General features: G+C 36.5%; 1 protein-coding gene across 1 annotated transcript; it reads left to right on the forward strand.

Moving 5' to 3' along the window:
- Positions 1–15547: 15547 nt before the first annotated feature.
- On the forward strand, positions 15548–89627 carry Fgf10 (fibroblast growth factor 10). Its single transcript, XM_036207326.1, has 3 exons — positions 15548–16381; positions 82066–82169; positions 88704–89627. The coding sequence occupies exons 1-3, from the start codon at positions 16033–16035 to the stop codon at positions 88899–88901; spliced, it is 651 nt and encodes a 216-aa protein (XP_036063219.1). The 5' UTR covers positions 15548–16032; the 3' UTR covers positions 88902–89627.
- The last annotated feature ends 34253 nt before the right edge of the window (positions 89628–123880 follow it).

The following is a 123880-nucleotide window of genomic DNA, read 5'->3' on the forward strand; positions in this document are numbered from 1 at the left end:
TTTCTCCAAGACAAAACCCAGTGCTGTTCCATCTCTAATTCTGGTGCACACACAGCTCATCAGCACACCATGCTCTTGATACTTCTACATCTACCAAGGATAAGGCTCTTATTCCATCTTTTTTCTTGAATGTGGCTCAAGTTGTCAAAAATGATCTCTCTGAAAAAGTCTAGCATTCATACAATAGCCACAATGATTCCATTGACCTTAAAATGGATGCAGTCACTCTTCTGCCCCAAAATCCCATTAGTTTTGCTGACAGGAGATATCGGGTGAAATTCACATTTTTCTTATGTCTAATAATACCGAACACCTTTTCATGCATTTACTACCCTTTAATACTTTTAATCTTTTTCACAACAATTCAATAATTTTGACCAGTTTGTCTTGTGCTTATTAAGACATGGGGCTCCTTCACATACCTAGGTCACAATTTTTTTTCCAGATGCATAGCTTATGTATCTTTACTCCATATCTGTGGCTAGCCTTTTCTTTTCTTTAATTAGTGTCTTGATAAGCTTAAAGTTTTAGTTAAGAAAAAAAAAAAACTAGAAATGATCGCTTTTATAGTTATTATTTATAAACCTAAGAAACAGCTTTTTTTTTTTTTTGAGCATCATGAGAAAACCCTTCCATGGTTTTTACAAAACATTTCATGATTTGAGCTTTTACATTTAAATCTATGATTCATCATGAGTTACTTAGTATGAATAATAACAGGCAAGGGTTAAGCTTTTATATAGTCAATTAAAATGTGGTTCTTTGTACACTACTTTCTGACAGAATTTGTCAAGGATTATCAGAATACTTCTGTCTGATAACGCTTGAGATACTCGAAACAACTCGCCATTGAGGACACTGGGCTTGCAATCTGCTTTAAAGGTAAAGTTTATTAATTAAAATACAAACTTTTTAGTATAATGACTTCCAGATTTTCTACTGAAGGGGTAGCATTTTCTTTATAAGTTCACTCATTTTACCTAAGTTGTAAAACTTATTTTATGTGATTATACATGTTGTACTGTTACTAGTTTTTAATGTCCAAAATTCCCTTTGTTCATTCATAAATTTCGGTTTTAGAAAAATTTTTGATTCATAATGAACTGAAGAGAAAGCTCAGAGTTCCCATACATCTCCCATCTCCAACACATACACCTCTGCCCACTATCATCATATCCTGTACCAGATAACCACATCTGTAATCATCAGTCAACCTGTATTAATGTATCATCACCCAATCCCAGTATCTATATATTGGCTACTTTCAGTGTTTTCTCTTCTGTGAGTGGTTACAAATAAATAATGACATGTAATGACTGTTCTACTCTTACATACACTAGCTCACTGCCCTAAAAATTGCCTGTGCTCTTAATATTTAGTGCCTACATCTCTTCCTAAGCCCTGGCATTCACTGATTGTTAATGTCTCCATGGTTGTGTCTTTTCTGGAATGCCACATACTTGGAATCATTCATTGCCTCCTCCTTTCAGGATGGTTTCATTCGATTACTCATATTCATTATGTCTTTCCCATGCTCACCACAGCTTACTAGCTCACTTCGTTTCGGCACTGATTAGTATTCCAGTGTCTGAATGCAACAGTTTATTTAACCACTCACCTACTGAAGGGCATCTAAGTCCTTCCAAGTCTGGGCAATTATGAATAAAGTTGCTGTAAACATTTATGTGGAAGCTTTTGAGGGAGCATGGCTTTCCTGTTGATTTGGAAAACTTCCAAGGAATGATTGCTGGATTATTTGCTGAGAGTAGTGTTTACTTTTGTAAGAAACTGTCAAACTCTTCCAAAGTGACTTATTTTCTATTCATACCAGTGAGCAAAAGATTCTCTTTTCTTGCCACAATGTGTTGTTCCTCATGAAAGTACAGTTGTAAAAAATAGTGAGTCTATTTCTGGATTCTCTATTCTATTATATTGAGGCTTTTGTCAGCTCTTTCCCCAATACCATACTGTTTTAATTATCATAACATTATAGGAACTTTTGGGTTTTTCTTTGCATGTTTATTTTGCTTCTCTATAAAACACTAGAGATTCACATTGAGAATATTGAAGGAAGTATTTTGGGGGTGGATTTTGAAAACATACGTTCGGTTGACAAGAACTGTCATGTTGATAATTCAGAGTCTCCACACCCTTAACTTTTGAATAGCCTGCAATTCAAGTTCTTCTTTCCATTGTTTGCATATAGAGATTTGATTGATTTTGTAGGCTAACATTTGTTGCATTCACCTATTAGTGTATTTGTCAATTTCTTAGTATCTACATAGATGATTAAATCATCTGCAAGGCCAGTTTATCTACTTCAGTGTGTGTGTGTGTGTGTGTGTGTGTGTGTGTGTGTGTGTTTGCAATTGTATTTTATTTTTGTCTGAGTTTGGACTTCCAGTACAGTGTTTAAAAGCAGTGGTGAAAGAATACACACATATCTTGTTTCTAATCCTACTGGGAAAACTTCAAATTTTTCAGAGTGCATTATGTCACCTGTAGTTGTTTTATGTAAAACTGGTTTTATCACGGTCACAGTTCATCTCTATTCCTAATTTCATTAGAGTTTTTATTTACTATGAATGGGTTTGGTACTCAAACCAGTGCTATGTCAGTATCTATTGATTTGATCATGTGAATACTAACTAGCCTTGAAAGCCTAGGAAAGCTCCTATTTGGTCATTTTGTATAAATTTACTTGTGTATTGTTAGATTCAATTTGCAAAGTTTATTGAGGATATTTATGTGTATGTTAATGGGTATACTAGTTTATAGTTTTCATTGCTTTTAATATCATTATCTGGTTTTGATATGTGATTAGTGATGACGGTGTAGAATGACTTATGAAGCATCCCTAATGTTTCTATCTTTTAAAGGAGAGTGTTTGAAATGTTATTAGTTATTTATAAGTTTCTGTAATAGATGTAGGTCAATTCATATTATTCTATTTGTTTTTGAATGAGTTTCAACAGGTAGTGTCACTCAAAAAAATGACATTTCATATAGGTTATCAAATTTATGAGTGAAGAATTCTCTCAATGTTCCTGTGTTATTGCTGTGATAGTCATAGGATCTTTAATAATTCTTTCTTTTAATTTCTGCTGTTAATAAAATGGTTTTTCTTTCTTCCTTAGCCTTTTAGAGGTTTATTGCTTTCATCAACTTTTTCAAAGAACTGTCTCTAGATTTTATTGTTTCTTTATTGATTTTTCTGACTTTGATTTTATCAATTTTCAGCTGACAATTCTTTTTCTGTGCTCACTCTGAATCCAACTTTCTTGAGATAGATGATTCTGGGCCTTTTTTTAAAAAAATATGTGCATCTAATACTTAAAAATATTAATATGTTTTCATGTTTCATTATGCACAAGATATAAAAATTTTATCTCCCTGTGTTATCAGAATTAAAAATAGCATTGGCATGAGAATGAGGAGGACAGAGCTGAAGTCTCTTACATACATACATGTTTCAGTAGTTAGCCACATAATGATCTAGAACTTACAAAGGGAAATTGGAACTCCTGTTCTCTGATTCTCTCTTTTCTAAGATGACCTTCCATTTCCCAGAACCACAGAAGTTGCTGGGTTGTTTTGTGCATGAGACCAAAAAGTTACGATTTTTGCATTATAAGTATTATGTTGCCTGGCCACTAACTAACTGCGCCCTTCCCTCAGGCAGTGGTAGAAGAGATGCTTCACCTACAGGAGATCCTGAGTTTTGATTCTCAGACAAAAAAAAGGTGGAGGGGAGAAAAGTGAGGTGGTGGGGAAGAGAAGAAAAGAGGAATAAAGCGGGGGGAAAAATGCAAAGATATTTCTGGGGTACAATATGCTTAGTCAGATTGAATAGATTTAATGTGATTTTTTTATTAAAGATTTATTTATTTATTATATATACAGAAGAGGGTGTCAGATCTCATTACAGATGGTTGTGAGCCACCATGTGGTTGCTGGGAATTGAACTCAGGACCTCTGGAAGAGCAGTGAGTGCTCTTAACCTCTGAGCCATCTCTCCAGCCCTTAATGTGATTTATTTAATATATCATTTTGGCTTCAAAAGGCTATACTTGAGTTATTTTGTTCTCAGAAAAGATATTGGTCTTTAATGCAATAATATTGTATTTAATATTTTTTAATGTCTTTTCACATTTTCTCTTCATTCCATAACATAAATTGGAAAATTTTAAATTCTTCATATTAAAATATACAACACTGGGGTCTTTTCTTCATTAACATTAGAATTCACCAGTGACACCAACAGGAACTACAATTTTCTTCTGGTGAAATTTCCTATAGCAACTTGGATTTCTTTCAGCGATGTAGGACTGTTATTTACATGAGTTTCGGAGTCATTACACTTATACATGTCTATAAATTTAGTCTATCACCCTGTTGGGTAAATTTTGGCCAGTTCTTCTTGCTATTGCCACAGGCTGGCATTTTTTCCTTTTGAACATTATGAGGTATACTACTATTCCACAGGTCTTAATGTTTATTTTTTATTATCAAAACCTTATTCTCTCTATTTTTAAGATGTATAATTACCATTGAGTTAAGTTCAGTTTATAGACTCTTTCCTTTGAGCTCTTCATTCTGTTAAGTAAAAACTTTTAGAACACTGTATTTTATTTTTTTAGTGTTATTTTGTCTTCCTTTTGATTAGTTACGTCCCTGCTATGAAAACACTATGAACACATTTTCCTTTACCTTAGTATAACTCAATGAGCCCAGCTTCTTTAAGTCTTCTATGCTCACTATGATAATGGGGTCATGTTGATGCTGATGTATGTCGACTGCTACACTTTTCTTTTCTTATTCTTTATATGTTCGGAGAATCTCAACCACATTCTGGACATTGTAAGTGACACGTTGTATGTTCTATTGTAGTCCTGTATCTGGTTAATTTGACTGAACTCCCACCATCAGCTTTACATTAGCTCAGATCTCCTCTCAGTCCTTTTCTGCTGCTGAGGTTGTCTCCACATATGTCTCTCAGTGCTCAGCCAGCAAACAGTCTAGAGTGCGTGGGGAGACACCGGAGAACTCATGCTCTGGCTGTCTTCTAGCTGGAGAGTCCCTAACTCTAAGTGTTCTGAGTTGTCATTCTGTCATTGTGTGTTGTAGACCAGAAAGCTGTGGTATTTCATCACAGATTTGCCGTGCCACTTGGCCACTAACTGTGGCTTGCCCTCAGGCTTCTCCCTTTATAGGCACAAACTCTCCCCAGCTTCATGGATCACATCTCTGCACATGACAATGGCTGGCATAAGAAAGCAGACATGTCTCTTTATTTGTCAGCGAGGTTGCCAGAGACCTTCCCTTATGCCAGACCTTTGTCATACGTCCACCCTAAAAACCAATCACCAGCAAAGACAAACAACTGTGTGTTATGTTTGGCTTAGTGAGTTCTATTCATGAGGAAGAGAGTGGGCTTTCCAAATAAGTTAGTGGCCCTACCACAAAGGAAAAAGCTAGTAATGGTTCTGAGGTAGATAGCCAATTGTTTCTGCTACAGAAATTTCTGAATTGCAAAATTCCAGGAGATGCTTTTCATACAGACTAGCCCAGGAATTGTGGGCCCGACAGTTGTGAAACATGGTGCTGCTAAAATTAATTACTAGATAATTTTATAAAGTTGAGAAATTTATGAAGTCATAAATCAGTTTTAATCCCATCTAATGGTGGAATCCACTTAAAGAGGGGTAGGAACAGTGCTGCTGAAGAATTCAGAATGTGTAAGGCTAAGGATATAACTCAGTTGATGGAGAGCTTGCCAATACCACATTAACCAGGCCTGATGGCATAGGCCTGTAACCACAGCACTCTGAAGGTAAATGGAGGGGGATAGGTCGTTCGTGGCTATAGATTACATGAATACATGATACCCTGTCTTAAAAAAAAAAAAAACCACAGGAATTCACACTATAAATTCTCTAAGAATATGGATATCTGTGATGGTCTGAATGACAATGCCTCCTGTAGGCTGATTATTTGAATATTTAGGCCCCAGTTGGTGGAAATGATTGGAAAGATACACAGCTTTGTCACTGGAAGTGTGTTTCTAGGTTTGGACTTTGTCATTCTCAGTTTGCTATATGTGGCATATATTTATATTGACTAGTATAAAAGTAAGTTGTCTAAGTCGTGTGTGTGTGTGTGTGTGTGTGTGTGTGTGTGTGTGTGTGTGTGTGTTGCTGAAGGTTTGTGGTCATATATTGTATACCCTAATAAAATTTGCCTGAAGATCAGAGAACAGAGTAAGCCACAAGATTAAACATAGCTGCCAGGAAGTGATAGACACACCTTTAATCCTAGCACTTGGGAGGCAGAGATCTGTCTGGTTATCTATGAGTTCAAAGCTGCCCTCGAATGCATGAGATTGATTCAGTCTAGGCAAGAAACAGAGCCAAGCAGTGGTGGCACACACCTTGAATCCCAGTACTGGGAAGCACACATGCCTTTAATTCCAGGAAGTGATGGCTGGGCAGAGAAAGATAGATAAGCTGTGAGGAAACAGAAACTAAAGGCTTTTCAACAGAAACGTCTCTTTCAGCTAGAGGCTTTTTTGACTGAAGCCTTTTTGGCTGAGGAAGCTCATTCAGCTGGAGGTCTATGGGCTGAGGCTTTTCAGGCTAAGGAGTCCTAGAGGTGAGATGCTGCAGTGGATTGTTCCTTTGTCTCTCTGATCTTTCAGTATTTACCCTGATATCTGGCTCTTTTTTGTTTGTTTGTTTGTTTGTTTGTTTGTTTTGTTTTGTGTTTTGTTTTGTGTTTTGTTTTTGTTTTTGTTTTATTAAGACCATTTAGGAATTCATGTTATAAAGGTTAAATCAGGGCCTTGCGCATGCTAGGTAAATGTTCTATCCTTGACCTATACCTTCATCCTGCTTTCTATTTGTGGGTTTGTTTGCTTTGTGCAATGCCAGAGGTTGAACCTAGGGTCTTGTCCATGCTAGGCATACACTCTGTCACTGGATATATTTATCCATTTATCATATATATAATTGAGACAGGATCTTGTTAACTTTCACAGGCTGACTTTAAACTTCTTATGAAGGCTACATAAGCCTTAGTCTATTCCTATCAACTGGAATTACAGAGCAATGCCATCAGATCCAGATTTAAAAGCCCACATATTTACAGGACTCAGAGCAAGACTTGTTGTCTAACTAGATATCATTAAAAGATTGTATGTGTTTTTTGGTGGCTGTGTGTGCACATTAGTGTATTGATAACTGGAATAAGAGGAATTCCGACAATAACTTTTTAATATGAAAAATACGAATAAAATAGTTCTCACGCATTTTTTTAAACCTATAACAAGTATAGTTGAAGTAGGAAGGGGAAAAAGCAGCTAGGCAAATTCTTCACTAATCCATTTACAAATGGACATGATTTCATTGGTTAAAGTCAAGAGTGCTTCTTTCTCACAAATTAGCCAAAGGAACTAAGGTTACTTTCCCTCTACCAACAGAAATCTAGTCTAGCATCCTAATCCTCACTAATTGCAATGGGAACATACAAGCCAGGATTTATAAAAAAAATTTACTCTCAGGCTATCCACACCTCTGCGAACTTCAGCAGGAATGTAAAACAATAATTTTTTTCCTGGTGGTGAGGGCAACAAGGAACCACTTTGAAGATTCTTCAGAAATGGTTTGTAAAATGCACAATTTTGAATTGCTGGACTTGGTTGGGATTCAAGGGACTCATGAAGATACTCTCCAATTTAGAGATGATTTTAGTACATTCTCAGTCACAAAGGATGATCTTCCAAAGGATGATCTTCCGAACTGGTGGCAGCAAACCACGGGAAGTGTCCAATCCTCACATGCTCAAGACCTTCCTTCCTGACTGCTTCAGAGCCCAGAAAGACCTTCTGCTATCCTGGAAGTGAATTCTGTCTTTGCTTATCTGGAAGACACAAAGAATATTGTCACCAAGTTGATTGCCTAAAACAATGCATGCACCTTTCCCAGACCCACCTTTGTTTAACCTGTTAAGTAGGGGCTGAAGGACAACAGGAAGTCCTGTCTTTTCAAGCCTACAGCTTGCAGTTGAATCTTTGCCTAGGAACATAAAGTGAAAGCTCAAATGAGAAGACTTGTCTGCTCTGAGTTGTAGCAATTTCTACAGAAGCCAATGGCTTGTGGAATTCTTAAAAGGACAATGACCAACAGCAATTATCTACACCTTGAAATTTCTCCATGTGGAACAGCTTTATGCCTATCCTTGAAATTTAGATGTGACTATTTCTCCATCTTGAAATAGTTGTCCGTCCTATGTATTTGAGTAGGGCAAATGTTAAGTATCATTATCTTTCTCTACAAAGAATTCAGCACATCCCCAAGCAAACACTAGATGTTTTACAATGGGCTTTGTGTTAAATTGAGTTTCCTTATAATCTCGTATAAACACAAAAACCCATTATCACAGACTGATTACCGTCTGTGGAAGATGTGTATTCCACTCTACAGTCTGCTCTGTCCTAACAAAGACAAAAGTTATCTCAGACAATTCACAGGAAGAGACCTTCAAACGGAGTTTAGTTTACTCACAGAGATGTAGCACAATGGAAGGAACCTCAAAGGATGATCCTGACAAGCCAGAAATGAAGAGTAACCGTACAACTCCTGGAGCTTGGGATAGCAAGAGAAGGGAATAGCATCCTAGGGACTCCAGGAATTGCTGGAGGTCTTGAGGAGGAGTCCTCTGAAGAGAAGGTGTGTAAATCTGGAAGGATGCACCTCCTGTCCTGTCGGAATCACAACACTGAAACAAAAGAAAACAAATATAGGAAGAAATACTGTGAGCTTTCCTGTGTGTGTGCTTGTCTACCCACTGACAAAGCTGAATGCAAGTCACCTGTCTGAGGAACACTAAAGAGGTACAGATGTTAGCCCAGAGCTGGGCAGACAAGGGAAGAGAAGAGAAGAAAATGGATTCCCAGGGATAATCCAAGAAAACTGAACATAACAGGATTGCATTTGCTGCAACACAAGAACTGTTTGATTATCACTAATTCACAGAGTGCACATTTTTTTTCTGTTACAGATTCTATTGAATAGGGGAAAACTTGGCCAATTTAGAATGGGTACTAGGTCAAATTGAATTTGATAATATGTATGTTTTAATAGTAGGCACATGGGACTGGAGAGGTGGCTCAGTGGTTCAGAACACCTATTACTCTTACAGAAGGTTCAGTTCCATTTTCAGCCCTCTTACAGGCCACTCATAACTGCCTGTAACTCCATTTCCAGAGCATACTATCCTGACCTTCATTGGTTCCTGCACACATGTATATTCAAGGAAGATGCATTCTCATGCAACACAAATAAATAAAGAATGATGAATAAATCTCACCAAAATTAGAAAGTACAGCAGATGGGCTAGGGAATTTTTATCAGAAAAATAGTTAACATAATCATTTACAACATATATACTATCCATCCACGATTCTGGAAGAAGAAACAAAAGAGAGAACATCAGGGTTGGCTGGCAGAGATTTTTTTTTTTTTTTTTTACATCCTAAGCCTATAGGAGAAGTCTAGAGCAAAGGGTTGTGCCATAACCTAACCACAGAAGAGATGACCAAACCTTTATCCTTCATGAAGCCAGTGAGCAGAAGCCACAGTTTCCCTTAGCTCTTTTGAAGAGAAAAACAATATAAATCATTGTCAGGATTGAAATCTCTTTAAATGCTTTCTAGGTCTGAGACAACCCTAACTTTCCTATCCCTAATGACAAAGACAGAAGTCATAGGTTCACCCATGTATACATGCATGCATACTCTTTAAGAGTTAAACTGCCCTATCTTCATTAGACCCAAAATATTGACAATGGACAACTAGCAAGAGTAGATCCTCAAATAAACATCACTTGAATAAAAAAAAAAAGAAGAAGAAAACATGAAAAAAAAATGACCACTCTGTAAAGATGCCAAAGAACCAAAATTAGAAGGAAAATATTGTAATTTCCAAACAAAACATCGACAAATGTCACACAACTAAGAAACTGGAGGGCTTGGCTTGGCAGGAGACACAGAACTGCACAGAGGCAGCTAGAGGCACCAAACACAGCTCTTCGGAGACTTCACAACTTTGTCAGGGAAAGGCTCTGTCTGCCAGAAGCAGGCAGGGGACGAACAGCAGCTTTATGAAAATAAGTTCACTGTGTTTGGTTTCAGCTTTCTGGAACTGTGCTGATTTAGTGTGAGTACATTTCAAACATTCCAATATAGATATTTTTCTTACAAAAGATTCTTTATGTTTCTATCTTAGCCTTATTTCACTTTCAATAGGAGATCATTGGATCTTTGAAAATAAGAGGACAGAGCATTCACCTTAGTTTCAAACTTAAAAAAAAATGGTTATATAAATGTCTATGCTTTAAAGTACCATATTGTTTCAGGAAAATTTAACATGATGGCACAGAGAATTGACTCAAATTAATAGATTGCTTTTCTAAATGATATCAATTGCTTGGGGAAGCAACTTAAAAATGCTTATTAAATTCCAAATAGTTTGTGAATATCCTGATAATGTGTAGTATAAGTTACTTTTAAATGTGTTCATTTCATTCAAGAGTCTGCTCTACCCAAACCACGAAAACACTAATTTTGTCTAATCAACTGATAGTTAATAATTCAACACTAAGCCATTTTGTTGCTTTTCTCTGGCTAATCAATTGCAACAAAGATATGCTGGTTTTCCATAACTAAAGCCTTCTAAGCTTTCTTATCTCTTCCATTCGGGCAACTCAGACATATTAGAGTGAGTAGGGGACGATAAGGGGAAAAACAGAGAGGAGGAAGAAAAACAGGTAGGTGGGTGTGGCGAAACCTAGGGTCACCTGGAAGGCCTGTTGCTTTCACTGCTAACTAATCTATCACGGAGTGACTTCAATCAGTCTACAAAATACAAGAGTTGTAATTTAGTTTCAGGCTGACCATCTTTACTTCAGAAACCAAAAGTCCACACAGATATTTCAATCATCCGGACTTTGTGAGAGTCATCATGACATCACCAAAGGAAAATTCCACGTCTGGCCTCAAAGTCTATGTTGCAATCAAAGCAGGCCCACAACTAAAATAAATAAATAAATATATCTGGTATGCCTGTGCTTGTGTCTGACTATGTGAGTGGGCTGTGGATATGTAAGTGTAGAGGGAGCTGTAGGTAGGCCGGGGAAGGACTTTGTGCTGTTGTCTCATACTCTCTCTACCTGATTCCCTTGGCCAGCAAGCCTCAGTGAGGCTCCTTTTTCTACAGCCACAGCATCAGGATTGCAGGTGTCCAGAGCAATGTTTGTCTTTTCCTGTGGGTGTAGGTTCCAGGGAGTCAAACTCGGGTCCTCGTGCTTACATGACAAGTGCTGTTAGACGCTGAGCCACTTCCCCAGTTCCCTAAAATATGAAATGAATGTACCTTTAGACTCCATGTACGAAATACAATTGAAATGTGAATTTCACTCCTTGACTTATATTCAGCCTGGAAGCCACCTCTCAGTGTATATGCCAATGTTTAAAAACTTCAACAGATCTGAATTCTAAAGCCCTTCTGTTCTTGTTCATTTCAATGAGGGATGATCAACCCCTCTGGCCATGCTTCCTACCAGCTTTTAAGCACTGCACTCCTATTTGTATAAGGTAAAAATGTTTGTTTGTTTTTTTTTTTTAATTCCACTTGAAGCTCTTACTTTGAAATCAATAATTGTAAACTATTAAGTCTGTACTTGCTCAAACATCATTGGATGTGGCCATCATTTCTAGCTGTAAAGTTGGAGGAAACAAGCAGCACGGGTGGGGAGGGGAGCCTTCCTACTAGCATTTCCTATATGCAAATAGGAAAACAGTCTCATGCTCCTAAGGGCTGCATGACAGGCCTGCACATGTCGTAACTGTCAAATAGCCCGGCTGACTTTTGACCTGATTTAGCATTATTTGAAGCAGCTTACTGACACTGCCAATAACATCTCACATAACAGAAGACACATCTTGTCACTGAACCACAGACAGTGCTGAGCGACATAAAGAATCTAGGAAATACATGTTTCAGATGTAAACTGCTCAAGGAGAATAGTGACCGAAGAGTCTGGGAAAGGGTCCTCGTGGTGCCTCCTTAACATGGAAGTGCCACAGTTTCCAACTCTCTAATGCTTTCTTCTCACGATCTTGCCTTTAAAGGTCTGTAATTTTTCAAGTCATCACATTTAACAAAAGTTTACCTCCCTTTCTTTCAATAAAGATTGAGTCTAATATCACTGGATATGCTTAGCCCATAGAAACAGAGCATGCCTGCCAAAGATCGGATGAAAGAGACAGGCAGCCCTTTAGAAAAGCAGGTACCACTCTAATCTGAGGCTTGTACCGTCCTTTCAATCTGAGCAGAGAAACAATTAATAAAGGAACCCATTAAGACCTGATTATTGCAGCTAAAAAAAAAGGAAGGTAGAATTTCAGTCCTTTGAAGTAACTGAGAATGATTCAGGCCTCATTACAGAGATATAATCTACATTCATACATTTATGTTAGTGATTCAAATCTATTGGGAGAGATTGGATTCCGTTAAATAGTGCATCTCTCCTGTGGAACTTTTCTCAGGCTTTCTGGGGCTAAGTTGAGAGGTGACTTTACAATACAAAGTGGTGGGGGACTTAGGGGTTCTACTGTGCTGTAAAAGAAAGGCAGTACAAAGAAGAATGAGATACAATCTAAAAAGCCATGTCAGCTTCTCCTTTGGGCAGTTTAGTAAATGCTCCCCTGTCATCAATGCTCAGCAGAGGAGAGGTGAAGGAACTCCAGAATTCTCAAACACTACACCTTCTGCAGGCAGGTTTTCACAGGACAGTTTTGAGAATGACTTTCTCCTCATTTTAGATAGAATTCAAGTAAAACTTTTAGCTAGAAGGTCTGAATAGCTTCTACTGGAACAGAAAGATAATGTGTGTGTGTGTGTGTGTGTGTGTGTGTGTAGGAGAGAGAGAAGGAGAGGTATATTGGGTTGAATGAGTGTCTGGTGTGAATTAAAAATAAAAAAAAAAAAAAACAACCACCACTCAAGTTGGCATCAATAGTATTGGTGCCCAGTGTAAAGAAACCCCAAACTAATTACTTCCTGTGTTTCATAATTTTTCACAAAAGAATCTTTATTGTATGGTTCCATCAAATATTTTTTAAATGTAGTTTCAATTAGTTGTCAATTCAAACATTTGAATTCTTTTTTCTATGAGGATGAAACTTAAATCCCTTAGAAATTATCTAGTCTTTCACACATTTGTCTGTTCAGGTATAAAGCTGTGAAATCAGAAATTGAAATTAGCACTGTGGGCTCATTTTTCAATATCCATACTTTAATTAAAGAAGCAAGACTTCTTTGACGCATGCTCTTTATTTGCTTAACTTTTCAATTAATAGCTACAGAAATCAGTTAATTATATTAAAGTTAGAAATCTGCTGTGATGTTCGTCACATTGTTGAAATCTTTTGAATAAACATTGCAGTGAGTTATAAATAATGCAATTAAAACCCTGATTCTGGTATTAAATAGTTCCATTTTGAAGGCACTAAACACACAGGAAAATATAAGAGCATACATTCAAGACACTCATCAAGTCACTAAAATGTATTTGGCCAATCATTAACAACGCCCATCTCTAGAACTTTTAAATTTTAATTTTCCTTCTCCAGGTCCCAAATGATGACTGAAGCCGAATGCTCATGACCGTGTGCTCACGCCTGTGTTTCTGGCTTGTGTGTGCAAGCTCCTTTTGTAAATTCTTTCTGAATCATTGTTGTCTAACTCTCAGGTTCCCCTTGAAATGTCTGCATCTTATGCAGCCTATTAGTTTGAACCATGTGATACGGCCACTTTCCTAAGTGGAAAGCTGTAAGGTATTGACAATTTGTTTTGCTTAGACAGAACACAGATGTCCAACTGCCTCTTGGAACAGAGTAATATATGTTCATGCATTCCTTCCAGGCAGTCCTTCCCTAGTTTAGATATTTTCTTAAAGAAGTGATCCTCTGGGGCTTGGAACTGTATCACACTCAGGTAGGAATGGCTTATCATAGTGTTTCCTTCTGTGTGTGAACCTTCTGATTCTGGGCAACAGTTTCCTGGTCTTGGACTGACTTCTGTCTGCATCTGGGTTGAGAGCTGGGTTGTGTGAGCCTCGGTAGAGTTGGGGGTTGGTGTGTACTAGAGTGTGAGTGGAAGATTTGTAGGTAGTGAAGCTGCATTGTAAAATAGAGCCCTTTAAACATTAAATGTGAAGTTGGGAGGTGCTCCTCTTTATGGTAAAATGCAAAGGAAATGAGTAGAGAAGAAAACAGGCAGCAGGGGATTTGGTCAAACTTTGTGATAAAATCTGCGATCGCAGGAAAGTGCATAGGCTTTGAAGTCCGTGCCTGATTCTGTAAAGGACTCGTGTTAGCAATTAGAAATCAGTAACTTGGGTCCCTGATTTCATTTACGCCAAGAGAGAGGCAATGTTTAAGGGTGACGATAAATCTCCCTGAGCTTAAAAAGACAGAGAGGGCCAAAGTGTGAACTTTTTACTTCAGCAACGGAAGCGAGAAATCAATGATTCATTAAAACCCGAGACCTCCTTGGAAGCTGGCAGGAGAGGAGGAAACGAAGCAGCTTATTATGTCTCCCTTTTCTCTAGCTCCTATCAGTTTATAATCTACTGTTGGGGAGAGTTTGCCCTGAGCATCCCCTACTGCTCTCTCCCTAGTCCTTTTCCCTGCTTCTGGGACCTGGAGGGGAGAATCGCATACACACACACAAAAGCCAGGCTCCAAACTCTATTTTCACGGCCCGGGGTGGGGTGCGCGGTGGGGTGGGAGGGGAGAAAGAAAGAAAAAGAAAACTACACTGGAAAACAAATGAGCAAGGGGTTCCCGCGAGGGGAGTGGTTCCCGCCGGAGGGCAGCAAAATTCGGAATGCGTGCGGACAGCTCGCGCTGGTGGCCAGCGCTGCTAGCACAGGACGCTGGAGCAGCAATTAGCTGGAGCTGCAGGCTGCGGGGCGGCTGCGCCCACAGAGGCAGCGAGGAAGGGACCCACAGCCCCCAGCTCAGAGCAAAGGCATCGCACACTCCTCGCGCCCAGGCGCCCCCCCACTCCCCGCGCGCCTCCCTCGGCCCCTTCCCCCCTCCCTTTTCCCTGGCGTTCCCAGCAGCTTAGGGTTTCAGATGTCCCACCGCCGTTTGACCCCCTCCCCCGCCTTCTCCACCCCTGCAAATGAGGTTTGACCAGCAGAGTTAGAGCCCACCTCTGGCTGAAAAGCACTGACATTTAGACTCCAGGCTTCAACCTGTTTACAAGCGGCTTTCCAAGGGACTTGGAGGTGGAGGGTAGAGCCAAACAAAACACCAGCCGCCAGCCGCCAGCCGCCCCCCAAACAAGAAGTGGCTTTCGGGAGACTTTTCATCAACAGGCACCACCAAAAAGAGAAAGGAAGAAGGAGAAGGAAACAACAGCGCCTGGGCAACTGCCTCCAGTTCTGACAACTCCAAAGAGACACACTTTTTAAGTGGCCAGCAGGCTGGGACTCTGCAGAGAAGGACCAGAAGGTGCCAACCGCAGAGGGGCGCAGATGTCTTCCCGCACCCCCACCCCACCCACTTTGGGTTTTGTTCACCGGGCTGTCATCTGTTTTTCAGACCTCTTTTGCATCTAACATGGTGAAGAAAGGAGTGAAGAAGAGAACAAAGTAACTCCCGGGGTGGGGAGCGGAGAGCGCTGGTGACCGACACCACCAGTTCCTACTGCTGCGGCCACCCACGTCCAGTGTTCACCCGCAGACCGGAGAGACACAGCGGATCTGAGAACGGAGCGAGGACAGGCAGCCGGCCCTTTCGAGGAGTTATGGATGTTGGTGTATTCGCTTCTGGCCAGATCCGTACCCGGAGGGAGCTAACCAGTAGCCACCACCTCCAGCTGTCTCTTTGCCTCGCACCAGGTCTTACCCTTCCAGTATGTTCCTTCTGATGAGACAATTTCCAGTGCCGAGAGTTTCAGTACAATGTGGAAATGGATACTGACACATTGTGCCTCAGCCTTTCCCCACCTGCCGAGCCGTTGTTGTTGCTTCATGTTGCTCTTCTTGGTGTCTTCCGTCCCTGTCACCTGCCAAGCTCCTGGTCAGGACATGGTGTCACCGGAGGCCACCAACTCGTCTTCCTCCTCCTCTTCTTCCTCCTCCTCCTCCTCCTCCTTGTCCTCTCCTTCCAGTGCGGGGAGGCATGTGCGGAGCTACAATCACCTCCAAGGAGATGTCCGCTGGAGAAAGCTGTTCTCCTTCACCAAGTACTTTCTCAAGATTGAGAAGAATGGAAAGGTCAGCGGTACCAAGAAGGAAAACTGTCCGTACAGTAAGTAACAAATGCGTGCTCCTCTCTTTCCAATTATCCACCCCCACCCCACGCGGGGACGGGGGGGGGGTGCAGAATCTGTTCCAGATGTGGCCAGCTAAATATTTATGTCCCCAACCCCTGTAAAATGATGAAGTGGAATACTTTCACACTAAATCAGCCCCCTCCCGAGCATACATTGTGCGGCACGCGTCCTTCCACCATACAAGCTTCCTCCACATCCCTTGCCACCCTATTCTCCGTTTCTCTAGCTTGTCACTCACAGGACCACTCCCGATGCCCCAGAGTTGTTGCTTCTAGGAGATGCTCCACTCTGTCTCCAATACCCCCTCCCCCCGCAACACGCCATCTCATCCAAAGGTCTCCTTTCCCTCCCTTCTGGAAATGGATCAAGTAAACACATTTTGTTTCTTTTCACTGGCAATCTTAAGAGTTTTGGGACCGGCTCCTAAAGCTGAAAATAATTATCCACTGTCAATTATAGGGGCTTTATGGGAAGTTTAAGGAAGAAGAGTCACTTCCACTGTCTTCCAGCCCCCATTTTTTTGCCCCACCACTTCTAGATAGAAGCCGAAAGAGTTTTGGGTTTTGTTTTGTTTTGTTTTTTGTTTTTTCCAAGTTTTGACTTATTTTCCTCCTTTTGGGTCCCTCCGTTTGGTTTGAGTGATGGCAGTCCATGAAGTTAGTCAGGCAGTACCGATGCTGTTTGTCTCCTGCCTGCCTGCTCTCTTGGTAACATGACGCTCATGTCTACATTGTCAATAGCATATGCGCTCTGCTTTGTGGTGTCTTGTGGACTGTTTCTTCTGAAACCTCTCATATTGCAGAGGCATAGTACTACAGCATTGTAAACATCTGGGACTGGAGTCACACAGACCTCACACAAATTTCATTGTCATTCTTTTATTTTCAAAGTAAAAGCCTAAGCCTGTTTCCAAGGCTCCATCCCATAGGGCGCGGTTTGTCTCCCCAGCACACATTCTGCAGGGGATCCTTGTATCTTTTTCTCTCCTTCTTCCTTTCTCTCTGGTCTTTCTTTCCATCGTCCTGTCTTGTGTGTGTGGGGGTGGGGTATGGGGGGTGAATAAGGGGAGGAAGAATGAGGAGGGAAGAGGTGGATACCATGTCTATTCTTGAACCAACCCAGGCAAGCCAGATTATTCTGTTGGCTCCCTTTCCTGGTTACTTTCATGTGCTGAGACTTATTCGTCCTCTATTGGTTGTTATTTGAAGGGATTCCCAAAGCTATGTAATGGCACACTGAAGACAGTAGACAATGACATTTAAACATCTTTAATGACCGCTTGCTTGGCTTTTTCTCTTTGGTAAATTCCAAGTCACCTTTCAAGGGGAACGTTTTGCATTAGTTCTTTGGGAATTCCAAACATACACTGGCTAGCACACTGAAATGTGTGACTCACACATTTCAGAATTTTTTTTTTTTAACTCAGAGTATATCAGGTACTGATGAAAATGGTAACTGACTGGAATTGAACATTTTATTTTTCAATAAAGATTACATGAAGGAAGACTTAAGTTTTCTTCTTGGGGGATTCACAAACATCCAACATTAACTTTTGTGTGTCTTCAGCTGCTTTCATCTTAGTTCTTCATTAAAATTAGCAATATGTTTATAAGCAATACCTCCGCAGAAGCATGTGAAGTAATCTATTTTAGGTTTAGTATTGGAAATATTAAATACCTTATTACATATATGAATATATTTCATTCTGGTGCTGAGAAAGTAGCTGAAATAGTGTCTTATTAATGAGTATTTCTTTTCCTTAAAAGTCTCTTACCACTTGAGTGCTATAGACATTGTCCTAGAGAGCACCTTTATGGTTTGCTGATCCTCATTTAATATTTTTGCCTACCTCTAAAATAAAACCCAATGGTGGTGCCCAGTTAAAGGAAGAACCTACCTCCCTCCACACTGGGCTGCAGCGTTTTCTCTTCTTGAATTCCCATGGGCTGAATTTCTTTAGTTCTTATGGAAAACATGAAGAAATTGAACAAAATGTCTGAGTTTGAACCTTGGGCTTATTTTCTTCTTTTTAACATTTTGATAATAACTCGATTTTGCTGTTACTCCATTTTAAGTAGGTTTTTTTTTTTAATGTGATGTAATGATCAACCTGCAGATATTTTAGTTTATGATACTCAGATGACTATTTTGTAAAATAATGATCCCTGTGCCATGAACTACTTAGTAATGATTCCCAGGGAACACATTGAGTTTTATTTTTACAATATGAACTATCCCAAATGAGAAAATTATGCAACTTTTATTGCATAAACAAGTACAGCAAATTTCTATCCTAACATTAAAAAATAGACATTATCTCTTTTGTGGGATAAAATATGGTAATTACTAATAGGCTCTTTTGAAATTAAAAGCTAAATATATGAGAAGACTGTCTTAATTAATGGTTTAAAAGGGAAGGGGTGGTTATATTGCTAAATATTGTCAAACCATAACTAATTTAAGCTTTCCAAGAACATGTGTATCAAAACATAGTGAGTGAAAAATACAGATTGAAAAGGCCTTAATTTCACATGTGGCCCAGTAATCAGAATACAGCTATCATTTCCAGCTGGACTGATTCAGCTGAAATACATGGTATCATTTAGATACTGTTTAAATGTTGCCTAATGGCATAAGAAACATTTGCCACACCCACAGGGTAACCATCCAGTCAGCCCACCAAATAGTAGCCTGTTAAATATTAGGATCTCTAGCCTCTGAAGAGTGCCAGTTCCTTATCCAAAAGCCACATTTTGGGACCATTTTCCTAAACAAGGTATTAATTAGTCTCAATACACAAAGATGTTCTGTTGAGATTTGCTTATTTGAAGACTTATTTTCTTTGTTATGTTTGACCCTGTTGTTATTGCTGCTGGAATACCCTCACAGCTTACCTAAGGGGTTATATGTTTGTTATGCCTTGGGTAATTAAATAGCTGTTTCACTGGCTCATTCCCAACCAAATGCCAACAAAAGGGAAGAAAGGAACTCACTCATAACTATTGCAAAATGATTTTTTTAACTTCATCCTGAAAGGCTAACACCCTGTTTAGAATAGATCTGAAAGTGCGACATGTGTTGAAGAAACTCTTCTCAATTTGAGTGATTACTAAAGCTTTTTTCTTTAGAAGGGGGGGGGGGGGGGGGGTGGCGCAGGGGTGTGGGTTTTCTTTGCTCTTTGCTATTATGTGGGAGTAGAGTCAAGAGAGTAGGGGTGAATTATGTTTCTTCTGCTGGAAGACTGAGGAAGCTTGAATAATTGAGACTAGCTATGGTATATCTGTCACTGGATATGTGCAGGCTCATTTAGGTTTTGTTTTATCATTCCTTACATCTAGAGCTTTGCCCTTGAAACATTACCACTCAGCTCTGGTTCTGACCTCCTGGAAAGGCTGGATACAGCTGTTAGGTCCCCTTGCAAATGGGACTGATTGACTTATTTCTGGACATGAGTAAAACAGCTGTGAGCTTCTCCCATGGCTGTCACTTGAAGAAAAGAAGAATCTAGTGGAAGGAAAATGTATCCCCCAAACGAAAGACAGCTAAATGGATGTTCCCAATACAGGGTCCCATGCTTATGGGCCTTTTTGAGAAAAGAGTATGAGAGACAAGGAATATAGAGCACACAATCCATCTCTTTAAATATGTATCCAACTGAGTACTCATAATAGTCGCATAGCTTTGATAAAACTATATACATTTTAAAATACAAAAATTAAGGTTGGAAAAAGTAAACTTTCCAATCACTCAGCTGGAAAATGACAAAAGCATATTGCAAATCTGACCTTATCTGGTTATCTCTCCTTGTATGATGTAGCTCTCTGCTAATGTGAACAAGAACAACAGTGTATTAGACCAAGACACCATTAATGTCCTAAAAAACAAGTCATTTAAAACTCATGTTGCCTTTTGCTGTGAACACTAAGAGATTTCAGTCTTAACTGGAAAAGAAGTAAAACGACCGTGGGAAGAAAAGAAAACAATAGAGATAATCGGTGCAGATGGCCACATGGTATCAGACTATATCAGCATCTCATCCAGGTCAGGGCTCTCTCTTGATATTATGTTTGGAAATATAATTGCTCATGGACACACACAAGGTACACATACATCAATCTCACTTATGTTAACAGAGGTCATTAGGAATACATGACTATTTAAGAAAATCCATGAATGTCATTGTATATAATAATTGTTTACAGCTGAGGGCCAAATGCTTAACTGTTCCCATGTGCAATAAAATAATTTGATTGTAAATACCTACGGGAGCTTAGGCTGTTGCAGGAACTTCTAACACATGACTCTACAAAAAGTGACATTATAGAGACCTAAAGCTAGAGGTAGTAAGGCTGTAAAATAAATCTGTAAATCAAAACAATGTTTTGCCACATAAAAGTCATAGATTGTAATGCTGAACATAGCAATAAAGGATTGAATTATTAGTCTTTAATTGGGAATTCAGTTTATTATTGAAGGATTTAAAAAAAACAGTTGTTGGGGGAAGAAGAAACTACAGTATTGTCTCCTAATGAACACTCCAGAGTTTGTGTGGGAGAGTCCTATGGGCAATTTGTGGCTTCCGCTGGTGTCTTATTTACAATTGTGGTCCTTTCTAGAATTTGCTTGAAAAATTTATAACCAGAAGCATTGACTCATCAACAGAGAGGATTTATGAAGGTGGAAGGCACTGTATTTAGTTTACATGACACCGCTCTGTTACCTTCACCGCATTTACACCATGTGGACCCGCCACTTTGATGGCTTTATCATAAATCCATTAAAATGCACAATTGAAGAGTTCCCTCTTCATAAACCTGATTTATAACCACCTCCTAGAAGAACTCAACAAGCCAGTTGGCTGGAATAACATGCTGATATTGGAGGAGGAGAATCTAGACATCACACTCTAGGTCTTGGGAATGCCAGTAACCTGGTACATGAAGGTACAGACCGTTCTTTAAAAGTGTATGTCTCCAAAATGGTATTTAAGCACCTTTTTTTTTTTAAAAAAAAGAAGGGTCCTACTAAATCAAAGTCTATTGTCTGTACATTTTCTTCTACATTGTCACTAACAGCTTATAACATAAACTCTTATTCTATTAGTATGTTTCCTTAGAAATTAAATAGCTCACAAAGAACATGAATAGATTCTTTAAATTCCTATACAATTACTTTAATGTTCAGAGGGAAACCCCATTTATTATCCAAATGTCTACCTTTCCACAAACTAAAATGTTGGGAAAAGGGTTGACAGCTCATTTAAAATGGAGCCAGCGTTCCTCACATTTATGAGCTGCCTATGGATATCTATCTACATCTTTTCCAACCCTTAATGTCCATATGCTTACCAAAAATTATGGTGCAAATGATATTTATTATCCTTCCAAAGGAAGAGAATATATGCGTATTCAAAGTGATTTTAATCTATTTTAACATTAATTCTCTGAACTTTGTAACGAGTAGTTATTCAGATGGCAGTTTTACTATGACTGTTCCAACATTTGTCAACATTAATAGTTGAGGTTTGCTTTATATAAGTAAGTAAAATATTAGCATTTCCCTTGAAGAAGTTAAAAACCTCTTGTAGCTTTACAGTGGGATGGAATATAGATCCCTGTTCACGCATTTTCATATAGTTTTCTAACAGTTTAGAGATATAACAACCTTCATTTTGTTTCAAGTCCTTTATACAGATGTATCTTAACCTTACAAGGTATATAATTACTTGAGATCTTCTATATTTACGACTTGACAATTTTTTAAACTTTTTTTTTTCAGATTTAAAATATCGACTTTCTAATATTAGCACATTTTCTCCCAAAGTGCCTTTTACCTCTAACAGTCAATGGGTACAACAAAGAATAATATAAAGGTGTGTCTTCAAAGTCAGAAGAAGGAAATATAGTTGAATCTTAGGATCCATCAGTTACATCTGATACTGAATTGATGAATACAAAATTTTAATATTATATAGAATATAATATTAAATTTTAACAGATTTTTTTATTAATAGAGATGGTTATAATATCTACCAGGTCACCCACAAAATAATGGTTGTCAAGGTTCTTTGCCTTTAAATAAGGCCACTAGTGTTCTTTCTTTGAACATTGTGTTCTAATTGGAACAATAAATCAAAGAAGACACTCAGAGTAGATTCCCATGTAAGGTGGATAACTGGACAGTGACTTTTTACTGCTGCTAACACGTGCATCCAATTACCATTTGATAGATTCATAGTGTTGGCAGTAACAGCATTACCTCATTGTATAGTTCACCTAATAATTCTTCTGCAGAAATCTGTCTACCTTTACCTATACCCAACCTGTCAGTATGTGGATTACCAATAATGAGGAACTTTCAAACGTTTGGCATGCTTCCTGCAATGCATGATGTGATGAATATGTTAATTTATTACTCAACAAAGCCTAATAGAGGGAAAAGTCTTGATTAAACGGATGTACCCTAAACTCTAAATAATTAAATTAACTAGGCAAAACTAATAATTCCACAATAACTATAACTCAATTCTTCAGTTTGGGTTAACTGAAAGATAAAGGATTTGTTTAAAAGCCATCTTATACCTCAGATAATTTATGACGCTCTCCCAGGTACCTTTTGGAGTGCTCACTGTCTTGGTAAGCATAATTGTTGTTTTAGTCCTAATTTTTCTTAAGATGTCACTCTTATGTTGAGAATAACTTGCTATCTGTAGCATTACAACTCAAGTCAAGGCTCAATTACATCATTCCAGTCGTTCTGTTTTGAGGTGTGCTGTGACAACTCTGTTTCTGAAACATTGTAAACTCTAATTGGTTTATCACCTCTCCTATTATTTTCTCTTCCATTTTTGTTTGTTTGTTTTTAATTTATTTTTTTCCAGGTATTTAACCTAATGCACATCTCTGAGCCAAATAAATCATCACTTAGCACCCCAGGTGACATTCAGGGCCCAAAGCACTGACAGATAGTTTCAGGTGTAGATAGTTTGTATTCAACACACAAGAACTTCATCAATTTAAATTGGACACACTGTACCAGGAGCCTTATTCTACTGAATCACCAGCTCATCTTTCTGTCCCAGCCTCCAGGCCAGGTGTTTTAAGCTCTGCCTATACTGAAGAGGGCAAAGTCCTAGAAAGATATCATTCTATATTTAATTTCCAGCTTAAGTTCTGTACCCATACCCATTTCTGTGGTTTTGTTTTATGATTTTTAAACATTATTTGAACTTGCAGTACTCCCTAGCTACTTTACTAACTTTCCTGCCTTCATTTCTTGTCCTAAACTTGTATAAGATAAAGCAAAGATAATTTAGGAATAAATGGTTTTTTTCCTATATTGTAGGTGAGGATACATACTGGTTCAGAGCTATTTCATAATTCCAACTTTCAAAATGTCACGAAGATTATCACACTCCTTTGTATAGCTTTGACAAATATATATGCTTTTAAAAACCAAATCCATGCCTTTGTTAATTCTGGTTATTGGGAAGGGGAGCACACACATACACACACATTTGTACTTCTGCTTAACCAAATACAGACATATAGATCTCTATGAACAATATTTTGAAATGCAGACCATGGTTAGAATCTCCAACAATATGTAAGTCTATTTATATAGAAAGCACCTTTGGTGACTACCTGCTAAATTAGAAATATTTGTTTTATGAACAGAATCTGTCTATTTATTTGCATTAAATGTATCTGTTACTGTACTATTAACTAAAGGTTGAGCTTCATTTTTTTCAGTTGTTTCCCAAATTTGAAGGTACTAATTTACCAATAAATTAAAGGAACAGTTAATAATCTATAATAAGACAAATGTGGCAACCCATGACCTATTTACATCTAAAGGTAGAGATTTTTGTAACAATATTAGAAGCAATACTTATTAGATTTCCTGGGCATTTTTAGACTGTATCTCTAAAATGATATGATGGCATAAATGTGGAGGGTGTAATAAAGAGAACAAGCAGATTACAATATAAAAGCCTAATGAACAAAAATACAGGAGAGCTTTACATTTATAAAGCAGGCATCCAACCAGCCAGAAAGTCAATGCAAAATGTATAATGAAAATTCTAGAAGCTGGAAGAAAAGGATAAGAGGACCCAGACTACATAGATATACACTCCGATAAGTGGGTAGGGGATTTCCTAGAGTGATGAAGATAAGCGTTTTAACTCCCAGGATAGAGTTCAGGCCAATGAGTAACACTGAACTGCAAAAGGGCTGACCTGACAAGAAACTATAACCCAACTCTTGGCTTTTAACTGGATGTTAAATTAGCTGACATGAGAACCTGTGACCTAAGAAGAATCCCACAGAGGTCATTAATAGTCTGTGTATCAGCAGAAGGAAAGCTTAGACCCAAGTCTTGCTAAAGAAACTAGACCTTAATGATGGAATGAGAAAGGCATAGCCTTTGACTCAAAGTAGTTAAATATGGATCTAGAGCCGAGAGCAGACTGAGGAGTCACAGGCTTCGGTGCATATTGTAAGACAAGAGTGTGTAAAAACAAGTATATTAATTGACCTTTTTTTTTTCCTGCCTGATAAAGATAAAAATAGAGAACCCCTCATTATTTAACTCACCTAACATAAATATGAACTGGTTATTTTGTGTCGGGTATTGTTTCCAGTACGGAGAAGATTCCATGTTTGAGAATGTCGAGAAATGATTCTGTTCAGTACCTAGCTAACACTGTACTGACGGTGTCAAGCAGATGACTAAGCGAAGACATTGAGAGTGTTGGAGTGGGAGCTAAGAGGGATGAGTAGTAGGAACCTGAATGTAAAACACCACCACCGTGGGGACTCTTCTGATCCTCCTGGCTTGGAAAGGATCTGGAGAAGTGGAAGTAAGGGAAGTGCAGAAAGCTAGGTGATGATACAGTGAGGCTGGGCTTGACCAAAAGTCACAGGGAGCTGATACAGGGACACAGCCTAATATTATGAGGTCTGTATTAAGTCTTCATCAAGCAGATACAATACTTTTAAAAAGAATATGATACTTGCATCTTTTTCAAGAAATAAAAATGGATTATTATTTGTTAAAATGGAAATTGGCCGCACTAAGATTGAAAAAAGATGATTTGAGGCACCATGAGAATCATCTGAAATTTGATTTGAATTGTGATATTCACAGTATTCTTAAACTGGAGTGAAGAGTAGGAGCCTTTCAAGAGATCGTTAGCTGGTATTTGAACATAAAAAGATGCGCCTTTAATCCCAGCACTCGGGAGGCAGAGCCAGGTGGATCTCTGTGAGTTCGAGGCCAGCCTGGTCTACCAAGTGAGTTCTAGGAAAAGGCGCAAAGCTACACAGAGAAACCCTGTCTCGAAAAACCAAAAAAAAAAAAAAAAAAAAAAAAAGATGGCTTGGGAGGAGAGCTAAGAATAATGATTAAAAGATAATAAATGTCCTCAAGGACTCAAGCTACAGCAGATTTTACAAAAGGAGAAAAACCATTGGCCCAAAACGGATAGCATGGAGAAATGAAGAAAGACTATGGGATGAAAGTCAGGAAGAGAAAAGCAACAATTTCCTCTGACATTCAGTATTTTAAGCGACATCATATGTCATTATGATCTGATTTTGTATAGGATTATCACAGATATTGTGCTCTGGCTTTCATTTGTTGCCTCTTTTACTTCAACCTCTTGGGCTCCTTCCTTACATGTTTTCATTTGGAGACAAGAGCCCCTCCCAGGGAGCTGAAAGATGATAGAACACAATTTAAACTCCGAGCTGAGAAGCCGTGAAGAATTGCAAGAATAGCAAATACTGCCTCAAAGAGAGAATGATGACATTAGATCACAGCTAAGAAGGGACTCCAGCAGGGCATGCCTCAGAAGAACAGACAAGAGTAGAATCCCCTCAAAGATGACACTGGAGCATGCGCATTCACAACCAAAAACAAGGTGTTCAGGAAACAGCATAGCAACAGAGTGGAATGGTGTACAGGCTAGTTGGTGCGGAAAACATTAGAACTTGTTGTCACATAAGAAGCAAGAATAACATGTCCCTACATTTTAGGGTCTTAGTTTTTCTATCAAAATATCACCTGAACACGGCTTTTGCTTTAAAACTGACTTTCTTCACTTTTAACAGCATCCCCAGTTAATTTTATTTTTTTAGGTTTATTTGATGTATGTGGATGTCTTGCTTGCATATACTATGTATGTGCACCATGTGCATGCCTGGTGCCCAGAGAGATCAGAAGAAGCTGTTAGATTTCTTGGAACTAAAGTTATGATGAGCCACCATGTGGGTGCTAGGAATTGAACCCAGGTCCTCTGCAAGATCAACAAATGCTGTTAACCACTAAGCCATCTCTCTAACGCCCTCATTTACTCTACAAAGTAAAGAAAAACACAAAAAGAAAGCTGAAAAACATTTGAAAAAAAATCATATGCAGAATTATAATTGGCATAATGAAAATAGAGGCAATAGCAAAAAAATTCTTGCTGGATTTAAAAAGAAAAAAAAACTTAGAAACATTTAACTGGGGACGTGAAGTAGATATGTCAGGTGGTCATTAGCTTAAAATTTAAAATATGAGCAGCTTTAAAAGTTCTTAATCTGTGGAAAGCTGAAAAGGGGTTGTATCCTTGACAGCAGATTCCCCAGTAGAACTAAAGGATGTCCCTCTGCACTGCCAGGTTGAGCATTTGTTATTCTCCCAACCTGTCTTAGACTTATTTGGTATAGGTGATCAGAGAAAGAAACAAATTAGCCTACAGTTTATTTTCCTGCAAATGAAATACTGCAGTATTTTTTAAACAAACAAGGAGACGGGTCCTTGTATTGAATGACATGCAGCAAAGAAACTGTGTGCTTTGGAGTCAGACTTTTGGGTAAAGAATCTGAATTCTGAAATTCCATGGCAGTATGTTCTTGGCCAAGTTACACCCAAGGCTTCCTTTATGCACCTATACAAAATATGTTACTAATAATCAACCTCATTACTGTTACAATAGTCTGTTCATAGATTTGCAAAGGTGGCTGAAAATATAAATTATAAACATTGGATCCTGCACAGAGCTCAGAGGTGTTGGCTTTCAGCAGTATTTGATGAGATGGCTAACTTGTATTGTTACTAATTATCCATTATCTAGGAAGATCCCTAGTCAGGTAAGAGTCTTAAATTAGGTATAACATTGATAGTACACTATCTAACTTCATTTTGTATTTTACAAAACATTTCACTGTTTTCATCAGCTGATCCTCAAAATAGTAATAATCATATAAAAGTAAGATAGTCTTTGTTACCCAGTACTATTCCTGGATGAGAAAAATTAAACTTGAAAGTAGTATCCAGCTTGAAGACACATGAGTTAGCTAGCATGAGTCACTATCAAATTTCACCTGGTCCTGGGTAGAGTAGGCTACCTGAAAAGTACTGGTTTTCCTGAAACAGCCCCAATATTTACCTTTTCTTCTGGACTACTTGTTAATAGTTCCTTGTTTTATTTTAAATTATTCTGTTACAGAGCATTCCCCATCTTTGTCGGTTTTGGGCTATGGAAGGTGCACATCCATCAAAGCCAGTTACCTAATGGATATTTTGATTTCTTTCCAGTGTCCTTGTCTCAGTATTTCATGTTCTTTTCTCCCCATTCACCCTGGTCGTATTTATTTCTATTGCTCCCATTACAGACATCTCAGGTTGATTTTGCTCTTGAAGTTCCTAATCTCTGTGTTCATACTTTAAGAAGGTATGAGATGTCCCTGGAATGGTGTCCCTTACCCTCGTTACTAACTCTCCTTCCTTCCAGATTTTAGTCAGGGTGCCGTCTCTAGATGCTTTTCTGACCACTCTGATACCTACAGAACCCTATGCTATGTGTCATAATACAATTTTACACCTGATTATTCACTGTTTACTTCCGGTTTCATTCAGATTCAGAAAATTGTTGTGGGTGCACACTGTTTCACTGACCTTTGAAATAAGGTCTGAATTCAGTACTTGACGTATATAATCAGTTTTCTCCACATTTGTTATTAAACAAATTAATCATTCTAACTTTATAACCTTAGTCAAGGCATTGAGACTTTTTGGGGTCAGTCATATGTTATGGAAAGTGTGATTGATATTCTCTGTACTTTTGTACTTTGCAAAGAAGGGATTGATGTAAAAGATCTCATACACTTCGATTCAGCTCTTATTTTCCAATTCTTAGAAATAGGAAAATACATTAGAAGGGTCATTGTTAATTATTTGACTCTGAAATACTTAATTTCACCCCAATCTCTGGTTTAAAATTATGTTAGTATGAAATCAATCATTTTTTCATAATTCCTCACTTTTATAAGATTTTTTTTATTATATTCTGTGGATATTAATAATGAATTTCCTCCCCTTTAAAATTTGTGCTGCTGATAAGAGCTGTGTCTGATTTCAAGCTATTTAGTTTTATTCTTGGATAGTATGGCAGATATTAAGAAGCGAGAAATTCTTAGTAATTCCTTGGGAGGAAAAGAATAATGAACTGCAAACCGTGGAAGCAACAGGATGTGGCGTGTCGTCTTGGTTGTGTCAAAACATTGACTGTGAGATCCTAGACAGGTCATTTACTTTATCTTGGCCTCAGAGACTTATCTATAAAATGAGTGCCACCGAATTGAGCTAAATCATCATTAAACTATTTTAGTTTGGTACACTCATCTCATGGACTAAGGAACAGATTTCAGAAGCATACCTGTACTGGAATATAGGAGAGAAACATGTTAAATGGTAGTCATTCTTAGACATCAGGTCCTAATCCTTAAGTCCTGTGGATGCAATTTTTTATTTTGTTTCAGTAAAATTTGTGCAGAAGATGGGACATTACCTCTCTCCAGCCATATGGACCCTATATGCTGTCACTAATGTTCTAATGAGGAAATGCAGAGGATCCTGTAGCTGGACTAGGGGAAGATTTCCCTTCTGGAAGCCACAAAAGAACTTGATCCTTCTGATCCCATGATGTAGATCCTCTGAAACTGATACTGATATCAGACATCTGCTCCCCAGGACAGTGAAATAATACATTGACACGAAAATACCCATTGCTATAGTTTTTTGTTACAAAAACCATAGTTTTTTTTGACATGCAAAATAGAAGGCTGCTTACAAGAAATGGCTAGAAATGTAAAACTGACTTTGGAATTGGGCACTGGGCATAAAATGGAAGATTTCTCAGACATGCATTTAAAAAATGCCTGGATTGTTTTGAAACAGATGCCTGGTAGAAACATGAGCCTGAGAGACATTCTGGTTCAAATGTGGAAGACAAGGAAACAGTAAAGCCTAAATCACCCAGGAGTGAATATCCATCTGTTAATAAACTCGTATAGATGAAAACAGGACTGTTACCAGTGTCTCTTGTGAAAGCCTGAGGGGGAAAAAACAATAAGGGATGTGTTATTGGAAACCAGGGACAGGTTATTGTTGAGTAGAGACGGTTGATTATTTGGGGACATCCCAAAGGCTGATTGATATTGAAGGACAGCCTGCTTGCTTGTTGCTATGATAAAATTCAAGAGAAACAGGATAAAGTGAAGAGAAAGTCTGCTCAGTAGAGAAAGTGTCTGATGACGTAGGAAAATCTCAATGTACTTAGTTGCAAAGTATCTTAAATTCACTTTTAGAAAGAGCAGACCCAGGGAGCTGCTGAGCAACTTTAGGGTATTCTTAGAGGTGACATTTGTGCCGTTCCAATAGTAAGCTAGGCTTAGTAATGAGACTGACCGAGGTGTGTGAATGAAGATTCTCCATGATTCGTGTAAAAGGTCCACAATGATTTTGAGAATGTTAAATCACCAGAAACTGCCACTTTGTATTAAGATGGGATAAAAATAGGCAAGACGAAGTAAGATTGTCAAGTGCCCTACATATTCTATGGACAGGAAGGGGCAATAAACTGAACAAAAGTTTTTCACATACTTAAAAATTAAAAATTAAAGAAAAGTCACTGTGGTCACAGACAGTCTTGTGTACAAAGTCAACTCCTTGAGTACACAGGCAATAATCCTCCAACTGTGGGGCTGGAAGCTGGACCTGCAAACCAAAGAGAATTGTTTTCATACTAAAAACAAAAAACACAAAACAAACAAACAAACAAACAAACAAAAAAAAAAACAATTGCCCTGCTGGGCCTGAAATTGCTTGGGACTGTGGAGGACCCCTTTCCTCCCTGAATTATCCTCTTTGGGGAACTGTCCTGTCTATAGCCACTGTCCTATGCCCTTTTTACCATTGCATTTCAGAATGAATTACTTATGTTCTGATTATATAGAAACATTGGTAGAGAATAATTTTGTCTTGGGATGAATCGTGTTATTTAAAGTATGAAACTGGAGATATTTGAACGACTAGCATTTGAGTTTGAAGATATTATGCTATAATTGATGGACACTTTGGAGGGATGATTATCTCTTGCAAGTATATGTATGGAATGCATGTAATTGGTATTTTTGGGGAGGAGGGGTGGGGACCAGAATCTTTAAAAGGTTAGGTAATGGGCACCCAGAGATAACAGGTTGTAGTCTTTGATAGGTGTGAAAGTTACCTTATATGATAAAGTTTTGTTCACATGATTAAAAACGTTATAAAGATTATTCAGGTAGTCCCCAGGTGTCACCAGAAATAACCTGAGAAGAGAAGGCTGAAGGAGATTAGATTCATACATGCAAGGCAGAATGCAGAGATTTGAAGATTCTGCACTGTTGGCTTTGAATACAGCAGATGGGCCAGGAGGGAAAAATAATGGTGGATCCAGAAGCTGCAAGAGGCATCGGATAGAAACTCCTCTGGTGGGCTTTGAGCAGGAGTGTAGCTGCCAGCACCTTCATTTCAGCCCCAGGAAACTGATACTTTGATACTGGACTTATAGTCCCCCAAACTGTGAGATAACAAATTGCAGCTGTTTTAAGCTACCAAATGTATGGCAATTTGTTACAGTCAACTATGGCAGCCTTATATGGACCAAATTAAGAACAAACAAACATAGTTGTATCTTACAGTAAACAGCACTGAGCATGGAGTCAAATACATAGGTATTACAATAGTTCATCTACTTCTTAACTGGATGTGTGAGATACCTGGATGTTTCTGCCTCCTCAGCCTTTCTGTAAAGATTCAGTTAGAATAATATATGTAAAAAAATACCTAGCAAACACAGGGCTCAGTATGGTACCTTAGATCTGTCAAATGAGTACCTGTTTCTAAGACATTGTTTAAAATACTGTGAGTTGTTGTTGTTTGTTTGTTTATGCTCTTGTAGTCTTTATGTCACTACAATTTTAAAAAGCTTTGCTTGTTCAATGCAGAATTTGAGTATCCAAGTTGGTCTGTTTTTGCAGCATTGTAAAATCAGGTTGGCTGGGTTAAAGGGATTCTCTTGAGTGATTCCAAGATCAGTTCTCTTAAGATGCTTGCTAACTCCATTGAAACCCTTCCTATTGAAAAAGTCCTCCATGTAACTGGAGGATGTAGTCTTGAGTTTTCTGTCCTGCCTGCCAGCCTACCAGCTCCCAAATAACCACATGCACATTTCTTGTTAATTATGTAAGCTTGGCCGATAGCTTAGGCTTGTTTATAGCTAGCTCATATAACTTAAATTAACCCATTTCTATTAATTTACTTTCTGCCTTAGGCTTTATTATCTTTACCCTGTACTGCCCATGCTGCTTTCCTGCTTCCTCTGTGCCTGGCTGGTCACTCTCCACATCTCTGCCCTTCTTCTTCCCAGAGTCCTCTCTGCTCTGAAAATCCCAGCACTGACATGGTGGCATACAACCATCTATAACTCCAGAAGACTGTACAATGTCTTATGGCCTCCTGTGTACCAGGTATGTACCTGGTACACAGACATACAGGCAGGCAAAATACTCATTCGCATACAATAAAGGAAAAATGTTTTAAGTTACACAGTTAATGAAATTAAAATGCCAGTAAGTAGTACTTTTTGAAGAATGTCCTCAAAATGTTAAAAAGAGCTAGCTGAAGTTACTATGCATTTGTTCTTTTTAAAATTAACTATATCATTTATTCTTCTCAATATGCCAAAATGCATAAGACCAAAAATGATAGATTACATTTAAACCTGCCCTATGTCAAGATGCTTTCATAATACTACAGTTCTTCTGAAGCTCATCATACATGTTAATATTACTTGAACTTGTAGGGTCTAAAAAAGCAGTATGATTCTACAACACTTATTCCTAAAGAAATTAGTTTCTGTCATTACAATAGAAGTTACAGAATTCACAGACAGAAAACAATCAATTTATTATCTAGTCTTCAGGCAGGAGGATCTTCCCCAAGCTGAGGCTGACTCCCCAGCGCCTACCCTTCCTCTTTACCACTCTTTATCAGGTAGGGTTCCTTATAGGAATTTGAGAAAAGAAATAATGGTAGAGAGAGCTGAATGGTAGAAGGGTGAATACATTTATGAATAACATTGTGGTACAAAAGAGCTAGGTAAGAGACACAACCCAGAATTACTTTCAATGCAGCAATTCAGTTTTATGCTCTAAAAACAATCATACAGAATAAGATAGTTCAAGTCTCTAGGGCAGTTTCTAGACTTTCTCAGTGGTAAAATGGCTACAAAAGTCAGTTGGGTATTCTCATTTAGATCTTCTCCTTACTCATTACTCTTAATAATCTACAAGATTCCTTCTAATACACATTTAACAAAAGTATTTTAAAGCAGGGAAGCCAAATCGGATCTGTGTTATAATAACAAAGGTTAATGATTGGCATTTCTCAAATTTATGTTTATAGAGTAGAGCACATGACCAAAATGAATTAGTGGAAGTTTGCAAATGCAAATTATGAATCTTAATTCATGGGTGGTGTAGGGGACAAAACAGATTCACGCACAGTAATCTGAACTTCAATAAACAGCCTCCCCTGATTTCAGTATGCCAACCAACCTCTAAGAAAGGTAGTCCCAGGAGTGGCTAAGTTGTTCGGAGTTTAGGATAACTTGAAAAATTGGCAGAGAAATCTTCATGCACACTTCCCATGTTGGCACACTTTCCATTTTTACGTATATTCTGGAAAGAGAGAAAGTACCAGTATGTTCTATAAAAGGGAAGTAATTCTTAATGTAAGTTAAAACAGATGCTGGCGTTCCGCGGCTCCTTGCTTACTGAAAGAGGTTTTCTGATAGAGCTGAGATTAGGTCGGTTTCCAGTGCACTCTAGTCTAAGTGCATGTGTGAGAGCTGGGAGGAGGGAGAAGAAAACATGGTCCTCTTCCCGAGCTGTCTGTATCCTCACCATGTCAGCGTGCTCTGCCACCGCTGTTTATGAGTAAGAACTGGAGATGCTGCCACAGATGACACTGTGTAAACAAACTCTAGAGGTTTGGGGATTTTCCCAACTTCGATTTGGAAGCCACAGGAATTTCTGCGCATGTTCCTCTGACTCTGAAACTTCTTCCAGCACCTTAACTCTCCAAGTGACCATTTGAGATTGAAGGACAACTTCTAAAACTAGAAGTAGTAAGAAGGAATACCAGGCAGATGCTACAGCTTCTCTGTGTGCTGTCTGTGAAACTTTGTCATTCCTTAGTCTTGTGGACTATTTGGAGACCACCTCTGTGCTGGGAGAAATTCTTTCTTTTCGTTGTGAGAATTGAAGTTACTTCCTGTATACAACTTTTTCCTCAAATAAATAGGGTTGGCACCATGGTCAAACAAACAAAAAAAGGTTATTCTGTTCATCTGGGGTGTTTTGTAAGTATATAAATGATAGCTTCACTTCTAATATATATGATATTTCTTTATACTGACAAAGTTGACCTCATACAAGACTTAGAACCTGTGTTCCTCCTGGGAACTTCTGTAAGGTCACAAAGAATATGAATCCAAGATTGCTAATAAAGAATTAACAACAGGTAGCACACCTCAGATACATCTCTTTATTTTCCTTTATGTATTTACATTTTTCTCTGTATTACAGGCAGTAAAGTAATTTAATAAGGATAATTAGAATACATTCAGCTGAGCAACATAGCTACTGACATTGACCATAGTTCATTAGTCTCACAAACCTAAAGGAGAAGGCTTGGATTTTTCACAGTCCCCACAGACTGCATGGAGGAGTCATTATTCATTATAACTTGTTGTGTTGTCTTACAAGACACTTGGCCAAAACTGATGAGATTACAAGCATCTATGACCAAGATGAATGTTCATAATGTTAGGAATCAAAGCCAGAGCTTCATGTATGTTAGACAAGCACTCTACCAGTTGAATCCTTACTAGCAATGGGTGATGCTTTGGCTGAAGAGATGGCTCAACATATAAAAGCTAAAGGAGAAAATCTACCTATGAACGTTGTCTTCTGTTTTCTGACCTCCACGGGTGTACACACACAGCCATGCAGGCATGCACAATAATAATAATACATTTAAATTAAGTTAAATTTTAAAAGGGGCATCCAGTAAGATGGTCCATCAAGTAAAGGCAGAAGAGTACCATCTCCACAAAGCTGTCCTCTTACCCACACACATGTTCTGTGGCACACCTGCCCTCCCATCGTTTGCACACTTGCACACACACAATTATAATAACAATCAATAAAATCTCTCTTTTTTTTTTTTGAGACAGAGTTTCACTGTGTAGCCCTGGCTGTCCTAGAACTTTCTCTGTAGACCAGGCTGTCCTCCAACTCACAGAGATCTGCCTGCCTCTACCTCCCAAGCGCTGGGAAAAATATTGACTTTTTTAATGAAGTGATGTAAGAGATAAATAGAGACCTTGGAATAAATTACTAAACTCTTATTTTGTAGTCAAACAAATGAAGACCTCAATAATACACCTGTGTTAGATTTGACAGATAATTGTGGCTTCCTGAAAGATGTCATGGAACAATGTGCAAGCACTAACCATTACTTCAGTTTTAATCAGCACATGGATTCTTTATGTGTCATTATAACTTTTTATCTTCATGGATATTTGCAGTATCAATTTTTCAAGAAAGTCAGTTTCAAGAACTTATGTGTATATGATTTTTTTTTTTCAAGACAGGGTTTCTCTGTGTAGTTTTGGTGCCTGTCCTGGATCTAGCTCTCTAGACCAGGCTGGCCTTGAACTCACAGAGATCCACCTGGCTCTGCCTCCCAAGTGCTGGGATTAAAGGCGTGTGCCACCACTGCCCAGCCATGAATATGATTTTTATTAGGTAGCACTGAATGGATGCAAACTAGCTGAAGGATTTTGAGTATTGATATCTCTTTCCCAGTTTTAAATATCCTATCAGCTGTTTATAGACTTGGATAAAATAGTAATAATAGTCATTAATATTTGATGCTCAGTTCCACTTATTTCTCATTTGTACTCATTTCATTTTTTTAAAAAAACACTAAATGGTGTAGATATCAGGAAATACCATTTTATAGATGGGAACATTCATGATCACTGATTAATGTCACTGAGGTTCTGTAGGTAAACCTTGGAGTCCATAGGATTTGAGCCTGGTTAGCATGGTTCTTGTTCCTATGTACTTAATCACTTTGCCATCCACAATAAGATACAACTAGTGTGTTTTAAAACCCTTTATGCAAACTCAGCCAAATATTCTACAGTCCATCCCTGAACTAAATACTACAACTAATGGCACATAAGCATACTAGATTTTCCTGATTAAATTTTTCCTACATAGAGACCCCAGAATATCTCCTCTCACTGTCTAGATACTTTTATTTACCCGTCGCTACAAAAATCTGGCTCCTGTTTTTACCTTTATATTCTCAAAAAAAGAAACAGAATAGAAAAAAAAAAATCTATGTATTTTTCACACAGTGCCTTTTTCAAAACATGATAAATGTGGTATTTTAAAAGATGGTTTTACAGTGTAAATTATTTTTCTTATATCAGTCCTTTCAGCTTGAATTTATTATGTCATTCCTCTGATACCAAAGTTGGTTGCCCTTAGTCACATATGAGGGAAATATTTATTTTGTCATTTTAAGTTTAAGACATTTTTGCCTTGATGACAGACTGCCTGAGGACATATTCTTTAAAAGCAAAATTTTATGTCCAGGAGCAGTGGCATACACCTTTAATCTTAGCACTTGAGAGATAGAGGCAGACAGATCTCTGTGTGTCTGAGGCTAGCCTGGTCTACAGCAAGTTCCAGCAAAACCGCCAGAGCTACATAGTAAGACCCAGTGTCAAAAAAAATTGAAGAAATCCTTTAGGTATTGCTCATAGAGTTCCTCTAATTTAACTCTTCCATAGTTTTCTAGTTCAATACCCCAACCATTCTTTTTATTAAAAAAAAATAATTCTTAGTTAATCCCCAAATCTACATGTAGTCATTCCTAAATCCCAAGGATAATTGAAAAATTATCAGAACACTGGATCAAATGAGAGATTTATTCCCCTATTTTAAGAAATGGATTTTTTAATGAATTTCACCCAAACTAACCCAAAATCAGCTTTTGATTCAGGCTAATGATAGATTTGCTTTTTGCTTTTGAAGGAGAATTGATATTCACAAATCATATGTCACAAGCCACTAAAAGTGTCAGAATCCCACAGCAGGCCCTTGGTGGCTTGTTAATCTCCCCTGTTTAAAGGAAACAGACTAATTCACTTACATATAATGAAAGCCATGCCTGTTCAGCCCAGCCCCTCAGAAAGCATCAGCCTGGGCAAGCACAGCCTTCTCCCTTCACCTCCTCCTTCCTGGCTCTGACAATTAAACAAGGAATTAAGACACAGTGATCTTCTTAATGTTGCCATGCCTGAATCCTTTCAGATGTCACATATGTTAAAAGAAAAAAAAGGGAAATTTTTTGTTTTTCTAGCATCAAAAGTGAATAGAAGGGTCCTCCTGCCCACCTTTCACCATTGTTCTCCACAAAGCATAAAAGATAAACCAAGATGTTAAATACTGCTGCCAGATGTATATATAACCTTTGCCCTCATTATTCTAATTGGTTTCCATCAGGGAGAGGGCGGGAAAAATAAAATTTCACAAAATGGGAATTAATCAATTCAAAGTTGAGGTAGTAAACTTAGCTTAGCTAAAATCCGGGACTTCCAAAAACCATAATAAGAAGTTATGAGAGATTAAATGATAATATGCGTAATCCTAAAAGGAGGAAGGGAAATAACTTATCTTTATTGTTGGAACTCAGATATTATCTAACTTTCATGTATTGTGCCCAGGCTGTATTATTTTTAATGCTGCTCATATTTACATTTTTTTTTTTTTTTTTGTACTTTGAAAGACATGCCAAATGTTCTAACCCTTGTGGCTATGTCTGTAGTTGGATCTCTACTTTTGGACTTTGTGTGTTTTTTTCCTTTTTAGTAGCATTCACTATTTGTGACTACTAAATATACTTGAGTTGGATCACATTCTACATGACAAAAGGAGAACCGTGGGACTGGGAGGAGAACAGATTTGTGCTTTCGATGTATGTCTTAATCAAAGCTTAGAGTCATAAGAGTGACTATCTGGAGTCAGGACATGTAGGAGGGAAATTTTCTTCATGGCAAGCATACTGTACATGTTAGTCATGGCTCAGAGTGGAATAGGAATTTTATGGAGGAAGAAGGGGGAGGTGCAAGAAGGTTTTAAATTTCCTTCCAAATGTATTTTTTAAATAACGTTACAAAAATCTATGAATAAGGGAACAATAAAAGAGAAAGAATTTTTTGGTAGTTGTCAAATGACTTGAGGATGAAGTTGACTATCAGGAATGGGGAACGAAGAGACCCGAAGAGAGATTGATTAAAGAAATTTTGAATGTGGCATTGTCTGAAATCCTACAAGATACCCCCCAAAAGTGAATTGACAGGTAATTTTGGAGTATAAAGTCAGAATGAAGATTTTGAGGTAGGGAAGGATCATCCAGAGGTCATTTAGGTCACTCCAGTCATTTTGAAAACCATACCCATCATTCTAGACATCTCCCATCCACTCTTAACAATAATAATTACAATTGGAGATTCCACTGTGTTCATTAATAGCCAGAGGTCTATTATTTGGTTAAATATTTAGATATACATAGATACATATTAATGAATATATTCCTTTTCCATACATATTGCATTACCTATTTTCCCTTTTCAGCATGCATGTCCATTTTGCATTCTTGGGGGTAAATAAGGCAGTTCATGTCAAATCACACATCCATACACATGCACGTGATGAGTCTTGGTAAGAATTTTTTTGTTTTGTTTTGTTTTGTTTTGTTTTTCAAGACTGGGTTTCCCCATGTAGCTTTGCGCCTTTCCTGGAACTCACTTGGCAGCACAGGCTGGCCTCGAACTCACAGAGATCCGCCTGGCTCTGCCTCCCGAGTGCTGGGATTAAAGGCGTGCACCACCACTGCCCGGCAAAGAAATTATGTTTACTTTTTAGTGTAAATTGAGGAGGCTGGGGTGATGGCTCAGTTTGGAAAGTGCATGTAGACTGGACCTGAGTTCAGATTTCCAGCACCCATATTAAAAAAGGGTAGGTGTGGAGTGGGCAGGACAGAGGCAGGCAGGTCTTCTGAGCTCACTGGCTACCCATTCCAGCAGAATTTCTGAGCTCCAGGTTCAGTGACAGACATTATCTCAAAAATTAAAGTGGAGAGTAACCAATAAGGACAAATGATGTTGACCACTGGTCTTTGTAGCACACACACACCTTTGCACAACCATAGACCCATACATACATGAACACATGTACATGAATCACACGTATGCACACAATTTAAATTGCAAAAGAAAATACATAATTTAGATGGTTTTGAGATTCCCTGAGCTACTAAGCCTCAGTCTGTAGCTAGGATCTGAATCCAGAAATTTTAGTATATTTCCTGGAGTTAGAATCTTCTGAAATACATTTTTAATTACATGATATACATTAATTATAAAACCTCATTGCTGCCTTACTACATGGGTAATGTTATTTGTATAGTTGATGTTATATAAGAGACATTAAGAAAAAAATGTGTCTTGGGTAAATAATAGCTAGAGAAAAGAAATAATGAAGATTTCCATAGGCCAAAAGTATATATAAAACTATAAATGATTTCAAGTACAGGATAGGATCAGTGGCAGCCCACTAACTTAAACATAATTTTCCTAATGCCACAATACATATATGAGATTGCTAAGAATATTTTGTTCACACAGTAAAGAAAACCTTTCAATGGGAAAAGATGCTGTCAAAGACCTAACTGAAAAGTCTAATTAATTGTGGTTGAATATTTTAGTGTCGGAGTCTACTTTTCAACATGCATTTGACAATATTCAACATCTATTTTATTTCCTTGGGGTTCATAAGGTAATTCATGTGAAATCACAAACTGTGACACTTGCTTGCTTCAAAGAACACACAGAAATCTTAGAACAAATATCATATGAATGTTGCAATTATATATATATATATATATATATATATATATATTATAATTTATAAATATATATATTATTTCTATACATTGGTGTTTTGCCTGCAAGTATGCCTGTATGTGGGAATCAGATTCCCTGGGACTGGAGCTGCAGACAGATGTGAGGTGCCACGTGGGTGCTGGGAACTGAACCTGGGTCCACTGGAAGAGCAGCCAGTGCTCTTAACTGTGGAGCAATCTCTCCAAACCCCCACCCCCTCAATTTATATTTTTTAAATTGCTATTGCCTTCAGGAATGTCAAACAGCTGAGTCTTGCTGATTCCTTGCCGGTATGATCTTATTATTATGAAGCTTTAAAATCTCCATTGCATTACTTCTTTTGATCAAAATGCCCAGGTGACATTCACAGATAGTCATTAAGAGTGCATCACTTGAGATTTACCAATTCCTTAAATGTGAATTTTCTCCTAAAGAGCTTTTAATTAGACTCTATTGTTTAGCCCAAATTAAACTACAAATGAAAATAATGTTATGAAATATTGGGAAAGTCTTAGTGCCTCTCATTCAGATTTGTGTTTGTCATTCAGCAAATACACATGAAGTGCTTACCATACTTCATCCTTTGTGAAGTAGTTTAGGATAATAAGATGAGTAGTTGTTATCCCTTACATGCTGCTCACGGCGTGGAAGCAGAGAAAAGCATATGCAGTCACACAGGAGAGTAATTGTCTGAATAACAGATAAGTCAATAACAAAAAAGAGTAAAATGTAACCCTAGCAAGGTCTAAATACTTGGGTTAAAACCCCTCTGAGATGAATGATACCAGCTCAAATTTCTCGAAGGAGGACTCCTCTTTATCAGGGAATAAAGGATATATAGGCTATCTTCAAGACATGTGGGAAATTGTGAATACAGAGTAGTGGCACATATTATAGCAGAAATAATTAAAACAATTTGTCATGGTAGGGCAACATAATAAGTGTAAGTGTTTGTTATTTAACAGATAACAGCTTATACTACATGAGATCTCTGTATATGGTAGACTGCCAAAGTACACCTATGACTCATAGCGTGATACACTCTGAAGAATATTAGTTCTGTCAAATGTGGGGAAATGTAAAGAAATACTGTGTGCTACGTGCTAGATTATAAAAGCTGCCTATACACCCTAATCAGTTCAATCAAAAATATTGTGTAGCGAGGAATGGTATTTCCAATTCTCAGGAAAGCTAAAGGTAACTTAAACTAGTTGGCGAATATAATGATTAGCAGAACAGTGGTCCCAGGCTAGGTCTACTTGAATCCAATCATTGCAGAATAGCATCTCATTTGTATGTGTTTGTTGAATTTGGTATGGCTTTTTGGAATTCATTGTCTCTTCAAAAGACTTTCAGAGTTGAAGCAGAAAGAAGAAATGTGGTGCATGTAGTTTGGCAAAATTATTAAGACTGCTTTTCCAAGGAAAGTAGGTATCAATGGGGAGAGATGTGAGAGAGGGGTTTATGTAGGTGTATGTTTAAGAGGCTTCACAAATGCAGACAAATGGAAAAAGTAATGGTATCTAGGTGCTATGAAAATTTTGACTGCAAAAGTGCTGAGCAGACAAAATAAAATTGGATAAAAAAGATCTCAAGGCAACCTATGTACAACATCAAATACAGATTTATTAAGTGCAATGGAATAATGAGTTAGGCACAAGGAGTCTGTGGAAGTCCAATGTGTCTAAACCTTGCCAGACTATGCAAGGCAGATTTCTCTTGCCTTCCTGGCTCAGCTCCTAAACATAGCTTTTATCTGTAGAGATAATTCCAGATGTTCTGACCCCTTCCAAATTCTTCTTTGATGATCAGTCATCTGGAGTGGGGCTGTTACTCCCCATTGAGTTTCCAGGGTGACACACTGAGGCTTGCTCTCCTCATTAACACAGTGGGTCATCCCATGTCCTAGTAGTTCTCACAGATTGAAACGTCATATTCTCAAATCTGTGACATTGCCCCTGAGGAAAAGACAAGAGTACCCCTGAAGTGGCCTTCACATGCCTCTGCAGAAAAGGCTCCCATGATTATGTGAAAAATCTCAGCTGTTATTTCTCCAACTTAATTTTTTTTTAGCCCAGAAAGTAATAAACTACCAGCTAAGAGGACTCAGGAAGCTTCTGTGGAGCAGCAGAAGCTGCTCTCAGTGGAACTAACAACCCTTCGAATGTCACCATTCAGGTCAAGATCTCAATGCAGAAGAATGATCTTGACATAGACTTGCTGCTGAAAGCCACTCTTTTTATTTAAAATTGATTATTGCTTCTGAGGATCCAGTGTAGCTCTTACTGTAGATATTTCTGGATACTTCTGTTTGTATTTAATTATCAAGGAGATAATTAAAATAGCATTCATTCACAAATATTAAAAGTTTAAGTTAGGAAACATGAGGAAGTCACCCATGATTTTTGCCACCATAGGCCTTCTTAAAAGATTTAGGTCTTGAAATACCACTGAGACAGAATATAATATTTACAACAAAATGACATTACTATTGTTGACAATAATTCAATTATAATTGTATTGATAAAAAACATTTTGCTCCTTTTAACAGAGTAATAATAATGGCTTTCATTATGCTATAAAATATTCATTGAGTGTTTGTTGTCATAAAATAAAGATATAGGTGCCTGTGTAGTAATTCCTGTAATCCCAATATTTAACTAATGATGTTGAGGTAAGAGAATAATAATTTTCAGACTAATTTAACCTACATAAAAAGACATTGTCTCAAAATAAGATTATTTATAATAACAAGGAAACAGAAGACTTCAGTCCTATACTTTAAACTCCTACAATCATCTAATTAAAATCTAAAAAAGTTACTATAATGTGATCTATAAATACTTAAAATTTTTGAGTGCAAATGGAATGGTCAGTAGAGCGGTTGGTACGCTAAAGTCTTGGAGGCGGAAACATGAGAGATGCTCTTTGACGGAAACACACATTCTAGAGAAAAAACAGAAGGAAATTCAAAGTAATAGCTTTGTCCTAATTGGAAACGTAGTTTGTACATGGATTCAGCACTCAGAGCATGTGACTGAAGGAATAATGGAACAAGGGAAGATAGTGTTTGCAATCGTTGGTGAACTCACATTTTGATAGACATATAGAAATCTATCATAAGATCTTAAACACAAGACAAATAGAGTTCAGTTGGTACATCGTCTTGCTCTTTAAAAATTACTTTTGATGGAATAGATTTTAAACAATTAAATACTATCTGTTCTATTTAAAGATGGCTGCTGTAGGATTATATCTCATTTGGCTTTCAAAATTATCCAAACAAATAATTGGATAACTATGGATAAGTGTCATCATTACTACTTTGCAATCAGAAAATCTAGGGCTTTAAAATGCTCCATCAGTTTGCTGAAGTCTCTGAACTAATCAATTTCAGCCGTTATCTTAGTCTCTTTGAGAAATCCAACACGTAATGCTCTCTCTCTGATTCAATCTATAGGATCAACCTGAAAAGGATGTATGTATCCCAGGCATCTCTCAGGCAATATGGATGGTTTTATGATACACTAATTTCCCCTTTGAAAACATCACAACAACAAATGACTGTTAGGGAAATTAACAACTGTATTCTCTATGAGTGATATATTATCTCATCATCTGCCTAAGCATTAATTTTTGCATGCTGTATCCAGTAGGTGTTTATCAACATTGTTTTTTCTTACTAACCTCCTGTATACAAAAGGGCAAGGGTTCAGAGCATAGCTAAGAGCAGGAATAAAATTCTCAACCCTTCATTATCACATCCAGTGCTCTACAAAGGTGCTATGAATGGTTCAAAAACAAATGGTGCCCTGCCCTATGGGACTTATCGTCTTGTTAGAAGACTCTCAGAGAGATATAAGACTCTAAAGAATCTACTACTAGAAGACTGAGTCTTTGTATTTATGAGGATTTGAGCATATGTATGTGTTGCATCATATAGAGAACAAACAACGCAGAAACAGAACTGGTCTTAGAGACTGTTATCCTGTGATTTTTACTTAGGGAGGCTAATCCTATTAATTATATAATTTCCATTTTTCTTGGCTTTAAAAAATAGATATCTCAATTTAAGATACAGTATACTGACTTTTAGTGTTGTCATTGGTAGAGCATGTACCATTAAAACTGATGTGTGGAGATAATACACACCACATGGTTCCTTACTGTCTATATGTCTGGATTTAATCACAGATTCTTCATGAAATGTCGCAATCCTTGGGTGAGTTAGCTGTTAGATTCTTCTGGGTTTGAGCTGGGCTGTGTATTATAGGTGAAACAGCATTACAAGGCTACTGAGGTTAATTATGTCTGAAAGTTTCCAGTACAATCTACATCAGTTGACACTCTGTGCATACTACATAAACAGTCTGGAGCAAGATCTTTATTAGCAGAGCAAGAGAGCAGCTAGCTGTCTGTGCTCTATAATGTCCTTTTGTTTTTCAGAATCTCTGACTCAAATAGTCATTCTAATTCTTTTAATGCATAGTTAATCAAATGTATGCTTATAATACCAAATAATTTATTGCAAATAAGATCAAATATTGAATTTAAACAAGATAAATGTAGGAAGAGTTCTTAGTTGGAGATGATATATGCCAGTATAGCCCCCCCCCATTGCACCTCAAGAAAAGCATGGCATTCTTCACTCCAAATTTAAAGTACATGGTATATCTTTGGAAAACAGGCTAATCTGCAAAAAGTGCATAAAGAAATTACCCAATAAGCTTAAATTAAAGACTGGGTCTCTTGACTTTCCAACTGTAAAATCTTCCTTATTCTCCACAAACCATAATCTTCTTGTCTGTAGTGCTTTTTCTGTTCTTAAACAATAAAAGACGAAGATGGAAGCTAAATAATCTAGGATGGTCTAAGAAGACCTTTCCTTCCATGAAGCCTCCCTATCTGATGTCACTAATTCCAAGGTTATACAAGGTCTATCTTTCCTCATGGAAGTTCTGTTTCACTGTCTTCTGTATGGTCCATGTTAGAGAGTTAAAAAGATATAATTAGTGCAGGTATCCTATGACTTCCAGAACAAAAATACTCAGGAAGATCTTGGGGACCTAACAAACTTGCAATAAGGTACTTACTAACTATACAGGAAAATCTGTATTTGCTGAAATGTTGAAGAAAAAAACAAACAAAACACAGGAGAATTTTGGCATACATTGGCATATTGGTTAGAAACACAAAGACTCTAGAGCTGATGATTAATCACCCCAGCTGTACCACTTATGAAGTAAGTTACTGAATATCACATGTCTGCCACCTTGTAATAAAATGGAAATGCCTGTAGAATCCTGCTCAGGGTTAATACAGTGACTGGATAAGTGGCACCTGGCATGTTTTAAACAGCATCCCAACTGAGAATTCTCAGTTTCATCCAGTTCTCTAATAACAATTTCACTGTTAGTCTGTGTATGTAAAACAGGTTTTGAAGCTGCAAAGTAATATGAAAATAAAAATGCAAACTGACAAGAGATAATTTTCCATGATCCAAGAACTAGCAAGGTGTGGCTTTGCACAACTCCCTGAACTTTTGGGGTTCAAGGCTCCTCAGTTGTAAAGTGAGATTGGAGATTACTTGCATGGTGTCTTTTGGGTATAACATCCAATTTCTTCAGCTTTAGAGTTTTGTTGTAGCTGTGCCAAAATAAGTTGTCATGATTCCAGATTGTTTTTTTTTTTCAATCCTGGGAAACTTCAGGTGGTGTCAGTGACCTAAGCAGCATCTGCTACCTGCACAGATATATATTTTCTATATAACTATCTTTTTTTTTTTTACTAACAGTTTTTGGCAGTCAAAACAGGAAGAAGTGAAACATTAGATTTTTTTTAGAGCAAAATATATTGGGATACAAGGTCAACTGTTTAGACTAAAGTATATAATTCTTTTCTCTCTCACCTCATTCCTGCTCCTCCAGAATGGCAGTTGGGTAATACTACATCAGTTTGATAAGGCTGCCTTGCCCCTCCCAACAACTAAAACCATCCTAGACACCTTTTCATGGACACTCCCGCCATTAAAGTTCAGAGAACTTTAGAATTGCTTTTAAAAATAGCAGATAAATTGATGACTTTCTTGGGTAACACTCTTCATAGAAAATGTCTCACTGTGGAAAACAGTTGATAGTGCAGTAAAAGATCCTTGCCTTGACTATAGACATGGAGTCTTTCCTACCTCCAGAAATAATACTCATGAAAGAGCCTGGGATGTAGATATTGGAAAGAACAGACACAAAGTCCATTGCATTTGGCTGCCAGTACAGATTTCATTTTGTTTACGTTATTCCTCTCCAAAGCAGACAAGATGAGACTGTCATTATCCAAATGTTGACTAGGGTTTTCCAAGTCAGTTTGTGAGCTAAAGTAACAGATTGCCAAAAAGCATGTTTACGACATCAAATTCATTGTGTAATAAAGTGTTAGGTAGATCAGCTAATAAAATTACTTATTTTGGACTTCAATCTAAGTTGAATTTAGGTTTAATTCACCATCAGGGACAAAGAGAGTTGATTTTGTGATAAACTGAAACATACCCAACATTTTGTTGTAAATATGGAGTGTGCTCTTTTAGCTAAACTTTGCCCATGGGAAACCACTCCCTTTCAGTTAAGAAGTTAGCCCTTATTAATTGTATTGCTAATGGTCATCTAATTGATCTTGATTCCCAAATTTGTTAAAGCATAGTTGGCAAAGAATACCTTGTACTGTCTTTTTGGCTGACTACGGACTTGTGAGCTGGGATAGAGTTGGTTAAAGTTTAGGAATGGAACTGATATTAAATCCTTCTATCCCATCATTGATTTCCTAGGGGAAATTTTAGCAATCTTACCTCTTTCCCTTTCCTGCCTTGGGGAGTTTTATGATCAGCATTCTATTGTTTAAGCATTAATGAGTCAAGTCTCGTGGGAAAGGCAATGATGTGCTTCAAATATTTGGACCATAGTACCACTTAAGATAATTTATCTCACTTTATGCTACGTATCAAATACAGAATAGGAAAAGTGAATCACGATGCTTGAAGTATAAATAATTCATCTTATCCTCAAAACAGCCAGCAGTCAGATAGCTGAACTTTTTATTCTGTGGTATGCTTTCATTGTTATGATTTATTTTTGCAAAAGTATTGTGAAAAACATCGTCATTGATTCTATTCTCCTTGTTTCTATATCTCATGTTCACTAACACCTGATCAGTCTGCCTTTGCTTTACATTAAGAAATATGAAGTGATTGATTTTTTATTCTCTGTCTTCTTAGTTAACACTATCACACCAAAAATAAATTGCATAGTCATATATCTAATGAATATGTGCATTTATATTTTATTTCCTGTCTTTTAGTCTTTTCATATCAGAACTTCATAAGTAATTTTCCTTTTTGGTTCTAGCTGTCATTCATCATGTCTACAAGAAGCACATTATGTCATAAAAGAAAGATAGTGTGCTTGGATTTCACACAGCCTCTGTAAATGTTAGATGGAGCCACTTTCCTCAGAGGGCTTTGGGAAGATGGAGCTTTTACATGTCCTGTATAGGCCAGGAGATAATGGCCTTGCTCAGTGAATTATTTCTTATTCTATACAGTTTTCCTAACTATAGATGTAAATAAAATAAATATTCTTTTATGTTCTTTTCCTCACTGATGCCATTTAGATCACAGTTCTAATTGTATGGACACATCATTTAGAGACGGGTTTCATGCAAAGAGAATGAAAATGACTGATTTGCAAAGGCCTGAACTTACATCAACACTGCTCTGTTGGGTAGAAATCCTAATGAGTTGAAAAGAGATGGTGTTAGAGTGGTAGTGAATCATTCAAGCTAATAAAACCAAGATCTCACCAAAGCAGCATCCGGGAGTGAGGTTTTAAGGAGCAGGCAGGAATGTGCACTAATTATCGGATTGTTAATATGTTACATATGTTTTGGAGAGAAGATAGAGTGACTCAGGGCAGGCAGTAGCTGAACTGGTAGCTCTGGGTTTTATCCATCACAGATTTCGTATTAAAACTCCAGCTGCATTACAGCTTTCTAATGGACCAAATTCCTGCATGTGACCTGCCACAACAGCCTGACATTACACCACATTCAGACTCTTGTAACATGTATGTGAGGACTGATGTCTAGGTGATATTTTCTCTAATAGAATGGAAATTTAAACATATCTGTAAGGATAATTTGTAACTGTACTGTAGCAATAAACAAAGTTTGAGAGTCCCAAGTCTTCATATGCAACTAACATATTATTATTTTTCTATTTCTTCAAGTTATACAATAATACCATCTCCCCTTCCCTTTCCATTTCATAACCTTTCCTGTGTATATCCCCTCCTTGCTTTCTTTCAAATTCATGTCCTCTGTTTTATTAAATAGTTGTTTCATGCATAGATGTATATGCATATATATTTCTAAATACAACCTGTCCAGTCAGTATGATGTTACTTGTATGTGCTTTTTCAGGGCCGACCATTTGGTATTGGATAATCAATTGTTGTGCTCTTTCTTGAGGAAGTCTGTTTCTCCAAATCTCAGGATTCTTTGGTTGCCTGTGGTTTTTTTCTGTAGGGTTGAGGCCTCATGAGCCCCTTTTCACATTAGTGTCCTTGTTCAGGCCTTGTTTAGGCAGCCATGTGACTTCATGGATGTAGCTTCTCTGACATTTCTAGGAGACACAAAAAACTCCCTATTCCTTTGCCTCTTGCAGTCTTTGAATCTCCCATTCCCAAATGATGCCTAAGCCTTAGGTGGAGGGATTGTGTCGTTCATATTTCAGTTGGGACTGGGCTCTACATCAATTTTGCAAGTATTTAAATTTAAGGGCTAATTATTTGTCTTAAAAATACATCATAATTTTCCTTTATTACTTAGTTGCTGGAGTCAGGGAGGATGCAAGGTAGTATAATTCTGCCGGGTGGTGGCGCTCACCTTTAATCCCAGCACTCAGGAGACAGAGACAGGCGGATCTCTGTGAATTTGAGGCCAGCCTGGTCTACAAAGCTAGTTCCAGGAAAGGCGCAAAACTACCCAAAGAAACCCTGTCTCAAAAAACCAAATATATATAATTCTATGTGGATTATTTCATATTTTATGATTTTAAAAAGCACTTATAGATATAAGTATACTTTCTCACACAATGTGTGAGAAACAGTATTATTTATAACGCCCAAAGTGTCCCTGTTTTAGGATCTACGTTCCTAATTAACCATTGGCTCACTTTGGTCTGAGATGGAATCATCAGTAGTAAAATAACTGATTTACTTAGAAACTTTTAGTAATACATTCAACTTAAACATTTCTCAGTTGTGTAATAAAATGTAGACTTTAAAGTAGAAATTCCAACTATAAATTATAAATATTTAATTCTGATTTTGAATGTATGTATGTATGTGCATGTATATTTAACTCAAAGAAAGGGACACCTATGATGCACATCTTTTAACCCAAATTGTTACCCCAACTCATATGATTGGCTACATTTCTCCAACTGCATTCTGTAAAAATGGAAATTTCTATGACTTGCTATAGTGCTTCCAAATGTCAAACTAGTAACAATAATAAACAGAAAAAGAAACTAGTGATAGGTAGTTTCAAAATTAGTGATAGGTAACCTGGAAGTCTTCCTCTTTGGCAGAGTTCAAATCCTAATGTGGAAGCTGTCTTGGGAAACCTGCTCCTCTTGGCTACAGAGGGAAAGTTCCTACTGTAGATGCTTCTTTATTTTAATTAAACAAATGGTGTTTGTGAGCAGTCATTTATTTAATGTTTTAATTTATCTTTATTTTATGTTTACTGGTGTTTTACCTGCATGTATGAATGTTTATGGGTGTCAGAAGCCCTGGAACTGGAGTTACAGACAGGTGTGAGTTGCCATGTGGGTGCTGGGAATTGAACCCAGGTCATTGGGAAGAGCATCCAGAGCTCTTAAACCATGGAGTCACCTCTCTAGCCCCAGTGAACAGTCATTTGAATGAAGCTTCATGTATAGTTCTGAACTCCTCAGGAATCCTTTTGGATAAAAATGAAGTTAGATCCTTTCCAAAAGAACATATTAGAAAACGTGGTCTAGCCTATATCAATGACAGAGCATCTTAGGACAACCTTTGGAAAGACTCTTAAGAATGACTCCCTTAAACATTTTAAAAGTATTGTCTATTATGGGATGACAAAACCCCTCCTTTTTGGAGTAAATGTACAGACCCCTCATAACTGTGTTAAATGTGTTAAATTATACATCACTTTGAGTGAGAGTAATAGAAATTTTTACCTTGTATTATCATCTTCTCCCTTGAGAAGTAGAAAAGAAGGAACTTAGAGCCATGGGGATCTAAATTTCAGAGTGTGCTAAACAGAGTAAGCTAATTTTATTTACTTAACACTCACAGAAAAAGCAAACTGACTTAAGAGGGTTAATTTTAGGTACTCTTTCAACTTCTTAGTCATAATTATAATAACAGTAAAATGGTTTTGGTTGGGACATATTTACTAAGATAGCAAATAAAAATGTGGTTCTTTTCCAACTTTGAAACTCAACCAAAAGTTATTAAAAAAACATATTCTAAAGCATAAAATAAATCCAAACTATGGTGCTATGAAATACATGAGACAGAAACCAATAATGAACCACAGTAATTTGAGGTTATTGCTAACATCAAATAATGATTTTTTTAATAAATTAAATTGCAGATAAAGTAAAAGTCTCATTTCTAAAAGTTTCTATGGAACTTTAAAGCTGTATATATTTCTTAAATTTTACACATGAACTATATATATTCTATATAACTGAAGAGCATATATTGTAAATATATCCATAGGTGAAGTGTATGCTATTTATATGCTTATGTGTATACCTATAAGCATTATGTTCCTATTAACAATTTCAATTCATGTTATTACAAGTGTTTAAGGTAAAAGTGGTGCTACAATATTAATTACTCATAATTCTATTACACAGAGATCTGCTTTTGTATTTTGCTGAAATTTTCTTTACTTTTTTCTTTGTATTTATGGTTATGTAATTAATAGTTTTTAATTTTCATATATTCATTGCACAAAATGAAGAGCTTCATAATGATATTTTATTCAAATATATAATGTACTTTGACCATATTAAACTCTTATACCCAGTCTAGCACTCCATTCCCTGCACCTCCCAGTCTCCTTGCTCTCTCCAAATAGTCTCTTACTTGACTTCATGCCGTATGTACAAGTGTATGTATTTTGTAAATATGATGTGTGTGCGAGAGAGAGAGAGGGGGAGAGAGAATATATTCAATATTTGTCTATTTGTATTTCTGAGTTTGACTTATTTTACTCAGTACAATAATCTTCTATTTCATCTATTTTCTACAATTGACATAATTTTGTCCTTTTATGGCTCAATAAACCTTCCTTATGTGTATTTATCACCCATTCATCTCTTGACAGACACCTAAGCTGATTATGTAACTTGGCTATCATTACAGCTACAGCAAACATGGATGAGCCCTGATATCTGTAGCATGTTGACTTTGATTTCTTTGGGCACATTTTCAGGAAGAGTTTACTTTGACTACATGGTAGTTTCATTCTTAGTTTGTGAGTAATTTTCTTACTGATTTCCACAGTGGCAAAACTAATTTATATTACTATCACCAGTGATATGTAAGTATTCTCTTTTCCATGCATCCTCAACAGCTTTTGTTGTTGTTTGTTTTCTTGATGATGATAGCCCTTCTTATGAAAGATGGATTCTCAATGTGGCTTTCACTTACATGTGATCGTGTAGTTGCATAATAAATGGATCCTCAGAGTAATATTATACTGTACATAGTATATTCTATAGTAGTTATATTGTGTTTACTCATAGCTACTTTTCCTTATCATTAAAATGTACATGTATTAGTTTGACACTTAAAAATTCTGACCAGTATGTAGTTTACCTAACCATTAATGTATACTATAGATTTATACATAAGGGATACATTTATCAGTGGTCTAAATATTCACAGTAAAAGACTATAGAGGCAAGTAGACAATGAAAAGTTTACTGAATATAGGAAAAAGAGGAGCAATGAGTAGGCCCCACATATTGTGGGGAAAAAAAGCACACCATTGATTAATTGATTAATTAATTACTTTATTGTTTACATTGGCATAATGTATGTGCTCATCCCTACTCACAGATGTTTGTCTAAGTCAGCTTCGTACACAACTACACAACTATCTTGAATGTGTTTGTGGGAAACTCTACAGAAAACAAGCCCTGCTTCTCAAAGCAACTTACACATTGCCTAAAAAATGAAATCAACATGAAAACTGGGAATGAGATTTTACTGGAAAGGATAAGATGATGAGCAGCCTGCCAGTGCCTTCCCCACACAAAATTACCAGATTTTCATTTGTTAACACCTTTCCTTTAAGAAATGCTCTATGCCAAGATTCCTGTTAAACCACAAATGACTTTCACTGTAAACAGACATGTGCAAAACATCGCATGGAATACCCATACACTGAGTAAAGATTCCTATGATGTTTATGTAAAGTTCAGCTTTAACTGGGTAGTCCACATTGTGTTCGGTAAGCCAAGCAACTTGCTCCAGTGAAGAGATAATGAGAAGGGTCACAGGTTTCATCTTATCTGAAGTGGGAGTGGTGGAAAATTGCGCTGAACTCCTGCTGCAGCTCCAAGGGTTGAGTGAGCACAAATATGCACAATTAGTGTCAGAATGATTATGAAATCCAGATCCCAAGTCAAGTGCCCTTTCTTCTGTCCCTGGATCTGCTTCCATTTATGGTAAAACGATTCCATTAGTAAGTTTTATTAGCGTTAACTTTGTTTAATACTTATAGATTATTTTATTCTATTATTGTCAGTGGTTTCAAAAATGTATTTTTAATAATTCACTGTTGGCCCTCCATGAAATGTGTAACTCTTTTTTAAAGAAATGTTGCACCATTATCCACTTCATCTATACTATAGCTAGAAGGCAGACAGAGTCTTTGTGGGGCTTCCTTGGACCAGTCTCATATTTGTCAAAATTTTTCATTCAAACATTTTCTATTTATATGTATGCCAAATTATGACATCCTTAAGAAAAATATTACACTGCAGAATGATTTTTCTGGAATGATCCTATATTTGCCTTCTAAATTAAATAAAAACACATCATTATCCAGACATAAAATTATATTACCAAAACAAAAATATTTTTCCTTTATTACAAAAATGAGAGAACTAGCCATGTTGGTTCAAGCCTGACATCATAGCTCTTGAAAGGCTGAGGCAAGAGGATTTTTAAGAATTCAAGGCCAGTCTGGACTAAGGAATGAAATGGGTCCTAGGCAAGCCTGTGCTACAATGTGAGAGTCTATCTAAAAAAACAATAATAATAAAAGAATTATTTTTCTATAGTAATAATATAAACTTTAACACAAAGTTACTAGGTGACAACCACCTAGTAGACTCCTGCTATGTGAATGTGAGTTGTATTTAATGAGCAGCGACCCTTTCAGCATCTACCATGTGCTATATCCAGATCCTTTGCTCTGGGTTAAGGTCCTGAAAGAAGCTACTATCTCTGTATCAGATGTAATTTGTTCACATAACAATCAGTGCATAGCCAAAGTATGACAAGTCTCTCCACAGAGACATGCCAAATGATTCTTTGTAAGATACTGAAGGCTAGGCAGAAAAGAATACCACATAAAGCAGACCTCTAGGTTTCTTTATGAAGGATGAATATAGCTCACCCAAACATAAAAGGAAATATTGCTGGCACTAGCCTAAGCAAGAGTTGAGACTTGACCCAACAAAACCACCCAACCCACTGAGCTTTTTAATTTTAAACATTTTCTTTATTTATTTTGTATGCATGTGATCACCAAGATGGAACTCCTGCCATCAGGATTGGTGGCTGGAGTCTTTATGTACAAAGCCTTCTCATGTATACCACACAGAAGCAAAAGAATTCTTTCAAAAGTAGGTAAATAAATGTAAAGTGAAAATGAATGATTTTCAATTTATTAAAAAATTAGACACTAAAGAACTAGAACTATCCTATGCAAAAATGACAGCCACTAGTCATATGTAGTTATTAAAACTTTTAATGAAGAACTTGAATAAAATATTCAATTTTCCCAATGTAACTAGATAGAATTTAAATCTTTAAAAGTCACTTATGAGATAGCATAGGTCATCAAAAATTAGTATTATTGTAAAAAGTTCTAGATAGAGCTACTGGAAGGTATTATTGATACCAGTTTCTATATATGAGGGAATAGTGTGTTTATTGAGATATGGATGATGGGAGAAAGCAAGCCTGTGCTGGTTCCTTTTGTCAACTTGACACAAACTAGAGTCGCCTGGGACAAAAGAGCTTCAGTTGAACTATTGCCTTTGGTCTTTGAGGTATTTTTTGGATTAATACTGATGTGTCAGGTAACCCTGGGTTGTACAAGAAAGCAGGTTGAGCAAGCTATAAGGAGCAAGCCAGTCAGCAGTATTCCACCATGATTTTGGCTTCAGTTCTTGCCTCCAGGTTTCTGCTTCAGTTCCTGCCTTGGCTCCCATAAGTGTTGGACTATTATGGTATGAAAGTATAAAATGAAATAAACCCTTTTCTCTCCAAGTTGTTTTTGGTCTTTATCATAGCAACAGAGAAGCAGATATGGTACCATATCAATATCAGGGAAATAATTCTCAGATTTGATAAAATCATTGAGCTTAAGAAAGTCAAGAATAGAAATTGAGAATGATAACTTTTGAAAGCAAAAACAAAGAAGTTAAGGAGTAGATTGTGACTGCATAGTCCGTTAAAGTGTTTAACATCTATCCTAATAGGAGGAAGCTAGTGAAGGAATTAATAGAGGTGAATGATGCTCCTTTGGAAATGAGAAAGAAAAATGAAAGTCTTAAGTAGATGAGAAAATGGCTTTAGATACTAATAAGTTTTAAGAAAGTGATGACATCTAGAAACACATTGGAGGTAGAGCACATCAGTCTTTGGTTTTACTGCAAACGAGAGTGGAGGTACAGGCACGTGAAGAGCGACTTCGTGTTCCTTTGTACTGAGAAGGACCTTGGATCAAGGAACAACTTCAGGAGGAGCACTTAGTTAATTTCAGAGATATTAAGATCACCATTAAAATTTCAAGGGCTGTTAAGTAGAGGTTTATGAACTTACAAAAGATGTCACAGTTAAAGATGTCTGTTAGGGCATATTGACATGTGTTTGGGATTTAAACTCAGGAAGCAGATCCCTGTGGAAACAACATAGAGCATCTGGGCCTGAGTCCAAAGTCAACATAGCATTTCCATGATGAGTAGGGAATTGGAAAAGATAGAGGAAGAAAGAAGCGGTGTCAACGAATACTTCAACAGTCAAGAGTGTTATCACAGATGACAGGTTAGAAAACTGTTTCCATGGAAGGTTTGAGATAAGACCTCTGGAATGATGTGGGTACCACGGATGGTGATGAGAGCAAGTAGAGACTCAACTGAGCTGACGAGGAGAGGGGGAGGGCAAAACAATGAAGTGTTAACCTACAGAAAATCCCATGTCATATTTTCCTGAGAAAGGGGACAGAAAACAAAAATGGAGAGAAATGCAGAAAACCCTTGGTCAGTCAAAGAAAGGATGTTTTTAACATGATAGAGATTCAGACAGGCTGCTGCCACAGCCCCACATACAGACACATATTAATGATGGAAATAATTATTTCCTCAGGAAAAATAGTTAGAAGTTGGGCAATAAAGGAAACTTTTATTACATTAATATTCTTGTGAACAGACTAATACAAATTTGACTGAATCTGATACATTTTAGAAATACCATTTTAGTTTTTTAAGCTTATATTTCTCTTCAGTGTTTGCTCAGATCAGATCATCCTATTTTTCATTCTATCATGCATTATTTTACAATATAAAAATTGATCATTAATACTCAGCTTTTAGCATTTGAAGACTTTTTTTAGACAGAGTCAGGCATGGAAATCGGTATGAAGTGAAGCACAACCTAGAACTCCCCATTTCCATGTCTCCACCTCCCAAGTACCAAGATTAAAGTCATGTACCACCATGCATAGTAACATTATCATTTAACATAGAGGTATTTTTGATCCCCTCCTTAGAATTATTAAACTTGTATCATGATGAAAAATTAGTTTATGTGCTTTAAAATAAATGTATTATTTCATGGCTAGGAACAACAAATTGGATGAAAAATGGTGCATACACATACAACATGCTTGTTTTGAAGCTAGACAATGTATAGTCTAACTATGAATTAAATTAGCTGAAACTTTTGGCACTCAAAGCCAAAGATCAATAGTCCACACACACAAAAAAAGAAAATAAAACCCAAAGAAATGCCTATCATATGTAGTCTAAATTGGAGATGTTACTAGGAATAGACAAATGAGTTTTATCCAAATTCAGAGTTATTTTTTCAAGTGAAATCCTTTGAAAGTCCAAACACTTCCTTTCCTTTACTGACCCATAGAAATCACTGACCCAGTGCATACCATAAAATCAGAACAATGTTCAAACACTGTTATTATTAGCATTAGGCCACAGAAAATCCTCTTGAAGGGAAGAGCACGCTCTCCATCTCGAGTACTGGAAACACAAAGTATTTGTCCCTCAAAACAGACATGGGCCAGGAAGCTGCAGGGGGAAAAGACAGAAAAACCCAATTTAAACCTTTTCCTACACTACAACTTAGCTTAAAGCTGACTATTCTACTGATTGAAATTTAGGGAGAAAATTCAAGCATTCATGTAACATTTAAAACACTTAAACATTATATTTTGTATGGTTTACAGAAATCTGTGAACAAGTACAAGAACTCCAGTGCCGCTGTCAACCTATTTGCTTGTCTCTAAGAAAACTTGGTTCCACCATACGCCTGAATTTACCCCTATAGTACGATGGGATTCAGTATTCTCTAAAACTGAATAATGGCGATGGGATTCCTTTAACTTTGGGTAGGGAATGCAGTGAGCCTTAGTCTTGAAGCTGATGTCTGTCCTTTCAGGTAGGTCTCACCTGGCTCATTGTCACTGTGGACACATTTTGCTTACCCTTATAAGCAGACTTCTGGTTATTCAGCATGGCTTGTCATCTCCATCTCTGTGTGTGGCGTCATCTCCATTTACCAGTCTGGTTTGTTAGTGGGTGTCAGTATATAGCCCCCAGTTTTCCATTGCTGGGTTGTTACGCCATTATTAGTATTGCTTCTTCAACAGCTATTTCAAATAGCACTGCTAGAAACTTGGCTATGTCTGTTAGACCTCTGTCTTATTACTTGCTATATATTTTCTTTAAATTGATTTGTTGTGTGTACTAATATAATGAGTCTTCAAAAAGAAATCATCTTTCATATTACTTACATAAGGGAAAGCTAATATCTATTGCCATAAACAAAAAAACAATACATAATATGAAGAAAATTATATATTATTAAGTCATCCTTACATGATGTGTTTTGCAGAATAATCTAAGTTTGGAATTAAAGATTTCATCTGTTAAAATGAGAGCTATAAAAAAGCATTCCAGAGGTACTAAAGACATTGTTTCTAAACTGAGATTCTGCTTGACATATCACAATGAGTGGAAGGCTGTGTGTCATTTTATGATTCTGTACTATTTCCTATCATGTCTATGCCACCTCGGAAATATCTCATGTTTCCTTGACTTGTTATTTGACAACTAGAAAGTTATGTATGTCACATCTTAGTAGATTGTGACTAAGTATGAAACTACCAGATAACGTGTGCTAAACAATAATATAACTGGCTATACCTTTGGCTAATTCATGATCTTTAACCACATTTTCTACTTTTGAGCTATAACATTAGTACAAGACTTGAAAGACATTTAGACTTTGAGAATCCAGTGTAAGTTATGACTGTAATGATTCCTCCTGCCCTTGTAACTGACAAAACTGTTTCCATACAGAATTAATATTTACTCTGAATTTGGATATCAAGGGAAGCTTAAAAGGAGAAGTCCATTGCAAATAAAGCCATTAAATGAAAAACAAAATCTTGTAGTAGTGAATAATTATACGATTACATATAATGATATAATGATCAGATTAATTGTATTTGCTTATGCACCCCTCACCATTTACACACATGTGGGTGAGAGCACAAGCACATGTGTGCATGCACATGCATACACACACACACACACACACACACACACACACACACACACACACACACACCACACATGAATCTGCACTAATCTTTTAGTTATTTCTTCCCTGCAATTCAGAAACTGAAAGAATGATGACTAGATTGTTGTAACAATGCTGATAGAGAATCAGTCTTCTCCAGGGATGTGTCCCCTAGTAAATGTTCCTCTCCCAAATGGTCAACCCTAAACACATGTATGTAAGCACAACATTAAATGGGGTCAGTGTTTATGTCTGTCTGTGTTTGTGGAGCAGGCATGTATGTATAATAATTATAGAGGAAGAGGTCGTGAATTATAAAGGAGGTGGAGACACATGGGAGGGGGAGTTTGAGGTGGTGGAAAGAGGTGTTGAAATGATTTAAATATAATACTCTTGTATGAAATTCTTCAACAAGGTAGATAATAAAACCCGACGAGATCTTTCCTAATGTTGTGATGGAATTTGAAAAGAAGAATCTTTCTGTGGGGCTAATAATGTGGTAAAGTCTTTCACTATCATTGCTTTAATGTTATAGATTCCATCTAGTCTTAAAAGAGAAATTGAAATTCTCAAAAGGTGTTATTGTTCTATCCCTTTGCTTAAGCTACCGAAAAATCCCAAAGGGTAACTGTGTTGTTTTTTTTTTAATTTTTAAAATTTCTCAATTTCATACCTGTATACAATGTATTCTAGTTACTCCTCTCACCAAATTTTTTTTTTTTTGTCTCCCAACTTACCAAACTCCTCTCCTCCCCTACCAGTCCCTTTTCGATTCATAACTCTTTGTTTTAGTAGTAGGCTTTAATGTTGTGAATAACCTGAAGCCAGGTGTGATGGTGCACTTCTATGAGACAATCAAAGCAGTATGAGAAAAAAAATCTCCAAAAATACCATGGAGTTTGTTTTGTGTTGTAGTCGAAATTCTTTTTATTTTTTTTGCCTCTTTTTCCTTTTTTTTGTTATCATTCTTTTCATTTTAAATTTTTCCATTTTACATACCAACCACAATTTTCCCTGCTCTCGTCCTCCCGCTCTCCCCACCCCCATTCACTCCTCAGAGAGAGTAAGGCCTCCTATGGGGAGTCAGCAAAGTCTGGCACACCAAATGAGGCTGGACCGAGCCCCTCTCCCTGTGTCAATTCTTAAGAAGCATTTTCTTCTAGAAGTTCGTGCCTAGTGTATGCTGTATAGTTCAAAGTGAAAGATATGAGCTATAAATTAATTATGTCAATACTAACAAAATAATGAAAAGTAATATTTCACATTATGACAAGAAAGCCTGGAACTATGCTTTAATCTTGGTGAGCCCCTTTTCAATGTCAAAATACATATGCTTATATCCTATTCTTAAACTTCCATACTTTATTATACTGCATATGATTTTCTCTTGTCAGTGTTGAGTGTTTTAAAAAGAACAGCATCAAATACCCAGGACTTGTCACCTTAGGGATACAGGGAAGATACAAAGGTTTTCGAGTTTACCACTCTCCCATTCTTTGACTTGTTTTGTTTTTCCTGGGGACAGAGCCTTACTTTGTAGTCCTGATTAGCTTCTTAACAACTAGTTAACCCAGATTGACTTCTAAGTGACTATATAGCCCAGAATGGCCTTGAATTCATGGCTATTCTCCTGCCTCATACTGAGGGGTACTGTGATTACAGCCATGTGCCATCATACCTGGGTAACTCTTGTGTTCTTGGAGACTGGAAAAGAAGCAAGCCCAAAGAACATTATTACTCTTGTTCATTTCACCTTCCAAATTCTGATAATTCAAATATTTGCATTTCTGTCTGCCCTCACTATTTTTTTCTTACCTGTTCGTGCCCTTCCAACATACTCCTCTCTTCTTTAATACCACCCTTCACTAACTGTCCAAAATTGTGGATATACAGATATAGAAAACAGAATAGGAGTGATAGTTAGTGAGAGCAAAAGACACAGCTGCACCCCCAAATTCCTCCATCTTCATTTCCCATAAATACTAATGTCTTACCATTTTCCCTAGCACTAACCAAATGGTAGAGAAAGTAACCGGAAGGCAAGGGAAATGTGCAAGACAGTACTTTATTTGAGAGCAGTGTGTAAGAATAGAGACCTAAGTCTTCGGATGTGAGAGACTGGTGTTGATAGGACATAAAAGGAATGAAGGCAGATGGCCTAAAGTGATGACCCTTTGTTTGAGATAACAAGGAGCCTGAAAGGGAGGGCGAATATAACCCGAGGTGGCAAGGTGAGGAGCTGAACCGCAAAGAGCAGGAAGCCTGACAGTACAGATAGGGGTCAGATGTCCAGAGGAAACCTGTGAGATAAGGAGACAACATTCAAAGGCTCTCCAAGTGGAGAAAGAAGTAAGTGGACTGTTCTCAGCATGGGCCTAATAGGTTACTGTTCTCACATACAGAGTGCTGGTGGGAGGTTGTCATTGTGGGTCAGATAATTTGCGAACACACAGCAAAATTGTCTTGGCAGAACAGAACGAAGCTGACTCACACAAACAAAGAAAATTTCCCTGATAGACTGACAGCCTTACTATCAAGATTTTAAATTGTGTGTGTGTGTGTGTGTGTGTGTGTGTGTGTGTGTGTGTGTTTTAAATCTTCCTAGTCCTGAACACTATTTAATGTAGTATTTTTAAAAAGAGGCCACCAGTATCTACTTAACAGTTAAAATAAGTTAAATTATATATAATATGAGTAATATCTTTGGGTGGTAGATTAATCTTGTATCAATAGATTATACATTAATATTATTTAAAAGCAATGTTATACATTCTAAAATAATTCATTCTGGTCATTTTATAACACTGGGAAGCTAAGATATACAAAAAAATCATTAAACTCATTTAAAAATGTTCTGTGGAAAGATTAGCTACTTTGAATATTTTCACAGCTTACTTTCTTTAAATCGTATTCATTGTGTGCTTAGATCATTTTTAGAAAGAAAAATAATAAGAGGAAAGGGTTTCTTTTTTTAAATTAAACAGAGTTCATTCTAAATAAACAGGAAATTAGATTCATTGTTTTGACTTTGCAGGAGCATCTATCCACATTCTGACTGACATTTTTAACATGCTTCAAATTCATTAGGAAGTACCTGGTTGAATAATCTTTATGTGGATATTACTTGATTTCCTACACTAATCCTTTCACCAAATAACAATGTCTCTGTTCTCCTGTCTCCCATACTAGAAGCAGGAGCCATTAATCACAACAGCCAATGAAAATTGACAGAACACATCAATAATTGGTGAATTTCCAATAGAGTTATGAAGAAACTTTACATTGTAAAATAAAAGCAAAGAAAAGGCTTTTATTACAGTCGCACCCCTTCATAATAAAAGCCTCTTTGAATTTGTGTGCAGAGAGGAAAGAGCAAGGGAAAGCTCTGATGATCTTTAAAACAATTCAAAACCCAAGCGAGAGTGATGCTTCCATCAGCCTGAGTGGGAGCTAGGAGGCATCTTTCAGTGCAGAAAACCATTTATCTCTTATGAATAGTAGAAAGGAGCTTTGCTCGCTACAGGGACTGTTTTGGTATTTGTTAACTTTGATAATCAAGTCATCTTTCCTCAGAGTCAATTTTGTATTATGGGAAAGAAAAGTTTTGAGTACTAGCCCTAGAAAACACTGAAGAGCACACAAAAAAGTTAAAACAGAAATAATGTCATCCCTCACAGGAGTCACTATTATTTGGGATCATCTTCCTCCTCTATAGTATGTCAAAACTACATGTATCACATAAATTAGATTATATCTTTTATAGAATTATTGATACCTAGCAGTATATTTGAAGTTTACGTTATGAGCAATCATTAATGCCGTATATCACCCTTTTCACCATTATTGTGACCATGAGTCAAAATGCTCTGACCATACATACATTGGGATAACAATTAACCCCACATATGTCCTTAGCTGGACACTTCTCAGTTTGTCATCACCATTTACAATGATTTCAACATCACGTAATAAATAATTCTATTGTTTTTAATCGCCTACCATTTTATTTCCCAGTAGTGTTGGGCACCCAGAATAAAACTCCTGGTTTAAAATAGTGTGTAGTGACAAAACTCAAGAACTCTTAATGATTTAAGTAGGTAGGTTACTCGGGTTTTAGTTGGGTTGTCCTATCACTTCATGCTAATGATAGTGTTGTTCCTCTCCTTAGCCCGGACACTCCCCAATTTTCTTTGCTGTTTCATTGCTCAAGCCTGAACTTTTGCTTAATGTGAAAAACTGTAGGTGTCAGTTGACATGGCTTAGCTAATTGTAAACTATGTTGTAATTTTTTTAGCCTAAATCTTATTTCTTATTGTGATTATCCTCCACAATTCCGTTCCATTCAATTGATTATCCTTTTATTTAGGACTCAACAATATTGTTCCTTGAGTATTATCGTTATTATATTTCAGTATAACAGCTGTGTGATATTTTAAAATTAGTTGAGATCACAAGTTTTAGAAACTTCAATAACATTTATGAACATAATCACCAGATAATTCTAGCATTGGTAGAGATTCAAAAAAACTTGTTTTCAGTGGTGTGGTCTTAAGGATATATCTACAGTTTATCTGTGACAGTCATTTTTCTTGTGTGAGTTAAGTGCTGAGGAACATAGTAGGGGAGAAAATCTGAGGGTCACCGTGATTATTCCCCAGATCTTCCGACCTGCTTTGCCCTCTTCCTAACAAACAGGTTGTTAAGCACTTGTTTTTGTTGTTTTGTGCTTTTTGTGTGTGTTTCCTTGTTTTTCCTTTGTAATACTTTTTCTCTCTGGACTTCAGGTTAGATGAAACATAACTCAAAAGAAAACTTTGTCTCCTGGAATAAGTAAAATAGATTAATTAACAACATTTTGCCACATTAATATTATCATCGTTCCAAATGCTTTGAAGATATCATGGCATTTAATTTTCATAATTAGCAGTCACAAATTACATTCTGATTTTCCCATATTCAAAAGTTTGAATAATTATAAGGTTAATAAGATGACTGTACTTATATTAAATACCATAGTCTACCACGTTAGTTACAGAATAGTTTCTTTCACAAATATATAATATATGGTTGATGGGGGAAACCCAGTAAATTAAATCAAGACCAGCAAACATATATACTATAAATTACTGTAGTGTAGGATGACTAGCTTTCCGTGATCAATTTATTGCAGTAAAAAAATAAAATTAAATTAAAATAATATCAAAATGATAACCTAAATAGTTGGAAATTTTCATCTTCATGAACAATATTCCAGTCATAAATCAATGGCTATTTTAGAATGACATAATTATATTTGACATGGAGTTTGGTGATCATACAATTCCCAAGAAGACTCAAAGTTTAATTTTCTTTTCTCTTTATAAACTATTCTTATTAAAATGAGGGGGTTTTTTAAGGATGTAATTCTTAGATTAATGCTAAGTAGGACACTGGCTATGAACAAGACTGGAAACACAATTAAAATTGCATCTTAACCTGATAGAAAAATCTAAAGGGCTTTTCCAGTCTATTTGGACTTTTAGGGAAATGGGAGTAGCTTTTGCTTTGTATCACTAAGATAAGATGTCTGGATACCTAAATGATTCGTGGAGAATGATTTTTAAAACATCTGGGACTGTGAATTGCAGAAATTGAGGCTTTATTTTAGAGAATCTGAAAAATTTGAGAATTACCCAACCAAGCTCATGGATAAGCAATACATGGTTTCACCCACTAGAGGGCCATGGGACCAGGTACCACCCAGTACTGCCTTTATTTCCAAAGTAGGGTTAAAAGTACTTGTAAAAATCACCTATTGTTGCCAGAGGGTTTAAGCATAGTTTCTTGAAATTAAAAGCAATGAAGTCAAGCTAGGCTAACATGGGGAAATATAACATGTGAGGTTAATGAAATAAGCAGTACCATGGCACTAGCAGTATAAAATCAGATGCTAAATCCTAAATGGTAACTTTGACACCTGTCCATAGATTACAGAACTATAAAGATGGAAAAAGCTTTGATACTCACCTCTGGGGCAACCTCCTTCTTAAACAGATGAGAAGGAGGATCATGAGTAGTTAACTGGCTTTTCCACAACTAAAGTTTACAGTTTGCTAAGACAAAGGTGAAACTGTTGTCAATTGAGTTCCAATTAAAAGAAAAAGAAGGACTAAAATATGTTAAACTGCTCTTTGCTTTATTCCATTGGTAAAATATGTGGTTCACACCAAGGATGGACATCTGTCATGGGCATAATTCCATGTTCTTGAGGAGTGTGAGGCTGCAGAAGAATTTGTAATCTTTTCTTTCTTTCTTTTTTTCTTTCTTGAGTTATTTATTTTCATCTGTGCTACATTCAGAACACAGCTTGGATGTCTCCGGATCAAGCCCAAAAGTGTCTACATGTAAATATCAACCAGTCACTAAGTATTGGGTAACCATAATATGGCACTCTTTTACATTCCTTTCAACATGATACATCCGTGAATGTGGTTATTGGTGGTCCTTGGTTCTGTGTATCTTGGCTAGTAACCTCTCATCCTGCGTTCCACATGTTTTTTGCAAGCAAGATGGGATCAATAACACTGTGTCAGACCCACAGATACAAAAAGTGTTGAAAACTGGGCTAGTAGATGTTCATTCATCTGAGAAACTGGCAAGGCTTCACAAAGAAAAGAGCCCTAATTGCACATATAACACTCCCCGTACAACGTATGTGTCTTCAAAGTGACCTTTTAAAAGAATGTTTTTTAAATGTCAGTGCTTTTTAGAAAAAATAAATAAATGAAGCAAAAATGGAAATTGCTTGAGAAAAAAACAATAACTCTGGATTAAAAGCACGTAGAACCACATTTTAACGTCTTTTTCCTCTTGTTTTTTCCCAATAGATGTTTAAATTGTGTAAGATGTTTGAGCACAGTCACTTGGATGTTAGTAGGAATTTTACAGTTTTTGAAGATCCAGATCTTTGAGTAAGGATCCAACATGAAGACTACAGTAGAGAAAAGTGCAGGGTGATCCCAGCAACAATTAAACTCTTCAACGAAGTGCCTGAAAATCTGAAGGCCTATCTGGTCTACCCGAATTTCTGTCCTTATGTAGGGAAGAGGTCTGTCGAAAGATACAAATTCAGCTCCCAGACAAATAATCTTTAAGTTATTTCTTCAAATTAAACAAACAGACAGTACAAACACCATTTGTTCATTTCTCCTTCTACCATTGATTCTAGTGTGTGAATGAAGTTACAACTCTCATAATTTGACCAAGAAGCAATTATACAATGTGTTTTTCCTCAAGTTCACTTTTAATTGTCAACAACAAAAATGTAAAATCTAATTACTATGGCTGACTGGACACTGAAGAAAACAGCCAAATAAGAATTTTAAAAATTTAAAGAAAAAAAAAAAACTCACAAAGAATTATAGCTGATCAAGTTAATAATTCCTATTTTTAATTTTAACAGATTATATAATTTTAGTGGTTTAAATTATAACTTAGATATTTCTCAAGAGTTAGATGAGATCTTTATACAATTACGAGAAGGCATGCATTATTCTCTTAATAAAAGTACAATAGCCTTGAAGTAAAATAGTAGCATTCACAGTGTGTTGCTTGCATGAATTCACAGACATACAGACAAAGACATTTTAGGAGAACAAACCATTAAGGCTGATTCTACAAGTTTCATTTAATTGTTTCTTTACTCTGACCCTCTTATAATAAAGGATGTGTCTTACAATCACTACCAGTAATGTTAGTGGCACACTAGTATTTATACTCCAAATATGCTTTTTACTTTCCGAAACAGAGGCAAATTCCTGGTGATATCTTAATGTTTTAGGGTAGTTAATGCCAAAAGGCTTGGACCTGTTCTAAAACTGAATATTTCCCAGATGTGCAGTAGGGTTAAAGGTGAAACAGCTAGCAGAAATCAACTTCCTACCCATGTTAAACTTACTTAGATGAATTTTTAAGTAAGGATTAATTAGACAGTAGGACCTAAGAGCAGCTGAAGCCACAGAGACAAAAGAAGGAGGCTTTCTTAACTGTAACATAAGCCCGCTGCTGAGAAAGGCAAGCATGGCCTGCCAGCGTCTCCTAATATCCTTGTTTATATTACTCCTCTAACTAAGCTGCTTTTGAGAATGCAACACCTTTAGAAATTCTAAATGGTTATTTACTGACATATTAAATAATGAATAGTTCTGAAACAACTACCAGAGGGAGAGTGAAGTAGCAGAATTACATTTAAAATGTTTAACTCATGGATAAGTTCATACATAGAAGAGGCCAGTTTAGGAATCACAAGAGGAAACTACCACCAATAAGGCTGATCCTAGACAAGCTTCACAGTGTGACATACTCTGGGCAAGTGATGGTTCTGAAAACAACTGTTTTATATTGGAGACCGGTAAATTTTACTGAAGCACTTTAAGTCTGATCCATAAACCTTAAACCAAATGTTTTTGGTATTGGAAGCATATTCATTTGGTGATATTTTCATTCAGATTATCATGTAAATATGGGTTCTGGTGGAGGTATAAAACAATGGAGTAAACTTTAAAGGCTAGCATCAAACATGTCAACCAAATTAGAGATCAATCTACTTTGAAACATATAATAAAAACTAGAGTGGAAAAATCTGAAAGGAATCAGTGATTTGCATCTTTTTGCTAATAGACCAGAGTCTTCATCCATAAGTCTTCAAATATGTCAACCAGTTATTTTATATAAGAATCTACTTGAATAATTCTCCTTTTTGGCATCCTCTTCTTTAATTTATAAGTATTTTATGTACATAGATGAGGTTGTCAGTAAGGGTTAGATGGGAGTATGGTAAGTGCTAAGGGAAATACATAAAATTTGTCTGAGAAAGTTATGTTATTAGGAAATAACTGATTATATTTTTACTCCTATAAATTTGCTAGCAGAATTTGCCAGCATGAGTTTTGGTGTCAGTTTGTCTCTGACTTTCCTGTACGGTTGTCTTATGTAGTACTCAGCTAGCAAAGACAAATGATTCCACAGATTCCACAAGCAGGACCGTCCTCATCCTGTGTGTAGGCCAGAATTCTTGGAGGAGGTTAGTTGAAGGTGAGAACAAATCTAACAGTATAGCATACACCACCCTTGAAGACTGAGTAGGAAGACTCTAAGGAAAATGTCTCTCAAACCCTCTTTCTGCAAATCAACTTTGTGTAACTGGACAAGACATGTGGCTTCAGAATCCTGCACAATTAGATCACAGAGCCCAGGGCCACAAATGTAATCATTAGCGGCTGTCTTTGTGGACTGGCAGGTTGAAGAAACAATAAAAAGAAGAGATAGTGATAATGAAAGAGGGGGGGGGGTAAATGGCTCTATTTTTTTTTTTCTCGTGTCTTTTAAGTCTACCTAAAGGAAAGACTTAGTCATTCAGAGTTAAAGTGTTGAATGACTGTGAAGGCAGAGAGGGATGGGGAGGCTGTTTGTTCACGACAGGAAGAAAGATAGGATCTGCCACCATGTCAGAGAGCTGTTACGCACTCTAGATGAAAACACTCATCGGGGTTTTAGAGTCAACAAACAATTGTTTATATTTGGATATTTGCACCAGACCGCCTTACCTTCACATCCTTGGCTGCTTAGACAAAGAACAGCCAGGGCTAGGGCTGGGATATTGACCTTTTGTGCTTAGTCGACTTCTTTAAGAATTCCTTTTTATAAAGGTTCCCATGGTGACACACTATGCCACAAAAAAAGAGCTAAGTGGTCCTTGGCTCCTGTGAGTGAAACAAGTGGATTTAGTAAGTAAAACCTAAGTACAATACCTCTCATTTAGGTTCGGATTCTTTTTTATCTTTTATTTTCTTAGAGCATGAAGTCCACAGTAATTCTTTTGTTTCCTACAAGGGTCTTAAGCACTAACCATCAAAGATTGTCAACACAGTTTTCTTAGAGTTGCACTGGGCCATCAGTTCTTCAGGATAGGAGCTTGTTGCTTTTGAGTAAAATACATGTAAGTAAAGTCATGTGAGGATTTGATCCATGAGCCAGAGACTGTGGTGAGTGTAGAAAACAGACATGGGTCTTCTGATTTCAGCCTCATTGAGCACCAAGCTTAGATAGAGTTGCAGAAATTTAAAGAAGGAAAATCTAGCTTCCCTTTTCACATAGTGTCACCATGGAACTTCAGAGCTGAAAAACAGAGGGCAAACACCAAGAGCTCCTACTTCTCTCCTTTCTTCTTTCTAAAGGAAAATGAGTTTCACAAGCAGATACATTTCCCATGAGCATTTTTCATATTAATGAATTTCTACCATGGCTATATTTGAGCATCTACCGTGAGCGTGCCCCTGCTATGCCAGCTTAAAGTAAGGGTGACAGATGCGGCCCAGAGGGAGACATACAATGCTGTTCTTTCAAGAGCAAGGTAGATCTCATTCTACCCCTCAGTCTAAATCTGTTTTTGTTTGTTTGTTTTGTTTTGTTTTGTTCTGTTTTTCTGTATTAGCTTTTGCCTCTGTCTGTGTTCAAAGATCCAAGATTTGAAAACAGTTTGAAACTTACATGCTAAATATTTCTCCATGATAGTATATTCCTAAAAGAAAGACATTAAGTTACAAAATAGCTGTAATCTACCCATGATAAAAATTCCTTAATTGATTATTTTTCCTATTTTATTATCAGCTATGCTTTAAATTTTTAATTTTTTAGAGGGCAGCTCTATTTTTTAACTAATTCTGTTTTGGTTAGGTCATTTTAAATTTTAATTTGAAGTTGTTTTCTAGGTGTTCTTTTGTGCAAGACAGATGTGCGTGTATCTATTCATCAACCTACCTATCCATCCACTGAATAATCACAGCAACTTTGCAAATAATGCCGTGCTGCTGCTCTTAATTTTTAGCCTATTTTAATAAAATATGAAAACTGCAGATGTATCTCCTTCTAAAATGTAGATTAGGACCCTCACTTCTCATCCATGTAAATACCATTTGCTAGGTATTTGTGTAAAGACATAATTGCTTTGACTCTTATTCAAGAACAATCCTTACTGAGAAAGGTCAGTATTTGTACTAGATTGAGTAGCAGTTCACCAGTTTTTAATCTGATCTGGAATTAACAAGAGAAGTGGAAACAATTGAAACAAGACTGTTGGTGCCTGCTAATCCTCTCTCTCTCTCTCTCTCTCTCTCTCTCTCTCTCTCTCTGTACTTTCAAGATTATAATATAATTATAATAGTTCTTCCTTTCCTTTTCTTGCTCTAAATCATTCCATGTATCCCTCCTCGTTTTCCTTCTAATTCATGACCTCTTAAAAAAATTGTTATTCTGTACATATGTAAATACACATATGTTCCTAAATCTAACCTGTTCAGTCTATCTGTATAATGCTACTTGTATATATGTTTCCATGGTGGTTATTTGGCACTCTGAACAACCCATTCTTCTTTATAGATGTTCTCAATAATTTGTAACCTAGCCTTAAAAAGGCAGGCATTTTATCTAGAAACGTGTGTTGGCGTTTTATTAAATTTGGGTGAGATTTTGCAAACATTTTTGGTCTTCCCAGCTAGTGATAGATCTGATAATCTCACATGTCACAATAGACTGATGCTTCTCCTTGAATTTGTAACTACCAGTCAAGACTGGGTAAATCAACCCAAATTCCTCATTGCAGTATTCTATGAACAGTATGTAATATAAATAAGTCTTCTCAGATTAAAGGCATTAGGAACTGTACAGCTAAATGTAAATTGAAGCATTTTTTTCATGATCTAATATTTTAATTCTTTACATGTATGCCTTTGAGCATGCACATACTAGTAACTGAACCCAGAACCTTACACATGCTAGATGGGTGCTCAAGCATGGAGCTAGAGCTCAAGCCAATCTGTAGGTTATTAAACACACAACTGAGAATTTGTTTTAAGTTTTAACATTCTTGAATAAAATACAAATTGAGTAAAATCAAGTTTCTAAATTTAGCTCACACACAAACACACACACATATGTATTTATATAATGTTTCTTTTGTTGTGCTAACTTTTAGGATTTGATTTCCTGCTAATCTCTTTTGTCCTCTGATTCTTCACCATACTCATGTGTATGAGAACTGAAATAGACTATAATTCCAAGTTAAATGTTCTAAACACTATTAAATGTTGCTTTCAACTCATTTCGTTCATAAAGTTGCTCAAACTTCCTCCAAGATAAATCTCAGTCTCTCTCTCTCTCTCTCTCTCCCTCTCCCTCTCCCTCTCCCTCTCCCTCTCCCTCTCTCTGCCCCTATGTCTCAGTCTGTCTGTGTGTAAGTATACAACATTTCTTTACACTACAGTATTGTAGATCTTAGTGTGTGTAAGCACAGTCAATGTACAGACACGATTTACCTCTTTGCATTTTGAATCCTTCCTAAACACTCCTACTGATCATTTGTAACAAACATGTCATAAATCCTTCCTCTTATCCATTCACTAGTTTTTATTTGAAATCTTGGATTTTTCTGAAAAGGCAGCTCTCTTTATTGAGAACATAAAGTTTTCAATCAATGTCAGCATTGGTTTTCTGATAAATTGTGATACTGACATAATTTATTTTCTTTGTCCACATGAGGAGCTCATAATGTGTCAGGTAGGATTCATTCTTTCCAGGAATTCCTTTACAGACAGTTAACCCAAGATTTAATGACAGCAAAAGTATGTTCAATTAGAACTTTAACACTTTTACTTAACACTCTATATCCCATATATAATTACAGGAGTGAATTGTAAGTTTGTTTTCTGCTATCCAGTCTTCTAGTTGAAGGAGCAGTCCTCCATCCCTCCTCCTGGGTGGTTAAGGGAAGAGCATTTAATCCTCGAACTTTTCTCAGCTCAGTGCTACTCTCCTGCTCTGTCTAGACTAGTTTTAACTTTTGTCTTTATACAGTTTCAAACTATTGCACCAAGCAATCACTTGACATTAATTTATATGAAAGTACCCATGGCTCAGTCAAATTAACTGGCTCCACTTTGGTAGTGATCAGAAATGAATCGTTGATTCTGTCCAGAAAGCCCTGTTTTCTTTGATGTGCTAGTTGTGCTAATACAGAGCATTTTCATGGACTTTGGGAACATCACTTCTACCCTCGATCTAACCCACTCCTGCCAGTCTTTACTAGAGAGACATGAACTTCCTAAGTATTAGGAACATAATTTCTCATGGCCAGTTGCCATGAATTACCAAAATATAGTATTTAATTACCAAGACAAGTAATTATAGTTTGTCAAATTCTAGTTATAATACATTATATATATTTATATTTATATATATTTCACAATCAAGTCAAAATTCAGATTCTAAGTAGTAATGGAAAAAGTTGAATGCTAATTTCTGTCATTGCGAGAATATGTGTTTAAGCCATGTGCTCAAACCCTTAAAACTTGTTCCATGTTAAGGAGTTTACTACTTAGAGCCATATGTGCTTTACCTGGCTTATGAACTCTCCAACACATCAAGGAAGACTGTCTTGTGGAAAAAAACAACATCAACATGCGCTCCAATGATTCATTTGTCTTTTAAGTAAAGAAGAAGAAAAAAATTATATTGTGTTTAGGTACACAGGAAAAATTTACCTTAAAAGTTAATAAATAAGGTAGATATTTTATTGGACTATCTTTAAGGCAAAATATCTATATTAACATAATGATAATTTATTGGAATAGTCCATGTAGTGATTCATCTAACCCTTTGTGTTAACTTTAATTTTTTTCTCCATTTATAAATAAAAAGCAATGGTCTAAGTCAAATGGACTGAATTGTTTCTGTGTAATGCATAAGATGAATTAGTCTATAAAACATAAAGTCGATATGAAGTCTTTGCCTGGCTGCGAACTGTTTCTAAATGTTTACAGGAGCTCAGGAAGGATATAGACTCAGGATTTACTTCTTGTCCTCAGTGACCTCTCTACAGGTGCTTGGCTAAGCTCTCCAATCTCTCTGGATCCCCTGGTGTCATCTCTTGTGGAAGAGAAGGGATATGAAGCAGACATTCCCTACATTTCTTCAAGCTCTTCTCTGAATTTACAATGTGTTAAACTATAGCCTTCCTTAAGGTTTAAACACTCTCAGTTTTTCTCACTTTAAAAAAGAAAAATATAGTCTTTTTTTTTTTTAATTTAGTGTTGTTTTACTCATTTTGGCGCTGTGAAGTTCATGAAGTTAAATTAGACAGATCACAGCTTTGATTGCATACAGCCTTCTGAAATAATTTATAACTTAACTTTAGGACATAAAAAATACACGGAAATTATTGTTCACCAACACCTCCTTGCTGCAGTACATTTAACTTACAGAGTCCTTTGGCTTCTACTAACGCATACCACGACTATAAGATCATAAATCACTTATTGATTTCTCTGGAAGCAATAATGTTATGGTGATTACTGGTGGGGAAAGCACTTCCTCCCCAGAACACAGACTTTTTCTCCCTTCAATGTTCAGTACAGACCTGCAGTACATATAAATTCACTCAGGCTTTTTTCCCCACAATGTGCAATACAATAATAGGAGGTATAGTCACTTGTGAGATGTGTCTAGGATACCCTGTTTTTTTTTTTTAAAAAAAAAAAAAAAAAAAAGAATCAAGATATCTGACTTTGTAGAATTATTTGAAGAGATATTTGTCTAATACAATGAGAGAATTAATAGATTTATTTGACTAAATACAAATACATCTTCTGATAAAACTTATCTAGGAAAAATATTGCTAACTTCCTTGTTCATAGCTTTGATTGGCACTGTTTGAATGGGCACCTCTGGAAGTACCTCCAGCTTTCAACACCTGTGTTTTGAGTACCATCCCAACCCCACCACACCACATTTGATCCCATTTCAAACTGGGACCAACTTTCAATTATACACAAGCACATCGAGGTATGTACTTTACTCTACCTAGCCATCAAATCCTCTTCCAATTTATGAGGCAAATTGGTACCAAAACTTACTTGGATGGTTATGAAGAGCCCTCAGAAAATCCTTGGTCCTGAAACATACCATTCATGTCTTTCTGGGAATATATGCTAACAGAAGGTAATGTTTCAAAACTTAACACTTGCAAAATTGATAAACCGTGTGTTTCCTAGAATATTCAGATAAAGTTAGTTTTTGTTTTGTTTTTATCTTTACTAGGGAGGGAGACTTAATTAATAATTACCTAGATCCTACTGTCTTATGGACAAGTATATGGAAGATTGTTTTGATTAATAATAGATATAGGAAGATCCAGTCTATTATGCTATTGTGAGTGTTATCATTCCCTAGACGAAGCATCCTGAACAGTAAAAGAGAAGAAAGGGTGAGATGAGAGAAGGCAAGCAAAGGATACATTTATTTACTTTCTTTGCTCCTGACTCTGGATGTGTGTGTGATGTGATTATCTTCTTGAGTTCCTGCCTTGACTTCCCCGAAATCATAGCCTATGACTTGGAATCACAAGTCAATAAAACCTTTTCCCCAAAGTTGCTTCTTATCATTGTATTTATCACAGCCAAATAAAGGAAATTAGAACAACTAATGAGAAAAAACAAACAGCTAGAAAGTATCAAGCTGATATTGAAAAGACACAGTATTAGACTACTAACTCCAAGTATTTGTTGACTACTGATCCATGTCAAAGACCTGGAGTCACATTTGGTTTGTAATAAAATGCAGTAAGAAATGTCTTAAACAGTAGTCAAGAGCTCAGTAAAATTTTTAAAAAATTGTGCTTGGTTCATAATTCATGTGCTTCCATTCGTTTGGCTGTTTGTCCCTGTGCTTTTCCAGTCTTGGTCTCAACAATTCACACTCTTATAGTCCTCCTCTTTCTCAACAATTGGACTCCTGGAGCTCCAACTGGGGCCTGGCTGAGGATCTCTGTGGAGCTCCCAGCTAGATCAGGCCCTCTGGATAAGTGAGACAATTGAATAGCTTGAACTGTTTGGGAGGCACCCAGGCTCTGGGACCAGGACCTGTCCTTAGTGCATGAGCTGGCTGTTTGGAACCTTGGGCTTACACAGGGACACTTTGCTCAGCCTGGAAGGAGGGGACTGGACCTGCCTGTACTGAATCTACCAGGTTTAAATGAATCCCCAGGGGAGTCTTGGCCCTGAAGGAGATGGGAATAGAGGGGAGGGGCTGGGAGGAAGGTGGGGGTGGGGACGGGAGCGGGGAGGACAGGGGAACCCATGGCTGATGTGTAAAATTAAAACACAAATATAATTAATAAATTAAAAAATGTGCTTGGATTCCACTGTAAATTTCTCATATTTGAAAATATTAGGTTGGTACCAATGGGTTAACTATTTAAAGTTATGTGTGTGTATTTGATGCTGGGTATGGAACCAACCAGGTCTTGTACATACTAGGTAAGCTGTCTACAACTGAATTATAACCCCAGACCAAATATTTCACTTTTTCCTTAAGTTACCAGTTATTAAATACAGCCTTAAACTTATAATTGTTTTAAGATTGGTCTTCATTCTCACCAGTAAGACCAAGCTGATTGCTGAGTTTATCCTATGTCTTGAATTACTAAGCGAGAATGTGAAAGGTCATTTGGTCTTTACCAAATATCTATCTCATCATGGAACACTGGTAATGATTTTCTCATTTGAGGTTAATTTCTATCTGTAATTTTAAGTGAATTTCAAGGATCTCTGAAGGAACTGTAGCCAATAAACAAAATAGCTGTCCTGCATTTGCTGAAGAGGAGGCCCGTCTATAACTGTGCCAGATAGCCCTAAATTAGACTAATCATTAGCCCACTGTGCTATTTTCTTTGAAAGACAAGATCATTCTAGGGAAAAAATATTCCTTCAACCCAGGGTTGAAAGGCTGATGATAAAATGAATCCCCATTGCAGTGAGTCGGCTTCATAGCCATGAGCAAAGCTTTAAGGGCAATGTACAGGTCTTTCATCCTTAGACTGTGGATACAAATAATCACTTCAGAATGTTATAAAAGATGTTAAAGTCCCTTAAATCCCTTTTTTACATTTCTACAGTCATAGTTAGAAGAAAAAAATCTGGCAATAATATCTTTATGTGTATGTATGTTTCTTCTGCATGTATATAGGCACACTATCCATGAGTGTGGTGTTCATGGAGGCTAGAAGAAGGAATTTGGACCCTCTGGCCCTCTGCAAGAGCAGTCCATGCTTTTAACTACTGAGCTGTTCTCAACCCCCACTGATAATAATACTATTTCAAATCTTTAAAAAGCTGAGAAAGGAAATAATACATATGTAGCACATCCATCCCCAATTCATGTTTTGACAGTTATGTGGATGTCAAGAATCCCACACCTGTTATGCAGAAGAAAATCCTCTTCTATCCACATCTATCAAAAGCTTTTGCGGGGGATGTTAACTGCTGCCCTTATTTGCGTCTCTTCCTGTTGTGGTTCAGCTTCCCTACACATGTTTCTGCCATGGCTTTCCTGCATCAAAGCTGCTCCCCGCCTCCGAGTTGTAATGTATAGAGCAGTGGGTGGTCCTTGTGCTAACAGAGCCAACACTGACTGAAAATCAACATGCTGGAAAATCTAATTCCAGGGTCCCAGCCTAGACCTACAGAGTAAAAAAATCTAACCAACCTGTGTTTCAGTGGTTGCTAGGTAAGTCTGGGTTTGGGAACCACTAGGGTAGGTTAGTTAGCATGGTGCCACTGTGACTGAGCTGACAGGACACAGATTTAATGCCCCCTCTCCCTAAAACACCACAGAATCCTGTGAGCCATGAGCAGTTTGTCCCAAATTACAAAAACAAAAAACAAAAACAAAACTAAGACTCTAAGACTGTAACTGACTTATCCTGAATCGCTTAGCTATCCAGTATCAGAGATGGAAAGCTGAGCTCTTTTGAGCTTTCACAGCTCCTGCTAATTCACTCCTTCACCCTAAGTGTTCTTCCAAATTTCATGACCGAAAATGGGACTTTGCAATTCCTTTTAAAACATGGGGTGGGGGTTGGAGATTTAGCTCAGTGGTAGAGCGCTTGCCTAGCAAGCGCAAGGCCCTGGGGTTTGATCCTCAGCTAAAAACAACAACAACAACAACAACAAAAATGGGATGAGTAGAAAAATGAATTAAGGGAAGGAGAAGCAAACCAAAAATAAATACATAAATAAAATTAATAGCACACATATTATATTATTCTAGTTATACTCAATGTAGCTATTACTTAGATAGACATTCTTTCAAAAGGAGCCAAGCTAAATTGTAGAATTAAGCAAATGTACTATCTCAGACAGGTCAAAATGTGTTCTCATTGCTATTGATGGGAGATAAATTTTAGAGTACCCGCACTGCACTATAGTATTACAGATGTGACTCCAAGATAAATGACATTTTATTACCATTAAAACCCAGACAGGTTTAAACTGGTTGTACACTAACAGACACTAATATACCTAGCTCCCCTCCTTAAGTAGACTACAAGAATCTTTTTTGATCTCATTTTTTTTTTCTAGCAAACATTTATGGAGTATTTTGGTGACCTATAACACCTGTGGTTTTGGGAACAGTTATTATTATTATTATTATTATTATTAATTTATTTATTTTTATCATTTAATTTAATTTTACATATCAGCCATGGATTTCCCTGTCCTCTCTCCTCCCACCACCACCCTCCCCCCAATCCACTCCCCATTCCCATCTCCTCCAGGGCAAGGACTCCCCTGGGGATTCAGCTCAGCCTGGTAGATTCAGTCCGGGCAGGTCCAGTCCCTTCCTCCCTACACCAAGGCTGAGCAAAGTGTCCCAGCATAGGCCCCAGGCTCCAAAGAGCCAGCCCATGCACCAAAGACAGGTCCTGGCTACACGGCCTATGGGCCTCCCATTCAGTTCAAGCTAATCAACTGTCTCACTTATGCAGAGGGCCTGATCCAGTTGGGGGCTCCTCAGCGATTGATTCATAGTTCATGTGTTTCCACTAGTTTGGCTATTTGTTCCTGTGCTTTTTTCCAATCGTGGTCTCCACGTGGGACCTGGCCGTGGATCTCTGCATCCACTTCCATCAGTCTTTGGATGAGAGTTCTACAACGACCGTTAGGCTGTTTGGCCATCTGATCACCAGACTAGGTCAGTTCGGGCTTTCTCTCAACCATTGCCAGGAGTCTACAGTGGAGGTATCTTTGTGGATTTCTGGGGGCCTCTCTAACACTTTGCTTCTTCCTATTCCCAACTCCAGGGAGGCTACCTTGTAAAGAGGACCCTAAGAAAGACACAGGGATCGCCCAATGACAGAGAAATGGATGAGATCTAATGAGCAAACTGAACGTGAGGAGGGTCAAGAAGGGCAAGGGTCGGAGTGAAAGAGAGCTTAGGGGAGCTGGAGATCCCAGCTGGGTCAAGAACAGAAAGGGAGAACAAGGAAAGAGAGGCCATGATAAATGGTAACAGTTTTTTACTCTATAGTCTCTGAAGGATCTTTTAGTATCATGTGATTATCAAAGAGAAAATAAACACAACAGGTAGAAAGAAAACAACAGTAGATCCTGACTTCAGATGTTTTGTCCTAAGAAGAGAAGCATGATGGAAATTGAGCTCAACTCTAAGACAAATGCAACTGCATGCCATGTAAGGAGCACAGGGTTATCTGACTCACCGTTCCAGAAGAGAGAAGCTCATGATCAAGAAGTGGACATTGGGTAAAGCCTCCTTGTGGCATCAACACAGCAGACAGCATCACATGACTAAGAAGCACAAGTTAGCTCAGGCCTCTTTGTTTATTTAGTCATGAATGCCACCATAGGAACCTACCTCACCCTCATGACTCTGTCTAAGGCTTTGGTGTATTACCAATAGCAGTTCTATTCAGTAAAGCCAAACAGTGTAGAAAGAGAAGAGGCTTTGGGTCCAAACATCAAATCAACCATATTCAAAACAATATATGTTCACTAATTTATAATTAGTAGTTTCTCCAAAACTATTTTTGTATATAAAAGGCATGTTTAACTCTGATATATTTTATTAAATTAACCGGGAATTTTAGTTATATATAAAAGTATATGATATAAGAGGGTCCTTTATAACAGTCATATCTGTGCTACACTATTTTTTAATGAATTTAAGGCAGTGAGAGAGATGGTTCAATGATTGAGTACAAATATATTATTTTGTTGTCTTCTGTTGACCAAAATTCAATATTGCTTTAATCAAGGAATCCACACCAAAAATAATTTTCAATGACATTTTAAAACTCTTCTACTTATAATTATATTAACCAATAGTTAAAGATTATTTAAAAGCTATAAAAAATTTCACATTTACAATAATTTATCTATACCTGAAATCAAATAAATCTTATAATTCACTAACATTTCTATGAATTAATTTTGATGTTTTCTTTTACCTTTATTTTCATTATATTTAGATATGAATTTACTAATTCATTAATCTCACAAATATAACTACTATCAAAAGCAAACAAAATTTTAGATTTTAGAAATGTCCCATTTTTGCCTTGCATAGTCATTGATGTTTTTGTGTCATTTAAATACTAGGTATCAAGTGTACAGAGTGAGTATCACTGTAGTTATTATGATTCTTTAATGAAGATGAATTATGAAAGAGATGAGACCCAAAGTGGGAATTCTTAGGAGATGAAATGTATAGGCATGCAGAGTGTCTCACACTACTGAGTGGGTCTACCTAAGCCCTGATGTAGATAGTTTAAAAGTGATGGCTACCCAAAATAGCCATCCATGTTAGCATATAATAGATCAGTTGGGGACTCTACAACTCATGAGAAAGAGGGAGAGATTTAACTTTAAAAGGTTAACATTTTAATAGCATTATGCTAAACATGACATATTTCAATATATTGATTAAGACTATCAAAGCACCTTGTATTATAATGTATTATAATTGCCCTCAGATTTGGCAGTAGACATCTTTACCACTGAGCCATCTCTTTGGCTCTCAAAAGATTTTAGCAGCTTTTAACCTTTGAGCTAATTGTAGCATCATATAAGTTGCAAGAAATGCAGAGAGGTCTCATATACCCTTTACTCACTCTTTCTCAGAAGGTCTTCCAACTGGCATTGCATTTTATGTCAAAGTGGACACATACAAATTTAATAGCTGTTGATCTAGTGAATATCAAAAAATTCTGGAGTTTCTTTCCAAAAGAAATTGGAATAAGGCAAACTTGGTAATTTTAACCAAATACAGATAACTATAGAAATTACATAGGAAAAAGCAGAGATGCCCTACAGGTTCTTTACAAAGAAGCATCCATGATCACAGATGCTTACAATAAATTCAGTCATTACTGTGACCTAAGACTTTCCTTTTTCAATTTTGAAAATATAGTAAGCCTCTTTAAAGAGATAGGCAAACTTATTCTGATATGAACATCAAGCAATACACAGATACAGTGGAGCATCAAGTGATGACCTTTAGATATATACATTTTAATGTCTCAATTTAAAAATGATTAAAACTAAATATTTTACATGCTTATCGAAGCCAGCTGTAAAGTAAAAAAGGATGTTTGATCAGCTCTTTACAAACTGAGTTCCCATTTGAGGTAAAACACAAAGAATTTAAGTGTATTTTAGTGGACCTGTTGTGTGCCATAATGTCTCCAAAACAACCAGCGAAGGATTTGGTGATAAAAATATCATGTTGTTTACTTTGTTCAGTGTATTCTTATTACTATAGCTCTATCCTGTTGCTTCTCAATCAGAATTTCTGTTTTATTATTTGTGAATAATAATAAATAACAACAATAATAAAATCATTCTTCCTGCCTCTTTTCTATCAATTTCCTGTCTTAGTAGAATGCATGTGGACTATCTCATACTTTACTAAAACTGTGCATTCCCTCTTCTGCAGGCAAAGCAGCTTCAATAATTTTACATTACATAGGAACACTACTTCCTGTCTAGTTGGTATTTTCTCCTTGTCACAAAGGTTATTAGATTTGCTTTTTCACCCTCTGAAACTCAGATGTCTTCCCATGTGGTACACCGACATCCTTGGGAGAATAGCATGTTGTCATTTAATAAGAGCTTTTAGTGAATCATATTGCTAAATGGTTCCTACATAATCCCCCCTGTAAGAAAGAGAAAGAGGGAAAAATGAAAATATTCAGAGTTGGGGGGAAAGGAAGTATGAAAGCCCCAGGACTGGGTGTATACAGCCAGGATTGACCTAACAATCCTTTGTATATGACCTATATAACTTTATCTTCCATTTTCTAATCTGTAACTGACAATGAGAATAATAACGCCTCCTCAAGGAACAGTTATGGAAATTAAAGTAATGAACTACAAGAGAGCATTTTTTAAATATGCAAATGACTTTGTGTGTGTTGTATCCCAAGGACAACATTCCAGCATAGAGTGAGAGATACTGATGATATAAACATTGTCCCAAATACAACTCCCAATCTGTCCTTGGTTGGGGTTTGCAAACACAATGAGATGTTGCGTTAATGAGGATTGTGCTGTGTGAAGTCAAACACTTCCTTGACACATGGATAGAAGTTTTGCTTCGTGTTATCTAGCACAAGTCTCTTTTTATGTCAACTTCTCTGTCAGAGAATTCTAGCATTTCTACTAGCTTCTAGTAGACTAACCTGGAAAAGAAAAGGGGAAAATGATTCATGTCCTGAATATAGGCCACTTTTTCCCTAGAGAATAAAAAAAAAATCTGAGAACACACCTTATATACCACATTAAAGATGGTGCTTGTCATCTTAGATGATACACAATATGTGGCAACTTATGATTTCCTTCCAGATCAGCTGGCTAAGACAATGGAGGTTGGTCTGAGCTATGGAAAACTTTCACAGCCTCTTGAAGAAGTTTCAAAATTCAGAGAGAAAAAAAAAGTGCCTCTAATCATAACTGAAGTCCTGACCTCTAGGCAAATTCTAATCATTTTGTGCCTATAGCCTTGCTTGTCTTCACAGCAAGATACTGAGAGAGATATTGTTATGTTGCCCACTTTTCAAATAGCACTGTGACATGGAGCAGCTTGACAACTTCTGTGGTCATTTCCCAGTAGATGCAGAGCCGGGAGTCAATAACATATACCCCAGCTCCCAATGCCACATTCATCTCACCATGCTGTTCATTCAGCCCAAGAAAGCTCTATTAAAAATAGTGAAATAAGCTGGGTGGTGGTGGCGCACGCCTTTAATCTCAGCACTTGGGAGGCAGAGCCAGGCAGATCTTTGTGAGTTCAAGGCCAGCCTGGTCTACAAAGAGAGTTCCAGGAAAGGCGCAAAGCTACACAGAGAAACCCTGTCTCGAAAAAACAAAAAACAAAAAACAACAACAACAACAACAAAAAAGTGAAATAAGTTTAGTTTTGGGTAGTCTTTGGTGGAAATGGCTGGGATTTTTGCATTCTATACCAGATGCCTTTCCCATAGCTGCTTACAAACTTTTCTGAAAATATCTTTATATACATCAAACTAAACACCCTTTACTGGAGAAAATGGTCTTGTTTGTCAGTCACTACTTCCCTCCACTTCCCTTTCTTTAGAGAAAAAGAAAATCCCCCTAATGTGGAGTATTGTATCTGCTGTTGTAAGGCAGTGTGGATGCTAGACAAGTTTCTCTATGCCTCAACATGTCAACACATTGGTCAAAAATGAATTTATCAGTTAAATGCAGCCGAAGGATTTAGTTTATCTAAATGTGCTACAAAGAAAAAATAGTTTACCATTGTTTTTACAGATTGAGGTAAATCTGACAGATCATTGACATATGCTGTGGATTTAATTTAATACCACAGTGCAGATGTGGGCTCTGATAAGTTTTCCTAAAATCTAGGCTAAGATGAGTAGAGTAGTTTCAATATTTATGGGGTTGAAAATGCAGAGGTTGCAAAGGAAGCATTTTAATTAAAACAACATTTGCCTGGATATATGCAGAGTAAAAATGGAGGGAAACCTCCCAAAGCCTTACTACTGGTTTGCTATACTCGCTGGGGTTTTCACCATACTCGCACAATTTTGACTTAGTTTGGCTACCCCATTATTTGCTTTTTTGCTTTAAGGATAATACAAAATGTACTTTATCATTTCTTTTAATTTTTACCTTCTCCCAGTTAAGCACAGATGACAATTTACAGCTTGCTTTATAATTGTGTGTTTTAGGTATCCTAGAGATAACATCAGTGGAAATCGGAGTTGTTGCCGTCAAAGCCATTAACAGCAACTATTACTTAGCCATGAACAAGAAGGGGAAACTCTATGGCTCAGTAAGTAGCCAGCTTTTGTTTTCAAAATACTTTGCACTAAGATAGTCCCAGAGACTTGGATGGTTTCCTAGAGCAGACACTGAATGGCTTTGTTGTCATTCGGTCACTACTAGGAGGATACACAGAGGGGAGGGAGGCTGGTCACCAACTTCTCCAGGGCCAGCAAAGCAGCTTGATCAACTCTCTACTCTACTGAGCTGTTTGCCCATGAGTCTACTACACAGCCAATCAGACTTTCACCAAAGCATCTAGATGAGGTATAGCGGGAACTGGTGACAACCTGGAGAATTACTGGAAACAAAAACTTGGATGGAATGGAACCTCATATATTATGGGTATCTTTCAAAGGTGAAGAGAAAACTAGGGCTCAGATGTTGCATGTTTTTGTGAAAATTATAAACAGAGAAACATCAAGAGATTCATGTTTTTCCAGGTTATTCAATGAACCCTACAATTGTACTTACCTAGGTAATAGTCATTAATTACAATTATGCATGAACATTATAGACATTATGTAGGTAACAATATAGGACACTCTTTCAGTATGGTCCTCATGAGACCTTGGATAGATCAATACCTACAAGTGTTAAGTACTTTGAATATCACCTATTCAGACTCAAGTTGAATTCATTTAGACCATCTCTTAGACCAAAGTCTCACATAAAATAATAGTTATTTATAATTAAAATCACATTCATAACTGAAACATAATTATATGCAGTATATCAATTATGTTATTTAGATTTTTAGAAGACATGTTAGTTAAACATATGACTGTCTGCTATGTGTCAGATACTGTTTGTCCTACCTCCCAAAGATGTGCAAGGAAGAAGGATAGAGTCACACATGGTGCTGCACAACTATGATCACAGCACTTGGAAGGCTGAGGTAGAAGGATCACAAGGTCCATACTAGCCTAAAATGTGTAGGAGAACCTGTCCCCAAACAAAGAAAACCAACTTCTAAATACACAAGCGTGTGTGTGTGTGTGTGTGTGTGTGTGTGTGTGTGTGTGTGTGTAGAGAGAGAGAGAAAGAGGTAGGTAGGTGTAGATAGATAGATAGATAGATAGATAGATAGATAGATAGATAGACAGAGCTTTGACTTCAAGCATTTTATATTATATAAGGAAAATGTCAACAAGTGAAATACAAGCTGGTCAATTATTTCATAGTTTTAATCCAAAACGTGTACCAAAGAAATACTACATAAATTTATATTTTTCTTAAATCCAATCTAGAGAAGAGCATGGAATATAGCTATGTAAAAATTTAATTGTATTTTGGAGGATATATAGTAATATTAATGGGCAGAGATAAAACATCTGACATAATTACTTTAAATATTTTTTTCTACCAGATATTGTGCACTTTTACATTTTTCATAGCATCAAAAATAATTTGACTTTAAACATGCAAATAAATTTACTTTCTCGCTTAGCATAAAGGTGATTGGTAGTTCTTAAAGCTGAGTAAGCCTCAAAATCAATGTGAGGAATTGTTAAGAGACATAATGATGGGACCCACGTAGGCTCAGATTGTCTGATTCAGAGTCTAAGTTAGGGTACAAGAATTTATACATTTAGTGTGGTGTCAAGTGCTGTCCATGCTGCTGGTTCAGCTGCTGAGAACTGAGAACCAGCAGTCTAGAAATGGCCTCATTTTGTCTTTTATTCATATCAGGTCTACTGTTAAGTGACAAGCCAGTCATACCAGGATAAATACTTGAAGTATGAGGTCCACAGGAATTTTAATTCAATTTCTTCATTGCATATTATTCCACCAAGGAGCCTAAAAAAGCAATAGGACATTTTTTAAATAGCTCCATTGAGGGCTTTAAATTCTTACCACTTTTGCAAAAATACTGTTTTTTCTTTTGTTTTTATTAAACATGTTTGAGGGCCTGACAGACAACTCAGAAAGTTAATGTTCTTTCTCCTGTATCTGTCAGCCTGTGTTCACTCTCTGGAACTCAAATGGTAGGAGAGAGAGGACTCCCACAAGTTATTCTCTGGTTTCCACATGCATGCCTCAGTGTACACACACACACACACACACACACACACTTAAAAAAGAGAGAGAGAGAAAAAGAAAAAAGAAAAAAATTCCCCAAAGAAACAACAACAAAAAACCATCACCACCACCACCAACAACAACAACAAACAAAAAAATCTGCTTGTAATTTTTCTTTTAAAAATATCATACGCATAGAGAGATGTGGACTCAGTGGTTAAGAGAACTTGTTGCTCTTGCAGAGGACCCAAGTTCAGTTCCAGCACCCACATGATGGCTCACAACTGTTCCAGGGGATATAATACTCTGCTAGACATGCAGGAACTATACAGAAAAACACACAGACCAAACATCCATACACATAAGATAAATCTTTTTTAAAAGTTTTAAAAAATCAAAAATATGTCTGAATCCAGCTACTGAAGGCTGAGAGAAGAGGAAAACTTGAGTCCATAGCCCGCCAGCTCAAAGCTATTTTGACCAACAAAGCAAAATATCTTGGTCTTTTAAAACTAACTTGTCCAGGTTCCTTTTTGATCCACTGTTACAGAGTCAGTACATAAGAGGACCATGTGTAGTTACATCTTCTTTGAAGAGGTACTTGAATATACATATAGCCAAAGTCAATATAATTCAGAGGTAGAGCCAGCTAATGTAATTTAGCTTAAGAAACTAAATGTATGCAATTCAAATTGTGATGGAAGATTAAACCAATTTTATTGATGCTCATTTTAAAATGGGGGTATCAAGAGAGTAACAGCCCACTCCCAAATGAACTGTGACGTTAAAATGTGTGATATTTTCTTATCATCTCCCCCATTCCCTTCTGTGCTGACACACCTCGTGTGCTGTGCAGATGCCTCCTCTTGAGTATCTCCTCTGTGAGTCTCTTCATTCACTCTGTGTGGACTCACTGCCAGGGTACCTCTGCCATATTACACCTTAAGCTCACTATCTGAAATGACCTTTGTCTGATATTTCTATCATTGAAGTGTTGGTTGCCAGCAAGCATCTAGATCAGCTCTGTTTCCAGAGCCCTGCTAAACACAAACATCTCTCTACCACAAAGCTCCCCATTAGAAAACATGCTCCTTGCTTCTTGCCCATTCAGCAGCAGCTAAGTATCTAAAAAGTATAGTTTTAGAAATCCTGATTAGATACCTAGTATAAGCTCAATTTCAATAGCCATTCAAGCGTCCTATATTCCAAGTTCCCTCTCGAATGATAGAACTGAGCAAGTCTTGAAAGTGAATTAGTATTGTTCTCAAGCACCACAATTTAAAAATCAAATGTCCCAGATAAGCATGGAAAACCTAAAACCTTTCTTTAATCCCCCCAATTCACTTTGGATTCTTGTTTAGATATTTGTTTTAAGATATTTTTATTAACTCTTTAAGAATTTCATACAATGGAGTTTTATCCTATTCAAGACCAGATTCTTACCATGTCTCCGTCAAGACACACCTCCACCTCCTTACCTTCTCCCTCCAATTTGCAGCTATCTGTTTTTAAAATAACCATGGATTCAAATTTGCGCTGTTTACACATTCCTAGATGTGGGGTCATTCACTTGGGCATGGTAGACTGACTGGGACCTATACCCTTCAAGAAAACTAGCACTTCTCCTTGAAGCCATTGCCTGCCATAGTACCTCAGAGGTGGGGCCCATGACTCTTCTCTACCTTGTGCTAGAATGTTGACTGTCTTGACTTTGTGCAATTCTATAGACAGCCACAGTTGCTGTGGGTTCTTGGGTGCCATAGTGGTCCTGTCATGTCCTGCAGTCACTGTTTTCTCCAACTCTCTTACCTCCAGGTCTTGCAATCTTTCTCCCCACTCTTACATAACCTTCCCTAAACCGTAGGGAGATGGGTGTGAATTATAGTCTACAGACATGTGTTCTCTACACTTTAACCAGTTGTGAGTTTCTGCGCTAATCACCCTCCATTACAAAAAGAAACTTCTCTGATGAGGTCTAAAAGGTGTGCCAATCTACCGGTAAAGAGACAGAGATTTAGAGGGAAGTTTGATACTCTTTATTTATAAAAAATAATAATAATAATAGCAGTAGGTTAACTCCTAGGGCCTATGAGCTCCCCAAGCATGAATTCTTGGCCAGATTTATAGCACCAGGCATGTATTTCCTCCTGCAGAATGGGCCTTATATCTAATCAGAAAGTGATGATTACTACCATAATATTTGTATCACTATTGCACCCATGGGCATCTCTTGCCACACCAGTCATTATTGCAATTCACAGGGTTCACAGACAAGTTAGACTATTGATGGATTTCAGTAAGGAGAAAAGTCCCCGGTTAGTACAACCCAGATTTCTTAAACATTAGTACTTAGGTTTTGCCTGTATCTCTCATGAATGTCTAGGCCATCCTCCAGAGATTATGGCTATGGCACATCTTAGTTATATCCCAAGTGTCCAAACACCTGATGAGAGAAAGCTGACTCAGGTACTCTTCTTTTAAAAAAATGCTGTCATACTTCTTTTTAAAAAAATACTATTTTTTAAATTAATTTTGGGGAGGAAAAATAAGCACCCAGTAGGGAATCTCCAATATGAAATTTCCTGAAATAGTCCCAATCTTTCTTTTAGCAGAATTGTTACATTTGTTTAGTCTCTATGCATATGTGTACATGAGAGGACAGGTACACACCACAGTACAATGTGTAGGTAAAGGACAACTTGAAAGAGTTGGTTCTCTCTTTCCACCTTGTGGTTCCTTGAGATGGAACCCAGGCCATTTAGTCTTTGAGGCAAGTATCTTAACCAAAGAATTCTCTTACTGGCCTTTTCCTTTACTCTTTAAACTGCATACCCTTTTAAGAAGTGTGAAAAACAACTGTATTGTTTGGAATCCATATAGTTTTAGACAGACAGATGAATAATAATAAAAATTAAGTAAGTTCATAAAAGATTTTTCCCACGCATGCAGAATCTTTCATTTTATTATAAGAATTACCTTAGATAATTTATCTTTTCTTCTTAATTTCAATCATATCACCTTACAAATTTTGCATTTAATAGATAGTACTTCACAGATAAGATAAGTACTTCACACACTACTACTCGATTCCAGGGGTGGAAAAATAAACTGATAATGTCATTGTAAATATGTAATGATTCATTATTATGCTCTGAATTATTATCTATACCATTGAAACCTGAAAATTTATAATCCAGAATTTAACTTTGGGGCCTGGATCAATGGCTCAGTGATTAAGAGTACTTCCTGCTTTTGTAGAGGATGCAGGTTCAGTTACCAGCAGCCACATGGTGGTTCTCAACAGCCTATAACTCAAGTTTTAGAGGACCAGATGCCCTCTTCTGACCTTAGTGGGTTCCTGCTGGAATGCAGTACACACAAACACATGCAAGCTCACATATCTATACATAGATTTCAAAAGTAAATAAAACCTTTGAAAATTGAAAGTAGAAAATACAAAGAGGTGAAAGAAATTGTCCCACTGAAGCCTCTATCAAAATATTCCCACAGTGCCTTCCTGGTAGTTGGAGAGTATAGAACCCCAGAAGCCTTGGGTGCCTAGTTCCAGGCTACTCTATTTTGCATCAAGAGCTGAGGGACATTTTTTAGTTTTTTGTGTATGTTATTAACTTCAGAATAAGACACTAAATTTGGGAAGCAGATGAGAGAAAATTCTTGACCCATCAAAACTGCTTACAACCACTTGGCCACTTGGGACAATGTCAAAATGCTGTAAAGTATAGATGGCGAGCCCTGTGAGACAATCTGAATGCATTTTCAATTACTATGTTCATAATTACTTTGACATGATGATAGACCAAATATTTTTTCCTTGAAAGTCTCACATAGCAAAGTCTGGCTTGGAACTCACTATGTAGCTTTACTTCTGATCCACTTGCCTCTACATTCTAAGTGTTTAGATTATACAGATAGCCACCATGCCTAGTCTATGGAGTACTAGCTATAGAACCCATGGCCTCATACTTTATATGTAAGAACTTTACCAAGTGAACCACATTCCCAATCCCCAAACAAGGCATTTTATCTTAGCTTTAAAACATTCCTTGAATTGATCTTTAGGTATATAATGTTTATAAATGTGATGAGCCTACATTTCTGGTGATTCTGTTTTTCCTATAGGATCTATTTTGCAAACTATGAAAGACAAGATTATAACTCTGTCCTCTATAGCTGGTCCATCATAAATACTGTTATTATGATATCTACTTCCTGACAATCATTCTAGGCATGTAAACCATGTTATATTCAAAGGCTGTCAACTTTTGAAAGGGCCAGAAAAATGATGCTGTGGTGATTAATCAAAGATGAGTCATGTGTTTTCAAACACAGAATCTGTTTTGTGGTTAGGAATTTCTACTCTTCTGTTGTTGGCATTGTATATGAAGGGAGCAATTTATGTAAAAATGGCAGCTATAAACAAGACAATGGACTGTAGCTCATTAGATGGTTTATATCATATGGAATCACCATACAAATAAATAACTATGTTTTTCCTTTGCAGAAAGAATTTAACAATGACTGTAAGCTGAAAGAGAGGATAGAGGAAAATGGATACAACACCTATGCATCCTTTAACTGGCAACACAATGGCAGGCAAATGTATGTGGCATTGAATGGGAAAGGAGCTCCCCGGAGAGGACAAAAAACACGGAGGAAAAACACCTCTGCTCACTTCCTCCCGATGGTGGTCCACTCATAAAAGAAAGCACAGTTGGTGGATGCAATACAACCAAAGACTTTGGCCAGGAAGAGTTGGAGTTGGTATCCTCACAGAAGACTGTAGTGTAAAAGGCAAAAACCTATCACAGAGCTCAGATTGCTTAAAGGAATGAAGGCTTTGGAGGCTTTTGTACTCACTCCTGACATACAAAGTTCTTTTCATTAGCTCTGTGTCATGCCTTATTCCCAAGACAGAGGCAAATCAAGTGGGATGAAGTTATCCCCAAGTGAACAATGTTGTGGCTGGGGTTTTTTTTTCTGTGTGTGTGTGTGTTTGTTTGTTTGTTTGTTTGTTTAAGTTTTTGTTTTTGAACTTCTGAGATAGAATTTAAAGGACATGGAACAATCTGTTGAATGATCTTTGGGAAAGTTATTTATGGAATATGAACACATATCAAAGACTTTCATTGCTCATTCAAGCCTGATGATTCAATGAGCAGTAAGACACGCAAGCATTTACTGGAAAGCACTTGGGTCATATCATATGCACAACCAAAGGAGATTTGGGTGTGGCACCATGGAAGAATGGGATCAGATTTACAGATATAAACATATTAGTGTGAAACCGTTCTAACAATACAAATAGTATGGTATGCTTGTGCATTCTGCCTTCATCCTTTACTATTTCTTTCTAAGTTATTTATTTAATAGGATGTTAAATATCTTTTGGGGTTTTAAAGAGTATCCTCAGAGCTGCCCTCTGATTTGACTTCTCATTTTTTTTTTTTTTTTTTGGCACCCTATGCATGTTCATGACAAAGTGTTTTAAAAACTTGGCGAACACTTCAGAAATAAGAGATGAGATCAAGGGAGCAGTACAAGTGCCCCATGTGCTATCAGTTGACTTAATTTGCACTTCTGCAATAAGAACTGTCAGTGATGTCTATGGTGGGGTTCTGCTATAGCTTAAGGAACAGATATCTGTCATCATTTGCCAACACACATCAGTCCTGAAGCTTCCTTATGTGAAAACATAGAAGGTCAAATTCTCTTTCATCGCCTTATTTCATCTCCATGAATATACAAAAAGAAGGAAAATGAATTGTTAGATTTTAACCTAACCTTTTTTTGTTTGTTTTTGTTTTTGCTTTTGTTTTGTTCATTTGTTTGTTTTTTTGTTTGTTTGTTTGTTTTGTTTTTGACTGATGATGGCTTACTATAGCTCACAGTGGCAAATGATGGAAAGGTTATCTGCATATACAAAATCCCTTTGCAAGTCCCACAGAATGCTTCCCCCCAAAAAGGAACCAAAGAAAGAATTTCATATGAAGTGCAACTCTCCCAGGGGCTAAAACTGAGCAAAAATATATTCTGGTATATGTGTAACCATATACTGAAACCCATTCAAGCCGTATGATCTAGTCTTTACAAAATCAAATAAAGCTTGTTTTCTGTACATTTAAAGTGTTCTAGAAGGTTCCATAATATAACCACATCAAAATTCATTTTCTTAGAGCAGGTATAGAAAGCAGTGCATAAGTGTACCATTCACTGTCACTTGTATTTCACTAAATAAACACATAAGCCTTATTTGCAGTGTCTGTAGTGATTTAAAAATGTAAAAAAATATATATTATTTGTTCTAAATATCTTAAAGGATAACTCTAAGACTATATTGATGCTGCAGTTTATCGTCTTATTTTTTGTTTGGAAAAGTCTTTTTATTTTTATTGTTTGGATACAGTATTTTGGTACAAACAAAAGACTCACCAAACATTCTTTTTACTAAAAAATTTAACCTCTACAAAGACTGGTGATTTGTGGACCTCTTCTAACTTATTTGTGCTGATGCTTAGCCAGTGCAAATCAATTATTTAAAATATTAAGTTAAAGGTTAATCACTTATTTAAAAATCAGCTTTTTGAGAATGTTCCCACAGGGTAATCCAACAAAGATCATATTTTATGATTCTTTGAAGACAGACACACAGTGCTTTGGTTTATGGGTATAGTTGCATTTCATAGTATTTTTCTTTCAACTTGTTTTGTGACAAATGGGATTTTAAACATGTATACTTTTGTGGTTGGATTCTGTATGTTAAAATTGAATTGGTAACTGAGTCTGAGACCTCTAATGTGATACATCTCTAGAATAACTAGATATCTCCTTTTTTTCTTTTATTTTAAAATAATAATTATACCTGACACATGAACACAGACCACCCACAACCAAAATTAAATGTTTGGGGAGACAAACTATGGTATTCAGTGACCAGAGTACCAGCAAATAGGGCAGATGCTGGATTCTTATTTCACATTGCCATTTAGATTACTAAAGAGACTACGTGTAAACAGTCATCATTATAGTACTCAAGACATTAAACAGCTTCTAGCAAAATATATCAAAGCTTGCAGAGTCCAAAAATAGAAAACATCTTTCCCCCGCCCTGACTCTACATGTTTCCCTTTATACATCCTAACAGAGATAAATACAGAAACCATTTGATAAAGAATAAAGATTTTACTGCATTAAAAAATGCATCTTTGTTTGATATTGATAGCCCCTTTTACTACTACTGAAAGAAAAGGAGTCCAGTCTTAAATGTTGTGTGTTTAATTAAAAAAAAAAAAAAGAAAGGAAGGAAGAAATGGGGAGCTCTGCCTCTGTGGGAAGTGTGGGCGCTGGCCCCACCATGCTGAAGTGTGTCAGCCACAGATACCAGGCGGTGTGAGCCCTGGCTGGCACTGAGACTCTTGAAAGATATAGAATCACTTCCTCCTCCTACCCCCTAAGAGGCTGAACAGTGTATATTATGTTACATTTAAATAAAGGCAATAAAATGCTGGGGAAAGAAAATAAAAATATTGTCTTTGTTTTCTCTCTCTCTCTCTCTCTCTCTCTCTCTCTCTCTCTCTCTCTCTCTGTTATTTTATTAGCCTAAAACTCTACCTGGTAATGAGAGAATCTCTGGGGTTGTGTGCATGGCAGGATGTGGTTAAATGCCCCACAGCCCCAAACAACAACAACAGAAAAAAAAATTACTCAAACATTTGTAAGGTTTCTTTAATGTTTTACATGTGTGAGTCGGCTATCCTTACCCTAATAACAACCAAATGCTTTCGTTTTCCTAACTATTCAGGTCCACCTAGTTTACACAGTGGATAAAGAAGAATGAATTGAAAACAAGGATGGCTTGTGCAACAATGAAAGGCTTTTGGAGGCAAGCCAGGAGCTGCAAAATCAGACTTCCAGGGGATGGAACAGACCAATGAATTTGATTTGAAAAATAGGCAGAAAAAAAAAAAAGATGCAAGTTGATTCCAGGGCCCAAGCAAGTTTGTGGACATATTTCCAGTGGATCAGTTTTGTGTAACACAGTTCTAATAATTAGAATGCTGTTAATTATTGGTTTGAGTATTCAATAACGTAAACAACATTTTTCACATCAGGAAGTTGCTAGCCCTTAGTTTGTTTAAATAAAGATATATATATGAAGTTAGAAATATTTAAGAGATAATGACCTGCACTTTAGAACAGCACATATGGATGCAAACAAATCCTGTGATAAGAGCTCTGTCTACCATGACAGATGAGACCTTTGCAATTTAAGCTAAGGTATAAAAATGATTTATCTTGGAAAGGTGCTGGGGGAAAAACTTCCAAACTCTTCCAGAATTGGAAAATAAAGCTCTAAGCACCTATTCCTCACCTTCATTTCCTCTCAGCTGATTGACTGTAGATAGTCGAGGACTGCTTGCTTCCAAATTGTTTCTTTTCAACTCCAAAACCTCAAATTTTCTCTTCTCAAGACAAAAAATTGAAGCATCATATGTATGACTCTTACTGCTCTATTTCAAATACGTTATCAGTCAACTTCAGGAGCAGTCTACTAGCATGCCAAGGGACTTAGGCATTGTGAAGTGCCAGTCTTTATTCATGTGGCCACAAAGAGACAGGGTACAGTTTTTAGATGTTCACACAGGAACGAAGAAGTAGCCACTAAACTGAGGAGGAAGAGAGGAAGGAGAATAATAAAAATGTAAAATAAAATTCAGAGGTAGGTAGGGACAGAAACTGGATAATTTCTAGTTACATGGGCTTAAAATAAACTCTATCTTGTTCCCATATATTTTTAATCAATTCCAATCATCTGTCATTTATTTTTCCAAATGAGAAAGATGTAAAGCTCTTTCTCTTTTGTGCAGTTTTTAAATGAAAATAGTATGTTTGTTTTGTTTTAAGCCAAGAATAACGTCCTGAATATAGCCAGGCTCCCCGTCGTTTTACACACCTTAGAGAAGGATCAGTGGAATGGATTACAAATTTGCAATGAAAAGAAGCCGGTCCTTATAATAAACTTGTATCATATTGATGCTGTAAATACTACTTTAACCTTCTCCCATGAACATGTGCTAGTGTTTTTGAGAAATCAGCGTACAAAAAAAGTTGAATACACAATATCATTTATTGTTTTAATTGTAGAATAAAAATGGAAAAAAAACTTATGTTACATCTTTTAATGTATCTTGTATACATTCAACCAGAGACAAAAGAAAACTCCACAACCTGCATTCCTCTTTCCTTTTGTAGATTAGGGGAAAACATCAGAAATTTCCCTTGCAAGTAAACAATCTACTGAAACACATTTATAAACACCATGCATTAGTTAAAATGGAATAATCATGATCAAACTAGCAGGATCAAAGGAGCTGGTCTTATTTCTAAGTGGATAATAATGAACATTTCCATGAGTCTCCATCATGATAGCAGCTAAAGGCAACAATTCCAAACTCTGAAAAAAGCCATATGCCAACTGTACATGCATGTGACATGTATTATTTGACTCAATTTATTACTCTCCACAAAAGAGCCTCTATACATTTTTTTTAATGCAGGCAATTGCATCCTCTAGAGATGAGCATGGCAAATGAAGAATCAAAACACCCCATGTTCCTCATTACAGCTGTAAATTGAACATATGCCTTCGTACAACGTAGGCAGTGACCCCAGCTGCAGAATAACCAACTGCAGTGTGGCCTTAACCCTCCTAAAGTTTGGTTTTAATTACCTTATACACATCTTAAATGCCTAAATCATCTTACAATTTTCTAAATTATTTAGTTATCATTTCTGTGGTCAATTTAAGCTGCTGACAATGCAAATACCCTCAAAGAGGTCTTTCAAGAAGAAGTAAATTAAAACCAGTTTTCTGTGAGGTATTATACATTTTGAAAGGACTGTGTTTTATGGTTATGGGAAGCTTTAGGGTTAGAGGTCAATTATTAATTCAATTCAACATTAAAATATTTTAATATATGGTATTTAAACCAGAATCCTTAACAGACCTGTTTTTCTTCGACACAAATCAATAGGTTCAGACATCAATAGTATTTAAGCCAACATCTATACATGTTGTATGAGAACTGGATGTGTTACTATGGAGTTTTCCAAATGAGAAACACTGAAGGATGATGGCCCTGGTTGTGAGTAATGCAGCTACCTTATGGACCTTTCCAGATAATTTGAGTTTTGGATGCAAAATGCATTTTATATTTCAAGCTGATGCTCATGTAGAAATCAAATGAAACTAAACTGTAGTTTTAAATTAATGTCTTCGGCCATCTCTTTTCATCATATCCAGAAGTGTTCTATGTTCCTCCTTCTACTTCCCCTAGGAGATAGCCAAGCCTACCCCTTTCCACAGGAACAGTGCAATTACCTTTCTACTTCTCTTCTGTTTTAAAGCAACGTGATATTAAATAGCTTTCCACCATGTGTTTCCTTATTAGACTCACAAGAAAATGATGGTTTTTATTGGAGCCAATAATCTACTCCACTTCCTTCCAATGAATAGTAACTCTACACTGCTGCTAGTGGAGATTGCTAAGGGCAATTAACACAAGGAACCTGAATTATTCTTTTTCTATTTTTCTGTGTTTTTGGATTATTTACCTTATTAAAGTAATGGTTTTCAATCATTTACACAATTTAGTTCTAATTCAGTACTAATAGGAAAACAAAACAAATTTTTTTGAGACAAGGTTTCTCTGTGTAGCTTTGGAGCCTGTCCTGGATCTCACTCTGTAGCCCAGGCTGGCCTCCAACTCACAAAGGTCTGCCAGCTTCTGCCTCCTGAGTGCTGGGATTAAAGGTGTACGCCATCACCACCAGGCAACAAAACAAATTTTAAACACAAGGACTACACTATTGGTTAAATTCTTAATCCACAGTTCCTAGAATGTGTTCCACTTTAGAAACAAGGTCATTTCGTGGGTATGAATAGGAGAAATTTAGACACAGACATGCACACCCCAAAACCAACTTAGTATCTTCAGGCTGCTGTAACAAAACATCACAACCTGTGTAGATTCTGTAGACAAATGAACAGAATACATTTTTTAATAATCAGATTTTAAAGTACATATTCAAAAGGACATGGCTATAAAATACAGTTGTCTAATACAATTTATATATTCTAGTGAATATTGCCCCATTTCAAATACAACATCAGAAAATTGTACTTATATTAATAGACTTCATCATAGGAATTAGATGCTGTTGGGTGACTGCTTGGGGAGGTGTGAAGAAACATCTATTCACCCCAGATAGGAAACCAATGACAAACCAAAAAAAGCCATTCTACTCAAGTCTATTTTCATGAACCATTGAGGTTTTTAAGAGTTGTTTATAAAAGATCTAATGTCTCCAAGGCTGTAGTGTTACTGAAAAGCCTACCTCAGCATGAAAGCTGAACCCCAGAGCACCTATCCAATCTGTGAGCAGTTCAATTAGAGAGTTTTCTATCTCTCAGCAACCACTCACTACTTATGTAACTTTAGGGACTGGCCTTGTAAAACTTGTAAATTTCATGTGCTTCCTGAGCCTTGTACACATCACTTTCCTGAATCCCATGAACCCCACTACTTCCGTAGAGAAGAAATGTTTCTGTTTGAAGGAAGCAATTATACAACACATGCTATCAACTTTTCCCTCCTCAAAGGAGACTTTGCATCCTATGCACAGCTATTTGAACTGGGGATAAGCACCTTGGTTTTAGATAATTCATCATCTTATAATTTCTTCCTCTTTTAGACATGAATTAATAATAATGCTTCATTTTCTAAAGTTTTGTGAATCTGTCTTGACATTAAGATAAAAAATACTTGTGAGAATATCCTCCAAACAAGACGATCTTTTCTAAAAAACCACCATATCTGCCTAGCATCTTTCCTAATTTACTCATAACAATATTTTTACTAATTCTTTGAGAATTATATGTAATTATGAAGTTTTATATAGTGAACATATTCACCCACTCTGCGAACTCCTCCTATAATATCCCTCTACACCTCTCATCCCTTTCCATGGAATTTTAAGATTTACCACCCCCCCTTTTTTGCCTTTTCCCCATTGTGTCCATGTTGAGTCTCCCACTTACCTTGGGAGAGGGCCCACCCTTGTATGCAGTTAGCCTAACAGGGATCACTCATTAAATAAAACTAACTCTCCTTCCCTCAGCAGACATCAAATGATAACAGCTCCTCAGCTAGGGGTAGAACTTTGGACCCCCGTATTCCCTCTATGTTGGGTAGTTTTTGACTGGATCATGCACAGGTCATTTGCATGTTACCACAATTGATACGAGTTCATATGTACAAATGTCCTATCGTGTCTGGAAAATATTGTGTCCTTGATGTTATCAACCATCTTTAGCTCTTACAACTTTTCCCTCTTTCTTAAAGATTCCTTAGCCCTGTAGGAAAGAGTATGATATGTATGTCCCATTTAGGACTCAGAACTCCAACATCTTTTATTCTATGCACACTGCCCAGTTGGAAGTCTTTGTGTTAGTTGCCATCTACTGCAAGAAAAAGCTTCTCTCATGACAGCTAAGAGATATAGCAATAAGCCCTTAGGTTTCCTTTTAATGCTAGGTTCATTTAGCAGAATAATAGCATTGGGCTATCCCTTAGGGCCCATGACCTAGCCAGCCACAGGTTCTCAGCCTCTTTAACAGTGTCATATATAGATTCCATATCACAAAGTAGGCCTAAGATACACTTGGAGAGTGGTTGTTTACTTCCATTATCATTTGTGCCACAATTGCATCATATCCTTTAAGGCCAGTTGTTGCAGGGTTCACAACGAAGTGAGACTGAGAAATACTTTCTCCTCTACAGTGTACATAGCATCTTCCACCGCCATGAAAGCTAGGTGGTAGGGATAAAGCTTCCAGGTGATACCAGTTTAATTTCTCCATGTTTTACGACTCAAGTATGCAATATATTCAGCAAATGGTTTTGTCATCTACTTCTTAAGGATAGACATGAATGTTGGTAAAAAGCCTGTAATTCCTCTACTCTATGTGACCTCATTGGCCAACATTCCAATAAAATATTCTATAAAGGATGAGGTAGGAGAATTATGAGTTCAGAGACCATCTTGAAATTTTTCTTCTGTGTTACTGAAAAGTTAGCAGAAACTTAAGTATAAAGGCCACACTGCAGTTTTAAAATTATAACTCAGTATTTCACAGATTTTTTTTTTTAAGTTCACCATCCTCTTTGATGAACACTAAATTCTGAAACCCTGTTTAGGGTCATTGGGCATAACGAATAAATGTAATTTATTAACTAAAAATCTGAATAGTCACACTAAATATTATTTTTTTAATCTATAATTTTTTCAAAGATTATATTTTATTAGTGGCTTTTCTTTGTAGATTATATTGTTCAGGAATGAGTTTTTAGCCTTGACACTTTCAAAATGTTATGTTGGATTGCATTGTGCATTATAGTGTTGGAACGATAGTAATGAAATTGTGATAGCCAAAGACGCTTATAATAAAAGGTTGAAGTTTATTTTTTAATCTCTTAATTCACTGTTACGTAGTGAAGAAGATCTCCTTACTCCAAATCCTCTCTGCTCCTCATCTATGCATTCTCTAATAGAAAAAGTTAGCACTACGTCCTGCTTTCCAAGTTTCAGAAATACAATTTTAAAGACAATCAAGGTATTCCATTTTAATAACATACCTCTTTGTTGACACTGTTTTGCTGGGAATTCATGTGTTTTTTAATTAGGGAAACAAATATTTTTATTCTGACTGTTTCTAGCAGTACATTGGGAAAGGTACTCCACATAAGGTAAATGTGAATAACTATAAATGTTGTAATAATTACTAAGACTTGGATCAGTGATATGATTAAATATTATATTTGTTGAGTTTTGTATAAAGCTGCATGGCAGTGGATGGTCAGTCAATACATGCCATAGTTCCCCATATTCTAGGTTCCTTTAAGCCAAGGTTTCTGATGATTGTGATATCACCTTACCTGAAGTAAGAACATGTATGGAAACTGTCCTAAAATAATGAGCAACCCTCTCTCAAAATTTTCCTTAACAGAAGGTTATACAGGGAAAGCACAAAGGGTTCTAGAAAAGACACATATTTTCTCTTGCCAGAATTGCTGACCATTGATCCAAATCTGCCAACACCTTGCAAAATCACTTTGAAATCCAACGAAGGCTCCCTGTGAAGTGTGCAAAACTGAGAACACCTCAACAGGGTTATCACCTCTGGGATCAGCTGAGACGGTTACTGACACTCGATATCAGATCAACTTTTCCCACTTCTCAACATTGCTTCCTTTACTGAGTCACACATGTTCTTAAGGGCACTTCCCACAAAACTTCTACATGTGCCTCTTCATCACAGCTAGTTCCCTGTGGAAATAGTCCTAAGACATCCTGTAAGAAAAGTTTGTTTTTAAGGTGGAGAATGAGCCTGTTTCATACAGTTACAAGAACATATGTAAAGCTAGGTAATTTATAAAGAAAAGGAAATAATCTGTGTTGTTCAGGAAAGTAGAAAAGTCAAGGTCAAGGCCATGTACCAGACGAGAGCCTTCTTATTCTGTCATTCCATGATGGAAGGCAGAAGGGAGACTATCAGATAGCAAGAGTTTTAACTCACAACCTCAAGACTGATTATAATTTGGATTAAGTTTTTCGTGAAAGCAGACCCTTCGAGGCACAAATGGCTTCCGTTCAGCCTGACCTCACAGTCCTGTTGCAATGGGGATTAAGTTTCTGACACATGAATTTTAGGTGTACAGTTTCAAACTACACCAAAGACTGTTAGAGAAAACTGTAGCAAAGAACTAGTTACCTTCTCATCTGAATCGTATTCTCCATTATCACTTATGTAGCCTGTGAGTTTAATAAGTCCTCTGGGGATAGTCAACACTTTCTTGGAGCCAAATGATAAGGAGTATAGTTTTTAGGATTAACTTGGAAATAAATAGGAACATAAGAATAAATATTAAAAGGATTTGCTAGCCTAGCTTCAGGAATGAACTGGAGACATAGGGGTGTTTTAAGCACATAGGCTGACATTACAAAAAGGAAAAAATAAGGGCCCTCCAAATTCCTTTCTTCTTTATTTTATTGAGGAACTGTCATAGAGGATCTGTCAGAAGCACAGTTGAGTTGCAGAAATCTCAAGTTTCTAAATGTATGTTTGAACATTCTTGAAAACCACATACTCCAGAATAGCCTTACAAAGCATGTATGTCCTGTAAAAGGAAAATGAGAGGTGTAGAGGAGGTACATGAACCTCAATATGAGAGAAACGAAACACAAAGAGTAGCATTACCCAAACTGACAAGTCTCCTTCTACCCTCCAAAATAGTTGCTGAGACTTGTCCATGTACCCACATTTTTGTAAAGAAAGTCACTGATAACAATTTCCTACTATTGTTTTCCAATGTGCTATGTTGAAATGTCTTACCAAGAACCCCAAGCATCATCATTGAAGACAATCCCCTATTATTAAGCTGGGAATGGAACTTAGTTTTAGGTTTCCAACTCCAAGTCCCAAGTGGGAACTAAATGTCACAGAACAAAATGTCATGCAATGAGATCGGATACTAAAGTATGCGACATTAAACAGATGCCTCCCTAACAATCACCACACAGCAAAACCCAAACAAATGAAGTGCCACACATATAAGGACTCAAGTAACACTCCTTGTTGTTTTGTGTGTTAATGTTTGCCAGCTTTTGTTCTAACGAACACAGCCTGGATGCCTCTAGAGAAACCAAGAATAAATTGTTAAATACCATTACTTCTTTGAAAGATAATAGTTTTTACAGTCTGGAGGTTGAACCCAAAATCTTGGACAAGCTAAAAGGATGTTCTGTCACTAAAATATAGTAATATACCCCCAAATGCATAATAAGTAAATTCTAAGAAGTCTCAATAAGGCAACTTACATCAACGATGCAATCCAGCTCCTCATTAAAACATGAACTAGAAAGAATGAGAACAGCTTAGTCAACTTGCATCAAACCTCTGTCTTCCTTCCTTTCATATTGACACCTTTCCAACTGTTGAATGTACAAGTGGACACCAAAGAGGAGCACTCAGAAATATGAGCTACGTTCAACTCAAAGGCAAAGAACCAAAGCCAAACAGAGTAAAGAGCTGGAGTGCCAATCTTTCTTAAACTATGGATACTGTTTTGTTTTATTTTTGTGGGTTTTTAAATTTAATTTTAGTTTTAGAACTTCACACATGAACACTGCATCTATATCATTCTCAGTGGTTTCTCCCCACTTGAACTCTTTGTCTCCTCTCCTAAATCTATGGTCTCTTTTAAAATTATTATAACAGATATATACATGTGACAATATAGACATACATGAATATACAACCTACAGAGTCTATTTATGACATAGATCTAAGACTTAGCTCAGCATAAAAATCATATGGCCAATTAGAGAGAGTCAATAATGAATGAGAGAATAGGCATCCATCTTTCATTTTTAATATCTACTTTAACACTATGGTAAAGTCATGGCCCAGAATGAAATAAAAGTTGAAAGCAGAAATATTTATTAAGCTCCATGGAGATGCCTTAGCATTATTGAGACAAAGCTAGTTGAATGAGTCAAAGAAAAGATTTCAGTAACCAAAATCTGTAAATAGAAGCAAGGATGCAAAAATGCATTGGAAACAAAAGAAAATTTAGATTAAAACAAGTGTTACAGATAGTTGGCTGTAGACTATACATAACAGTTTGACCCAAACAAACTAAAAATAATATATTTAATTCCCCCTAACAGGTGTAATCTCTCTTTTCTGGGAGTTTTAAAGCTTCTGGGAACTTGTAAATTTCTGAAGTAGCATGTATAGGTTTAATATAGAACAAGATGACAACTTTGAGTGTTTAAAGATCTCAAATGTGTCTGAGCCTTTCTTCTCTGACCACAGTCAGTGCTCAAGACATGACAATATATAACATGTCGGAGGGATAGATTAGAGATTTTTCTTGCCACTATAAAATAACCAATAGAAGCAATTTATGTTGAAGCACATATTTTGCATGATAGTTTTAGGAGATTTCAGTCAAGAAAGACACAGAGGAGAGGGCATGAAGCTGCTGCCATGTTATGACAGCCACCGGGAAGCTAAGAACAGAAACTGAAAGAAGGCTGGGTTCAAGCTGTCAAAGCCAGCCTCCATTGGAGCCTTCCTCTCGACCCATATAAGGCTACATCTCTTAAAGATTATACAATATTCCCAAACAGCTCAGCCAGCTGTGGACCAGGTGTTTAAACACCTGAGCCTACATGGGGCATTTCAGAGAAATTCGAGTCATAGCGGAGAATATATTTTTAATTCTGAATTTGGTGAGACATCTTAAAACATAAAAATATCTGTGCTTCTCTCTTCACTTTCCAGCTTTTTTTTCTAATTAAATGTGAACATGCCTTCAGCACACTTGCCATACAAAACACAGGAAATAGACCACCCAGTCACATTGGAGAGAAAACAGCAAAGATCTGCTTATGATTTGTGTAACTTTATTTAAGGTCCATTTAATTAATTAATTAATTAATTAATTAATCAATTATATTACTCTTTATGAAAACGTTAGAGATTTAATTCATCTCCCTCAAACTGATACACAGAAAGGTTTTCCCTAAGTTTTTATGAATGCTAAGCACCATGTTGAACAAAATCAAAAGCTCTATTAAGTGTTCAGCTAAAGAGAAATTTTAGAATTTTAACTTTTTAAAATATTTTCTATATACTCCCAAACTTATTTTCAAAGCATGTCCAAAAAAGAAATGCTAATTTTCAACATGCTTTCTTTTTTCATGTCATTATAAAAACTTCACATCTTAAGTGAGGTCGGGATGCATGATGTGAAACCCTCAAAGAACCAATACAAGTTGTTTTTTTTTTGTTTTTTTTTTAAATGCATCTTAATATTGTAAGATTTTTCTTTTATAATTACTTCTGAAAGATTTGAAACATAATTTTCATATTTAGCTTTTGGTGGAGGGGCTATGTACCATGCCCACATTTCCCCAGAGTGCTCTTGAGTAGGAGCAGTGGGAAATGTTAGGTAGAAGGGTGGGGGGGCAGAGAGAAACAGACAATACAGGGTAGCCTTGAGAAGGTCTGGATACTAATCCATCCGGCCTGACTGTCTCTGTCCTATGGTATATAAAGGAATGCCAAGGGGTGGAGCAAAATACCTACCCCCCACACACAGCCAAGTGCAGACCATCTCTGACACCTGCACTCTGGCCTGTGGTCCAAGCATCCTCTCTATGCAGACCAGCTGGGTAAAGCCACGAGGAAAACCAAAAGGGGTCCCACAGTTTTCTGCTCATTAGGAATTTACTTCCTTTTTGTGGTGCAGAGTATAGGGCTGATATTTATTCCTTTGAGTATAGATAGAAGATGGTATTCCTGTGTGTTTCTACATTTAGTTTCATCCATGTATAAAATAACATGTAACAGGATGCTAGGGAAGTTCCCAGGCATCCACAAGGATGACCTCACCTTAGACTCCTAACAATAGTTGAGAGGGTGCCTGAACTGGCCTACTCCAGTCATCAGATTAGTGAATTCCCTACCTGTCATCATAGAGCCTTTATCCAGTGACTGATCCACAGCCAGGTGTTAGGCTGAGCTTCAGGAATCCAATCGGTGAGAGAAAAGAGGGACTCCATGAGCAAGGCACATCAAGATCATGATGGGGAAATACACAGAGACGGCCAGCCAAACTAGCGTACAAGCATGAACTGTAGGCCAATAGCTGTGGAGCCCCATAGGACTGAACTATGCCCCTGGATAGGGGAGACAGTTGTTTAGCTTGAACTGGTTAGTGGGATCGGGATTGTCCCTGGAGTATGAGCAGGCTTTTTGGAGCCCAGTGCCTATGGTAGGACACGTTGCTCAGCCTTGGTGCAGTGGAGAGGGGCTTGGACCTGCCTCAACTGAATGCACCAGGCTCTGCTGACTCCCCATGGAGACATTGCCTTGGAGGAGATTGGCATGGGGGGGGGGGGTTGGGAGGGAAGACTAGGTTTGGGAGGAGGGAGGAGAGGGGGATCTGTGGCTGCTATGTAAAATGAATAGAAAATTCCTTAATAATAGAAAGAAAAAAATAACATGAATTTTTTTCAGACAAACCCAAATCCCTTGATGTTGAATGGGCATGTTGTTAATAATTGTGTTTGAACAATAGGACTAGTCTCAGAAAATGAGGAGCAAGTTGTTTTTCTTAAACCATGGTCAGCACGCATTCAAAACTGTGTCTTCATGCTCTTGTCTCTTCCATTAAATCTCCTATGTGCTTCTACTGTTGTGCATAAAAGATTATTGATGGAAGGCTTGAAAACGCCAGAGATGTACACATATTTTAATTAGAACAAATCATATATAGTAGAAACTCATTAAGTGCTTACACTGAAAAATTATATTTTCAGTACATATTCTTGAGAACAAATGCTTTACCGGATATTCTAAAACATATAAATTATCAGAAAATAAGAAAAGTTAGGACAAAACTGTTGCGTATCTATCAAGTGTGAAAAGTTTAGAAATTATAATACCAAGTACTGAAAAACTTGGTGAAATGGAAAAATCTCATGTCTTGAGCACAAAGATCAATAAGAATGTTAGGGTTCTCTAAAGGAAAAACCCAACAGAATAAATATCCTTTACAAAGTGTATTTAATAGGTTGGCTTGCACAGTTTGGGCTGTGTAGTCCCACCATGGCTGTCTTACACTAGAAAGGCAGAGAGTATGCTAACTGTTCGGGACATGAGGCCCCATGCCTCAGCAGTCCTAATATGATGATGAAAGACTAAGAGGATTCCTGGAGAGCCACAGGTCCATGGAAGAAGGCCAAAGAATCTGGTTTGCAATGTCAGTGTAGGATGGTAGCAACATCAGCAGCAACAACAGGAACACAATAGATGTACTTGAAAGCAGGAGTAAGGCAGACAGCTGGGCAGCGGTGGTGCACACCTTTAATCCCAGAACTGGGGAGGCAGAGCCAGGTGGATCTCTGTGAGTTCAAGGCCAGCCTGATCTACAGAGTGAGATCCAGGAGGACAGGCACCAAAACTACGCAGAGAAACCTTGTCTCAAAAAAAAAAAAAAAAAACAGTAAGGCAGACAGATGGCAAGCCTCACTTCTTTCCTTTCAGATATCCTCATATCTGGCTGACCAGAAGGCACCAACCCCTGTGGGGAAAGATAGATCTTCTTCAGTTAATCCTTCCAGGAAATATCTTCCCAATCCTGCTCAGAGGCATGTACCGTTATTGATAACAGATTCCAATCAAGCTGACAGTCAATACTAATAATCACTGTCAATTTCACTTCTTCATCACCAAAACAAAAGTCTAAATGACCATGTTTATATAAGCCTTTTATTTTAAATAAATTTTTTATTATGAATTTTTTTCATTTTACATACCAATCACAGATCTACCTCTTCCCTTCCCCCCCCCCTCCAGCCTTCCCCCCCCCCCACAAGCCCCAATTCCCTCCAACAAGAAGATAAGGCTTCCCATGGGTAGTCAGCAGAGCCTGGTATACTCAGTACAGGCAGGTCCAAGCCCCTCCCCCTGCCTCAAGGCTGTGCAAAGTGTCCCACCATAGGTAGTGAGCTCCAAAAAGCCTGCTCATGCACCAGAGATGGATCCTGATCTCACTGCCAGGGGCCCCCCAAGCAGATCAAGCCACACAACTACCTTGCTTATGCAAAGGGCCTAGTCCAGGCCCATAGAGACTTCACAGGTGTTAGTCTAAATTTCATGAATTCCCACTTGATTGGCCTGGTATTCATCTTCATATGGAAAAACAAAAAAACCAGGATAGCTAAAACAATCCTATACAATAAAGCCACCTCTGGAAGCATCACCATCCCTGATGTCAAGCTCTACTATAGAGCTATAGTAATAAAAACAGCTTGTAATAAAAACAAGCATAGTAATAAAAATCGACATGTGGACCAATGGAATCAAATTGAAGATCCTAACATTAACTCACAAACCCATGAACACCTGATTTTTGACAAAGAAGTCAAAACTGTACAATGGAGAAAAGAAAGCATCTTCAACAAATGGTGCTGGCATAACTGGATGTCAACATGCAGAAGATTTCAAACAGATCCATATCTATCACCATGCACAAAACTCAAGTCCAAGTAGATCAAAGACCTCTATATAAAATCAGTTATACTGAACCTGATAGAAAAGAAAGTAGGAAGTAGTCTTGAATGCATTGGCACTGGAAATCACTTCCTAAATATAACACCAGTAGCACAGACACTCAGAACAACAATTAATAAATGGGGCCTCCTGAAACTGAGAGGCTCCTAAAAGGCAAATTTAATACATTTTAATTAAAATAGAATTATATACCTTCTTTCTCTGAAAACTGTTCTGTTCACCTGAGTCTTTGCTGTCAACTGGCTACATTCATCAGTTTCAATACACAAAGGTCATTCATCACAATATCATAGTTTGCTTGTTTAAAAAAAAAAAAACAGCGAGTTTACATTATTGTTAATATGGCTTTATTACACCAGGAATAAACACACCAGAGAATTTTTGGTGTCAAAAATAGCCTAATCAATGAAAGATGACAAGTAAAATATGTTGTAAGGGAAGGGATCAGATTCTTAATTGTGTCCTCAAAGATGACTTATTATTTTAAAACAAACCTTTATTTTAATGTACTTCAAAATTCATATGCTATTGTAAGAAATAATACAGAGAGATCTTGTGTACCTCAACTGATTTTCCCCAATGGTGTCACATTAATAAGCTATTGTATGCCATCCAAGAACATATAGAATACCACCATGATATAAAATGTCTTCATAGTCACAGGAATCCCCTATGTTGCCATAGCCAACTCAGCCCAATGCCTAACTCACCCCCATTATACCTGGAAACTGCTAATTTCTTATCTACTTGTATAGTCTTGTCATTTCAAGAATATTATGCAAATGAAATCATGCAGGATATAACCTATGGGGAGGAGAGAACAGAGGCAAAGAAAGGAAGGAAAGAGGGTTAAAAAAAGGGAAAAAAAGAAAAAAGAGGCAAGATGAGGAGAATGGAAATAAAGCATAGCAATCCTCATTTTGAGATTTTAATTGATTTGTTTGAAATGCATAGATTAATTTAAAGAGTTAATTTTTAAAAAACTAACTCCTTTCATTTAAATAAGCTTTTAAACATTTTCTTGTAGGCATGGATTGATTTTATGTTCCTAAAGTTATATCTACCAATTGCCTTGACGAATTAGGTGAAGGATAAATTGCAAACTCAGGTGGCAACATCTTCCTTTTCAGTAGTGTTCTTCAATCATGGTAGAAAGCAGTTGCTTGGGGGAACATGCTCTTACTGTTTTATTCACATATGAACACGTATTCATATTTTAGACTGTGTCTGCCCCGTGCTCATTTCCTGTGCTTGTGTGTTAAGTCATCTCTGTGTTGATTCCCCTGCAGCCACACAATTTCCAAGGCTTTTCTCAGCTCCAGCAGAAAAGCATTTCAGGAGTTCCTGGTTCTGCCTTGTGCTACTTTCTCCCTGGATATCCTAAATGTTCGTTTTAAGTAAGCCAGTCATAAATTTACTGTTATAAAAATATTCTCACCTGGATTCATTTTTCCACACATCACTTAAAATCTAACACAGTCTGTGTTTACGTCTGAAATGTAAGATCCATAAAGGTAGGTAGTTCTGTTGACTGTTACATGGTCAGAGCTCATCCTGGCAGTTATTGTCAAGAAAGTATTTGTTGAGTGGATGAGTAAGTACATTAAAAAAAAAAAAAAAAAGGAATGTTTGCATTTCCCTAGAGATCGGAGACAGCTAGACCTTGCTGCAATACATTTTAACACAGACAAAACCAGAACATTTGAAAATACTCCCATAGCTAAGAGCAAGATAAAGGTGAGAACCTAGGCCGACTCAATCCTTTGATGACAAAGGATTCCACCGTGGCCTTCTTCTCCATTGCTATCTCGATTGCGCTTTGTTATCTGAGATTCTTCTATCTTTTCAACCCAGTCGAAATTTCACAAGCAGAAATCTTGTAACACAAAACATACAGAAACATTTTGTTCCCCCTATATCAGGTCTAAATTACCCTAAGAGTAAGCTTTCCCTATAGGATTCGGGCATTTCCCCCTCCTGGCTCCAATCAGATCCCAAGGCCTGAAGGTGTTTCAAAAAACAAACAAACAAACAAACAAAAAAACAAAAAAACAAAAACAAAAACAAAAAGGAACAGGAAGGGAAAATGAACCGAACTCCCGAAGCTTCCAGAATGATTCGTTTCAAGTTGCATTTGAGTCTTGGTATGGATTAGTCATGAGAGGCGAAGGGGAAGGGTTATTATTCAATTCAATCTAAGCCTCAAGGTTTGAGGTATTTCTCTTTGTTTTACTTTCTTTGGGGGTTTCTTTCTTTGTTTAAATCTCTCCTGTTTCTTGCTGACAACTCATTTTTAACAATTTCTACTTCGCAGGTATTTAGAGAATTTTAACGGGAGCCAGGACACGTTTAATATAATCAGGATGGTCCTAATTATAGAGGGGGACAGATGGCGATCTTTCCATAATACATGGGAATCTTGTAAGATTTCTTTTTTAATTGAGCATGAAATATGTAACAGGTTTATTGCCACCTAGATAGAATGACAGATTTGAGAGTAAATATGCATGATGGTGTATACACACACATAGAGGATTTTAAACACCCAAAAATACAAAAAAATTCAAAGACTTATAGGAAATGTTTTACATGTTACTTGTCACATGGCCTTGGCCAGGAGTCTGATGAATCAACGAAAACCACAAGCATCTTTTACCTTTTAAAATAAGTGTCCTGTACCCTACTTAAAGTTACACAGTGCATTTCCATCATTTATATCACAGGCCTATTAGAAGCCATCTCATTGTAAAAAAAAAAAAAAAATAGGACATTGGAGTCATATTTCTTCATTTAAATCTGGTTTAGTCACTCATAACTAAATTGAAGTTCAGTTGACATGGTAAAATACTATGATCATAATTATTATTTGTTCTTAAAGGGCTCTGTAAACCTTTGAAGCATTGTGTATAAGGTTCTCATCACAATTGTAGGCATATAGAAAATGCCTAATAAATGCAAAATAAGTTGTACATAGAATATATATCTGAAAGGTTGTAAAAATAATTATGTTTCAAATGAAGAATTGATTTGTCCCCTAAAATCTCCAGAAACACATATGTTGAAGGATGGTCAATTTGGAAGGGGTCCCAGAGGTCAACTAGATCAAAAGACTCACTTTAAAAACAATACAACAGATAGCCTGAACTAAATCAAATCTAAACTTGAATCTAAACTCAAATCTAGTTTGATATATTAGTTATGGTTTGCTGATTGTCTTAGAAGTCTATCAAAACAGTTTCTGATTCTTGTCTCTGGACATATAATTCATCCATGTGTGAGAAGATAGCTGGAATCTGAGAATCCTAAAAAATTACTTCATGCTTTAAGAAGTGGAGGAAGGAGAAATGGAGTTAAATGATGAAATCATAGAAAAGGGTTATCCTATGTGGAGAAATCCTGTTGTGTTAAGTTCTAGACCCTCAATTATCTTTCCACTGACACCCATTCAAATGAATTGTGTTATTATTTACAGAAGAGTAAAATAGTACTATTACATGGACTTTGGAAGATACTTCTCATTCAAACTAGTGTATTCACCTCATAGAGTCTTGACCATCTCATGATAGAAAATACATTAAGTAAACTTTAAAAGTCACCATAGTATTAATTAGTCTTAAAATTGTTCATCAATCCATCACTTGAAAACTCAAGGCAATTTCTTAACTATGACTTCATATAAAATCAATAAACAAATCACATTTCTCTATCATACAATGACATGGATATACCTTCTTATTCAAAAAGGAAGATTTGAAGTTATAATAAAGAAATATTGTACCAAAGCCCAGTAGGCAGCCACCAAACCATGTAAATTGATGTCCATTGCCTAGGGATTCAGTTTCAAGGGGCTACAATGGCTCAATACTGCCATCATTGCTGCCTACAACATACAGTTATATTTTAGGTTAATTCTACTCAATCTATGCAGAGTTCATTGGCAGATGTCTCACATCCAAAATCATGTGGTTCCTAAACAATCCAATATTTACCATCATAGCTTCCCTCAAGGGCCTCTCAGGTCCTCCTTGAAAGGACCTCAACCATGTCACATATTTTGGCCTTGGGCATTCTCTGAAAACATAGAGAATAAAATCATGACCCCTCAGTCTTACATATTTCTTGTCTCTAAATCCAGTATTATGTGGATAAACACCACACAATTTAACTGCCAGCTTGGGATAAAGTTTGTCATCAGGAACTATAGTTACAGCAGCTTCTGAATACTGATACTGGTGAAAATATTCCCCATTCTCTAGGAGCAGAATACCTCTTAGACCGCTTACAAATTGGAGATTCAGGAGTATAAGCCTTTGCTCCCAGACACATTTCCTATTGTTCCAGTGCCACTAGAAGCTTCTTTTTAATGATTTTTATTATCTTTAGCAACTACAAACTCTTTTCGGTATATGACTTAACAATAATCTTGAGATTTTTAAATGCTCTGTTTCTCCTCCAAACTTCACATTTTAAATTTTCAATCTGTCCCATTTGGTGCTATTATCAATGTATAGCTGCATAACAGTAATCAATAATAACTATTCCATAAATTCAATGTTTTGCTGTCTCAAAATTTTCTCCATCAGATGAATTATTTGGTACTTTTAAATTTAGCCTCATTCAAATTCTCAGGACAGTGACAGAACACAGCCAAACTCTTTACCAAAATAGTTCATGAGTAGCCTCTAAACGAGTTGCAGATAGAGTTCTTACTCCGCGCTGACGCTTCATGAGCTGGGCCTCTACTGTTTGCCCTTTCCCTCAGCATTCTTACCTTCCAAGTTCCCATTCATCTGTTTCCAACATCCAATGTCTTTTCCACTCACACTTCCAAATTACTCCACAAAATACTCCAAGGACACCCAAGTCACTGTATCGCATGAGTTCCTCACCTCTGATGCCAATTTCTCTTCTAGTTTACTTTTTGTTGTTGTTGTTGTGATAAAATACCCTGACCAAAACCAACTTAGCGAGGAAAGAGTCCTTTTTGTCTTGTGGTTCTAGAAAGATAAAATAAGTGATAATGGGCAGGCATGGAAATAGCTGATCCCATTTTCATCCACATACAGGAGGTAGAGACAGAGGACATGACGAGGAGCTAATTCATAAAACCTCAAAACCCGCCCCTACTGTTTCCACCAGCAAGGTTCTAGCTCATAAAGATTCTACAGTCTCTCCAAAGAGCACCAGCTGAAGACTAGATGTTCAAACACATGACCCTATGATGACCATTTCTCATAAAATCATCATAGCATTCAACTTCTGTTATAAGGAAAAAGATGATAAGAGAAAATACATTTAGTGGCAATTGGTTTAATTAAAACAAACTACTTGCATGTTATTTTTTAACCTGTCTTTTTCTTATCAGTTGAACTATATTTATAAAAATATTTTCTTTCAGTTAGAATAAATATTATTGATTACTTGTAAATTTTTAAAAAGTATTCAATAGTGTCCCAAATTTCTTGGACATTTTGGAACTCTGAACATTGTTTCACAGCTTTTAAAGATACATTACACATTTTTTATTATTCTGTTGGCTTTACTCTGTCACTAAATGAATACACTGTGCATTCAAGTGACTGTCAAAGGTCATGGTATTCTAGCCACAGAACTCAACAAGAGGAAGTGACTATTACTTTTACATTGCTACATCCCAATGAAGAGAAACACAGGCAGCTAATTTGTCAGTACAAAGGTACAGTAAATGTGGTTAATGCACAGAAAACGTACTGAATTTGCCAAACAATAAGTCCCAAACACATCTTATAAAGGTAAATTGTCTTGAACAAAAATATGTCTTGTCATTTGTCTGTGAATTTTTCTAGGCTTACCTGCTATTTTGATGAAATATAAGGCACTGCAGTCAACTTTTTAATGTATTACAATCACAGAAAAAGCTGAAATACATGGAAATGAATATCTGAATTATTAAATGTGCAGTAATGGGTTTTGTGTTTTGGCAAGTGTATTTCTGTTTTTAGTCACAATGATTGATTTTCGGTCACTATCTTATATGTCAATAATAATTGTTAGATATTTAAGACATAACTTGAAATTGTAGTAGTTTTCTGTCTTTCTTAAAGTGAAGATTTATGGCAGTTTCAACCTATTTTTAAATGTTTTATGTAATTCTTTTGCTCAACTGAGTTCTGTAGAAAACCAATTTTCTTGTAAAAATTGTTCTTCACATTAATACAGAATATGGCCCAGGAAGGTTTACAGAAGAGACATTTGTGTTTACCCTCAGGAAGAACTTGAATATATCTAGCAATTTTTACTGTAAAATTAATAGTCTTGGAATTATTATAATTAATCAGGTTTGATTACTAAAAGGTCACTATACTGGCCACATACAAGTTAATGACATAAAAAATGTTGTAAAGCAAGTTTTTTAGTGTGTGAATTATTTTTATTCTATTCCTTTTCATTGTTATTGAAAATGAAAAAGATATAGAAACTAGGAGACAATATTCACCAATACCTAGAAAATTCACTCAACCTGATTATTGTATTTGTCAATATATGTCATGAGGAGAGATATCCCAAAATAAAACCTGATATGTAAACAAAAAAAGTATTCAATAAACAAACTAGCATTAAATTTATTGATCATTAAAATGTATGAATATATATTCACATGAATATTTAAAATAACAGCATGTACATTGTAATTACCTACTCTATATCTGTTCTAGAAGCATGATGTCTTATTAAGACAAATCTACATTCCAGGTTCCTGAATGAGCCTTTGTTTTGTCTGAAACTCTTTAAATGTGCAAATTTCCTGACTTATGATTAGTTTGGACTTGTGATTTTTGTGGACTCTACACATCAAAACTTCAATATAAATATTAAACAATTGTGGTACACTATTACAATTATTTCCCCTTCCCTTTTCCCCAAAATCATACTTTATTTTGTCATCTAATCCTAATTATTCTTTGAGTAGACAAAACTTATAAAAAAAAAAAAGCTACATCTTGCAACTAAGATATTAAGCATGATCTTCATATTTTAACATTATTACAGAGTCTAGGACATCAATGGATAGTTTTCTAATTAAAGACCTATTAAAATCTTGTCAGCCGGTGGTGGTGGCACACGCCTTTAATCCCAGCATTCAGGAGGCAGAGGCAGGTGGATCTCTGTGAGTTCAAGGCCAGCCTGGTCTACAGAGTGAGTTCCAGGAAAGGCACAAAGCTACACAGAGAAACCCTGTCTCGGAAAAACAAAACAAAACAAAAAATCATGTCAATAGCAGAGTCATCCAAATCTTATGTTTGTTCTTGACACCTTTAACATTTGGGAAGAATTATATTGTTACCAGTGCAACTTTTATATTTTAAAGGAAGTCTAATTTCATGAAATTTTATATAATACTAAATATGTTTGTTTTATATCTAAGAGGAGAGTAGGTTTCACCACAGTGTTCCAATGCAGGTAATATAAGCTAACAGTAACTTCCAAAAAAGAACTTAAAAACAAAGTCAATACAATTACACAGCACCAAATTAAATATTTTTACTAGTCCAAGTATGGCCACATCAGTCTTTACAAACAAATGAATCGTCCCTTCTGAGGCCAAAGAAATCTTCTTGGGAAATGAGCCATAAAACTCGGTAGAAACACAACTCTTCAATCTGGGATAAAATGATAGATTCTGTAAGGTAACCATGCTCCTAGTTTCTGGGAAAAAAAATGCTACTCAGAAATTGTCTTCAGGTTTATATTAGTGAAGCAATAGTTTCAATCTAATTTTAGCCTTCTTCATTAAAAGATGCTTTTTACAATTTCTAAAATTTAGTGTTTTGCCTACAATTACATAACACTATGAATTGATATTGGATGCATAATTATTTACTGATTTGATGCTATTTTTTTAAAATAGCAGATAAAATTATTTAAAAAGGCATTCTTTATTATTTTATCCTAATTATATTAGTACAAGGTATTAGAAAATATGTTTTGTTATTTAATTCATTTAATCTTTAAATATGTAAATCACTGTTCATCAATACTATTTAGAAAAAAGCCTAATCTTCTTCATGTTAAACATTATGATTTCTTTTTTAGTTTTACTCATAAAGGGTTTTAATTATTTCTTGCAGTTTTATTGGTTTGTCATATTTTATTTTTATTTTTGTATACTGTTAAGGAATTTTATAAATTTTATTATGTTAGGTCACCAACTAACTTTTCCAATTAGCAAATATATTTTGGATCATTTATTATGCACTGATGGCTGGTAAGTAGATCTGAAATCTCTCAGTTATAAATCAACTAGTCATAATGTTAACAAGTAGATCTGGGGGTAAAGAATTCAGCTTTGTACCACTAGCTAGAGATATAATGAGGGACACTTGAGGCATTCAAATTTCACTGGACCCATCCCATTGGCAAGTTACAGTTCAATGGTGTGTCATTTTTCTCACGTTATTGGATATAGGGACAAATATGACCAAAAATTAAGTGAACCAACTATTTTGGTGGGTATGAAAGTGAAATAAGCCATGGGTACCTGATTCTGTATTTTATTCTTATTATTAGCCAACTTCTCCATTGAGAGTTTCCCCAACCACTCCTATTGATGGATATGTCTATCTGATCCACTTCTACTGAAATCCATGTGAGTAGCCCAACAGTATTTTGTTAAAGCTGAAATAATAAATTGAAAAATCTATGCTTTTATCCAAGGCACCAGTTTTTTTTTTTAACTTTGTCTTCATTCTTTTTTTAATATTAGCAAGGGATAAGTACATGGAAGAAATACGTAATTTCCACTGTATGTCTTTCTCTGTTTTTGTCTCTGTCTGTCTCTCTCCATCCATCTCTCTCTCTCTCTCTCTCTCTCTCTCTCTCTCTCTCTCTCTGTGTGTGTGTGTGTGTTTCTTGAACACATCCAGAGTCCTGTCACTCTCTGTTTTCACCACTCTTCCCAATGATGGAGATGTGGGCACGTATGGCCATGCCCAGCTTTTATATAAATGCTGGAGATTTTAGCTCAAATCTTCCTATTTTCACTGCAAGTGCCTTTTCCCACTGAGCCATCTCCCTAACCTAATTTCCTTTTTTTTTCAGTATAACTATTTGTCTTAATGTGAAGAGAAATCATGAAGACAGGAGAGAGCTACAGAACTAGGTACCAACCAGATCTCAGAGTAGAATTAGAAAGCCAACTACAATCTAAGCTCCTCAGAAACTGAAACATAGTTTTTCCTGTTCTCCTCTCTACCCCAGCCTAGGAGAGAGCTTCAAACTTTATAGCAGTAATATCTGTTTCTACTGGACATTCATTTACCACAATTATTAGATGTATTGTATAGAAGACAGCCAATTAGGAAAGGACCACTCGATTGACATGAAGAGATCAGGAAGAATTCCAGGAACAAAGACAGACCAACCTTCCCTGCTCTTGACTTTTTCTCCAACAAAGCTGAGAAACCAAACAACTGACTTTTCAATGCTTTAGACTTTGGAGGCCACACTTTATTATACAAATCATATCTGGGACCTACTGAAGCCCTAGTTGAGGATCAGGCTTATGGTAGTGCTTTCTATAGCTCAAGAGGTAGGTTCTATCAGCACTTTAAACCTAAGCATTCTGTACTTACAGAAGCAGTTTATCTTCTTAAAGCAAGAAGTTGCACTGGTGTAATCCACACTCCATTGTCTGATAACTGTATATTACAACATGGATTTCTGTAACTCTAACTCCATTAGTCTTTCTGTGGCACACAATGCTACCTAGTCTGTCAGTCCCAAATTTTCTTTCCCTCTGCCTCTAAGCTCTGGGAATCAGAAACGCATAATCCCTTAAACTTCAATATGGGTGTTTTATTTTTCTAATATCTTTAAAATTTCTTCAACCAAATATACAATTTGATATTGTGACCTCACAGGTTTTAACAAATAAAGAATGCCTATTACATTGTAAAAGGTTTGGGACACAACTCAAGCTAATTCAAGCAGTCTTGACTGGATAGGAAAGACTTCTTGGAGTTTAAATACATCTCTACTAGTCACATAAGAGCCTTTGCTATTGAGCAACAACATCAAAGAGGTCTTTTATTCTTCACATATCTAATTTTATGTTTAAATATCTAAATTCAACTCTAAAATCCTATTAATCACATGTATTTCTATTGGTTTTATTTGAGCTGAGATCACTGGATTGGATAGCAGGCCTTTAACAATGTTCCCTGCTAACTAGATCTCAAGATTTAAACTGTGAGTTCAAAACAACCTTGTAAAACCTAATACATGTCATTTATGTGTACTGTCCTGCCCCTAATTTTGTAAAATTCTTTTTCCAATGGCATCATTCATATAAAAGAAATGTGCTTGTTTTGTTTCTTTTTTTCCTCTTTTCCACATTTGTGGTAACTATTCACTCTTATTTATTAATATTAAAAAACTGAGAGTATTCTACTATCCTGAACAATGGTGTGGCTACTGTGGCTGGAAAAACACAAGATTTTACTTAAAAAGAGTTAGCCACCAGAGCAAATAAACTGGTTTTGAACTACACAAGCGGCACAAGAAATGTTTCTTGGTTATTTGACCTTGTATTTCCTTTGGGTAAACAGAATTCCAGAACATGAATACCAACCATTGCTGACAACTACTTAGATTTTGCCTACTGAATCCTCTTTCTCCTTGTTTCTGAGCTGAAACTTCTCTAGGGAATAGACCAATAGACTCATGAAATATACAAGGTCAAACTCTTCTTCCTTAGCTACATTTTCAAGCTCTTTTGACAGAACCAACAGGAAGGTTCAGTTCCTTTTACTAACTTAGTATCATTTTATATTTCAAATATTTTACTAATTTGATCTGTCATTTTTCTCTGAAATCAAGAAGAAATAAAATTGGGCATGGCATTCAAAGCCCTAGATTTAGTCTTAGCCCATGTGGCAACTGGCTTTCCATTGTATCTCCAGCAGATAGCAGAAAGTTGAGGTAACCTTCATTGGAGATTCAAGAAATGAATCTCAGAATTCTAAGTACTTCATCACCTATGGCTTTGAGTCCTTTGTTTCTTCTACATTGACTACTTCTTAGAAGAGATTTCTATGCAATTTTTAAGTATTTTCCTTCCTAATTATTTATTTATCTTGGTTCACTGCTTGAAATATACAAAATTATCATGATTTAAGAAGATCAATAACATAAAAAATATATATAGGGAAATTTATAAAAAAATCAAGATATATCATTGTAAAATATATAATTGTCCTCTAAAATGACCATTTTAACAGCAACTAGACAGTCTGTAATGTGACTAGTTTTCTCCTATAGTAGTGGGTGTAGGCGTTTTTATTTAGCTCATTGTGTTGATTTGAAAAATTACTTCCTTATTTTGAGAGACTTCAGTACTTGTATGTACCTAGAAATAATTTCAATGTTTTATAGTGCTAACAATGATAATAGATAGATAGATAGATAGATAGATAGATAGAGGACATGGAAAGATACATTTATCATGAAGGTACCTTGTGGAAAACACTTGGCAGTTTATGAATGTAGTCAAACCAAATTGTATAGTACACAGTTGCAAAATATAGTTTGAATTCATAAAGAATCACATTATGTTAGTATATATATATATATACATATTAAAAAGACACACTCTACTATGTTTCAAGTTGATAATTTAAAAAATATATTTTAGTTAAAACTAAAAAAAAAGTTAAATCAACCCAGACCACTGAATACTTGGCTTGCAAGTCATTATCTATTCATAAGTGTACCTCATAAATAATCTAGAAAGACAGGTATTTTTGTCAAATCAATGTTGACAAGTTAGGTGCTAAAAGACCTGAAGGTATTTTCAACTGTCACACTTAACAGTACTGTTATGGACATCTTTAATTTTCTTTGTCTTCCCTATAATGCATTAGCTTTGTGTTATTGAGTGATGAGATGCTATGATGCAAATCAGATGTATTCTCTGTCCATAAATTATTTTAAGTCCAACAAAGCTATTTCATCCCATTGTTGAAAGTAAGATTCTTCATCAACTTGTGAAATGTACAGTAGCTAATGAACTCTGACTATATTGTGGGCTTTGAATTAAGATTGAAAGAGAATAAACTAGTTCAATAAAAACCCTACTCTACAGATAAGCTATTCTCTTTGAAAATCTTTTTTTTTTTTTTTTTTTTTTTTTTTTAAGACAAGGTTTTTCCATGTAGTTTTGGTGCCTGTCCTGGATCTCACTCTGTAGACCAGGCTGGCCTTGAACTCACAGAGATCTGCCTGGCTCTGCCTCCTGAGTACTGGGATTAAAGGCATGTGCCACCACTGTCCAGCACCATTGAAAATCTAAGTGAGGCTCTCAGCAAGTTTCTTAATCATATCCCAAACAACAAAAACTAACTTAATTGAATTAATGAGTAAGCAGTCTATACTTACATTCCTTTTTAGGCTTTTAAGATGCAACTGCTTTGCTATTTTATATAATTTCTGTGATTTTGCTAAATTCAATTCCAAGTTTAATATCTTTCTTTGTGGACTCTTCATAATCAATTAGGAATTACAGTTATCTTTAGAGACTACTGACTCTTTTCTCTCAAATCTGTGTAAATTAATATATCACTACCCTTTTATTTGGTGTGTTGCTCTGAATAGGACCCGTAGTTTAATGTTAAAGGTGGTAGTAAGAGTGACCCATCTAGATGGGTGGTTGTGGTGCACGCCTTTAATCCCAGCACTCAGGAGGCAGAGCCAGGCAGGTAGATCTCTGTGAGTTCGAGGCCAGCCTGGTCTACAGAGTGAGATCCAGGACAGGTACCAAAACTACACAGAGAAACTCTGCCTCAAAAAACAAACAAACAAACAAAAGTTACCTTTCCTACCCTTAGGAGGAGATAATTCAGATTTTTCACAATTAGGCATATGCTAATTACTTTTAAAATGCTAGCTTCTTTTGTGTGTTTATTTGTGTTTTTTCTAGTTTTCTGCATCTAAAAGTTTCTTCTTGTTCTCTGTTTGTCAAGAGTTATTTTTTTTAAATAATTATTTTTACATTCATGAATCAATATAGAATTCTGTCAAATAAACTTTTAACTCTATAAGTGATAGAATATAGTTTTTATCCTTTATTGGCTTCTTAAATTACATTGACTTTTGAACAATGAACCAGCCTTTCTCATGTCAAATTTTGCTGATTGTTGCCATAACACATTAAATACTACTGAATTTATTTTAACAATGATTTACTAAACGTTTTTGCATCTATGTTCATAAAACATACTATGTTCATAAAATATGTATGGTTTATTTTCTTGTCCTATCTCTGGTTTCATTAAAAGGATAATGCTGACTTTAATAAAATAAATCAAGAAATATCCACTGTACTTCCATATTCTTAATAAGTATATGTTTTAAAAATATTTTTATGTCTACATGTGTTTGCCTGTATGTGGATCTATGTACCACCTGTGTGTAGTTCCTGTGGAGACCAGATAATGACATTGGTTCCCCTGTAACTAGAGTTACAGATGACTGTGAGTGTTGGACATCAATCCTTGGTCTTCTTGCAAGAACAGCCAGTGTTCTTAACTGCTGAGCCACTTTGCAAGTGCGTGTATTTAAGCCTGATGTTATCAAATATTAGATTTTTAATGTAGCAATTATACAGTGCTGTGGGAAAGTAAATCCATATGTCCATTTTTTAAAGCAATAGATATTACATTATATAAACTGATCAATTAGACCCACAGAGAATATTTTCACATGATTTACCAGAATAGGTACACCAAAAATACAAGAATATTCAAAGCATCCAACATTGCTGCATAATTGCAAAACAGGGAAACTGAAATATTTTAATGTTAACAAAAAAATGACTTACAGAAATGCATGTTTGTAAATTAAGCATGATCCAGAAGGCTACATTTACTCTTCTAATTTTATAAAGTTCAAATAATTAATGATTCACATGTAATAGAAAACTATTTTTATAACAAAGTAATGATATGCAATATGCAATCCATTGGTTATGGGGAAAATAAGGGATGAGGGGTGGGCAAGAGAAGAAAAGATGGGCCCAGAGTGAATCTGGTTTAAGTGAAGACATTTTGTTATTTTGCTATGTCACATACAGGTTTTGTGTACATTTCCTTTGCCTTACACCAACTATGTGATTTCTCATGTTTTAGAGATAAAACAATGAGAGTTTATTCACGGAGCCATCTACTATATACGGATATTCCATTCAACAATAAACCACATATGTAGTTGGAAACGTCTGTGTATGGCAAAGCTAAAATTTTTCTATCACACAGTGATATTGTAATCATCATAGTATTATAACACAATGAGTTTGAGATAACATTGATATGAATAGCCTTACTAGTCTGATATTATATAACACACACTATTATGTAGAGTATATCATATACATTTTAAATAATATTTTATGAGATTATGATATAATGACATGATTTCCTTCCTCCAAACTCTCCCTTATACCATCTCTTCTCACTTTCAAATTTATGACCTTTTTTTCTTTAATTGTTTTATATATATATATATATATATATGATTACATATTATATATACTCCTAAATACATATTATATATGTATATAAATACTAGTAAATATATAAATCGAACCTACTCAATATATAGCTGCCTAAACATGACCAGAACAAGGATGACTAGGAGCATGGATGACAGAGAGCTCCAAAAACTACAAATAACTAAGGAACACTGAGAGTGGGAATAATAGTCTTCCCCAGGGAAGAGCACAGCAATTGGTTATCTAGTGCCGGTCCTGAAAACATACATACATATATAATATAAATTTTACAGATATATTTTTACTATCTAGGTATATGTTTCTCCTTGAGTGTGTGTGCATACATGTGTGAGTGCCTAAGAAGGTCAGAAGAGGTTTTTGGATCCCTTAGAGCTAGAATTACAGATGTTTATGAGCTACCCAACATGGGTACAAGAATTCAAACTCTAGTCTTCATTGGGTTATTTTAATTAGTAATCCACCTCTCTAGCCCTGATAATACACATTTAATTTTTATTTTTTACTGTATTCTTCCTAATTATAGTAAACTGTTAACTGTGTGAAAATATGCCATATCATATATCTCATGTTATCTCATCTATGGTTCACAACAAGGTCATGTAGAGTGGTTGATCCTCTGAATCTAAATGTGTATGTACACTCGATGACATCCCCACATTGATGAGCTCAACTAACAAATGTCTTTCTTTAAACAAATCCTTTAGTCATGTGATTTATCACCCATCAGTGAGTAGAAATCTATTCCTCCTTAACATTCATGTTATTCCTCCTCAACTTCCATTTTCACCAAAGTATAATTAAAAGCAGTATTATACAACTTGTATTATATATTGTATATGTGACATAACTTACTATGGATTGATTGCTTTTCTTTTTAGATGTACAATACAATCATTTTAATATGCATTTTTGAAAAAGATTTGGTAAGATTAATAAGGGAGCTACCAGCAAGAAAACATTCAATATAAGCTAACATAAGAAAGGCCTGTGACATGTCTTATTTGACTGAATGTTAGTAGTTAGTTTATGGTTTAACAAGTAGCATCTGTAGTCAGAAGAAAATTTGTCATCAATTATTGCTTTGAATCTTTGTAATTTTATAAACTCTTTAGGAAGATTGCCCATCTCACTTCCCACACTGAGGAAAGACTTGGGTATTTCACATAGGTGTTTGACCACTTCATGATAACTCCCTCCAGAACAAAACCCTGAAACTGTTTTTGCAGCAAGTTCTAGAATTCTAGCCCAGCCGTCTTCACTTAAAAGTTTCCCAAATGATTCTCTTAAAAATCTTATATTTAAATATTTGTGTGTGTTTATGTGTGCATATGTAAAGGTAATAATGAAAAAGGTTATTAATCTGAGAGTACAGGGACATGGGAAAGGACATGGGAAGAGCTGTAGGGAGGAATGGGAAGGGATAAAGTGATGTCATTCTCTTTTGATTAAAAATGTATTTAAGCAGGGTGTGGTAGCACACACCTTTAAACCCAGATGCAGGCAGATCTCTGTGAGTTTCAGGACAGCCAGGGCTGTTACACAGAGAAATCCTGTCCAAAAAAAAAAAAAAAATGTATTTAAAAAATAAGATAACATGGGGCTAAATTAAACTCATTAATATAACTGAAAAGTTGAAAAGAAGTCAACATTAAATGCCCCACAGGTGTTGATAGCACTTTGAATATTCTTGTCTAAACTTCCTAGAAATTTTACTTCAAAATCAATGCGCAGGTAAAGGTGACAGTTTTCAATAAGTGATGGAATTTCTTTTTAAAAGTTCTTAAGGAGTTCATATGTGCTCACAAACATCCAGAACACATCCCCGTACCCTCTTATAAATCCCCTTCTCATAGTCATCAGCTCCCATCCCCACTAACTTGTGATCCATTGGTCTTAACCAGTATCATTCAAGTGGACTTGGGTGTAGAGCTCCCCACTGGGACATGGTTAACTCATTAGTAATTTTCAGTTGCCATTAATTCCCTTGGGTGGGTTGTGGCCTCTTGAGTTATTCCCAGATCTATGACTGGATGTTTAGGGACTCAGTACTGAGAAGACTCCATGTGAAGAGTTGCATCTTCCATGAGTTCATGAGTGTTGTGGGCTTATCATGTGCATAGACACTATATTGTGAATCTTCTCTCCACCATCCAATGGTTTTTATTATTTCTATCTTCTGTTCTGCAATGTTCTCCGAACCTTGGAGGGTATGAGATATGTGTCTAGTTTAAGGCTAAAACGTCAACATTCACTTTTTCTTCTCCCACTGACCAGTCATGAGTCTCTACCTTACTCATCATTTTCTGTGGAGAGACGCTTCTTTCATCAAGGCTAAGAGCAGCACTAGTTTGTGGGTATTCAACAAAAATATTTAGAAAGCAGATTGATAATGTGTCCATTTAGCAGAACAGAGCAGTAGGTTCACTTCTATTGCCTATGACCTCCCCGAATCACAGGCTTTTGACCAGGTCTATGGTCAAAGGGCATGAACTGGTCATGAACTCTCTACTGTATAGTAGACCTCAAATCTGGTCACACGCATAACATACATATCACAGACACATCTTATCTGGCAAGTCCTCGTTATAGTGTACAAGATTTAAGTCTGGGAAAGGCTGATATCTTATTTTTATTTAATTTCTTATTTAATAATTTGAGTTGGTTATCAGAATATGCTGTATGAAAAGAATCTATTTTCAATAAAAATTATGTGAGTTCAGAACTAACTAGAATAAACTGATTAAATTATTGATACTATCTTTCAACATTCATTTTAACAGAGACTTACATACAAGTATACAGTCTTTTAAAAACTGATTGGTCTTTAATATGTGCCCATTTATGACAGTAAAATGGCTTAATCATAGTAATTCAACTTATATATCAAGTAATTGATAAGCACTGGTTCAAGAGCTTCTGTCCATTTTTTTTTTTTTTTTGCCAAATAAGTGCTCACACATTCATCATTAAATGTGATTCAATCATAGTTGAATGTAGACGAAGTTATTTCAAATGCTTTATAGCAGAAACATAAATTCTACCACCAGCCATGCATAAGCTGAATTTATTCATAGGACATATATTCAGTGAGTAAGGATGTGATGTGGCCTTAGTTTTAGCACATAAGCAGGGGAAGATGTTTAGTGGGCTGCTATTTTCACAGCTCATCAGCGTGGCTAGCTTGGCCTTGTTTTCTTTATTAGGAACATTTTATCCACTCTGTAAAAATTGTTTTCCTCCTCATTTCTTTAAGTAGGGGTTGATGGTTAGATGCTGAGGTTTAATGAGTGTAAAAAATGTCCTCGTTCACTGGAATTAAAAGCTTTCCTTTGCAAGTCCTTGTTTTAGCTTCAGGAAACCTTGGCTCACACTCTCCAGGAGAATATATTGCCACTGCTTTGGCTTTCATTCACTAAACAACCCCATTAATTATTGGTAACTAGACTTTACTTCCTTGCAACTTCATGTGCACCTGGCTTGCAGACAGACTGTAGTCATGGAGGCTGAGCAAGCAAAGCCAGACTTCACTACAGGCTAGAACATTGGCTATTGGTAGCTAATTTTATATGTCTGTGGAAAACAGACCATAGGACTCAGATCAGCTGAAGTTACTGTTCACTAGTTTTTGGTTTAATACCAATGTTCTTATATACAAATGCCAAACAAGAAAGTACATTTTCAAAAGGCTGGACAAATTAGCATTTAGTTGGAGTCCTAGTCAAATAACTAAGAATTCATATGTTGGAATCAGCATAAATTAATGCCTTCTATTAGTTTTGAGACTTGTCATTGAATTTGACTACTAATAGAATAATATCCTTCTAGAAATAATTTGACAAAGAATCTAAAGTCTCCTTTTGGGGAAAAACAAATTATGCTTTCCTAGTTACCATATATATATGAATTTGATCCATAGTACCCAACAAAA

Source organism: Onychomys torridus, chromosome 15 (genome assembly GCF_903995425.1).
Source record: "Onychomys torridus chromosome 15, mOncTor1.1, whole genome shotgun sequence".
Lineage (NCBI taxonomy): Eukaryota > Metazoa > Chordata > Mammalia > Rodentia > Cricetidae > Onychomys > Onychomys torridus.

What these genes read in the sequence shown, in the direction of transcription:
- Fgf10 (XM_036207326.1), top strand. Translation starts at nt 16,033, where the DNA reads ATGTGGAAATGGATACTGACACATTGTGCCTCAGCCTTTCCCCACCTG. An exon ending in GAAGGAAAACTGTCCGTACA is followed by an intron (nt 16,382 to 82,065) that starts GTAAGTAACAAA and finishes TGTGTGTTTTAG; the next exon opens with GTATCCTAGAGATAACATCA. An exon ending in AGGGGAAACTCTATGGCTCA is followed by an intron (nt 82,170 to 88,703) that starts GTAAGTAGCCAG and finishes TTTCCTTTGCAG; the next exon opens with AAAGAATTTAACAATGACTG.